Source organism: Phoenix dactylifera, chromosome 1 (assembly GCF_009389715.1).
Source record: "Phoenix dactylifera cultivar Barhee BC4 chromosome 1, palm_55x_up_171113_PBpolish2nd_filt_p, whole genome shotgun sequence".
Classification (NCBI taxonomy): Eukaryota; Viridiplantae; Streptophyta; class Magnoliopsida; order Arecales; family Arecaceae; genus Phoenix; species Phoenix dactylifera.
The window spans coordinates 24,832,938-24,977,116 of NC_052392.1; the positions used below are offsets into that span (position 1 = coordinate 24,832,938).

Sequence of the window (144,179 nt, forward strand, 5' to 3'; positions counted from 1 at the left end):
AGGCAATAGCAATGGGTGAAGCTAGTCCCTTGATAATTTTCGCGCCCATGTTACATTTGAGTATATTTCCCCTAATATCACTGATGGGGGGCAAAGTGGGTCGTCCAACTCAGGACAAAGGATTATCAACACCGACCGGGTAGGACCACAACCATGCTCAGAACTGAGTCAGAACTGACCCAATCTCAGACTCCGCCGAAGGCTCGGTTGGCCTCGGCCGGACCTCTCCGTTACTACGACCTGTGAGGCCCAATAATCCCACATCGGAAAGACTCGTTCCAGAGCCTGGGCATATGAGGCGGGTGTCTCCAAAACCTGCAGACGCGTTTTGGGTGGAAAACAAAACCGGAGAGGGGTGAAGGACGCTTGCGTGAAACTCCAGAACCGGACAATATCTGGCAGGGGAGCCCCATGTTCCCCCCTCATGTGGCCCCCACGTGGGCACTAGGTGCCTCACGTGCCTCGCAGAGGAAATCTTCTATCAGGGTGATGCACCCACTAAGAATCCCTCTTTGCACATTATCTCTGCAATGAGTGCAAGGAAGGCCCTCAGAAAGGGGTGTCAGGCCTACCTAGCTTGTGTGGTAGACACTACAAAAGAAACAAGGCTAGAGGATATCCCTATTGTGAGAGAGTATCCAGAAGTATTTCCTGATGATCTACCTGGATTACCTCCTGATCGGGAGATTGATTTTCGGATCGATCTCTTACCGGGTGTTGGGCCTATCTCGAAGGCTCCTTATCGGATGGCCCCGGCAGAGCTGAGAGAGTTGAAGGTTCAGCTACAGGAACTTCTAGAGAAGAAATTCATCCGTTCGAGTGTTTCACCATAGGGAGCTCCTGTACTATTTGTCAAGAAGAAGGATGGAAGTATGCGGCTGTGTATTGATTATCGAGAGTTGAACAAGGTGATAGTGAAAAACAAATATCCTCTGCCCCGGATTGATGATTTATTTGATCAGCTACAAGGTGCCCAAGTCTTCTCCAAGATAGATCTGCGATCTAGGTATCATCAATTGAAAATCCTAGCAGATGATGTGCCGAAAACTGCATTTCGAACCAGGTATGGGCACTATGAATTTTTAGTTATGCCATTTGGACTAACCAATGCGCCAGCTGCTTTTATGGATCTGATGAACAGGATCTTTAAGCAGTATTTGGATCAGTTTGTTATTGTTTTCATTGATGATATACTGATCTATTCTAAGAGCAAAGAAGAACATGAAGATCACTTGAAAATGGTATTACAGATTCTTCAGGAGAATAGATTATATGCCAAACTAAGCAAATGTGATTTCTGGCTGGATAGTATTGCATTTCTTGGTCATGTAATCTCAAAAGATGGGATGTCAGTGGACCCAAAGAAAATAGAAGCAGTGGTGGATTGGCCTCGTCCTACAAATGTCACTGAAATCAGAAGCTTCTTGGGTTTGGCTGGTTATTATAGAAGATTTGTGGAAAGATTCTCTCGGATCGCTACTCCTTTGACTCGTCTGACCCAGAAACGAGCAAAGTTTGTATGTAGTGAAGATTGTGAGCAAAGTTTTCAAGAGCTAAAGCAAAGGCTGGTATCTGCTCCTATTCTTACCTTGCCAACCAGTACTGGGGGTTTCATCATCTATAGTGATGCCTCCAAGAAAGGATTGGGCTGTGTACTAATGCAGAATGATAAAGTAGTAGCCTATGCCTCTAGACAGCTGAAGCCATATGAGCAGAACTATCCGACACATGATTTGGAGTTGGCAGCAGTGGTTTTTGCTCTGAAGATTTGGCGACATTATCTATATGGTGAGCCTTGTGAGGTTTTTACTGATCATAAAAGCCTAAAGTATATATTTACTCAGAAGGAATTAAACATGAGGCAAATAAGATGGCTTGAGCTACTAAAAGATTATGATCTAAGCATCAAATATCATCCGGAAAAGGCTAATGTTGTGGCAGATGCTCTCAGTAGGAAGTCAGCAGTGGGCTCTATATCTTTGCTTACCACTCAGAAGCAGATTTTAAAAGATTTTGATATGATGCAGATCGAGGTGATTACCAAAGGTGCTGGAAGTATGTTGGCTAGTTTGTTGGTGCAACCTACCTTGATAGAAAGAATAAAAGCTGCTCAACAGACAGATGCACATTTATGTCAGCTTAGAAATGATGTGGAGAGAGGGTTACGACCCGAACTCCAAATCCACCCGGATGGTACTCTGCGTTTTGGCAGTAGATTATGTGTGCCTAAGGATGCTGATCTAAAAAGAGAGATTCTGGAGGAAGCTCATCAGTCTCGTTTCTCTATTCATCCCGGCAGCACTAAAATGTATAGAGATTTACGGAAACATTTCTGGTGGAACGGCATGAAGAGAGAGATAGCAGGATTTGTAGCTCGGTGCTTGGTATGTCAGCAAGTAAAAGCTGAGCATCAGAGGCCGGCTAGTTTGCTAGAACCACTAGAGATTCCAGAGTGGAAATGGGAGCACATTACTATGGACTTTGTTACTGGGCTTCCAAGGACAGTAAGGAGGAATGATGCAGTGTGGGTGATTGTTGATCGCCTCACGAAGTCAGCTCACTTTTTACCCTTTAGGGTTGGCACTTCACTTGACAGGCTGGCTCAGAGGTATATTGATGATATTGTGCGCTTACATGGGGTACCAGTAAGCAATGTATCTGATCGGGACCCTCGCTTTGTATCTGGATTTTGGAGAAGCTTCCAGACTGCTATGGGCACTAATCTGAGACTCAGCACTGCTTATCACCCTCAGACTGATGGTCAGTCAGAGAGGACGATCCAGACCCTGGAGGATATGCTGCGGACTAGTACTGTTGATCTGGAAGGTTGCTGGGATGATCATATATTACTAGTGGAGTTTGCTTACAATAATAGTTATCATTTTAGCATCCAGATGGCACCTTATGAAGCCTTGGATGGAAGAAAATGTCGGTCTCCTTTACATTGGGATGATGTTGGAGAGAAGAAGTTGTTGGGCCCTGAATTAGTTCAGAGTGCTAGGAAGAAGATTCTACTGATCAGGAAAAGGCTTAAGGCAGCTCAAGATAGACAGAAAAGCTGGGCAGATAAGAAAAGAAGAGAAGTAAAATTTCAGGAGGGGGACTTTATATTCTTAAAAGTTTCACCCTCGAAAGGTGTTACAAGATTTGGAAGACATAGTAAATTGAATCCTCGCTACATTGGACCCTTTGAGATTCTTTCTAGAGTAGGGGAGGTTGCTTACAGACTGGCTTTGCCACTAGAGTTATCTAGTGTGCATAATGTCTTTCACGTTTCTCTTCTACGGAGATACATTCCTGATCCCAGCCATATAGTACAGCACGAGCCCCTGCAGATTGATAGAGACCTGGCTTATGAAGAGTATCCTTTACGCATCATTGATCATAAGGAGCAGGTCCTGAGGCGACGTATCATTCATTATGTGAAAGTTCAGTGGAGCAATCATTCGGAGAGAGAGGCCACATGGGAACTTGAGGAGGATATGCGAGCGAGACATCCGCAACTCTTTGACAATGCAGGTATGTAAATTTCGAGGACGAAATTTTAATAAGGAGGGGAGAATGTGATAACCGCCTCACTCCCAAGAGAAATGGAGGGGGGGCGATTACACAGTCGTGCAGGCCTTCGTAACGCCTGATAGTGGGCGGTTACAACCGTCCGCCTTCCCCAGCAATCGGAGGCTACATGAAGCCCCGATCGGTGGAGAATTTCATCATCCTCTTCCCTCCTCCTCCACTGTCTCTCTCTCACACAATCCTCTCCGATTGGCAGGACCTGGTGTTAGATCCACGCCGCTGGAGCAGAGGGCTACGTCGTCGGAATAGGAGACTAACGATCCCCTTCAGAGCAGGTGAAGCCCTTCTTCATAATTTATTTTGTAGATCTAGTTAAAAAAAAAAAAGAAAGGAAAAGGGTAGCGGGCGCCGGCTGCGGTGGCCGTGAGCTGCGTCGGCCGCAAGCCGGGGCGGCAAAGGAAGCCGCAAGCCGCGGCGGTCTCAAGGGGCGGCCGGTGCCGCTGACAGGCCGAGGAGCGCTGCCGGCTCCGGCTCGGGCCCTCCCCGAGCCAGATCTTCCATCCGCGGGAGGAAAAAAAAACACATACCGGTGGTTGATCCGCAGCCGCAACCGCGGGCGCCGGCCGTGGGACGCGGGTCGCCGGCAGCAGGATGCAGACGCGGCCGCGGGCCGCCGATGTGCCCCCGAGCGCGACCACGGGCACGGCCGCAGGTGTGGCCGTGGGCGCCGCAGGCCGGCCGCCGGGCGCCATCGGCCGCAGCCCGTTCCTCCCAAGCCTCCCGAGCTCGCCCTCCTCCCTCCACGGGAGAAGAAATGGGAAGAAAGGGGGAAGGAGAAATCGGGAGAAGAGAAGAAGAGGAGAAGAAAAAGAAAGAAAAAAAAAAAAGGAGAAGAAGGTTCGGGAAGGAAGAAGGAAGAAAAGAAAAGAAGAAAAGAATAAAAAGAAAAGAAAAAGAAAAGAAAAGGAAAGAAAAAAAAAGAGAGAGATCCTTAACGGGTCCGACCTAACGGGTCTGATCCAAGTACGGGTCCGAACCTGTTAGGCCCAAATAAAATAAAAGAAAAATGAGTTTAGCCAAATTTGACTAAAACCGAGCCAGTCAGATTAGGCTAAGTCCGGACGAACCCAAACTATAAATTGGGTTAAATCCGAACCAAATTAAGTCCAATTGAGTTGGGTCTGAACCTAATTAAGCTGGGTTAGTCTCAGCAGACCCAAATTGAATATGAATCAAGCCCAATTCAAAACCAGTTTAACTAAATTGAGACCGAATTGACTTGGGCTGACCCTGACTCAAGCCTAGATGAGCCACATTGACCCTGGACCAAAATTAAACCTCATTGGACTTGAAATTGAGCCCAATAAAATAATTAGAAGACCAAATTGACCCGATAGGGCTAGACCCAATCAGGAACCGAGCCCAATTCTTTAATTAAAGATCCAATTGACCTACGTGAACCCAATCTGGTTCTAAATCGAGGCCAAGGGCTCTAAATTAAATAAATTGGACTTGAGATCCAAGCAAGTAAATTCATGTTATGATAAATTAGAAAATTATGAAATAAATAGAGAATAATGTGACCCCTATGTGATTTATTTAGGTGATCAAGGATTTGTCACCCGGACGTAAGAAATTGGAAACAATATTGCTGTAAGTAACCTTGGCACTGATCTTAAAGTTTTTAAATTACTATTTATTCATCATTATGAAAATGTATTGCTTACGATATATTTTCCTCAAAATTAGGATCAAGTATATGATTGCATGTGATACATGAATTTGATTAAAGAGCATCCTTCATGAATATTTGATGATGTATGAGTTATGAAATTATGATTATGTTAGACTGCATGAAAAATGATATTTGAGGCATGTTTATGCATTTTAAATTATATAATGCCATTTATCATTTTCAAACCTATTTATGATGATTATGATTTATGAAAGAAAAAGAATATGATTTATGAACTCTCAGATAGCTATGACCACTAGAGTTGGGCACTGGGCCGGGCCGCCCACGGCCCGGCACGAAGCGGGCTGTGCCTGGCACGGCCCGCTTGCTACAGTGCCGGGCCGTGCCTGGCACGGCCCATTTGAGAGGGCCGTGCTGGGTCACAGGGTACTGGCCCGCGGGCCGAGCCCGGCACGGCCCGGTCTAGGCCCGCGGGCCAAGCATGGCACGGCCCGCGGGCCAGCCCGGCACGGCCCATAAGGGCCTGGGCCCGGCCCGGCCCGATAAAAATTAATGCTTCATAAATTTTCTAAAAAAATTAATAAATATTGAAAACTAAGGATTTATGAATATAAAGCCACCTTAATGGTGGGGGGTTTGGCATAGACCCCTACCAGTTTATTAATTTAAATCAAAATGGTACATGAAGGGAGGTTTGGACCTTGGTCTGACCTCTAGAATACAATAAGAAACTAAGAAAGGGCCGAGGTTTGGACCTTGGTCTGACCTCCAGAATACAATAAAAATGTACAATTATAAAAAATTAAGAAATCTTACTAATCATCAGTGATTCAGTGAATCAGTATTCACTCTTCAGTCTTCAGTGTTCAGTCTTCAGTCTTCAGTCTTCAGTAGTGTTTGTATCATCATCATCAGAGGATGTTGTATTATGTCCACCTTTATCTTGAAGTCTTGCCTCAGCATCCAACCAATCCTTGAAGCAGAGAAGCATCTCCACCGTTTCGCCCGTCATCCTACTTCTCTTTTCGTCAAGAACACGCCGACCTGCACTAAAAGCGGATTCCGATGCTACCGTGGACATCGGCACAGCTAAAATATCGCGTGCAATTGCAGACATAACAGGATATTGATTTCTAACACTCTTCCACCAAGATAATACATCTAGATTCTCTATTTGATTTTCATCATATGCAGACTGAAGATCATTTCGTAAATAAAATTCTAGTTCACTACTTAAAGATGAAGAAAATGAAGAGGAACTTGAAGCATGTGTGTGTCTTCTCTGTGCAATGAATGAAAAAATAGATGACGAACGAGAACTACTAGAAGAAGAAATAGAGGTTTGTATTTGTGTTCTAGATCCACGAATTTTTTCATCATATATAGCATAAATATCATAAAGAAGTTGTTTTACCTCATCTTTAGCAGATTCAGAATCTTGATTCATATTTTCAGAATATGCATCAAGTAAAATTAGCACGCCATTTAATTTAACTCTAGGATCAAACACAGCAGCTAAGTTATGCATAGGACATATCTTGTCCCAATACTCATTCCATTTAGATTCCATTAGGTCAATAATAGGCATTAAAACATCATCATATCTATGTTCTGCAAATTTTTGACTAATTATATATGCTTGTTGTAAAAATGAACATGAAGTAGGGTAATAAATACCAGAAAGAATATTGGTAGCATTATAAAAACTAAGCAAAAAATCTTCCAAAATTTTTTCTTTATTCCAATCAGTTTCAGACAATGTAAAGCCTAATCCACGATCATTAATATATGCACTTAATAAGTTTTTATATGGGTATGCATCATGTATCATGCTATATGTGGAGTTCCAACGAGTAATTACATCAAGTTTAAATTTTTTAAAACGTTTACCATGATTTATGCATAATTCCTTAAATTCTTGAAGTCTTGATCTTGAAGCATGAATAAAAGAAACTGCATTTCTAATTTTTGAAATCACATCTTGAATCATGCCCATGCCAGCTTGAACAGAAAGATTTAAGATATGACATGCACATCTAATATGCAGTAAATTTCCATCTAATATGGGATGCAATGAGTCTTTTAATAATGCAACAGCAGAATTATTATTAGATGCATTATCAAAAGTAATAGACATAATTTTATCATTAATATTATATGAACATGCAGTTTGATAAATAATATTTGAAATTTATTGCCCAGAATGTGGAAAATCAAAAGCACGAAAAGCAAGAATACGTTTATTTAATTGCCAATCATTATCAATATAATGAGCAGTAATGGCAATAAAACAATTACTACCTACAGATGCTGACCAAATATCAGAAGTTAATGAAATTTTTACATTTAAAGTAGAAAGTGTTTCAATTAAATTTTGTTTCATTGCTAAAAAGTTGGTCATAGCTACTCTTCTAAATGTACGCCTACTAGTTCTTTTGTAAGCAGGTTGTAGGTTTAATTGAACATATTCTTCAAAATTAAAAGATTCACATAAACTAAAAGGTAATTCATCCTTAACTATCCATTTTACAAGTGCTTTTCTTTGATTTTCATGATTATATGCAAAATTACCTACAAGTAATCCCTCTTGTATATTAAGGGTACTTTGAGTTTGAGCATGAGAATCATGCATCCTATGACTCTCTTGATGTCTTTTTAAATGCCCTGTTCCCCCACTACTACTACAACTATAAAGTTTGGCACATTTTTTACATCTAGCTTTCCAGACTCCATCAACCATAACTCTATCAAATTCATTCCATACAGCACTAGTCCTCTTACGAGAAGAGGTTTGATCTTCACTCGGTTCACCAGTTCTAGAGGAACTAGGAACATGGGGTTGGGGATTAGTTTCTTCTCCCTCAGAAACAGGAATGCCAAACTGACTTTCCTCAAAAGATGACATATCTATGATTAATTCAAAAAATAAAAACTAACCGTAAGGAGGAATTGAGTAGAGGGTCGGAGGGCAGAGGCAGAGCCGAGATTCCGAGCTTCCTCTTGTGCTCTCAACAGAAGCGACCTTCTCTTCTCAACAGGAACCTCCTCTTGTGTAGCACTTGAACAAACTAAAAATTAAATTGTTAGAAGAGCACTTTAGAAGAGAGAAATAATAGCAGTAAAGAAGGAGAGAATGAGAGGTTTGGTGTGGTGAGAATGAGGGAGGAATGGGCTATTTATAGAAGCCCAAATTTTTTTTCCCCAAAATACCCCTCAATTCAGCCGTTATTGGACTGTTGGGAGGGGTAAAATGGACTTTTTCCCGAAAATAGCCGTTGGAAACGGCTATTTTCCTCCCCCTCTCCAGACGGGCCGTGCCGGCACGGCCCATCTGGAGCCGTTGCGGGCCGTGCCAGGCACGGCCCGTTTGAAGCCGTTGCGGGCCGTGCCTGGCACGGCCCGTTTGCGCCCGTTACGGGCCGTGCCTGGCACGGCCCGTGGCGTGCCGTGCCCGGCCCGGCCCGCCAATAGACGGGCCTGGGGCCGGGCCGGGCTGGCGTTCCGTGCTGGACGGGCCGTGCCTGGCACGGCCCGTTTAGTCCTTTGGCCCGGTGGGCCTGGGCCGGGCCGGCCCGGCACGGCCCGTTGCCCAACACTAATGACCACCTCTAGAAATAGAGGCCAGTCGACACCCTGGAGCTAGCATCCAAAGAATAATAGGCCCTCTGCCAACGGGTTAAAGTTGGTAATGAATAACAGAATTAGTCGACTAAGATTAACAGGCCCTGTCATGGGATTATAGTGACCATAGCAGCACATCCGTCTGAGAGTATGTTTTCTAAAGTATGGATAAATGGCAATATTTTTATATGACTTGCATTATCATGATTATGAACTTTTATGGATAGAACATGCATTGCTTTATGACCTGATTTGTGTATATCATCAATAAAATGTTTTATTTTACTACAACCGTTGGCTTTTTAATCACTGCATTGGTATAATTGTACTTGATCCAATAAGATAGTACCTGATTACTTACTGAGCTGTGTAGCTCATATCTTTTCATCTATTTTTTTTTCTACAGATGAATAAGACTACTAGGAGCAGAGAGCTTGGTGTTATTCAGGGTTGGGGTAATTGAAAATATTATGTAATAATTAAATTTTAGAAGCTCTATACTGTTCCAACTTCATGAACAATGTTATGACATTAGTAAATGAAATTATTTATTTTTATTACGAAATTTTAAGTGGCTTCGTGTTATTGTGTGCATAAGATTGCAATAGCACGGCCGTGTCATGATCCGAATTTGGGGCGTGACATTTAGTGGTATCAGAGCAATAGGTTTAATAAAGGGTAAAAAAAAAAGTTTTAGTAAGGAAAATGGGTAGTTAAGTCCCGTTAAATTAAATTCGGCATATTCAAAATAAAGAAAACTAGTTAATTGAATTATGCTAATATTTTTTTTTATAGGTGAAAATGAGGAATAGAGAGAATGAAGTCTTGGCAAATATTGCAGCTCGAAGGAGAGGAGCAAGAGGGAGAGGAGTTGCCAGGCAGCCAGCCGAGCAAACTCCTAACCCAGCTGCCACCCAGGCCAATTTTGCAGGAGCAAGTCAGGTGATGACTCAGCTCCTTCAGATGCAGCAGCAAATGCAGCAACAGATGCAGCAGCAGATGCAACAGCAGATGCAGATGCAGCAGCAGGTGCAGATGCAGATGCAGCAGCAGGTGCAGATGTAGATGCAGTGATGAGAGCACAAAAGTGCGACCCACATGTCACCTAAATTAGTATTATTGCTAACCGATAATGATAAATTCACTGGATTAATATTATATTTGGGTTTCGCACATATTTTCATAAATTAGAAATAAAATGCACATTGAGTTCAAATTTGACTAAAGAAGGATCCCTTCCCAGATTCGACCCGGTTGAAGATCGAGTCGGGTCCGAGTCAGGTTCGGGTCCGAATCGTGTCCATTTTATTTGTGCTTTTGGAAAAGAATTTTTGGGCAAATCTAATTCGGTCATATCATAACTATGAGGTCGGGTGACCCATGACTTGAAACTTGCAATTGACCTCCAGTCAGAACAGGTGACCCGTGATCCAAATCCCAGCAGCCCAAGAGTCCCCTGGCGTCCATTTTTAGCATCCCATCTCCCGTCCGTATCCATCTTCCACGGCGCATCTTCAACGCCAGCACCTCCTCCGTCGGATCCTCAGCACCGCGTGCCAGCAGCGCATCCGCATCTTCAACGGCATCATCCCGCGCGTCCCCACCTCCCGGAATCCCATCGTCCACGGATAACGCCCATCAGCAAATCCCACCTTCCATCCGCGTCGTGCCAGCCACCGTGCCAGCGAGCAGCCGCATCCGTCTCCTCCGCATCCCACGAAGCTCGCGCCCGTCCAAGTCCGCCTCTTCCGCGTCCCAGCCGCCCGTGATCCCGTGAATGCCTCCTCCCGTCTTCAACGCCTCAGCCCGTGAAGCCAGCAACACCGTCCGCGCCCCCTCCGTAATTCAAGCACCCATCCGCGTTCATCCGGCGATCCCGCACCGCGTCTGCACCGTGTCGCCACCGCGTCTCCACCACATGCCAGCAACGCCCGCGTCCGACTGCAAGCATCCCGTGATTGACTCCTACCCGCGTCCTCACCGCGTCTGCCATCTCCCTTCCGCATCAAGCGCCCGTCCGCAGCTATAAAAGGAGAAGGAGGAAGAGGAGAGCGGTGTGCTCGGTGGAGGCTAAGAACCAGGGAGGAGGGAGGCCATCGGCTTGGGAGAGAAAGAAAAAAAGAAACAGAGCATTGCTCTGTTCTTTTGGAGAAGAAAGAAAGAAAAAAATAATATTTTATGTTGTTCTACCGTGGGAGAGAAAGGGAGAAGTGTTCTTTTTGATTTTTTTTGTTATTTCTTTTCTTTATTTTATTTGCAGAAGAAAGGCAGCACCAAGCACCAATCTTCATTTCTACCTTTGTAATCAATTTATTTTTATGAAATCCATCAATTTTCTTTCATGCAATCCCTGTTCTAGATTCAAATTAATTTCTATTTTTTTATGAAATCTTTTAATTTTTCTTTGATGCAATATATTTAATTTTCTTTTATGAAATTTATGTTTCAGGCTTCAATCTTCTTAGTGTCGTCTATTTTAATTTATGCCAAAGCTCTTTATTTTGATTAATTAAATAAATGCTTTTCGAATCTAAGTACTTGTCTTTTAGTTAATTTCAATTAGAGAACATTCAACATCCTCAAAATAATGTTTTCCTTTTATCATTCAAAAATCGAGTTCAAATCCGAGTGAACGTTCTCATTTTTATGCAACTCCAATCGCCTCCCTGTGGATCGACCTCTTACAACCGCTATTCTTCGAGTAGGAAAGGTAAGAGTAAAGAATTAAATTTAACTTTTGTTCGTCGGTTCTAACAACGATCTGTTTAGCGTATTTTTAGTTAAACAGGAAAGGACGAACAGAATTTTGGCGCCGTTGCCGGGGAGGCAAATCGAGAAGCAAGAACGGTCACGAAGATCAAATTGGATTTTGGATGCCCGGAGTGAACGCACTCCGGTAGTAAGTTTTTAGTTTTTATTTTTATTATTTTTTTTTTATTTTGATAATTTCTAGTTAATAATTTCGTAGTTATTAAATTCTGAAATTTGAAATTCAAAATTTAAAAAAAATTTAAAAAAAAATTTAAAAAAAAATTTAAAAAAAAATTTTAATAAAAAAAAATTTTCAAAAAATTCAAAAATTTTCTAAATTCAAAATTTGAATTCTGAGATTCGAAATTTGAAGTTTAAAAAGAAAACAATTTAATTAAAACAAAAAAAAATAATATAAAAAAAAATTAAAAAAAAATAAATAAAAAGAAAAAAATTTATTGATTGCTCATTTAATCAACACAACCTAATGACATTGCATAAACTTTAAAAAAAAAAATTATTGATTATTTGTTGCATCAAGCATTGCATAAAATAATTTAAGGGCAAAACCCACTAAAAAGATAAGGTCAGGAAGTCATTACCTGTCCTTAGCCCAAAAATCACCATATTGCATACTTATCCTAAGCCAAATCAAATTAAAATCAAATTAGACGTTGGCCTTAGGGTTTTCGAGCTCAATTAGGCTCTTGGAAAGAAGCGGCTGAAAGCCACTCCAGTGAGAATTTAGTAATTGGTGATGTCTAGGAAAGTTTTACAACAGTGAGAACTGTTACGGGTATTGTGGTATCGGTGTATCCCTTCTGGCACCACCACACACCCCGGGACTTTCCTGGTCACTGATTACTGGATTGCTTAACTGGTAAGCTCAAGCTTAATCAGAAAGGGAGATTAGGAGCTGTCTAATCTAGGAGAGAATTTCAGGAACTTTTTAACCTGATACATCTCTGTGCAACTAGATTTAAGAAGCTACTAAACCTCACTTAGTTTTAAGACTAATAGGGTCAAATTGTTGTGTGGTGTTGGTTGTGGTCATCTGTGTCTAGCCCTTCTCTTCTTTTAGGATTTCGTTCATTGTAGAAGTCGAATCTAATTAAGTTGTGGAAAATGTATGCATGGTAGAAGGTCATTAAGGGATAAGTTAATCCCATTTGATCCTGAGATTGAAAGAACTTTTTATCACAACCTGCGAACTGTAAACCAACCGTCGATCTCTACAATGGGTGAACACATTAGAACCCTAAATGAATTGTTTGCACCCGCATCCGCTAGTCCCCCTACTTGCATAGTATTACCAATTAATAATGCAGCCCAATTCGAGATTCGGGCTGCAACAATAAACATGTTACCCAAGTTTCATGGGTTCGAGAGTGAACAACCCTACATTCATCTAAACAAATTTTTGACAATCTGTCAAACGTTTAGAAATCAAAACTTAGATGAAGAGGGTATTAAATTAAGGCTGTTTCCCATGACTTTAGAGGATCGTGCTGCTGCATGGTTGTATTCCCTAGCTTCGAATTCCATCACATCATGGGAACAACTATCTAGGAAGTTCATGGCTAAGTTCTATCCCATGGTAAAAACTGAAAAAATTAAGGATGCAATCAGAACTTTTAGAGAAAAATCTGAGGAGGAATTTTCCCAACTTTGGGAAAGATTCCATGACTTGTTGGTCAAATGCCCACACCATGGGCTTGATAAGGCTGATCTGGTCCATTTCTTTTATAAAGGACTACCTCCAGCACATAGAAACATGATTGAGTCCATGCACAAGGGTAGGTTCATGAACCAAACCCCGGATCAAGCCTATGAATTTCTTGTTGACTTAGCCGAGAACGCCCAAAATTGGAGTAGCTATGGTGAGGAAGTAAATAGAGATGAGTCCGGGTCTAGAAAATCGGGTAATTATGAAATGAAAGCAGACCCAGAACTCAAAAATGTCATGTCCAATCTGGTGACTGGAATGAACAACTTAAGCAAAAAGTTTGATGCTTTCACTGTTTCCACTAGTCCGAGTTCATATAAAGAGTTAAATCCAATCATGAAAGTGGATCACGAGTCACATAGTTTATGTATCTTGTGTAATAGTTCTGAGCATCTAGTGGAGTGTTGTCCTAGTTTACCCAACATTAAGGCTGAGCAGGCAAATGCTCTTAACTCATATAGTGCCTTCAAGAAGCCCACTCCCAATTCATTCAGCCCAGTCTACCACCCTGATAATAGGTTCCACCCAAATTTTTCATACAAGCAAAATGAACCTATTCAGCATCAAGGTGGTCCACCAGGTTTTCAGAAGAATTTTCCTAGGATAGGTCCATCACAAATAAACCAATCATTGGCTCCACCTATTCCTACTTATAGTGCCCCTATCCCTCAGCAAACTACATCATTAGAAGCCATGATGGCTAACATGATGAAGCAGCAACAAGACTTCATCCAACAGCAACAACAGACCAACATAGCTCAAACCCAGACTAATCAATTCCATGCGCAAGCGATTGCAAAACTTGAGGTTAGTCTGAGCCAAATAGCTAACTCTCTAGGGAATAGGAAGAGAGGTGAATTGCCCAGTCAGCCAGTACCTAACCCTAGTAGACAACAGAATCAAGGGCCGAGAGGCCAGTTTCAGATTGATTCTAATGGAAACCCTACCCATGAAGTCCAGGCAATTACCACTTTACGGTCTGGCAAGCAAGTGGACAACAAAGTCCAACTCCCTGTGCAAGAAAAAGAAGAAAAGCATGAACCAAATCCCACCCAGAAAAAGGCACAAGAACAGGGAACACAAGGAATAGAGGAGAAACCAATAGAAACTTACACACCTAAGGCTCCCTTTCCTAGTAGACTACAAGACTCAAAGAAAAAATCTCAGTACGATGAAATCATGGAAGTCTTTAAAAATGTTCAAATAAATTTACCCTTCCTAGATGCCATCAGACAGATTCCCTCCTATACAAAATTCTTAAAAGACTTAACCACGGTGAAAAGGAAAACCAGTATTCCTAGGCAAGCTGTGATGGCGGCACAAGCCTCATCTCTTATTCAACAACAGATTGCCCCAAAATACAAGGACCCTGGTTGCCCCACTGTTGAAATTAAAATAGGAGAAACCATCATTCGGAGAGCCCTATTAGACTTAGGAGCAAGTGTGAACCTATTACCCTATTCTGTCTACACCGAACTAGGTTTGGGGGAATTAAAGTCCACAAATATTACCTTGTCATTAGCAGATAGGACTGTGAAGTATCCCAAAGGAATTGTAGAGGATGTGATTGTAAAAGTTAATGAATTCTACTACCCTGTGGATTTTGTAGTCCTTGAAACTGAACCAGTAAAAAATCCAGAAAGTCACATCCCGGTGATCCTAGGTAGACCATTTTTGGCCACTTCAAATGCTGTGATTAGTTGCCGAAATGGAATAATGACTCTAGCCTTTGGGAACATGACTGTCCAGCTCAATGTTTTTCATAGTAGTAGTCAGTCAACTGAGATGGACGATTTGGAAGAAATTCACATGATTGAGAATATAATTAGCAGTTCTTTTGAAGAGTCGAGTTATTCTGACCCATTAGAAAGATGTTTGGCTAATTTTGGTCAAGATTGTGAGTCAAGTCAAGAGGTTAATGCATTGTTAGATTCCATTCCTGTGATGGATACTAGCAGATGGGCCACCAAGTTTGAATCATTGCCTATTTCGGAATCTCAGCTAGTGTCATCCAATGTCAAACCTCCACAACTAGAACTCAAAGACCTTCCCGAAAACTTGAAGTATGCATTTCTTGGGGAAAACAAGACCTTACCTGTTATAGTTGCATCGAATCTAACTAAAGAACAGGAAGAGAAGTTATTAAGTATCCTTCGGAAGAATCAGGAAGCTATCGGTTGGTCTATAGCTGATATTAAGGGGATTAGTCCTTCTGTGGTCCAACATAAAATCCATCTAGAAGAAGATGCAAAAATTTCTAGAGAACCACAAAGGCGACTTAATCCAATCATGAAGGACGTAGTTCGAGCCGAGGTCATCAAGCTGTTAGATGCAGGGATTATATATCCTATTTCTGATAGTCAGTGGGTAAGCCCAGTTCAAGTCGTACCTAAAAAGTCTGGCATCACTGTGGTGAAAAATGATCACAATGAGTTAGTCCCTACTCGAGTCCAAATGGGATGGCGAGTATGCATCGACTATAGGAAGCTTAACGCCATGACTAGGAAAGACCACTTCCCACTACCCTTCATTGATCAAATGTTAGAACGTCTAGCTGGCCACTCTCATTACTGTTTTCTTGATGGTTATTCTGGATATAACCAAGTACCAATTGCACGTGAGGATCAAGAGAAAACCACATTCACCCGTCCTTATGGTACTTTTGCCTATCGTCGCATGCCTTTTGGGTTATGTAATGCACCGGCTACATTCCAGCGGTGTATGATGAGTATTTTCTCCGACATGGTGGAGAAATTTTTAGAAGTTTTTATGGATGACTTTTCTGTATTCGGATCTAACTTTAATGAATGTTTGCATCACTTGACCCTTGTTGTAGAACGATGTAAAGAGAAAAATTTAGTTCTTAACTGGGAAAAATGTCATTTTATGGTCCAATCAGGTATTGTTTTGGGACACATTGTGTCACAAAGAGGAATTGAGGTGGATAAGGCCAAAGTAGAATTAATTGCTAAATTGCCACCTCCTAAGACTGTTAGGGAAGTCAGATCCTTTTTAGGGCATGCGGGTTTTTACCGCCGCTTTATCAAGGATTTCAGTAAATTGTCGAAACCCTTATGCGATTTGTTGGCGAAAGACGCTACTTTTAATTTTCGCCAATTTGTATAACTGCTTTTGAAAGACTAAAGTCTGAACTAACCTCAGCACCCATCATAAGGTCCCCTGATTGGAGTCTGCCATTTGAAATCATGTGTGACGCATCCGATTATGCAATAGGTGCCGTCCTAGGTCAGCGAGTGGGGAAGCTTCCCCATGTGATTCACTATGCGAGCAAAACTCTGAATGATGCCCAACTTAACTATTCTACCACTGAAAAAGAATTGTTGGCTGTTGTCTTTGCTCTAGACAAATTTCGTCCCTATCTAATAGGATCCAAGGTCCTTATTTATTCTGATCATGCCGCCCTTAAGTACCTTCTCACAAAGAAGGATGCTAAGGCGAGGCTCATTCGTTGGATCCTATTGCTCCAGGAATTTGATCTCGAAATTCGAGATAAAAAGGGATCTGAAAATATAGTAGCTGACCACTTGTCCAGACTGATTGTTGAGTCATCTGCGGAATCCTTACCTGTATCCGAAACTTTTCTGGATGAACAACTAATGATGATTTCCCACACCAATGTTCCATGGTATGCTGACATAGTCAACTACCTTGTTACTGAACAAATGCCCAGCTCTTGGACCAAACAGGAACAATTTCGCTTCCTAGCTCGTGTGAAGTGGTATTTTTGGAATGAACCATACTTGTTCAAATACTGTCCTGATCAAATCATTAGACGATGCATCCCTGAACATGATCAAAGGAATGTCCTTTTCTTTTGTCATGACCATGCTTGTGGTGGTCATTTTAGTGGGAAGAAAACTGCTGCAAAAGTTTTGCAGTGCGGATTTTATTGGCCCACACTTTTTCGAGATGCGCATGACTATTGTAAATCTTGCGATCGATGTCAACGATTAGGAAAACTTTCGAGAAAGAATGAGATGCCCCTGAACCCTATCTTAATTATAGAAATTTTCGATGTTTGGGGTATTGATTTTATGGGTCCTTTTCCTATGTCGTTTGGGCATCAGTACATTCTTGTGGCAGTTGACTATGTATCAAATTGGATTGAGGCTATCGCGTGTAAGACCAATGATCACAAAGTGGTGATCAAGTTCCTTAAAGAATCTATCTTTGCTCGTTTTGGCACCCCTCGTGCTATCATTAGTGATGGGGGGAAACATTTTTGTAATAAAATCTTTAAAGCCCTTATGAGAAAGTACAACATTAATCATAAGGTCAGTACACCATATCATCCACAAACAAGTGGACAAGTCGAAATTTCCAATCGGGAGATCAAGACCATCCTTGAAAAAACTGTTCATACATCTCGAAAGGATTGGTCTCTTAGGCTAACAGATGCACTGTGGGCATATCGGACGGCTTACAAAACACCAATTGGAATGTCTCCATATAGAACTGTCTATGGCAAGGCCTGCCATTTACCTGTTGAGTTAGAGCACAAGGCCTATTGGGCTATTAAACATTTAAATTTCGATCTTGACAAAGCAGGAGAACATAGGAAGCTTCAACTCGATGAGCTTGAAGAAATTAGAAACGATGCTTACGAGTGTGCCAAGAAGTACAAAGATCGCATGAAGATCATGCATGACAAAATGATCATTCGTAAGGAATTTCACCAAGGACAAAAAGTCCTTCTATATGATTCTCGATTACATCTATTTCCTGAAAAACTTAAATCTCGCTGGACTGGCCCATACACAGTAGAGAAAGTGCACCCGCATGGTGCAGTAGTAATATGCAATACCAAGGATGGTAGGTCCTTTCAAGTCAATGGACATCGTTTAAAACCATACCTTGAGTATCTGAGTCCAGAAGTTGAGGAGACACTTCTGACCGACCCTGTTTATCATGAATGAATTAGAATTGTCTGGCTGAAGACATAAAACTTAGCGCTCTTGGGAGGCAACCCAACATGTAAATATTCTCAAAAAAAAAAAAAAAATGCAGGTTTGGGGGTATTTTACCCCAATTTACCCGCCCATATCAGGTACCTTCTCCTCTGTCCTCTTACTGCTTTAAATTTTCTTTAACATTGAGGACAATGTTAGATTTAGGTATGGGGGTGAGAATATTTTTGATTTTTCTAAAAAAAAAAGGGAGAGAATATTTTTGATTTTTTTTTTAAAAAAAAATTTATTAAAAAAGAAAAAAAATATTAAAATTTCAAAAAAAAAATAATAAAAAAAAGGGGGATTTCAAATTTTTAACTCAAACTCTAATCTTTTTGGCTGTACAAACTAGGAATTGCTCTGACAATAGCTTTGAGTTAAGAAATATGATAGCAGTTCTAGCTTAAGTTTTCATCCCACCTATCTTCTGCTAACATGATACAAGATGAGTTAGCACCTACACGTAAGCACATGAATAGTGGGGTATGTAAACTTACGACTAATATGAATACTTTTAATTTTTGGAATAATTTAGAGTTATATGTGTGATGAACACCCTAGCCTAACCAAAAAAAAAAAAAAAAGAGATAAAATAAAATAAAATAATGAGTTTAATTTAAGTCTTCTCACTGAGTAACCGGGCCTCTTGCCTGGCAAGCAGCGAGTGTTCGCGTAAAAAGGTGAGGATGATTGAGATTAAACTCTGAGTGACTAATTTGGCCTTGAAGCCTAGTTAACCTGAGTTATTAAGCCTGTTAGGGTGTCTCTACACCTAGTGCCCTGAGCCATCTGGATCGGGAGTCATTGGCCTAACACTCGCTACATGGGTTAGCTAGAAAGCTTAATAAGGCTAGATATTGCACAAGTCATTCTTCTTAGCACTCAGTCTGAAAAAATGAATAAATAAATCCGGGGTGTTCATTACCATTTAACTCTAGAAAGTCTTGAAAATTGGAGTGATCATGTTGGAAGTAAGTGAAAGCCACTCATTTATATGATACTATCTTGCACCTCACTACAGTCTTGACTTGTTAGCAGATAGATGGGGTGTAATGAAACTTGAGTTAGAGTCTGTTTAAATATAATAACAACAAGTCTCTATTGTCCTTGCAATTCTAGTTTCATACAGTAATACTTGTTCAAATTTCGAGTTAAAATTTGGAATTCCCTAACTGATGAAGTTTGTGGGTAACTTCACTGCAAACCCTCACGAGACAACACTCGTCCACTAGGGTAACCTAGGGGTTTAACGGCTTGTTGCACATGCTAAGTGCAATCGTAATGCTCTACGAAAGTGAGTATTTATCTTAGGATATTTATATAATAAATAACACTTTTGCTCTCTCATTTTATCATTTTCGCACTGAATTGCTAGAGACTAGCAATAAGCTAGTTGGGGGGTGTGATGAGAGCACAAAAGTGCGACCCACATGTCACCTAAATTAGTATTATTGCTAACCGATAATGATAAATTCACTGGATTAATATTATATTTGGGTTTCGCACATATTTTCATAAATTAGAAATAAAATGCACATTGAGTTCAAATTTGACTAAAGAAGGATCCCTTCCCAGATTCGACCCGGTTGAAGATCGAGTCGGGTCCGAGTCAGGTTCGGGTCCGAATCGGGTCCATTTTATTTGTGCTTTTGGAAAAGAATTTTTGGGCAAATCTAATTCGGTCATATCATAACTATGAGGTCGGGTGACCCATGACTTGAAACTTGCAATTGACCTCCAGTCAGAACAGGTGACCCGTGATCCAAATCCCAGCAGCCCAAGAGTCCCCTGGCGTCCATTTTTAGCATCCCATCTCCCGTCCGTATCCATCTTCCACGGCGCATCTTCAACGCCAGCACCTCCTCCGTCGGATCCTCAGCACCGCGTGCCAGCAGCGCATCCGCATCTTCAACGGCATCATCCCGCGCGTCCCCACCTCCCGGAATCCCATCGTCCACGGATAACGCCCATCAGCAAATCCCACCTTCCATCCGCGTCGTGCCAGCCACCGTGCCAGCGAGCAGCCGCATCCGTCTCCTCCGCATCCCACGAAGCTCGCGCCCGTCCAAGTCCGCCTCTTCCGCGTCCCAGCCGCCCGTGATCCCGTGAATGCCTCCTCCCGTCTTCAACGCCTCAGCCCGTGAAGCCAGCAACACCGTCCGCGCCCCCTCCGTAATTCAAGCACCCATCCGCGTTCATCCGGCGATCCCGCACCGCGTCTGCACCGTGTCGCCACCGCGTCTCCACCACATGCCAGCAACGCCCGCGTCCGACTGCAAGCATCCCGTGATTGACTCCTACCCGCGTCCTCACCGCGTCTGCCATCTCCCTTCCAAATCAAGCGCCCGTCCGCAGCTATAAAAGGAGAAGGAGGAAGAGGAGAGCGGTGTGCTCGGTGGAGGCTAAGAACCAGGGAGGAGGGAGGCCATCGGCTTGGGAGAGAAAGAAAAAAAGAAACAGAGCATTGCTCTGTTCTTTTGGAGAAGAAAGAAAGAAAAAAATAATATTTTATGTTGTTCTACCGTGGGAGAGAAAGGGAGAAGTGTTCTTTTTGATTTTTTTTGTTATTTCTTTTCTTTATTTTATTTGCAGAAGAAAGGCAGCATCAAGCACCAATCTTCATTTCTACCTTTGTAATCAATTTATTTTTATGAAATCCATCAATTTTCTTTCATGCAATCCCTGTTCTAGATTCAAATTAATTTCTATTTTTTTATGAAATCTTTTAATTTTTCTTTGATGCAATATATTTAATTTTCTTTTATGAAATTTATGTTTCAGGCTTCAATCTTCTTAGTGTCGTCTATTTTAATTTATGCCAAAGCTCTTTATTTTGATTAATTAAATAAATGCTTTTCGAATCTAAGTACTTGTCTTTTAGTTAATTTCAATTAGAGAACATTCAACATCCTCAAAATAATGTTTTCCTTTTATCATTCAAAAATTGAGTTCAAATCCGAGTGAACGTTCTCATTTTTATGCAACTCCAATCGCCTCCCTGTGGATCGACCTCTTACAACCGCTATTCTTCGAGTAGGAAAGGTAAGAGTAAAGAATTAAATTTAACTTTTGTTCGTCGGTTCTAACAACGATCTGTTTAGCGTATTTTTAGTTAAACAGGAAAGGACGAACATGCAGCAGCAGGTGCAGGCCACTGTCCGACCTGCACAGTCCATTCAGTCCTACTATGAGCGATTCCGTAGGCTTAACCCACCTATGTTTGACGGTGGAGCTGACCCTCTGGTTGCTAAGACCTGGATTCGGGAGGTAGAGAAGATGTTCAAAGCCTTGCAATATCCCGAAGAAGTAAAGGTCAGATTGGCTATCCCTATGCTGAAGGGGAATGCAGAGTTCTGGTGGACGGCTATTGAAGCTGCACTCGTGGGTGAGGATGAGCTACCGACATGGGAGGAATTCAAGAAGATGTTTTATGACCAGTATTTTCCTGAGTCAGTCAGAATATCTAAAGAAAATGAATTTTTATCTCTGAGGCAGACGAATGATATGACTGTGCTAGAATATGCCAACAAATTTACTAAGCTGGGTCGGTTCTGCCCTCAGATGATAGAGATTGAGAGAAGCAAGGCTAATAGATTTGAGCAAGGCTTGAGGGACGAAATTCGATCCCGGTTGTCAGTTCTGATTTTTACCAGCTACGGAGAGGCCCTGGAGAGAGCACTGAAGGTAGAAGCAGATCTGAAGAAATCAGGGAAGGCAAGAGGTGAGCAGAAAAGGGCCGAGACGTCAAGGAATCTAATGAACCGACCAAAAAACTTTGAAGGCCCTCCTAACAAGAAGAAGAAATTTAAGACTTGTTATTACTGTGACAAAATGCATTCTGGTCCTTGCTTGAAGAGGATGGGAGCCTGTTTTATATGTGGGCAGCCAGGACACATAGCCAGAGATTGCCCGAACAAAAAGAAAGTTAAATCTGGACCTTCTAGACCAACTGATCAGATGCAGAGAGGAGCTGCACGGGTGTACGCACTGACACGACAGGATGCTAGTGCCAGTGATAGAGTTGTGGCAGGTATGATTCCCATCAATTCCGTTGATGCTTCAATACTATTTGATTCTGGCGCTACACATTCCTTTATATCCTCCAAGTTCTCTGCATCCTTGCATCTTATGCCTCATAAGTTAGATGAGCCTTTACTTGTTGCTACCCCTCTCAAGAAGACTGTAGTGGTGGATTCTGTTCATAAAAACTGCATAATTCAGATAGAGGACAAAAAATTATTGGCTGACTTAGTACTATTAGACATGTATGATTTTGATGTCATCCTCGGTATGAATTGGTTGTCTGAATATCATGCTCACATTGATTGCTTTGGCAAGAGGGTAGTGTTTCAGATACCTGGTGAACAGAAAATCTTCTATCAGGGTGATGCACCCACTAAGAATCCCTCTTTGCACATTATCTCTGCAATGAGTGCAAGGAAGGCCCTCAGAAAGGGGTGTGAGGCCTACCTAGCTTGTGTGGTAGACACTACAAAAGAAACAAGGCTAGAGGATATCCCTATTGTGAGAGAGTATCCAGAAGTATTCCCTGATGATCTACCTGGATTACCTCCTAATCGGGAGATTGATTTTCGGATCGATCTCTTACCGAGTGTTGGGCCTATCTCGAAGGCTCCTTATCGGATGGCCCCGGCAGAGCTGAGAGAGTTGAAGGTTCAGCTATAGGAACTTCTAGAGAAGAAATTCATCCGCCCGAGTGTTTCACCATGGGGAGCTCCTGTACTATTTGTCAAGAAGAAGGATGGAAGTATGCGGCTGTGTATTGATTACCGAGAGTTGAACAAGGTGACAGTGAAAAACAAATACCCTCTGCCCCGGATTGATGATTTATTTGATCAGCTACAAGGTGCCCAAGTCTTCTCCAAGATAGATCTGCGATCTAGGTATCATCAATTGAAAATCCTAGCAGATGATGTGCCGAAGACTGCATTTCGAACCAGGTATGGGCACTATGAATTTTTAGTTATGCCATTTGGACTAACCAATGCGCCAGCTGCTTTTATGGATCTGATGAACAGGATCTTTAAGCAGTATTTGGATCAGTTTGTTATTGTTTTCATTGATGATATACTGATCTATTCTAAGAGCAAAGAAGAACATGAAGATCACTTGAAAGTGGTATTACAGATTCTTCAGGAGAATAGATTATATGCCAAACTGAGCAAATGTGATTTCTGGCTGGATAGTATTGCATTTCTTGGTCATGTAATCTCAAAAGATGGGGTGTCAGTGGACCCAAAGAAAATAGAAGCAGTGGTGGATTGGCCTCGTCCTACAAATGTCACTGAAATCAGAAGCTTCTTGGGTTTGGCTGGTTATTATAGAAGATTTGTGGAAGGATTCTCTCGGATCGCTACTCCTTTGACTCGTCTGACCCAGAAATGAGCAAAGTTTGTATGTAGTGAAGATTGTGAGCAAAGTTTTCAAGAGCTAAAGCAAAGGCTGGTATCTGCTCCTATTCTTACCTTGCCAACCAGTACTGGGGGTTTCATCATCTATAGTGATGCCTCCAAGAAAGGATTGGGCTGTGTACTAATGCAGAATGATAAAGTAGTAGCCTATGCCTCTAGACAGCTGAAGCCATATGAGCAGAACTATCCGACACATGATTTGGAGTTGGCAGCAGTGGTTTTTGCTCTGAAGATTTGGCGACATTATCTATATGGTGAGCCTTGTGAGGTTTTTACTGATCATAAAAGCCTAAAGTATATATTTACTCAGAAGAAATTAAACATGAGGCAAATAAGATGGCTTGAGCTACTAAAAGATTATGATCTAAGCATCAAATATCATCCGGAAAAGGCTAATGTTGTGGCAGATGCTCTCAGTAGGAAGTCAGCAGTGGGCTCTATATCTTTGCTTACCACTCAGAAGCAGATTTTAAAAGATTTTGATATGATGCAGATCGAGGTGATTACCAAGGGTGCTGGAAGTATGTTGGCTAGTTTGTTGGTGCAACCTACCTTGATAGAAAGAATAAAAGCTGCTCAACAGACAGATGCACATTTATGTCAGCTTAGAAATGATGTGGAGAGAGGGTTACGACCCGAACTCCAAATCCACCCGGATGGTACTCTGCGTTTTGGCAGTAGATTATGTGTGCCTAGGGATGCTGATCTAAAAAGAGAGATTCTGGAGGAAGCTCATCAGTCTCGTTTCTCTATTCATCCCGGCAGCACTAAAATGTATAGAGATTTACGGAAACATTTCTGGTGGAACGGCATGAAGAGAGAGATAGCAGGATTTGTAGCTCGGTGCTTGGTATGTCAGCAAGTAAAAGCTGAGCATCAGAGGCCGGCTGGTTTGCTAGAACCACTAGAGATCCCAGAGTGGAAATGGGAGCACATTACTATGGACTTTGTTACTGGGCTTCCAAGGACAGTAAGAAGGAATGATGCAGTGTGGGTGATTGTTGATCGCCTCACGAAGTCAGCTCACTTTTTACCCTTTAGGGTTGGCACTTCACTTGACAGGCTGGCTCAGAGGTATATTGATGATATTGTGCGCTTACATGGGGTACCAGTAAGCATTGTTTCTGATCTGGACCCCCGCTTTGTATCTGGATTTTGGAGAAACTTCCAGACTGCTATGGGCACTGATATGAGACTCAGCACTGCTTATCACCCTCATACTGATGGTCAGTCAGAGAGGACGATCCAGACCCTGGAGGATATGCTGCGGACTAGTACTGTTGATCTGGGAGGTTGCTGGGATGATCATATATCACTAGTGGAGTTTGTTTACAATAATAGTTATCATTCTAGCATCCAGATGGCACCTTATGAAGCCTTGTATGGAAGAAAATGTCGGTCTCCTTTACATTGGGATGATGTTGGAGAGAAGAAGTTGTTGGGCCCTGAATTAGTTCAGAGTGCTAGGGAGAAGATTCTACTGATCAGGAAAAGGCTTAAGGCAGCTCAAGATAGACAGAAAAGCTAGGCAGATAAGAAAAGAAGAGAAGTGAAATTTTAGGAGGGGGACTTTGTATTCTTAAAAGTTTCACCCTCGAAAGGTGTTACAAGATTTGGAAGACATAGTAAATTGAATCCTCGCTACATTGGACCCTTTGAGATTCTTTCTAGAGTAGGGGAGGTTGCTTATAGACTGGCTTTGCCACTAGAGTTATCCAGTGTGCATAATGTCTTTCACGTTTCTCTTCTACGGAGATACATTCCTGATCCCAGCCATATAGTACAGCACGAGCCCCTGCAGATTGATAGAGACCTGGCTTATGAAGAGTATCCTTTACGCATCATTGATCATAAGGAGCAGGTCCTGAGGCGACGTATCATTCATTATGTGAAAGTTCAGTGGAGCAACCATTCGGAGAGAGAGGCCACATGGAAACTTGAGGAGGATATGCGAGCGAGACATCCGCAACTCTTTGACAATGCAGGTATGTAAATTTCGAGGACAAAATTTTAATAAGGAGGGGAGAATGTGATAACCGCCTCACTCCCAAGAGAAACGGAGGGGGGGCGATTACACAGTCGTGCAGGCCTTCGTAACGCCTGATAGTGGGCGGTTACAACCGTCCGCCTTCCCCAGCAATCGGAGGCTACATGAAGCCCCGATCGGTGCAGAATTTCATCATCCTCTTTCCTCCTCCTCCACTGTCTCTCTCTCTCACAATCCTCTCCGATTGGCAGGACCTGGTGTTAGATCCACGCCGCTGGAGCAGAGGGCTACGTCGTCGGAATAGGAGACTAACGATCCCCTTCAGAGCAGGTAAAGCCCTTCTTCATTTTTATTTTGTAGATCTAGTTTAAAAAAAAAGAAAGAAAAAGGGTAGCGGGCGCCGGCTGCGGTGGCCGTGAGCTGCATCGGCCGCAAGCCGGGGCGGCAAAGGAAGCCGCAAGCCGCGGCGGTCGCAAGGGGCGGTCGGTGCCTCTGACAGGCCGAGGAGCGCTGCCGGCTCCGGCTCGGGCCCTCCCCGAGCCAGATCTTCCATCCGCCGGAGGAAAAAAAAACACATACCGGTGGTTGATCCGCAGCCGCAACCGCGGGCGCCGGCCGTGGGACGCGGGTCGCCGGCAGCAGGATGCAGATGCGGCCGCGGTCCGCCGATGTGCCCCCGAGTGCGACCACGGGCACGGCCGCGGGTGTGGCCGTGGGCGCCGCAGGCCGGCCGCCGGGCGCCATCGGCCGCAGCCCGTTCCTCCCAAGCCTCCCGAGCTCGCCCTCCTCCCTCCACGGGAGAAGAAATGGGAAGAAAGGGGGAAGGAGAAATCGGGAGAAGAGAAGAAGAGGAGAAGAAAAAGAAAGAAAAAAAAAAAGAAACGAGAGAAGAAGGTTCGGGAAGGAAGAAGGAAGAAAAGAAAAGAAGAAAAGAAGAAAAAGAAAAGAAAAAGAAAAGAAAAGGAAAGGAAAAAAAAGATAGAGATCCTTAACGGGTCCGACCTAACGGGTCTGATCCGAGTACGGATCCGAACCTATTAGGCCCAAATAAAAAAAAAAAAAATGGGTTTAGCCAAATTTGACTAAAACCGAGCCAGTCAGATTAGGCTAAGTCCGGACGAACCCAAACTATAAATTGGGTTAAATCCGAACCAAATTAAGCCCAATTGAGTTGGGTTTGAACCTAATTAAGCTGAGTTAGTCTCAGCAGACCCAAATTGAATATGAATCAAGCCCAATTCAAAACCAGTTTAACTAAATTGAGACTGAATTGACTTGGGCTGACCCTGACTCAAGCCTAGATGAGCCACATTGACCCTGGACCAAAATTAAACCTAATTGGACTTGAAATTGAGCCCAATAAAATAATTAGAAGACCAAATTGACCCGATAGGGCTAGAGCCAATCAGGAACCGAGCCCAATTCTTTAATTAAAGATCCAATTGACCTACGTGAACCCAATCTGTTTCTAAATCGAGGCCAAGGGCTCTAAATTAAATAAATTGGACTTGAGATCCAAGCAAGTAAATTCATGTTATGATAAAATAGAAAATTATGAAATAAATAGAGAATAATGTGACCCCTATGTGATTTTTAAGGTGATCAAGGATTTGTCACCCGGACGTAGGAAATTGAAAACAATATTGCTGTAAGTAACCTTGGCACTGATCTTAAAGTTTTTAAATTACTATTTATTCATCATTATGAAAATGTATTGCTTACGATATATTTTTCTCAAAATTAGGATCAAGTATATGATTGCATGTGATACATGAATTTGATTAAAGAGCATCCTTCATGAATATTTGATGATGTATGAGTTATGAAATTATGATTATGTTAGACTGCATGAAAAATGATATTTGAGGCATGTTTATGCATTTTAAATTATATAATGCCATTTATCATTTTCAAACCTATTTATGATGATTATGATTTATGAAAGAAAAAGAATATGATTTATGAGCTCTCAGATAGCTATGACCATCTGTAGAAATAGAGGCCAGTCGACATCCTGGAGCTAGCATCCAAAGAATAACAGGCCCTCTGCCAACGGGTTAAAGTTGGTAACGAATAACAGAATTAGTCGACTAAGATTAACAGGCCCTGTCACGGGATTATAGTGACCATAGCAGCACATCCGTCTGAGAGTATGTTTTCTAAAGTATGGATAAATGGCAATATTTTTATATGACTTGCATTATCATGATTATGAACTTTTATGGATAGAACATGCATTGCTTTATGACCTGATTTGTGTATATCATCTATAAAATGTTTTATTTTACTACAACCGTTGGCTTTTTAATCACTGCATTGGCATAATTGTACTTGATCCAATAAGATAGTACCTGGTTACTTACTGAGCTGTGTAGCTCATATGTTTTCATCTATTTTTTTTTTACAGATGAATAAGACTACTAGGAGCAGAGAGCTTGGTGTTATTCAGGGTTGGGGTAATTGAAAATATTATGTAATAATTAAATTTTAGAAGCTCTATACTGTTCCAACTTCATGAACAATGTTATGACATTAGTAAATGAAACTATTTATTTTCATTACGAAATTTTAAGTGGCTTCGTGTTATTGTGTGCATAAGATTGCAATAGCACGGCCGTGTCATGATCCGGATTTGGAGCGTGACATTTAGGGTGTGAGGCCCAATAGTCCCACATCGGAAAGACTCGTTCCAAAGCCTGGGCATATGAGGCGGGTGTCTCCAAATCCTGCAGACACGTTTTGGGTGGAAAACAAAATCGGAGAGGGGTGAAGGACGCTTGCGTGAAGCCCCAAAACCGGACAATATCTGGCAGGGGAGCCCCATGTTCCCCCCTCATGTGGCCCCCATGTGGGCACTAGGTGCCTGCGTGCCTCGCAGAGGCGGAGGCGTGACATTTGGTATCAGAGCCGAGGATGGCTCTTGTCCGATGGTGGAAAGGGTGTAAGGCCCAATAGTCCCACATCGGAAAGACTCGTTCCAAAGCCTGGGCATATGAGGCGGGTGTCTCTAAATTCTGCAGACGCGTTTTGGGTGGAAAACAAAACCGGAGAGGGATGAAGGACGCTTGCGTGAAGCCCCGGAACCGGACAATATCTGGCAGGGGAGCCCCGCGGTCCCTCTTCATGTGGCTCCCACGTGGGCACTGGGTGCCTCACGTGCTTCGCGCAGAGGCGGAGGCGGGACATTTAGTATCAGAGCCGAGGACGGCTCTTGTCCGATGGTGGGAAGGGTGTGAGGTCCAATAGTCCCATATCGGAAAGACTCGTTCCAGAGCCTGGGCATATGAGGCGGGTGTCTGCAAATCCTGCAGACGCATTTTGGGTGGAAAACAAAACCGGAGAGAGGTGAAGGATGCTTGCGTGAAGCCCCAGAACCGAACAATATCTGGCAGGGGAGCCCCGTGTTCCCCCCTCATGTGGCCCCCACGTGGGCACTAGGTGCCTCACGTGCCTCGCAGAGGCGGGGGCGTGACATTTGGTATCAGAGCCGAGGACGGCTCTTGTCCGATGGTGGGAAGGGTGTGAGGCCCAATAGTCCCGCATCGGAAAGACTCGTTCCAGAGCCTGGGCATATGAGGCGGGTGTCTTCAAATCCTGCAGACGCGTTTTGTGTGGAAAATAAAACCGGAGAGGGGTGAAGGACGCTTGCGTGAAGCCCCAGAACCGGACAATATCTGGCAGAGGAGACCCGTGTTCCCCCCTCATGTGGCCCCCACGTGGGCACTAGGTGCCTCACGTGCCTCGCAGAGGCAGGGGTGTGACATTTGGTATCAGAGCCGAGGACGGCTCTTATCCGATGGTGGGAAGGGTGTGAGGCCCAATAGTCCCACATCGGAAAGACTCGTTCCAAAGCCTGGGCATATGAGGCGGGTGTCTCCAAATCCTGCAGACGCATTTTGGGTGGAAAACAAAACCGGGGAGGGGTGAAGGACGCTTGCGTGAAGCCCCGGAACCGGACAATATCTGGTAGGGGAGCCCCGCGGTCCCTCCTCATGTGGCCCCCACGTGGGCACTGGGTGCCTCACGTGCTTCACGCAGAGGCGGAGGCGTGACACGACCCGTCGTAACTTCTAATGCCTGTAATGATGTTCTGAGCCCGAGCTTGGAACGCTCCGCCAAGTCAGTTGCGAGCCAAAGAGCTTCTTCGATCGCGGGATTATTTGTCGACGCGCCCCGGCCAAGCTCGAGGCGCCTTATCTAACAACACGCGCCGACCCTTAAGCTCGGGGCGCGCTATCGAACAAGGCGGCCTATTTAACAAGGCGCTCCGACACTTGAGCTCGGGGCACCCTACCAAGCAAATCTCGGAATCGGAGAAGCTAGGCCGACCTCAGTACCTGCCAAGCCGACCTTGCCAAATCCATGACATGACCTCTCATTGAGCTCAGCCTCGCCCATGACCGCATCCACGTGCGTGCCTACGCTCGTCTACGTGGACGTATATTATTACGTCACTGCGCCATGCTTCGCTTACTGGCCAACGATAGTTAAGGACAACGTCATACTGCTCCAGCTATATTTTGTCACACCTATTGACGCCTTGGCGTTCACAGGAGCGGCCTACATCGTGCGCCTCAAGTAAGCTCTGGCTACGCGTCATCTAGCTAAAAGTCATCTCCTCCCATAATGAGGACGGGCCATACCTTTGCCATCTGGGCACCTTTACGGGGACTATAAATAGCCCCAACAGGTAACATCTCGAGGGACTTTTGGGCTAACTAAACTCTACTCTAACTTGAACGTCGGAGGGTCCTCACCAGAACCACCGGTGAAGCTTTGTGCAGATATACCGTCACGCGGGAGATAGCTCACCTTCTTTTTCATCATTCCGGTAGCTCCCTCGACTCCCTTCGCGTGGTCACCCTTGGGCCAAATTTGAACCACAACAATCACAAAAAAAAAAGAAGTATTGATTGGTTGATCAATAGACTTGTTCCCGGGATGGGCCTACGTCTGAATGTTAAGCCCGGCGGGCCGAGCTGGACTTGAAATGTCAGCCAATCTGTTAAAATAGGCCAGGCTCGAATTTAATTCAACCCGGCCCAAATCTTGTATAATATACAATGTATGCTTATACCTTAAGAATTCAGTTTTAGTAACTAATAAAAAAATATTAACTTCTCTCTTTTATGCATCAACACTCCAAATAAACAACCATAAAAACAAGTTCATGATCCTTGATAATCCATTTCAAATATTTGATCTTTACAAATATTTTTTATATTTTTAAACCAAAAAAAATATATTCAGGAAGCCCCAGGTCCGGCCTAAAGTAGCGATCTTGGGTTTGAGAGTAGACTTGAAGGTTAGGGTGGGCCAGGCTTAGGCCTGAGTAATATCAGTAATATCTTTGGCTAAACCTAGCCCTAACCCGGCTCAGCCTGCTTGCCAAACATGATTAAGATGATAAAAGTTTTAGAAAGAAATAGATATGATAAAATTCTTTGATAGATAAATAGATATGATCGCTCATTTTCATCCCTTTATTTAACAATTATAAAATTTGTGTTTCATTCTTACATAAAAAAAAAAGAAAAAAAAAAGAAAAGGAGGTTTCCGACCAAGTCCACACGAATCATTCAAGTTCCGAGTTGCAATTTTCACCCCAAAACATGTAAGACTCACCCCGTTCTGACTCACTCCTTTCGCACCTTTCTCGATCCTCCATCGGACTCTTCTTACAGGTGTTCTCCAATATCCAATCCGTATTCCTTCTGGCCAAGCTTTCTTCTCCTTCTATTCCTCTTCTTTTCTGGCGACGATGTTGTAAACTCGAAAATTTCTAAGGTTTTTGGGGCGAGTCTAATAACGATGTACTTGATTAATTCATTAATGGGTTCGGTTATGACTTTTGTGGCTGATGGGCCATGGCGCAATTCGAGGATAATCTTGTCCATTCTCTCGGTTTCCTCCTCTACTTTTCAACAGAAATGGTGCAATATTGCCTTCACTACATCGGTGAGTTACAATGTTGCTGCTTATGAAAAAATCAGTAAGCTTTTAGAACTTTTTTTTGGCTTCTTACTCTCCGTTGTCAATTTATAATGAAACTTGCATTTTTGAGTTTACATATTGCTCTTTTTTTTTCTTAATAAATCAAATGATTTAAATTAATTGACAAAAATACATTCATTGAAATAAGAAAATAAAATATTAAAAAGCTGAGTAGACAGATCTGCCGAAGAAATCTATAGTGTAAATCTGCTGCGCTGTTAGCTTTTCTGTATAAATATGTGAAACCTCGATCGATAGTAATGAGCGCTAAGAATCGCCGAACCAGTACCAATAGGTATACTGATCGACCACCGAGCCGGTACGACTGGTTCGATCCAAAAGCCTAAAAAAATTTGGAAACGGGCTGCATCAACCGATACGAGCAGTTCAACATTTCTTGATGAGCGCACCACTCGCTAATAATACTGTAGAAGTTGACCAAATTTTCTATCTCGGTAGATAAATATATATTGCATCTTTGCCAACTATAAAAGTTCAATATTTTATCTGATCAAATTAGCACGTATGGGCAACATTCTAGGAACTAGCAAGCATGATTTAATAGAAACATTTTGCTAGAAGGCAAGATCCCTTTGTAATTTTCTGCTATTCCAACTAAAGTTCTCTATCAAGTATACCATGGTGACAAATCATGACTCTGTTCGGATTGCAGCAACTCTGGTAACTTGCACTTGAACTACATCAAATTGTCGATCAGCTGCACTAGCAGTGCATGAACTGGCTGATATGTGCGCTTTGCTTCTCTGAACCAGAGCAAAAATTCTGGCCAGCGTTTTTGAGATAGAAGACCCGTTTCTTCTGCTTAAGCAATAGAAGGAAGCTGCAAATGGATTTGTGTACAAACTGGCAATCCACAACCAGCTTGTGAGCCATTAACTTCTGGGCCATGGCACCTTAGAATCAAACAAGACATTATTCATCCTATGAAATTAGGCTGTGGAAGTCTGCTCAAATATCTGCATCCAAGAACAAAGACATCGGTAAATTCTGGGTATCGTTTTTATATATGGGTTCCACACTGGTTGCTCAATGCTCAATGCTCAATGCATCTGTTGCTGTTGCTCTCTCTATTTCATCAATACAGTACACAAGAAAAGAAGTCTTATCATCTGCCAGATTCTCGATCTTAAAACAACAAAAAAAAGTATGAACAAACTGATATGTCCTCGTTTCCAGATTTTGCAAATCTGAGTAGTTGATATACTACATTGATGAACAATAAAATGCTTTAGCAAAACTCTCATGAAATGATTACCAGAAACTCCAACATCATCCTCCTAAACAGAATTCTCACCATGTAACGCCGCCACTGTCATGGGCCTATTCGATGCACTTGCACTTTCTGTTCTTCTGTTTTGCTTCTCTCTGCTATCAATCAACCTGTTGATCTTGCCTCTAGACTTTGAATCCGCTTCAGAGCTCCTCAAAGTACCATTTTCTATTGCTTCCAGATACAAAGTCTTGATCAAATTACTGAATCGCCTCCGGAAACTTGGGATGCGGGACATGTTAGCAACAATTCCCTGCAGCCTGTGCATAAAACGGTATATGTGTCAGAAAATAGGTGTGTAGGACTAGTATAGATAGCAAAAAGATGCCAGCTGAAAATTTTTTGCCCGAAAAACTATTGAAGCCATGCACCGCCAATAAAAAACCCTTCCTCCAGAGCAACAAATCTGGTTTTGAGCTTGCTGAATGCCACCCATCAATGTTTCCATCTTTGCTATGGACTTCTTGGAGACTACATGCAGTCCCCCTTGTTTGCGTGTTGTTTAAGCTTTCTTTGCCTTTATGCTTTTTTGGAGTATTTGGCTTCAGAGAAACTCAAGGATCTTCTCTGATAAGATGTCAGACGGAAGTTATCTTCTCTGCTTCCTTCTTTTTCTCCTTTTGGATTAATATTCTTAACCCCAGACCAGAAAGGTAAGATCTGATTATTCTTCCATTAAGCCTAACCTTCTCCGCATCATTCCTTTTGAAGTAAACCTTCTCTCCTTGCCCTCTTCCTGATTCTCGGCTCCTTTGCACCTTTTTTTGATGTGCTCTACTCATTAACGAGTTTGTCTATTGGTTACACCTTTTCATGGTTATAAAAAAAAAAAAAAAATCAAGTGCACACCTATAATCTGGAAATCTCAGGTTTAGCATTGTCTAGCTGACAACATGCATTTTCCTTTATATTTCAAAGGAAAATGCTTCATGAATGCTTTTAAACCATAGGTTACCCGAAATCTGGATTGATGTTTAAACACACAACCATTCAAACGAATGTTTATGGAAACAAAAAAAATTATGAAACCATCATTAGGCACAGTTCTTGAGCTATTATTACCCTAAATTTCCTTATACATACATCCAATTAAGCTTGAACTAGGAAACGGGGACAGAGAAGCAGAGAAAACATTAAGCAATTGATCATGAAAGAAAAAAAGGAAGACTATATGAGTGATGTAAACCAATGAGTTAGGTAAATTACAATGCTTGCCTAGAAGTTTCTCCAAAGTTAAAACTAATGAATGCATAAGCTTATCTTTTACCGACAGCTGATTTCTTTCCTTTCAGTGTTGTTTCTGTTCCTCTGTCAAAAAACCATAGAATTTCCTGAAGATGTCTACTGAAAAAACCATAAACCGGAAGTTTCTCTGCTCTGGAATATAGCCCTAGCAGAATGATGCATGTTGATGATCCCAGACTCATAAGGGCATCCTCCAGAGAGTGGTAATTAAGGCGACAAAAGTATTTTGAACAGCCTAGTGGCAAGTCTAGGTGCAATTCTTGGAACTAAATCTACACATTTCCAGCTTTGCTGACATTGAGAATACGTGCTTATTATTATTGAACATGTGTTTAAGAACATTCGATCATAATATGATGCTCAAAAATGTATTGGTGCCACCCCTCTTGGGATTGCGTAGCGGGAAAAACTAAGAAAGTTTCTTCTTTTTACACTTTACAAGCTTTTTACTGCTGCTTAATTTTGCTGCCTGTCCTCTCTAATCAGAAACAGGCAATCTTGCTAATGAGAAATCAATTTAACTACTTGTTTTTTGCAGCTGGAAACAACACCACAGACCTCCCACAAGATGCAGCATGGATTCAGAGATTTGTTAGATTGATGCTCTAAAGTCTGTTGCATCAATTCAAGCCAAAGACTGTTGTACTAACTCAAGCTGAAGCCCATTTCACCAAAGTATCGGGAACATGTTTGGTATGTACCAAGAAAATGTCCATGCCATATCAAATACTTCCCCCCTCCCTTTCTTTCTTCTCCCTCCCTTCTTTAGCAAAAGGATCCTTCTAGGAAATATTAAATGCATTGCAGTATTCCAGTTGTATCCATGTTAGATATGTATCAGACACAAACACTGCCAATTCATATCTGCCCTTCATAGGTTAAAAGCTACAAGGGAAACATTCTTTGTGTAAGCATATCTGCTACCGCATTTTACTAATAATAAATGTTTCCAGTTAGACATAAAACTAGATTGAAAGTACTATAGTGTTAAAATCGTCTAGGTACAATGTTAAATGCTCAGGAGAAAGATTCTAGGCAGATTGCTCGTCATATCATGATATATGAAGTATTAACTATATTCTTATGAACTGCACAACTTTTCTCATCTAAATTCTTTTTTTACTCTTGCTTTTATCTTCTTTATCATAATCTTCAGAAAGTTTACTTGAGCTTGTTTTATTCATCTACTTGCTCTCACATTTACTAATGATATCAAGTGGTATTTTTGCTAAACATCCTAGAAGACAATGTATTCTGAGTTCTGAGTTAATATTCAACCTAGGCGATGAATTATTAAGGTGCTTGCAGAAGATTTAAAAAGAGCGACTAAAATTTTACTGTTTCAGAGAAATTTCTCTTGAGAGTTTCAACGTCTTCATCTTGTCTTTCTCCATCCACAAATAAATACTGAGAAAATGTAAGATAAGTTGAATGTCTTGAATGTAGAGGCAAAATTTAAATTGATATGAAACGGGGTGCTAAGATTTACATAAATTGAACTTGAAGAATATCTCACCAAATTTTATACTATTAACATAAACACGGTTTTCTAGAGTCGAGAGTTCTTAGTCTCCTGGAAGAGTACTTGATTTTCCTTCAGAGTTTCTCTATCTATTCTTAAATATTGGGACACATGTTTGCTTTCTACAGATAAAAGAACTTCCTTTTTTTCCCACAAAAGCTTTTATGAGTACTTCTTTCAAAAATAAAGGGACGCATCAGAAGGAAAGCCTAATACAGACTTGCAGCATGGTAACAGTCAACCAGTGTCACTTGTGGGAAATTTATACAACATTGTCATTTGACTGCAGTAAGCACTGAAAACAAAGTTTCTCAATGTGATCGACAAATTCAAATTAGAACTGGTGCATAAATCATCTGACCTGGTTGAACAACCATGAAAATGTTTACTGAGAATGCATGATGTCCCTTTTTCATTGGCAATTACAATAATCAAGTAATTTCTGTAAGTCCGATCATTGCTGACATATCATTTTTGGAATACCATGATTGTTTGACAAGATTCATAAGAATGCAAATCATGATGGTCAGCTTAATATCTTGTTTTTCATACTTGAAGGGCAAAATTTATACATGTAGCAGAGACTCGGAGAAATGTGATCAGAATCAAATGAACTTCAGTTTGACTTGATAGACTTGTGCAGGGATTGTCTGCAGCTATAGTTATTCCAATGTCATATCAAGAACGCAAAGAAAAAAAAAATGAAGCCCATCTCTGTACTCGAGGATAAGCTATTCTAAAGAAGGGAACCTGAAGTAGCATGGTTCCTGGGATCATTATATTGGTGATCAGAATTAATTGCAACCACAATGAATCAACAAGCTTCTATAAGGCATAACTCTTGGTTATCAGATTTCAGCATTGGAAAGATCTCTTCAATATGTATGCCTTTTTTTTCACAGCCTTTGTCCCAATTCTAATGTTTTACACTTAGTTATAGTCAGAAGTTTAGTTAATGATGAGTGTACATTGATTTAAACATTCTTTAGTTAAAAAAAAATAAGGGTCAGATTAGAAGTTCTATAGGATTAAAATTGTTGGGGATCTGTTAAATGGTTGAGCAAAGAGCTATAAGTAGATTTTCTGGTGCGTTTAAGAAGCATTCAGTTTTATTATGGTAGATTCCAGAATTCATTTCCTCTCCTTAGCTCTCTTTTCCTCTTTCTTCCATACTTTGAACTTCTCATTTTTGTTGTTTGTTTGGTTTTTCCCTTATTCTGTCCACATGCTCAAAATCTTATGACAACTAAGACACATCTGCTGGAGAAAGTTCCATATAAACTCAAAAAAAGCCCCAGAAGAATAAGCTCACATTAAAATGATGCACCTGAAGATACATTTGAATGATCTAAAACATAAAGAATTGCAAGCAAGGATGCATCTCTAACACAGCTTAGTTAAAGCAGCAACGAGTGTACCTTCTAAAGATTGCTTGCAGTTGAGCTCTTCTTATGTTGTCATCTGATGGGAATCCGCTATCATCCCAGTCCTCTGGTTTCTCATTGTTCCTGATCATAATCAACTTCATCAAACAGGATTCTTCATTCTCATCTAATTGCAGCCTTTTTATCTGTTCCTTCATGATCAAAAGCGGTCCGAGAATCCAATCCACCACTCTGTCCTTTGGCCAGTTAAAGTTTGTTACCTCCACCTCATCAGCTGATGAATTCATCAGGAGCATCAATAAAAACTCACGACCAACCTAGAAGTATCCAAAAACAGATTTATGTGGTAGATGGTCATACATATAAGCAATCCATACGAATCAGATTTTGCAGATCTTAGCAGACACTGTAGGATGCACCAGGCAGGCAATTTGATGCTTAGTTTCTTGCAATTTCCCTGGATTATGGATTCCTCTATGTCTGAAAGACCAATCACACCCTCAGCAAGTAATACCCTTCCATTTAATTCACAGGATCTGAAAAGCCAATCCCATATCTGCAAAATATAGATCTTGTATTAGGTGAAGGGGGGCACAGAGGGAGAGAGGTTGTAAGAGAGAGAGAGAGAGAGTTCTTACTTGAATAGGTCTTAAATCTTGGATAGCCTTTTTCAATGTCTTGGTTCCTTCTGAAGCAAACCTAGTTCTCTTAACACCTGATAAAACTTTTTCATTTTCATTCTTGTTCTGTTCAGTTTGATTTTTTCTCTCAATATTTTCAGTAGGAACTTGAGCTCTCTGGTACTTGGGCCTGGCTGCCGTAAGCATTAAGTCTCAGAATCTAGAAGTTTTCAGTGTAGTGATTTGAGAAAATGAATACATTATGAAAACAGCACTCGTAGTCAGCTAGATAATTTCTATTGGTGAAGAAACTGAGAGTAAATTGATGGGTAAAAGCTCAAATGGTACCTTGGAAGACAGGAACCTTCTCTGAGATAAAGCAAGTCATTCGCGTACTCATCAAAGATTGATACAATAGATACGATATATGCGAGTCCCATTCGTAGAGAGTTCTCCTAAGAATGAAAAATAAACCTCAAGCATTTAGAATATTATTTAGAAGTTAATGCCCAAGTGCCTACTGGCATCACAGTTGTAAATTCCATTTCGTTAGAGTTCATATATTCCAAAGACCTGATAAACGATCACTCCAGCGAAGAGTCCTAGAAAGAAGCTGCAGATGAATGCAGCAAGCACTGCCCCGATCACCGCTAGAGGCCACAACAAGATGGCTAGCCCAGCAAAAGGTACACAAACTGTCTCTAGGAAAGGTCCTTCCCTCCCAACCAAGTCCTCAAACAGCCGCTGCCATCCTTTCAACAACATGTAGGGACTTTTCCATAATGCCAAACCAGTTATCATAAGCACATCTATGGGGACCGCAAGAAGGCAAACAAGCAAACAACCTGGTAGTTTTGTTAACCTTCCAACAAAAGCAAAATATGACTTCATCAAAAATAGTAGATGTTTCATTGATATGCAATTCAAAGAATATGAAAGTCTTTTTGCTCAAAAGAATCTGAAGTATTGAAGTTCATGTATTCAATAAGTATGCAGACATGTCACTCTGAAATGATCCAGATATGTGATTCATGATCAAGTTTGAAATGATAATTTTAACATGAACAATAGAGATCTACATTTCCTCAAATTAATGCTTAAATTTGTAAATCAATATGTGAATGGTATTTGTTACTTCTTGATGCCATAATAGAATGTTCTTGGAAATTTTGGTCATATGAGAAACTCTACATTGTAGAGTCAAAAGAAATTAGTTATGGCATGAGTGAATCAGTACAGGAATGTATTAGAATGTTACTCATGACTCGAAATTAGTATGTATGTAATAAGCATTTTGAAAAAATTCACAAACTGCAATAAGAAGCACAAGGCATTCTGACAACAGGCAGTGGAACACTTATGTAAAAATGAATAATGCCATACTCGATATCCACTGGTTTCTCATCCTCTGCTATTTTTTCACTCAGGTCATCCATAAATGAGAAGTAGGAGTGGAAGCAAAAGTCTGTGAAGTCCCGCACCAACGTACAAGCTCCCTTGATTGTGCCCATGCATCCATTCTGTCAAAGTATCACTTCAGTTAGACACGAGTGTAATGAGAATCTATTTTCAGAATAATTAGATACACTAGTGGCTACTGATCCCACTGCTTCTCTTCATGAGTGTAGAGTTGTAATTACTAAGGCATTGCCTCTCTTACTAGTTTGTTTTTTAAAAAAATGTCAGGTAGACTGGTTTTTTCTTTTCTGTACTGCAGGTGCTTAGAGTTTTCCGGTAAATCAGGTTCATTGACCCCTGTTTTGTTTTTGATACTCTTGCAGAACATTTTGCTTAGTTTTACAGTCATTGCATTTCACACTAATTATTTCATACATTTCAATGAAGTAACTGGTGAGATGACCCCTCCGCTAACTTACTAATGGTTGGATACAATTTTCTCCTGCAAGCTTGATTGTTTCCACCAGCTACACCATTGGAATTGAGCATGTAATTTTAAATAGTACTGGAGGTTATCTTACTTTTATGGGTCCAGACTTTTTGTTGATCTTTGTTGTAATCTTATGTAAAACTTACAGCAAAACAGTGATAAAGCTTGTTGATGACACCCTCCCCAACAGCCTCAAAAGTTGCAATCAGAGGAGTGAAATATCCATATCCTGTTCCTACAAGAAGGCTCCCAAGAATGCCGAACACTGGCCACAAAAGCAACGGCACTGGCAGGCACAGCAACAGTAACACCTTGAGAACAAGCCCAAGTCTCTTGGTTCTGCCATGAGAAATACACAGCACAGTTGAGACCCTAGATGCAACTGTAAGCATAAAAAAGCATAGTAGTGAATGCCACTGTGTCATGTTTCCTTGTTCTTGGCATTGACAATTATTAGATGACCATCAGGTTGAGGTTCGATTAGGATCTTGAGACTCTAGCATAATCTAGGGAAAGAAAAGAGGTGACTGGTGAAGATAAAAGTTACAATTTGAGAATGGGAAAGTGCTCCTGTATGTCTCAAATCAGAGAATTTTCTTCATGTACACTGTTTTCTTATGGCAGGATGTAAAGAGACAAGGTGATGTACTTTATCACACAGTAGTGAGTCCAGATGAAATGTGCAGGCCAAAGACCGATGATTACGGCAGAATTACCGACAAGAATTATCACAGCTACTACTGGACCAATGACAGCAGCTGCAAAAAGAAAACAACTATAAGAGTATATTACACAAGAACATTGCAAGAAATATCACTGCTGCTATATCTGAATGTTTAATTGACAATTGGTAGCAGAGCCTTTAGAAACATATCTAAATGGCATAGAAGATTAACTCCAGTGTAAATTTAAACCCCGTTCCAATAGTAGATCAAAATGGACAAGTTTGATGAAATTGCAGCGCATTCAGGACAACATTAAGCGAAACACAACATGGGTGTATGCGTTAGGATCCCTCTATTTTCCTTGAGATCAAACTAATTCAGGCAGTACTAACTCATTTTTGGTTAATGCTCATTAAGAGGTAGCCGGCAGTGCTACCTCAATAATGAAACCAATCAACAAGGTACCTTCTGGGAAGACATGATAAGAAATTCTTTTGTGATATTTCATGATATTTTCTGTTTTTGAAGTTCGATGCTATAGTTTATACAACTAGCTCTTTTGCTGTATAATGAAATTTTGCCATTTTTTTTAAAACTTTGCAAACGAATTTTTTACTCTTTTCTTTTTATTACTGAAATTTCTACTCTAAGCAGAGCTTTGCATATTCATGATCCCACCTTTCAGAACTTCTGCTTATTAACAATGCTTGAGAGGTGGGGTTGGTAAAGGATGAAAAAGTGGGGATTAGCTTCCCCTAATCTAAAAAAGAAAACTTCTTTAATGTTTTTTTTTTTAAAAAAAAAGCCTTTCAAGTTAAGACATCCAAATGCGTTCCTAAATTTATTCAAATCTAATTTTCCTTCGGAGGTAATGTACAATATCTTTACATCAAATTGCTCAACTAATGACACCTAATGGTAAACAGCAAGACAAAATCAGTTTGGTCATTCTGATTTATTTCTCAAGTTGTCTCTGTTTATAACGGACAAACTCATAATCCCACAAATTAATATGATCAATATGTATATATATACTTACATATACACATGCATACATATATATAAACACACACCTCAGTTTTCTTGAGACCTTGACTCTAATCTAGCGTTTGTTCTTTGGAATGGAATGTAAAATGACCTTTAATGTACCTTTGAGGATGCCAAGAATCATTAGCATGAAGAAGAACGGAAGGAATGAGATAAAGCTCCATAGCTTAGCAAGAAAGCCTATGGGCACCTCCATGTTTTTTTCCCTACGCGAGATCAGAAGGCCTGAAGGAGAAGGGTTAACAGAAGGAAGAAAACCACCGAACCGCAAAAGGCCGGAGATGGGAAACGGAGGGCTACGTGGCGCAAGCCCTGACACGTGTCGATCAGCAGGCGGACTTCTCGTAAAGTGCTTGGTTTCTGTGAGCGGTTAAGACTTAGGAGGGACACCTCACTTCGATCGCCACGATGGTTCCGTTATCCTCAGACTCTGTTAACGGCGTGTAACGCACCTCCAAGACAGATTTCATAGCATATATTCTGAGCCGGAAAAAAGTAATTAGAGGATCCAATTATTCATCTCCCTTCTTTTTTATAGAGAATCCAATTTTTTAAAGTAGGAAGCCTTCCCTTTCACACCACAGAGGATTCAACTCCTCATACCAGGTAAGAAAAGGATCAAACAAATAGAAACAAGAAGTATAGACTTACAAAGTTGTGCCTTGTAAGTGTATTAGATCTCAGCATAAATAAGAAGAGAGGATATAAATAGATAAGAGAGTTGAGAGTGAGTTGTTTGTCACTCAAAAAATCACTTTTTCAAATAGTGAAAATAAAAGTTTTTCACTTCTACTTTTTTTTTTCATAAATTATATTTTTTTAAAAAAAATAAAAATAAGAACACCAAATAACTTTCTTGCATCAAATTACATATTTTAATTTTTTATTCTTTAAATATGATACCAAATAGGCTCTTAGCTGTCTATTACTGGTCAAATAGGCTCTTAACTGTCTATTACCTTATTTTTAAGGTGGAGGATTTTTTTGAAGTACAACAGTTGGGCTTTGCTAATCGTGGGTCGAGATAACTTGAAATCATACCTCTAGCCTCTTGCCATAGTAGTAGTAAGTGGTACTGTTTAAAACTGAATCCCTGCTTTTGTTTTGTGGATGCTTTGTGCTGTGCTTCTGACTATTTGACAGTTTCTTAACAATTAAGGTCCATTGTAAGCCCCACCTTATCTTTTCAGAAGGCCACTTTAGATTAAATCAATAAAAAAGTTCAGATTCTTATGGATCAGACAGCCCTCGTTGCATTTGAATTGAATTTTATGTGACTTGCTGTACCATATTGTAGATCCTTGTATGATAGTGGCCCAAATCTAATGGAGCAACTTGCCCCTAGGGGAAGAAGGCCAATTCCTTATAGTTGCCTTCATAGTATACTGGGGGGGCCTATGTGTTAAACTTTAACAAGTTTGAGTGAAAGTACTTTACTCTTCTGAAGTCTTAAAACTCTGGCAAAGATATTCTGAAGACACTGCTTAATTGAAGTGTGGAACTTTCTTTTAATTATTCTTTACCAAATCGGCAAGTTCTCTGATGCTCACAAGGAACGACTAATACAATCAGAAGGCCTGAGAGAGTGCTTGCTTGATCTCAAAAATTGAACATAATATCGACAAATTTGCAAGGGAGTAATCATAAGTACAAATCTTGAACTTAATCATCAATGAACAAATTATAATTGATGTCTCAGGTATTGCGATTATTTGGTTTTAGCGTTTGAAAACCGTGCGATGAATGCAGTCTAAAAGAATTTACGAGTATGGAAACTCATATATCAAAACTCCCATATTCAGCATACATCAATCACTCCCAATAGCAGACTAAAGGAAGAAGAAATGAAGAAAGAAACTATATATCTTCACTTCTTTGTTCTGCAACTTCTCGCCACTAAAACTCCACTAGGAGGAGCGGTGAGCTCGATCTGGCACCGCCCATAGAGCCAATAGGACAAATGGCCAACGCCCACACTGACCTTGACCTTGAAAGTTCCTCTAATATTGTACACAATCCTGTTTCTCCTCACCTGCTCTTGGAGCTCCATGATGAGCTCCGGTGGCAAGTAGACTTCGCTTGATATCATGTGGACCGACTCGAGCCTCGACTCTCCCCTCCTCTGAGCAAAAGGCTGCAACGCTTGTGCTGAGAGAAGCCTGTCGTAGAAGTACAATTCGATGCTTGAGTACTCGAACATGACATCAATTTTATGATTTGGATTGGAGAAGTTGGCGAGGAAGGTGAGATCGCCATTCAAATAGGACGGTGAGTCGAGGTAGATGCTGTTAAGGCTTGCGCTGGTGGTGTCGAACAGTGGATTCCTTGGTTTGATCACTAAGAAGACAATGAGGGTGACAATCCCGGCAAAGATGAGAAGAAGGCTAAATATGACACAGAGAACAGCTGCACACCATATCATAGGATTGGTTCGTTGACGTGGTCGCAAAAGTCCATTCTTTCTCGGTGGTGCCTCGAACTCTGGTTTCATTTGTCTGGTGGTGGCGTCTGGGAGTTGGAAGTGGTAAGGAGGAGAGTTGATTTTGGGTGACATTTGGGGTGGGGAGGAAGGCATCTTAGAAGAAGTGAAGAGAAGAAAGACCTTGGAAGGAAGTAATGGGGTGAGGTGGGGGTGGTTTTTTAAGTGGGAGAGCTGTAGATACTAAAGGCTAAAGAAGCTTTTGAATGAGGAAATGGGCCATCGGGATGTTTTGAGACTCAAAAGCGAGGAGAGATAAGGATGAGGCTACTTGGGTTCGAAGGGATTTGCTTTCTTATAACAGGGCACTGCTCTTAAAATATTCAAAAGGTATTGAGGTTAAAAGCATATGAGCTTATCTAGGATTAAATGATAAGTTTTCATGTGAAAATTGAAGATAGTAAGTAGAGTCTTAGGTTGGTCCATCCGGTGACTGAATGTGAAGTAGCAGCAAATTTATAAAGAATGTAATCAAGCCATTATGAGTTCATCTTGGATCCTTGCCATCTAATTTATTACTAATTTTTGTTAAAACAGTCAATAGTGTTGGGGACTTTTTACTGCTTACTAGTAGATATTCTAGTGTTTGTTTGATAAAAGTAGATATTGTAATTGTGTTTGATGAAAAAGTAGATATTATAGTTGATGAATCTTTTATGCATTTGGTGCATATCTTATGCCATTGACTTCTAACTTGCTAAAATTGTCACAATATTTATGCTTTTTTGAACTAAAACTAGATGGCCTTATTGACTACCAAAATTGTGTGGCATATTAGTCTTTATATTTTCACAAATTTGTTTTAACAAATAAAATTAGCGGCCTATATTTTTTTGTGGGTAGAGAGATAGACCTAAATCCTATATTTGTAACTATTTTACATTCCATCCATCATATCCACAGTCTATAACTTTTCTTCCAACTTGATTGTGCATTGTTATTACTAAATTAGTTGATGTATTCAAGAACATCGTCCAACTCTTTGCTAAATTAGTAACTTTTCAAACATATAGAATATTCAACCCAGTATTAATGCTATATTTTGGAAGTGACAAATGAATTCTTTGATGTAAATCAATAATTTGTCAATAAATGAATCTTAAAAGATAGTTCCTAGCCATCTAGTAGGAAAAAATGACAGTTAAAGACTCGAAAGCCTAAATATCAAGTACAAAAAAAATGTTAGGAAAGCTTTTTCTGTGGCAATAAATGTAACTTAGAGCCTTAAAAAGTATATCATCCTTCAGGGCCTACTATGTAAATTTTAAGAATTTGGAAGCTAATGAAGAAACTAAGAAATTTTGAGGGGCTAACATGCAAAAGCCCCTTCTACTTCACCAAGAAGTTAACGTCAAAATGAAAACCGCCTCAGGTGAAAGAGAGACTCTCCTTTTTACTCTACGGCTGCTTCACCATCTTTGGGCAGAGAGGAGAGAAGGGAAGCTTTTTTGTTTAGAAACAAAGAGACCATGGTTTTGTTTGAAGAAGAAAAGGTGAACGGGGAGGAGGAAAAGGAAGAAGGAGCGGGGAAGGTGAGCTGGGGAGGGGCACTCTCCTCCCTCTCCCTCACCTACACCTTCAGCTCTGCCTCCGATATCATCGCCACCTCTCTCTTGTGCGCATTTCTTGTCACACCCCAGATCTGGAACATAACATGATCGTGCTACCGAGGGGTACAACCCACGATGATACGAAGCCAACATTGTATTTAGCTTTCAATTCCGTCTCAAATATGATAGAATAAATAGGAATCCAATTTCATTATTTATTAAATAAAACCAATATTCGTTTAGAGCCTGTAAATCCAAACATAAATACCAAACTCATAATCTTTACTATTCAGAAAATCACTAACTACAAATTTTATAATCAACTGAAGAACTAAACTTCTGCTCTACTATATAGATCGCCAAGCTTGCTAATGCGAACTCTAAGCTCGTACCATCCTTCGTTCTTATCGACCCTATTTGTTCGGAGAGAGAGAAAAATAGAAGTATATGAGCGATACGACTCAGTAAGTAAACTCTTCACTATCTTACCGAATCAAGCATAAGTTTTGCATGTCAATGCATCATTTAAGAAAAATAACAGATATTCCAAAATAAGCATTTCATAATACAGTATAATAAAACAAGTCTTAATCATGCATGCATAAATCATTCATATTTCATAAACATAGCTCTAAGTTCATTTTGCTAATAAATATATAAATAATCTTTTAGCTATTTAGTCATATCATAGTTTAAAACAATACTCACATATATTCGTGCTATGGTTGCCTTATATTCGTGACAGGGCTCGTGTTCATAATTGACATAGATTCATATTTTGTATGCCAACTTTATACCTGCTAGCAGAGCCTGTGTTCGTATGGATGCTAGCTCCGGATGTCGATTTTTCCAATTCTAAGAATCATACATAGCTATCTGAAAGCCTTTAGAAAATTTATATCTTTTTCTTAAAACATACATATAAATAGATTAAAAGCACTAGATAGCATGTCAGATTCATATTTCATAACAAAACTATTTTCATCGAAACATTCATAAAATTATTTTTTATAATAAAGCATGATTTTTATAACACATATGTTGATCCATAATTTTAAGAAAAGCATGATATTTTTTTTTCACTAACAAAAAACATGAATAACATGATATTTTCGCAAGCAAATTTTATGTATGAATAATATGATCACTTGAAAAATAATAAAGAGTGTAAGATCTACTTACAAGTTTAAAAACTAGTAAGGAGTATAAGATTTACTTAGCTCTTTTGTCTTACACTGTCAGACTTTGCTAGGTAATTCGGTTAACCCTATAAAAATATTAAAGACAAAATTAATTTTTGTTTGCCAATTTTAATCATAGGGCATGAACTCAATCAGGGCCAAGGTCGTTTAACGATGTTCATCATCAGTGGATTCTATGGACACTTGATAACACCGGATGATCAGTCCAGTAGGTGACCCGGAAACCAGGATGGATCGGAGCCCTTTATAGGGGTCAATTCGGGTTCGTAGATCAAGTCGACAAAATCCGATACTGGGTTCCTTGGCTCTTCTAGAGAAAGAAAGTAGCGAGGGGAGAGAAAAAGTGGAGAGAAAATAAAAGAGAAAGAGAGGGATGGTTCTCTCTCCTCCTCGTCGTCTTCTTCCTTTCTTCTTCTTCTTTTCTTCTTTTCTTCTTTCTTCTTTCCTAGCTAAACAGAAGAGAAGAGAAAGGGGTGGCTGGTGGCTATGACTGCGATGTCCAACAAGATGGCAGCCGGCGGTGGTGACAGCCGGGGGTGGTGGCCGGCCGGTGAGAAAATTCAAAGAAAATGCCCGAAAAATAGGAGAATCGGACCTTTCCTTGATTTTCGGCCATTGGCCACTCACCGGCAGCCACGACTCCGTCATGGAAGAGAGTAGGGAGGCCGTGGGACTCAACCGGAGGTTCGGTGCTAAGAGGCGGCGACATTGGTGGCGGAAAAGAGGAAGAAAAACTCGGCAAAAATAGGATCTCCCTTTGACGGTCGATTTTCTGCCGTTTTCTCAGCCGGCGGCCATAAATCCTAGTCCTGGGAAGAAGAAGGAAAGGGGAGGATGCACAGGGCGTTACCTCGGCTCCGGTGGCGTCTGACGGCTCTGATTTTTGGCGAACACAAAGACGGGCAACCGCGAGTTCAAGGGAAGAAAAGAGAAAGGAGGGAGCTCCATGATCATTTAGTGGAGGGCCAAGAGAGGAGGGGGGGGGGGGGGGGGGGGGGGGGGGGAGGGCCTTATATACAAGTGGAGGCTAGGCTTATCATTTAGTGGAGGGCCAAGAGATTTCATAGTAGAGGGGGACTCTTCCCCCTCCGCCGAATTCTACCAGGGCTCCGCCCTGTTTTTGATTTGAAACAGACCTTCGGGCCACTATTTTGGCACCGGGCTGAGCCAACCGGCCGGCCCAGTAAGGTTGGGCCTCACATAAAACCTGTTCCTATTTCCTTATATTACTCAAACTACTCATATCTTTGTATCCACTCGTTCCTATAAAAAAGAGTCGGTAGAGGGTTTGCAGCACCTGATATTATTGGAAAATGACTCTAGTCAAAGATGAACACGTTGAACTCGATGTATAAAGATATCGCTCTTGGCTAATGGGTGCTTGGTGTTGCTCATTTTGGGTTCGCTTGGAGTTTGTAGTGCTTTTCATTGCTCTGGGAATCATTATTATTTTTTTCTTGATGTTCCTAGAATTGCAGAAATATGACTCTTTTGTTCTGATTTCTTCTTTGTCCTCTCCTAAGAAGTAAGAAGAAGTGCATGTATTCATGCATGCTTCTGCCATTATAATATTTATCCAGATTAAGATGGATTGGTTTGGTAAGATGTACACGGTGGTTGAAAATTTTGGAAACAATTAGCTTTTTTCTCCCCCAAATAACTTCAAGGAAGATAGCAACAAAAGAAAAAATCGTTCAAAACTACTTGTATGCTTTTTAGTTGTTCAGTGATTCATCTTTTCTGAATTTGTTTGCTAATAAGGAGTATGAAGGCAACGATAGTGATTTTTGTAGCTGAAATTTGTAGTAATAATTGCCTCAGAAAAAGAAATTTGCTGTAATGGTACGCGTTGCCTTTGTGTTGCATGCAACCATTGGAAGATTGCACTGTCCTGCTAGTGATCAAGATTAGTTGTCTCATCCTGTATACTAGCTCTAGGACAACTAGTAATACTATGGGATTTCTTTGGAAATCTAGAATATCATCTTTTTAAATGACAGCAAAAGTACCAGCTCATTTGTCCATTTTAGCTCCTCTGCTTGTTTACCGCTAACCTGTTGTACTATTTTCACTTTCTAGTTTCCTTTTTTTCCTTTCCCCTTCCAGTTCAAAAATGAATGCTAAATTTCTTTTCTCTTTGCTCTTTTGTATGTGTGAGAATAGGGCCTCAATGGACTGGAGTCGGCAGGCCTAGCCGACTCCAGCCCTTAGCCCCCAAAAGGAAACAGAACAGGGGATCGCGATTATGATCCCCTGCTCCTCCTTCCGCGGCATGACCGGGAGAGGCGGCGCCGCGGCCGTTCCGCGGCATCCCCGCGGCTGTTCCGCGGCTGCCCCGCGGCCGCTTGAGCGGCCGTCGATCTCGCTCAACCGCTGCGGGAATCGCGGCGGTGAGCCGTTTGGATCTTTCTTTAAATCCCTCCTCCTTTGTGATTGTTCCAGCACCGAGCCTCTCCTCCCTCTTCTCCCTTTCCTCCTCCTCCTTCCTCACCTCCGGCCACCGCCTTGAGATCCGACGAGCTCTCTTTCCCCTCCTCTGATTTCCATCACCAGAAACGCCGAGATTCAAGCCTTCTTCTCCGAGCTTCTTCCTCTGGGATTTCTCGTCGGAAAGCGCCGCCGCTTGACCGCTGGACTGAACCACCTGCAGCCGGGATCCGCCGCCTCTGTACAGAGGAGGGTGTTCCTGTTTCTTATGACCAATCCTGTCGAATGAATTCTTTGCTTTTGTGGAACTGGTTGGTTGTTATCTACTTATATGCTATGCTTAATATTTAATTAATATTTTCCCTTTCATCTTATGCTATAAAAACTAAAGGAAGAGCATTAACCAATACAAAGACACTATAAACAATGATTCATGAATGATTGGTTAATTATAAGGTTATTATAATTAGTTTTGAACTAGGTGGTCAAACTGAATTTTCCTAGAAATATACATCACTATAATAACCTTATAAGGTTATTATAAGGTTATTATGATACTTTATGGTCAATATGATATGTTTGAATTTTGGTATATAAAGCTTACATGAGAGTTTAAGCCTCAAGTGCCAGAATCATAGCTGCTGCATTTGTGTTATTCTAACCTTTAAATATAGGGTGTATCAGCTGTTTCTTGATGTGAAAAGATCGGCACAGTATTTAATGGAGTACCAGAGCCAGTATATGTTCAATGAAGTGCTGAGGGAGGCAGATGAAGATGAAACCACACAATTTTGATCTGGGACATGTAGAGTTCTATCTGAATGTTTACTTGTCATGGTAGGGTAGGATTACAATCGAAGTATTCTGCTCTTGCTTAATTTATGTACTATGGTTGTGTGGAATCTTGGATCAAGTCAAAAACAAGATTTCCTATGTAGAGGGATGTGTTCTGTTTAATACTTTAAATCTTTGACAGACTAGTTGGTTTTCTTCTATATTGGTTCACACATTTTTCTTATCGCAATGGAGCTCTTTGATTCAAGGTTTTTTCCTTGACAGGATGATTCTGTATTCTTGGCCGGCTCATCTGTATGGACCTTGCATTGATGAAAGGCATGAACACTTGGTGAGCGAAAGAACAAGTACTTGCAGGTGTCATGGTACGAAAACATGACGTGGATTTCTAGGAACCAACATTCTGAAGCTTTCCTCAATCCAGGGAACCCCGAGTTTTTTGGCCATCACCAGATTCGCGCCTTAAAGCAGAAGCTTTCATTCTCTTTCGGCCCCGTTGCATTCCAGAACAGACTGTATAATCTTTGTTTGTGGTGGTTAATTGATATTAGAATGGCCTCAACACCCGAAGGTACTTCTATATTTGAACATATTTGAGCCTCTTGATAAGTCATTAAATATTTATGGCATTAAATATCTTTAATGCCATAAATGCAGAATCATAATATTTAATGCCATAAATATTTTTTTTAACAAAAAAATATTCTAACGACGCTTTAAAGCGTCGCTAAAAAGCGTCGCTAATTTCCGACGCTTTTGCAAGCGTCGGAAAACATTTTCTCCACTGTAGCATAGGCGACGCTTTGCCGACGCTTACGAAAGCGTCGGGATGGTTTTTAGCGACGCTTAAAAACGTCGTTAAAGGCCAAAAAAAGCGTCGCTAATGACCACTATTCTTGTAGTGTGTCGACTGCCGGTAAGCTTCTTCTCTTTGCTATTTGTTCCATTGCCAATAGCCATATTTTCTTTGTTTTGGCCCCAAACCGAGATCATTCTCGATTGTTCTTTTGACGCCAGCCACCACAGCGGCCATCGGCCGCCACCACGGTTGGCCGGCCGTCGACCGAGGGATGGCCTCCGGCCACCCAGGATGGCCATCATGCCAGCCCCCTTCCTCCCCCCCCCCCCCCAATTTCCCTTCTTCCTCCTCTCCCTTCCATGTCCGTGGGTGTTTGGGGAGGAAGAAGGCCCCTACGGGCCGAACAGGGCCAAGCATGGGCCTTGTTCACCGTGGGCCCGACTTGGGCCCGGTCCACAGCAGGCCCAGTTTGGGCCCAGTTTAAAAAAAAGAGAGAGAGAGAGAGAGAAGAAGAAAACCCGAAACCTAACTTGGGCCCTATTCAGATCCGAGCCCGGAACCCGAACCCGGATCCGAAACCCGGAATCCGAAACCCGAACCCATTTGGCCAATAAATGAAATTTTACAGATAAGCCCTTGACATTATGTTATTTCAGGACTTTCTGTAATTTGTATCTGATCCCTATAGAAAAGATTTATTACATAAAGGTCCCCAACTATATTTTATTTAGCCCACTCGAGCTTTATAAAATAGTACCCTGTAAATTAAGTATTAGTCCCTGCAATAAATTTTATTATATAAATGAACTAATTGGAAGCCAACCTTGGTGGCCCTACTTAGCTGGGTCTATGCGGGCCCATTGGGCCGTGCCCAATATGGGCCTGTCGGGCCATGCCCATTATGGGCCAACTCTGGGCCCTGTTGGGCCATGTCCAATAGTATTATTTTTGAAATTTGCTTAATTCTGATATTAACAAAGAATTAATTAAATTTAAACAGGTGAACCTGATCTGCCTATCTGAAGTAGGAATTAAGCGAGAAGAGGTAAGTAACTTAATACTTCGAGTGTGATTTCCAAATTATTTGATAAATAGATTAAATTCTGATAAATATTTTGTATTCTATAAAATGGGTCTGGCATGTTAAATTTTATTTAAAAATTATGCTTTGAAATCCGTAAACTATGATTGGAAAATTTATAAAATCTGTTTTTATATATATGTATTCTCAGCATGGCTATGATCTGTTCTGTTCTGTTCTGGCCCCGCCAATGGGGATTATACGTTGGACCTGTCGACTTGTAATCTGTGAGGAACCGGTTTCGACACCGCGCCACCGGTGATTAGAATAGTGGTTTCTGGACACCGGCTGCCATCGGTGGGTAAATATAATGGATTTGGCACTTTTGTGCAACACCGGCTGCCATCGGTGGATAAAAATAGTGGATTTGGCACTTTTGTGCAACACCGGCTGCCATCGGTGGATAAAAATAATAGATTTGGCACGTTGTGCAACCCATGCCATTGGGTTACGTGGCCGTAGCCTATTATGTTGAGATTCTGGTATCAGAGTTTTTGGAAAAATGATAATAAGTTTTGAAAACAGCAAAACGATGTTATTTATGATTTATTCCAGACATTATCCTGTATTTTGATCTGATATGCTCTGACCCCACTTTAGGATATTTTGTTGCTTACTGGGCTAGTGTAGCTCATTATTCTATTTTCTCCATTTTTCAGATCCAGAGGCTTGATCTCACGGGATTGAGGAGTGTGTTAGATTTTCTGACGATTCCTTCAGTTATTGGTCCTTTAGTTAGATTGATTAGAGTATTTGACTTACGTAAGCATATGTTATTTGAATTTTGTAAGACTGCTTTTGAATAAATTTAAATAATTATGTCAGTTTTGAACATCTGTGATTGCTTTGATATGATCCGCTGTCTTGCACGCCTGTGCAGCCCGCCGTGCGGGCGTGCGGCGTCTGCCGCGCCTCGGGCTCGGGGCGTGACAGATTTGGTGGTATCAGAGCGGACCCGGCCCATAACCTATGTGGATTAAGGGACACTGCAGCACGGATCCATTGGGGCTGACCACGGGTCAATCGTGGTGTTTGTGATTTGATTTGAATAGATATGAATCCTTAGCCTGACGAGGACGTCAGGGCTTGAACGGGGGGAGTATGTGAGGACCCGTGCGGGCGTGTGTTTAGTCCCACATTGGTTATTCGCTGGGTAGATCTTGGGTACTTATACAGGATCAAGGAACCCAAATAATAACTTCCGGCTAGCCATTTTGGGTGAGGTCCTGGGTTGTTACAGTATGTTTACTCTCTACTGGGGCATAAAATTTCCCTGCACCATATGTTCTGCTTTGAAAAAAAAAAAGTAAAGTGAAATCATATGTGCAGAGTTACGAAGGAAGCTTCGGACTCATATTGTTCATGGGTTGAGAACGGGAGTTGAACTCTATGAGGTCGAATCTCCCGTTGTTCCTCAGTAGCTCAGTGGTAGAGCGGTTGGCTGTTAACTGACTGGTCGTAGGTTCGTGAATGTTTGGAATCCATATTATGCAAGGAGACATTGCTTTTGCTAATTCGAATTGAAGGGATGGGACAGATGGGAGTGATGATTTTGCATGGGGTTGATGTAACAACTAAACTCCACAGATTTAAAGGGGCAGAAGTTTGATAGGATTGTTTTTAACTTCCTCCATGCAGGTTTTAAAGGAAAAAGAAGACGAGATTGAGATTCGACTGATCGAGTAGGTAGAATAGTTCATGTTCTCACTTGTAATGGAAATCTTGAGTCACATGATCCATGGGGTTCATTAACTGTTACTTTTCATTTTATGGCTATCCATGCATACATTTCTATCTTCAAGGAGATTTTTTGTAGCCACAAGAGTTCAGACTACACAAAAAGATTCAACACTAATGTTTAGTTGCAAGTAATTATGAAAAATAACCAACTGATATGCTCCATTATCTGTATAAATGAGGAGTAGACTTGTAGTGAAATAAATTTTTGCATTCTCACATCTTTCGTCAAGATTGCTTGTATATGTGCCTCAACTTTTCCAACTGTCCAACTTGAATCGAAGCACCTTTCCTCCTTATAGGTTGCTTGTATATGTGCCTCAACTTTTCCAACTGTCCAACTTGAATCGAAGCACCATTTTCACAATCAGGGACATTCTACTTTGCTGTCATGCGAAACTTGTGACCATTTTCACCTTTAGATGGTTCGGGCTATTATTGCAGTCATGAACACATCTAATTTACTGTTCTGTAAAGGTGTATGCTCTTTTAAATTTACTCATCTTAATTTCGTAATTAATTGTTCTAAAAAATCATAAGTGACAATGTTTTTGGATATCATGATACTATGTTTGATTCAAACAATTTTGAGGTGTCCTCATCCTTCATGATCGGAACCACCTATTCTGTGTTGTGCTGAATCGGCTCAAGTACACTCTCCTTCTTCTCCCTGTGGTTTATATTAAGGATGGTTATTATTTTTGTGAGTGGATTATTCTTCCATTACATTCTCCAATTTGAATATCTTAGCTTGATAGAAACATGTGATATTCCACTATTATAGGAATCTTTTAAATTTCAGAACACGCTGGACTCTTTAAGTTGCAAACAAACATACACACACAAAAGAAAAATTTTAGAATGCATTTGAGCTGTAATAACTCAGGATCTTATCCAAAAAGACCAACTAAAGGTATTATTTGAATTTTTTATACAAATATCCAAATCTATCTAGTGTCTCATTTAAGCCTTGGTATTCTTACCATCCAAATTCAGTCAAATTCAATCACAAAACCATAATTAACCCGTGGTCAACCCTAATAAACTCATGCTATAGTATCTTCTATTCCACATAAGCTATAGGCCAGGTCTACTTTGATTTTATTTATAATAACCAAAGACCTCACCCAAAAAAACTAGTCAGCTATGTGGGACTAAACATGCACCCGCATAAGTTTTTATAATAAAGAGCTATGTGGGACTAAACGTGGATCAGGCTTGATGAAGCCAAAGTCAGTGAGAATCATACGACCCTCACGAGACTAAGAGAGTTCAATTACGATAAATTTCACCAAATATGGACGTATAGACCAAAGAAGAATAGTTTGATCAAAAGTAGGCCAAATATCTAGAACTTGGCCATAGTCAACCGCAGTACATGAAAATAGACTGAGATAATTGAAGTAGTCTCAAGGATAGTCTCAGATGTAGAACTGTACCTTAGGTTGAAAAAATATGATTATCGACATAATAGTTGTAGAGCAACAATGCTGATAAATATGCAAAGTACAGGATAATGGCGACAGTTATCAGAACTGCCAGCAGTGGAGGTCAGACGTGAGAGCAACTGTCAGAGTGTGTGGTTATTATCTGTTAGTATAAATAAATAGAAATTATACTTTATAGAGGACCTTAGACAAGCAATCTCATACATCTTTATCTTATCTAAATTTTACTCTACTTTTTATCTTAGGAATAGGTATAACTTAGATTTCTACCATATTCCAGCACTACACTCCTACCACAACCCAGCACTACAACCCTTAACAATTGAATGGTGGTACGATAATAGCGAAATTCATTGAAGGCCAAGGGTATTCGAATTATCTTCCTTCTGATTATCTTCTTTTCAGTTACTCAAAATGTTAGTAGCACTCCCATGCATTTACGAGAACTTGCGAACAAGTTTTCTAGCATGCCCATCACTGGGTGGAAAGAAAAGCTCGACCAATAGCCATAAAAAAAATACAACTATTTTCTTGGAAAAGGACTTCTCACTTGATTCTATTTGATTCTAGAAAAAAAAATAATCTCAAAATGTGGAAATTGTAAAGGTAATTGTACTACTAAAGCCCTATAAATGACTTAGAGCAAAGTCACAATTTTTATAGCATGCACCAACTAATAAAATTACAAACTCAATAGTTCTCTCTCAAAATAAAGGGGCCCATGAAGGTAATGGTACTACAAAAGCCCCATTAATGATTTATAGCAAAGTCAATTTTTAGAGCATGCGCCAACTATTAAAATAACAAACTCAATTATCCTCACCCAACCAAATAATAGAAAATCTTAAGAAAAAGTAATTTCCAGTTAATTACATAAACAATCTAATGAAAAAAAAAAAATTACACGTCATCATGACTACATGAGCATCTAAAGACACCGCATTTTTAGCATATTGAATGGATCCTAATAGAATAGGACAAGCACTTATACACATAATATACGGCAGACAGATCTTTATGAGCAAAGTACATTATAACTAGAAAGAGAAAAATTTAATAAAATATCTGCTAGAATTTTAATTTTGTGAGCTTGTTCTCCACTCCCTAAAATGATTTTCCTGCAAGATGAAGCAACCTTTATTCATCCAAGGTCAATAAGACAATTGAATAAATTAATGAGCTAGATACATAATTTTCTAAGTTTTCCATACCTCCATAATCCAAAATATATGCTAAAAGATTATGATAAATTAAGAAAAGTTACAGAGGAAATAAGTTATAGAAAAGTTTCAAATCAATATAACCAAATTATGAAGTGAAGATTATACGAAATATCTAATAAAGCCGCCTATTTTGAGTGAGGAAACTGAATGGAAGGAAACATCAAAATGAAGTTTTACTTGGAGGGAATTATAAATGCATTTCATAATTTTGATTTTCAGAAATACATTAAAGGAAAATATCATATAAAAACAAGCACATATTTTTAAGAGCTGAAAATATAGGACAACAGCATAGAGATGAGGAGGGGAAAATAGTTAGTTTTGGAGCAATGAAATGAAAATATATATACGGACCCAACAAAAGAAAATGGCGCTTGTAAATTAAAGACTAAAATAATTAGAAAATATTTGTTCAAAATTAGAGTGACAAAAGTTGTTAAAAAGAAGTGGGTATCAGGTTATCAGTTCAATCAAAATCCTTGTGAAAATTGCAGAAATTCTTTAAATTTTGATTTAAGGGAGAAACATGTTAATGAGATTTTTAAAATTAAGAAAAAAATTTCATGCTATAGGAAATTAGCCCTCTTATTTTCAAGAACAAATAGGTGGAGCCATTAACTAAATCTTAGATCAGGATCATCTATATATATATATATATATAACGCGAAATATCCGGTGGTAAAATATGCAGATATGAGCCTCATGTAATAGTAAAGACATAAGAACATGTGAAAACTACAGGATTCAGATGTTGGGTTGAAGAAACTGACCGCACACTAGAAATATCGAATTAATTTTTTTGTTGGAAAAATGGGTTAAAATCAGGGCATGAGGAATGATTACTAAACAAGAGATGCAGTAATAAGATACAAAATGCAAGGAGCTCTCACTTCGTGGTCCCAGATGCGTGGGCAGAGGGATGAATCATGAAAGTCTTTCATATTTTGTTTCGTCTCCTCTCTTAAAAATATAATAGGCATTAAGGATGCGCTGAATCTTGTTCTTGTCGTCGCTTTCTTCGAACCTCCCTCTGAATTCTGGATGCAGATCCTTCAAGTACAGTGTCTGGAGGGATGTGAGATACTCGATGCCTCGTGGAACATCCTTTAACACCGGTAGGCCATCCAGGGTTAGGAAATCCAACCTTGGCATGGCGCCATCCTCTACCTCCACCTGATTAAGTTGTGGCATATCGAGTAAAAAGAGTCTCTTCAAGTTAAGGAAACATCCTGTGCCAAACCACAATCGCTGCCCGTCATACGCCTTCATCAGTGTGAGTTGTACGAGGTTGGTCAACTGAGAAAGGGAATGAATTGGATCCTCTACCAACCCACTCCAACCCAGTTGCAATATCCTTAGGCTAGCTCCAAGGGCACGAAATGAGGGCAACTCCATCGTCCCTTCTGCCAGTCGCCCCACCAGATAAAGCCTTAGAAGATGCTGAGGTGGATGATCCCAGCCTCCCAACTGGAGAATCTCATTCTCGTTGCTTGCATTAAGGGACAAGCCGGATAGGTAACGCAACCTTGATAACGAAGCGCATAGGTCTTTGCAATGGATGCCGCTCACTTTCCATATTCGAACGCTTCTTAGTTGGGTCAAGTTCCCTAGCCATTTCACAAATTCCATGTTTGCTTCCACTGCTTGGAGAGTTTGCAGGTCTTTCAAATTCCACAGCCCTTTCAGAGCTTGCACACCTCTACGATTATTTATATTACTATAATTTGGATCTAGAAACTTCTCAGCAAACAAGTGACGCAACTTCTTGAGGTTCCTTGTCGTGCTTGGCAGTTTCTCTATTTCACTGTGCATGAGGTCCAGCGTCTGTAGGTTACGAAGCCTTCCCAAGGATTTAGGTAGCACCTTCACCTTCGTTTTCCTCAGACCCAAAAAGCGCAGATTGAATAAGTCCCCGATTTCATCTGGTACTCTCTCAATCGAGATGCCTTGCAGATCTAAGACGGTCAAATATCTAGAGCTGGAACACAGCGACGAGAAGGATGATGATGAGGAGGACATTGAACGGTCAAACACCATGAAAGTGCGAAGTCTTGGCAACTCCATGCTCGATTGGATTTCGTTACTGTAATTGTGCACTGACAGGCGGCGTGTTTCATCACCCGTCTTCCCCACCATCTGAAGATCATCAAGTACAACACTAAAATTTTCCTTCTTAGACAATGGTACAGCCAAGTCTCGTACAATATCGTGCATCCGACAGTGTTTTATTCTGCCGAATCGATTCTTCTTTGCAACTTGAAGCATGCATCGATGGATTAGCTCCTTGAGATAGTCCTCTGCCACTACTTCCATTGTGCTTGATCCCCTTTCCTCCACAAATCCCTCTGCGATCCATAGCCTCGTAAGCCTCTTTCTCTGAAGCACATGATCCTCCGGGAACATGCTGCAATGCAAGAAGCAGTTCTTAAGATATCTCGGCAAATAGTTATAGCTAAGATTCAGAACATGCTTCACATTGTCCAAATTTGGGTTGTTATTCAACTCCCAGCTCAGCTGATCATAAATTTTCTCCCATTCTGACTTGGTTTTCTCTCTTAGGGATAGAAGACTGCCTAAAGAGACAATAGCTAATGGCAACCCTTGACATTTTGATACAATTTTCTCCCCCAACTCCTCCAGTTCTTGAGGACATCTCCTCTCCTTATTTTTCCAGAATGCCTTCTTACAGAATAGATCCCATGCCTGAGTCCTTTGCAACACCCTCAGCTCAAGCTTTCGACTATCATGTGCTAGTGAAGCTACCTCAGCAATCCGGGTTGTAATGATTATTCTGCTTCCATTGTTGTCATCAACATTAATGGCATCGCGAATAGCATAGAAAGCTTTCAGATCCCATACATCATCCAGTATGATCAAAAATCTTTTTTTCTCTAGAAAAAGCCTTACTCTTTCAACTAACCTTCTATAGTCCATTCCTCTGAGGTCAATCGGAACTTTCTCTACTTTTTCATTTTCATCCAGCTCCTCTATCATTCTTCTTAAAAGATCATCCACCTCGTAAGTTTGTGAGACGAATATCCATGCATGACATTCAAACTTTTTTCTCTCACTTTTATATACATTGTTGACAAGGGTTGTTTTGCCCAATCCCCCCATGCCCCACACGGACATTATAGACCAAGCCAGATCCTCGTCATATAGCCACTCAGTTATTTTTTTTTTGTTTTTGTCAATCCCCACAAGGTCATCTTCATCCATGAAATGAGAAGAGACTGCTAAATTCTGCTGCATTTCACTAGCATTACGTGAACTACTACCCATTGCTTCCTCTGTTGTCTTCATCCATCGCTCCTTCATTTGTGAATGGTGAACCAAATTAGTTTCCAATTCTTTCAGCCGAGCAGCAATTTGGCACCCCTTTACTATTTTTTTAAGATAGCCTCCTAACCCGCTCCCTTGTTGTTGAGCTATGAGATAGATATACTCATCCATAATGTCCTCAACACCATATGCCAGTTTTCGTACCTCTTGAACCCAAGCTTCAAGGACTTGACTGTTATCGGTTCGAGTATCTATATGACAGAGGAAGGCTTGTATTACCAAAAGTTCACTCTTGATACGGCTCATACTACCTGGTAATTGGGTCCACAATGAGAACAGAGAACTAGCTTTTCTCAGTGCTTCTCCACCCAAAGCAACACCGATCTTTTGAACTGCTAGAAGTACAGCCGCCTCTGCCATTTTTCCACTATAAACTATACTTCCTTTGTTGGGCAGGCCAGATGTCCTACCAGACTAGCTCTTGTCTGTCTTATATTCTCTCTCTTGGTGTTTGATCTATCCAAAAAAAGTTTGATCTGAGTAATAAATGAGAGTTCATCAAGAGGTTTATACAATAAATAAAATTATTCAACTATGAGATGTCACAATGTACCGAATAATCTTGCTACCGTGTTATTGTGAGACACGGGCTGAAGTCGGCAGCCCCTGCCGACTTCAATCCCGTTCCTTCTTTTGGGAAGACCGGAACAGAGGATCGCGATTGCGATTCTCTCCGGCTCTTCCGGGGACGATCGGGGCAAGGATGCTGCAAGTCCCGCGGCACCCCCCCCCTCCAGCTAATCCACGGCCGAACTGCGGCCGCAGATTTCGCTTGGCCGCCGCGATCTTCGCGGCGGAGAGCCATCACGAGGGGGGTGATAAAAACCCCCCAAGCCCTCCTCCCTAGGGCACCTCCGAGATCCTCCTCCTCTTCCCTCCTTCCCTCCTCCTCTCCTTGGTGACCGGCGCGCCTTCCCGACCGAGCGCCGTCCGGATCCCCCTCACGACCATCACCTGTTCCGAGGTCCATCCTTTCGGTTTCGAGTGCCGCCGCCGCCGCTTAACCGCCGGATCGAACAGCCACGGCCGAGATCCGCCACCTCCGTCGACCGCCGGTGAGCTTCCCTCCTCCTTGTCTTCGTTCCGTTGCCATTTAACCTTGATTTTCCCCTCTGTTTTGACCCCACAAACCAAGATCATCTCGGTTGCTGCTTCACGCCGGTCGCCGCAGCAGCCGCCGATCGCCACTGCGATCGGTGGCCGTCGACTGGGCGTCAGCCTCCGCAACCCACGCCGGCCAACTCGGCGGCTCCCTGCTCCTTCCTCCTTGTTCTCTTCTTCCCCTGTTCTTTGATGAATCGGGATGAAGGAGGCCCACTGTGGGCCGTGAGCAGAATGATGGGCTGTTGGGCCCTGTTCCATTGCAGGCCCAACTTGGGCCCAGTCCAGTCCGGTTGGGCCTAGTTGGGCAGTACCTTTGTGGGCCCAACTTGGGCCCAGTTCAGATCTGAACCCGAAACAAAAAAAAATAAATCCGAAACCCAGTTCAGACCTGAAACCCGAAATCCACAATCCAGTTCAGATCCAAAATCCGACCCGAAACCCAGTTCAACTTTGAACCCGGAGCCCGAACCCGAACTCGAACCTGAAACCCGAACCCAAAACCCGAAACCCAAAATCCGAAACCCAGAATCCGAAATCCGAAATCCAGTTCAGACTCGAAATTCGAAATCCGGAATCCGAAACTTGAAACCCAGAACCCGAAATCCGAACCCGTTTGGCCAATAAATAAAATTTTACAGTTAAGCCCTTGATAGTATATTATTGCACGAAAGAGCCTTCTGTAATTTGTATTTGATCCCTATAGGAAAGATTTATTACATAAAGATCCCCAACTATATTTATTTAGTCCATTCAAGCTTTATAAAATAGTACCCTGTAATTAAGTATTAGTCCCTGCAATAAATTTTATTGCATAAATGAACTAGTTAGAAGCCAACCTTGGGGGCCCATTGGGCCGTGTTCGATATGGGCCCTATCGGGCCATGCCCATTATGGGCCAACTCTGGGCCCTGTTGGGCCGTGTCCAATAGTATTATTTTTGGATTTTGCTTAGTTCTGAAATTAACAAGGAATTAATTAAATTTAAACAGGTGAACCTGATCCGCCTATCTGAAGTAGGAATTAAGCGAGAAGAGGTACGTAACTTAATGCTTCAAAGTGCATTTTTCTAAATTATTTGGTAAAATAATTATTACTGGATTAAATTTTGAAATATGTTTTGTATTTAGTAAAATGGGTCTGACATATTAAATTTTATTTGAAAATCATGTCATATGCTTTGAAATCCGTGAAATATGACTGTACAGTTTATGAAATCTATATATATATATATATATATATGCATTCTCAGCATGGCTATGATCTGTTCTGTTCTGGCCCCGCCAATGAGGATTATACGTTCGACCTGTCGACTTGTAATCTGTGAGGAACCGGTTTCGACACCGTGCCACCGGTGATTAGAATAGTGATTTCTGGACACCGGCTGCCATCGGTGGGTAAATATAGTGGATTTGGCACTTTTGTGCAACACCGGCCGCCATCGGTGGATAAATATAGTGGATTTGGCACCTTGTGCGACCCATGCCACTGGGTTACGTGGCCATAGCCTACTATATTGAGATTTTGGTATCAGAATTTTTGGAAAAATGATAATAAGTTTTGAAAATAGTAAAACGATGTTATTTATGATTTATTCCAGACATTATCCTGTATTCTGATCTGATATGCTCTGACCCCACTTTGGGGTATTTTGTTGCTTACTGGGCTAGTGTAGCTCATTATTTTATTTTCTCTATTGTTGACCCCCTAATGGATTTTGATGAATACAAAACACTAGAGTATAATTCCATTTATCTTAACAATTTAATTGAGGAATTCATGTGATTAATTGAGAATATTGTTAAGAAATGTCTAGGCAAGTTCCCATAATTTTTATGAATTTATTGAAGAATATTTTGAGTTAAAGAAAACAGATCAGGGACAGCCGAGACGTCTCCGGATAGTTTCAGAGACGTCTCTGGCACAAACAGGAAGAACTGGGACACTTGGAGACGTCCCCGACACCTGCCGAGTCGTCCCCGCGCTAGCGGAGTCGACTCTCTCAGTAGCGGAGTCGACTCTCTCAGTGGCGGCAGAAAGGCAATTTTCAAGAGATATGCGCGAGACGTCCCCACTGTACGCGGAGTCGTCCCCGCAAGTAAAAAGGAGACTTCCCGAATCGTCCCCAAGATAGCGGAGACGGCTCTCTCAGGGTTTTCCAGAGAATGGTTTTTTCGGTGATAAGGAAGCGGAGTCGACCCTGAGACAGCGGAGTCGTCCCCATGCATAAAGTGCAAACAAGCCGAGACGTCCCCTGAAGGAGCGGAGTCGACTCTCTCAGGGAATTCCAGAGGACATGTTTTTTAGAGATAAAGAAGCGGAGTCGTCCCCAAAGCAGCGGAGTCGTCCCTATTCAAAAAGTACAAACAAGCCGAGACGTCCCCTTAAAGTGCCGAGTCGACCCCAGACAACGTAAAAAATAAAATCTTGTAGCCGAGACGTCTCTCGTTGAAGCGGAGACGTCCCCGGAGCGCCTGGGACGCGACTGACAGCTTTTCAGGTTTGGTTTGAATTTCAAATCCTTTTTACTTTGTCTCTAACGGCTATATTTGCTTTTTTTGGGCTATAAAAGGGACCTCTTAAGCGCTTCTCAACAACTCTTCACCAACCCAAAGCTAGATCATTCAAGAGAAAAGTAAGAAAGAAAAGTTCAAGGGAGTGAGTGCATTCAAGTGAAGAAATCAAGTGTTTTCAAGCTTCCCAAGTGATTTCAAGCTCAACCTCTCTCGTACGCTCGGGATTCAAAGCTCACACTCAACCCTACGCGGTCCACATCGGAAGAATCAACATTTCTCACGCTTCCAACGGCAAAAGGATTCTTCCGGGTTCTATTGTTCATAATTGTCATATTTGCTTTTTAGAGCTTTACTTTTCCTTTGTAAACTCTTTCATTGTGGTGCTTGTTCCAGTCAAGGGACTTGGAACAAGGGAAAGGCGTCCCAAGCCTAAGTGAAATTGGGGGTTTTAGGGTTTGTTGTGAGCCCGGTGTAAAACAACGAGTTGGGTAGTGAACTCGCAAAACTACCGTACTGTAATCTTGGATTATAGTGGAAATTCCCAAAGGTGATTTGGGGAGTGGATGTAGGAGCAGTGGAAGCTCTGAACCACTATAAAACATTGTGTTTGCGATTGACCTTTCTTATTCCTCCTTCTTTACTTTAGTGCATATATTCGTGTGTTTTTATTTTTAATTAGTCAAAAGCTTTTAAAACACCCAATTCACCCCCCTCTTGGGTGACCATCTCTGGGCAACAAGTGGTATCAGAGCGGGTGCTCTGTGTATTTCTTGAAAGACCTAACCGTCTTAGCCAAAGATCTAGATGGCAACACCCTTTAACAATGTTCCTGCCGAGGGGCAAGCAACCAATAGACCTCCACTCTTCAATGGGACAAATTATACCTATTGGAAGACTAGAATGAGAATCTTCATTCAAGCACAAGACTATGCCTTGTGGAGGGTTATAGTCAAGGGACCACAAGAACCATCACACATGGTTAATGGCATTCGAGTTCCCAAACCTGAGGAGGATTGGGATGAGAATGATGATAGGATGGCTCAACTTAATTCTAGAGCCATGAACTCATTATTTTGTTCTCTAGATGTAAATGAGTTCAATAGAGTCTCCACATGTACTTCCGCTAAGGAAATATGGGATAGGCTTGAAGTTACCCACGAGGGTACAAATCAAGTCAAAGAGTCTAAAGTGAACATTCTAGTTCACAAGTATGAGTTGTTTAAGATGGAACCCAATGAAACCATCACATGCATGTTTACTCGCTTTACCGATATAATTAATGGTCTAAAGAGTTTGGGTAAATCTTATACTAACCCAGAACTTGTGAGTAAAATTCTCAGATCTTTGCCGAAAGCATGGGAAGCAAAGGTCACGGCGATCGTAGAAGCCAAAGACCTCAACACTTTGGGATTAGAACAACTACTGGGCTCATTGATGACGCATGAGCTCACAATGAAGCAACATGAAGAAGAGTTGCCGAAGAAAAGGACAATCGCACTCAAGGCTACCTCAAGTGTGTGTGAAGAAGAGAGTAGTGAGAGTGAAGAAGAAAGCCAAGATGAGGACTTGGGTTTGATAGTAAGGAAGTTTAAGAAATTCATGAGAAGAAAGAAACCTTTTCCAAGAAAGAAATTTGGAGGGAGAAATGATTGGGAAAAAGAAAAGGAAAAAGAAAGAGATCCAATCATATGCTATGATTGCAAGAGACCGGGACACGTTCGTTCCAAATGCCCTCAACAAAAGAAGTATTTTGGAAAGGAGAAGAAGAAGGCATTGAAGGCAACATGGGATGATAGTGACACATCATCCTCCGAGGAAGAGAAGGAAGAGACCGCCAATTTGTGCTTCATGGCGTTTGAAGACGACGAGGTATGTCAAAACCCAACTATAAATTTTACTTTAGAAGAATTATATGAAGCTTTTCAAGAACTTATGGGTGATTGTAGTATGTTAGGAGCAAAGAATAAAGAGTTAAAAGCCTCCAATCAAAAACTAAAGGAAGATTTTGAAAACCTATTAATTGAAAAGGAGAGCGTTAAAAATATTAACACTACTAACCTAGAAATCAAAAATTCAAAACTTAGCATTGAAAATGAAAAGGCAAAAACACTAATTAAGGAATTAAATCTAAAAGTAAAATTCCTACTCGATAATAATACCTCACTTGCACAAAATGTTGAATCCCTTAAAAAAGATAAGGAAGAACTAGTTAAAGAAAATTTGAATCTTAAGAATGAGGTACATAAGTACAAACCAATTGTTGAAAAATTCACACAAAGCTCTGAAAAATTAAATCTTATTCTTTCAAATCAAAGAGCTGTTTTCAATAAAGCCGGATTAGGATATAAAACTAACACACAACAAAAATACCTAAAGAATTTCTTTGTAAAAGCAAAAAATGTAAAAACTGAAAAACCTACATGCTTTCATTGTGGGAAGAATGGACATAAAGCCTACTCTTGTATTCAAAGAAAGATCCAAACTAACAAGAGTACATTTGTGAAAGCTAAAAACATAACTAAAGTATGGGTGCCTAAGGGAACCAACCACACTAACCACGAAGGACCCAAGAAAACTTGGGTACCTAAGAGCTTCACATGATCATTTTGCAGGTATGCCTTGCAGCCGGAAACAAAAAGAGAATGTGGTATCTTGATAGTGGTTGCTCAAGGCATATGACCGGTGACAAGAGTCTCTTCGTCACCTTGGAATCAAAAGAAGGAGGAGTAGTCACATTCGGAGACAATGCTAAAGGTCAAATCATTGGTGTTGGTAAAATCTCCATATCACCCTCCTCATTTATTGATAATGTATTGTTAGTCAATGGACTAAAACATAATTTATTAAGTATAAGTCAATTTTGTGACAAGGAATTTAAAGTATCATTTGAATCATCACTATGCATAATTAGTAGTCCAATTGATAATGAGATCATACTCACAGGACATAGGCATGGAAATGTTTACATGGTAGATCTTGATGATCTCACCATGAAGGATGGCCAATGTCTTGTAGCCATGAATTCCAAAGTCAATGAGACTAGTTGGTTATGGCATCGTAGGTTAGGGCATGCTAGCATGGATTTAATCTCAAAATTAATTACAAAGGATCTAGTCAAAGGACTACCAAAAATAGACTTTGAATAAAAATAGACTTTGAACAGAATAAAATTTGTGCTGTCAATTAGGGAAACAAACAAGAAGCTCTTTCAAGTCTAAGAACATAGTCTCAACATCAAAACCCTTAGAACTAATTCACATGGATTTGTTTGGACCCACTAGAACTGCTAGTCTAGGGGGTAAGAAATTTGGTCTTGTAATTGTTGATGATTTTTCACGTTTTACATGGGTTTCATTTCTTGCACACAAAGATGAGTCCTTTCCCGCTTTTTATCAAGTTTCATAATAGGGTTTCAAATGAACTCAATCTTAAACTAAAAGCAATTAGGAGTGATCATGGTACCGAGTTTGAAAATCAGTATTTTGAAAAATTTTGTGAAGAAAATGGTATCAATCACAACTTCTCGGCACCTAGGACACCCCAACAAAATGGGATGGTAGAAAGGAAGAATCGCACACTAGCAGATATGGCTCGTACCATGTTGTGCGAATCGGATCTACCAAAGTATTTTTGGCTGAAGCAATAAATACTTCATGTTATATCTTAAATCGTGCTTTAGTTAGATCCATCTTAAAGAAAACACCTTATGAGTTGATAAAAAGTAAGAAACCTAATATAAGTTATTTTCATATTTTCGGTTGTCGATGCTTTATTTTGAACAATGGAAAGGACAATCTAAGTAAATTTAGTGCTAAATCAGATGAGGGGATCTTCTTAGGTTATTCCTCATCTAGTAGAGCATACAGGGTCTTCAACAAGAGAACTCTCGTTGTTGAAGAATCCATTCATGTTGTTTTTGATGAAACTAATGGAGATTCTTCTAGAAAAGAAGAAGATGGTGATGTAGGTATACTTGAAGACCAAATGAAGGAACTCTCCACTCAAGACAAACAACATGAGGATGAGATCAAAGAAGATACAAATCAGCGAGATGAAGAAGATCAACCTCCTTCAAGAAATCAAGATCTTCCAAAGAATGGAGGTATGCACATGGTCATCCAAAGGATCTAATCCTTGGTGATCCTTCACAAGGTATAATAACTAGATTCTCTTTAAGAAACACTAGTAATTATCTTGCTTTCGTTTCACAAATAGAGCCTAAATCACTAGAAGAAGCTGAAAAAGATGATAATTGGATGAATGCTATGCAAGAGGAATTAAACCAATTCGAAAGAAATGAAGTTTGGACTCTAATGAAAAGACCCCCTAATGTTTCAATCATAGGCACCAAGTGGGTGTATAGAAATAAACTAGATGAAGATGGAATAGTAATAAGAAACAAAGCTAGGCTAGTGGCCAAAGGATATAATCAGGAGGAAGGAATAGATTTTGATGAAACTTTTGCTCCTGTTGCTAGGTTAGAGGCTATTAGACTACTTTTAGCATATGCATGCTTCATGGATTTTAAACTCTATCAAATGGATGTAAAAAGTGCATTTTTAAATGGTTATATAATGGAGGAAGTTTATGTAGGACAACCTCCAGGTTTTGAAAATCACTTACATCCAGATTATGTGTATAAATTGCATAAAGCATTGTATGGCCTTAAGCAAGCCCCTAGGGCATGGTATGAAAGATTAAGTAATTTCCTAATTGAAAACAAATTTAAGAGAGGAAATGTAGACAAAACCCTCTTTATTAAAAGAAAAGGAAATGACTTATTGCTTGTACAAATTTATGTGGATGATATAATTTTTGGTGCTACTAATGACAGTCTTTGTCAAGAGTTTGCCAAGCTTATGCAGGGAGAATTTGAAATGAGCATGATGGGTGAGCTCAACTTCTTCCTTGGGCTACAAATAAAACAATCAGAGGAGGGCATCTTCATCAGTCAGTCCAAATACATCAAGGAAATGTTGGAAAAATTCAAGATGAAGGATGCAAAGGAAATCAGCACACCCATGGGCTCAAGTTGCAAGCTTGACAAAGATGAAAAAGGTAAAAGTATAGACTGCAAATTGTACAGAGGTATGATAGGCTCTCTACTTTACCTTACTGCTAGTAGACCAGATATATTATTCAGTATTTGTATGTGTGCTAGATACCAAGCATGTCCTAAGGAATCACACTTGCAAGCTGTTAAGAGAATTTTTAGATATCTAGTAGGGACATCTAATGTAGGCTTATGGTATTCTAAACAATCTGACTTAAATTTAATTGCTTATTCCGATGCTGATTTTGCTGGGTGCAAACTCGACAGAAAAAGCACAAGTGGCACATGTCAATTCTTGGGTGCCAATTTGGTTTCTTGGTTTAGCAAGAAACAAAATTCAGTTGCCTTGTCCACAGCTGAGGCTGAGTACATTGCAGCTGGAAGCTGTTGTGCCCAAGTTCTTTGGATTAAGCAACAACTTGAAGATTTCGGTATCAAAATGGATAATATACCAATTAAATGTGATAATACAAGTGCAATTAATTTAACAAAAAATCCTGTCCAACACTCTAAGTCAAAGCATATAGAGATTAGGCATCACTTTATTAGGGATCATGTGCTGAAAAATGATGTGATGATTGAATATGTATGTACTGAAAATCAATTGGCTGATATCTTTACAAAGCCCCTTTGTAAAGAAAGATTCAACTTCTTAAGGAATGCTTTGAGCTTGTATGATCCTAGCAAATGAATTGAACTTGTATTGCATTGTTTTGCTGCGCAAACTAGTAATCAACCTCAAGGTAAACATAAGTGAAAACATGAATTCATGTAAGCTAAATGACGAACTGTTTGACTTTCCGGAGGATGGTTACCCTCCCTTGGACTCTTCATGGAGATATTTTCAGAGCCTATTTCATAGGTATTCGAAATTTGGTCAAACATTCCTCATTTCAATATTAATAATTCAAAAATTATTATCAAATTATTATAGGATGTATCATTAAGGGGGAGGATCACAAACAAATTCACTCTAAGTTTATCAAAAGAGATCATGTTGATTAGGGTGATTAAACAAAAATTGGGGAGAAGATAGAATTTAGTCTGAAATTTTTCAGTGCCGGAGACGTCTCTGGCAAATCGCAGAGACGTCCCCCCAGGGGAGACGTCTCGCCTTAGTCGTGGAGACGTCTCGGGGACCGAATGAGGGCTTTTAAAATAGGTCGAAATAGCTCGAGCCGACCCGAGCTTTCTCCTTCATCCCCGACCAAAACGAAAAACCCTAGCCTCCATTTGCTCTCCACCTCAAACCCTAGCCTCCGTTTGCTCTCCATCACAAACCCTAGCATCCATGGCACCAAAGAAGGCTAGGACGACCCGTGGAAGGCGACCTAGGGCAGCGGCCGACGGTGAGGAACGGCGGGAAGAACCCTCCGCGCCGTCTCCTCCGGTTGCTCCGCCAACCGCGACTATTTCCTGTGCAAATCGCACAGTCACGACCGGAAGGTACATAGATTTCTCATTTTTAGATCATGAGGGGTTCTCTATTGGAGAGAGACTCCGAGCCCAAGGGTGGGAGCACTTTTGTACCCTCAATACCTCGACCTACCCCGGCCTAGTTAGAGAACTTTTTAGCAATATGGCCTTAGGGGACATAGGGTACACTGCATATGTCCGAGGGACATTAGTAGAAGTCAATGAAGATGTCCTATCCACTGTCTTACAAATTCCTAAGGACGGTGAGGCTCCAACCTCACATCCCCAAAGGGAATCAGCCCTAAATCTACTTTTAGAAAGAGAGGACTGCGGCCCTCTTGATGTTGTCAATTCCCAGGACCTAAATGCAGAGATGAGACTTCTTTTAAGTATTGTCAACCGGGTCCTATTTTCCAAAACCGGTCGCTTCGATTTTGTTTCGGAGCGAGATTTAGTTATAATGCACCATATCCTACTAGGGATACCCCTAAACCTCCCTAGACTTATGCTAAACTACATTGCCCTATGTCATAGGTATTCTAGGTTTAGTTTACCCTACGGCATGATCTTTACCTTAGTTTTCAAACACTTCAAAGTTCCCATTCCAACAAATGAACCTGCAAAGCCCTTGAGAAACACCGACTATTATAATGAGGGCACAATGAGAAGAATGGAATTTCATAAGAGAGATGGGTCGTGGGTGAAGGTACCAAAGAGAAAAGCCCAAATCCTAGAGCCCGAGAACCCACATCATGAGTCTGACCATCACTCTCCTCCACCTAGCCACTTGGATATCCCTGATATACCCTCCAGCTCAGCTGGACCTTCCACATCCATTGCCACCACCTCCTCCAGTTAGTGGGCCCTCCTTCCTGTCAGAGGATCAGATGCGCACCTTAGCATCTGCCATTTGCCAGCAGATGAGGGAGGAGATGAGATCCATGATTTCTACAGAGTTGGCCCCCATCAGAGCTTCACATGAAGGGCTTCTACAAGAGATGAAGGATATTAGAAGTCAAATTGAAGCTACAACACAAGAAATAATGGGTGTGGGTGCCACCCAAACCATCAGATCAATAGAGCTCAAGGACAGCTTGAGGAGCATTTCCAAGAGTCTCAAAGAGCTGACAAAACTAGATGGCAACGTGGGCACCTTGGTTGCCCAACTCAGAGGAAGAATTGAAATGGCAACCATAGAGTTTGAAGCACTTGTGGCAGGTTTCCACAAGTCACAGGGAGATCAATTTAAGACCCTCATGGATTCCATCAATGCATTCATAGATGCAGCTTGTAAGGTTTATGAACAAAATACAGCTGGTAGGGCCCATGAGCAACGTCGCCGACGAGGGACATTTTGCAGGCTCTTCTTTTTTGTAAATCCTAGGCTGTTTTGAAACACTTTTTGTATTAGAAATCAATACTTGTAATGATTTCTTCTTTTGACTATGTACTGACTTCGAAGATTTACAATGACATATGAATGACATACAATTTCTTTTGCAACCCTGTGTACATTTCCAACTCTGTATATGTAAATATGAATGTGCCTCTTGATGTGTCATAAGAATCTCATAACATACATTATGTATTCAAATTTGGCACAACTTATCAAAGCATATGAAACAGGGGGAGCACAACCTGAATATCAAAGGGGGAGTAAAATGAATGCTGAACTCTTTAATAAAGATAACTTGAATATCCTTGAGTGGTTAATTATATTATACTATGAATTGAGTTTTAAGCACCTAATGATAATTTGTCCCCTTCATTGTTGATGACAAAAAGGGGGAGTAGATATTGAATATGGAGATATTGAAAGGGGGAGTAGATATAATTGAAAGGGGGAGTAGATACATAGAAAGAACCAATATGGATATTGAATATGGAATGCAAAATTTATAATCATACTCCAAAGTTGATTTAGAAAAGATAAAATTGAAGAATATTGACTTGATTCAAATTCAGCATCAATATTTCATTTTTTGATTCAAATTCAGTTGATATGCTAAAATTGCTTAAGAGCTATAAAGTTCAATCCCATGCAATTATGCACGCTGTATCTAGCTCTAATCAAAACATTATACTTGTACATCTGATCAAATACTGTGTATATGTTTAAACTTCAAATTTTTGCATATACTCAGTGTTTTGTCATCATCAAAAAGGGGGAGATTGTTGACCCCCTAATGGATTTTGATGAATACAAAACACTAGAGTATAATTCCATTTATCTTAACAATTTAATTGAGGAATTCATGTGATTAATTGAGAATATTGTTAAGAAATGTCTAGGCAAGTTCCCATAATTTTTATGAATTTATTGAAGAATATTTTGAGTTAAAGAAAACAGATCAGGGACAGCCGAGACGTCTCCGGATAGTTTCAGAGACGTCTCTGGCACAAACAGGAAGAACTGGGACACTTGGAGACGGCCCCGACACCTGCCGAGTCGTCCCCGCGCTAGCGGAGTCGACTCTCTCAGTAGCGGAGTCGACTCTCTCAGTGGCGGCAGAAAGGCAATTTTCAAGAGATATGCGCGAGACGTCCCCACTGTACGCGGAGTCGTCCCCGCAAGTAAAAAGGAGACTTCCCGAGTCATCCCCAAGATAGCGGAGATGGCTCTCTCAGGGTTTTCCAGAGAATGGTTTTTTCGGTGATAAGGAAGCGGAGTCGACCCTGGAGACAGCGGAGTCGTCCCCATGCATAAAGTGCAAACAAGCCGAGACGTCCCCTGAAGGAGCGGAGTCGACTCTCTCAGGAAATTCCAGAGGACATGTTTTTCAGAGATAAAGAAGCGGAGTCGTCCCCAAAGCAGCGGAGTCGTCCCTATTCAAAAAGTACAAACAAGCCGAGACGTCCCCTTAAAGTGCCGAGTCGACCCCAGACAACGTAAAAAGTAAAATCTTGTAGCCGAGACGTCTCTCGTTGAAGCGGAGACGTCCCGGAGCGCCTGGGACGCGACTGACAGCTTTTTAGGTTTAGTTTGAATTTCAAATCCTTTTTACTTTGTCTCTAACGGCTATATTTGCTTTTTTTGGGCTATAAAAGGGACCTCTTAAGCGCTTCTCAACAACTCTTCACCAACCCAAAGCTAGATCATTCAAGAGAAAAGTAAGAAAGAAAAGTTCAAGGGAGTGAGTGCATTCAAGTGAAGAAATCAAGTGTTTTCAAGCTTCCCAAGTGATTTCAAGCTCAACCTCTCTCGTACGCTCGGGATTCAAAGCTCACACTCAACCCTACGCGGTCCACATCGGAAGAATCAACATTTCTCACGCTTCCAACGGCAAAAGGATTCTTCCGGGTTCTATTGTTCATAATTGTCATATTTGCTTTTTAGAGCTTTACTTTTCCTTTGTAAACTCTTTCATTGTGGTGCTTGTTCCAGTCAAGGGACTTGGAACAAGGGAAAGGCGTCCCAAGCCTAAGTGAAATTGGGGGTTTTAGGGTTTGTTGTGAGCCCGGTGTAAAACAACGAGTTGGGTAGTGAACTCGCAAAACTACCGTACTGTAATCTTGGATTATAGTGAAAATTCCCAAAGGTGATTTGGGGAGTGGATGTAGGAGCGGTGGAAGCTCCGAACCACTATAAAACATTGTGTTTGCGATTGACCTTTCTTATTCCTCCTTCTTTACTTTAGTGCATATATTCGTGTGTTTTTATTTTTAATTAGTCAAAAGCTTTTAAAACACCCAATTCACCCCCCTCTTGGGTGACCATCTCTGGGCAACATCTATTTTTCAGATCCAGAGGCTTGATCGCACGGGATTGGGAAGTGCGTTAGATTTTCCGATGATTTTTCAGTTATTGGCATTTTAGTTAGTTTAGTTTGGACATTTGAATTATGTTAGCAAATGTTATTTTTAAACTTCGTAAGACTGCTTTTGAACAATTTAAATAATTATGTCATTTTTGAACATCTGTATTTGCTCCGATATGTTCCAATGCCTTGCACGCCTGCGCGGCTCGCCGTGCGGGCGTGCGTCGTCTGCCGCGCCTCGGGCTCGGGGCGTGATAGATTTGGTGGTATCAGAGCTCAGGTTTGAGATCACTAGGGATTGTAACAGAAACAATTATATTGAGCCTAAGTTTTAGGATTTGTAGGATTCGTCAGAAAGGTTGAGAGATGGGTAGTAACTAGACAAAGGGATAATGTTCATTTGTTTTGTTAACTATTTTGTATTATTCTGTTTGGATAAATTTTTAAAATTTATATATTTTCACTGAATCAGAATGCCGCCTTGCCGTGTCCGTAGCTTGAATCGGATGGTTGGGCGTTCTCGGGGAAGAGCCCCTACTAACCAAGCTGGTGAGGCATCGCATAGCTCAGGACCCCATGGTCAATCAACTCCAGAAACTGCTGCCGGAAATCAAACCCGGGTGCTCGAACTGATTGAGGAGGTCGTTGGGTTAGTACGCCAACAGAGGCAACAACCTCAGCAACCAATCCAGCAAGTTGTTGATCCTCCGGAGCAAAGGAGTATAGCTGAATTCAAGAGAATGGCTCCTTCGGCTTTTAAAGGCACCACTAGTCCTCAAGAGGCCGAAGCCTGGATAGATGAAATGGAGAAAACCTTCAGAGCAATGGAGTGCACCGATGAAGAGAAGATCAGATTTGCCACCTATATGCTTCAGGATCGAGCTCATCATTGGTGGATGTCTGCGGAGCGCACATTGGCACCCGAGCAGGAGGCACTTACCTGGCAGAGGTTTCGCACAGCCTTCTACTTCAAGTATTTCCCTTCAAGTCGCCTTAGGGAGCTAGAGAGAAAATTTCTAAATTTGTCTCAAGGAACTATGACCGTGGATGAGTATGAGGCAGAGTTTGATAGGTTAGCTCGGTTTGCTCCCACCCTCGTCATAGATGCAGAGTTCCGGATGAGGAGATTTGAAGAAGGATTGAAGCCTCATGTTTCAGATGTGGCCAACAGGGTCATAAAATAGCAGAGTGCCCTCGCAATCGGAAAGTATCACAATCAGATCAGAGGCCTCAAGCTACAAGGACCCAGCAAGTGCAAGGTTCTCCTGCTCCGATTCAGATTGCTCAGCCTTCTTCTCCTAAGCAACAGATAGGAGGGAGACCGCATACACATGGTCGTATTTATGCACTGACTCAGCAGGATGCTCAGACATCCAATTCTATGGTGTCAGGTACACTACCGGTTGCTTCTGTTTATGCTTATATACTATTTGATTCTAGTGCTGCACATTCATTGTGTCATGGATCTTTATGCGAAAACATGACCTACCTTGCGTGCCGTTAGAGTATGATTTACATATTAACACCCCTACCGGAAGTGGGATGATTGGTAATCAGGTCTGCAAGACTTGCCCGGTTCAGATAGTAGGTAGAGACTTGCCTGCTGATTTGATAGTTATAGATATGTATGACTTTGACATAATTCTTAGTATGGACTGGTTAGCGTCACACTTTGCTACCATTAACTGCCATGAAAAGCGGATAAAAGTTCAGATCCCTGGATACATTAAATTTAGCTTCGTAGGTAGTGGCCTATACTTTCCCTTGAGTTCTCTGCTATGCACGTTAGGCAGCCTGTACGTGTGGTTGATAGAAAGGAACATGTGTTGAGGAGGTGCATAATTTCTTATGTTAAGATCTAGTGGAACAATCACTCAGAAAGTGAGGCTATACGGGAACTGGAGGACGAGATGAAGGAAAAATATCTGGGCCTTTTTGCAAGCTAAGGTATGTTAAATTTCAAGGACAAAATTTTTCTAAGGGGGAGAGAATGTGAGACACGGGCTGAAGTCGGCAGCCCCTGCCGACTTCAGTCCCGTTCCCTCTTTTGGGAAGACCGGAACAGAGGATCGTGATTGCGATCCTCTCCGGCTCTTCCGGGGACGGTCGGGGCGAGGATGCTGCAAGTCCCGCGGCACCCCCCCTCCAGCTAATCCACGGCCGAACCACGGCCACGGATTTCGCTCGGCCGCCGCGAGATTGCGGCGGAGAGCCATCACGAGGGGGGTGATAAAAACCCCCCAAGCCCTCCTCCCTAGGGCACCTCCGAGCTCCTCCTCCTCCCTCCTTCCCTCCTCCTCTCCTTGGTGACCGGCGTGCCTTCCCGACCGAGCGCCGTCCGGATCCCCCTCACAACCATCCCCTGTTCCGAGATCCATCCTTTCGGTTTCGAATGCTGCCGCCGCCGCTTAACCGCCGGATCGAACAGCCACGGCCGAGATCCGCCACCTCCATCGACCGCCCGTGAGCTTCCCTCCTTGTCTTCGTTCCGTTGCCATTTAACCTTGATTTTCCCCTCTGTTTTGACCCCACAAACTGAGATCATCTCGGTTGCTGCTTCACGCCGGTCGCCGCAGCAGCTGCCGACCGCCACTGCGATCGGTGGCCGTCGACTGGGCATCAGCCTCCGCAACCCAGGCCGGCCAACTCGGCGGCTCCCTGCTCCTTCCTCCTTGTTCTCTTCTTCCCTTGTTCTTTGATGAATCGAGATGAAGAAGGCCCACTGTGAGCCGTGAGCATAATGATGGGCTGTTGGGGCCCTGTTCCATTGCAGGCCCAACTTGGGCCCAGTCCAGTCCAGTTGGGCCCAGTTGGGCAGTACCTTTGTGGGCCCAGTTCAGATTCGAACCCGAAACAAAAAAAAAAATCCGAAATCCAGTTCAGACCCGAAACCCGAAATCCACAATCCAGTTCAGATCCGAAATCCGACCCGAAACCCAGTTCAACTCTGAACCCGGAGCCCGAGCCCGAACCCGAACCCGAACCCGAACCCAAAACCCGAAACCCAAAACCCGAAACCTGAAATCCGAAACCCAGAATCCGAAATCCGAAACCAGTTCAGACTCGAAATTCGAAATCCGGAATCCGAAACTTGAAACCCAGAACCCAAAATCCGAACCCGTTTGGCCAATAAATGAAATTTTATAGTTAAGCCTTTGATAGTATATTATTGCACAAAAGAGCCTTTTGTAATTTGTATTTGATCCCTATAGGAAAGATTTATTACATAAAGGTCCCTAACTATATTTATTTAGTCCACTCAAGCTTTATAAAATAGTACCCTGTAATTAAGTATTAGTCCCTGCAATAAATTTTATTGCATAAATGAACCAGTTAGAAGCCAACTTTGGGGGCCCATTAGGCCGTGTCCGATATGGGCCCTATCGGGCCATGCCCATTATGGGCCAACTCTGGGCCCTGTTGGGCCGTGTCCAATAGTATTATTTTTGGATTTTACTTAGTTCTGAAATTAACAAGGAATTAATTAAATTTAAACAGGTGAACCTGATCCGCCTATCTGAAGTAGGGATTAAGCGAGAAGAGGTAAGTAACTTAATGCTTCAAAGTGCATTTTTCTAAATTATTTGGTAAAATAATTATTACTGGATTAAATTTTGAAATATGTTTTGTATTTAGTAAAATGGGTCTGACATGTTAAATTTTATTTGAAAATCATATCATATGCTTTGAAATCCGTGAAATATGATTGTACAGTTTATGAAATCTATTTATATATATATATATATATGCATTCTCAGCATGGCTATGATCTGTTCTGTTCTGGCCCCGCCAATGGAGATTATACGTTGGACCTGTCGACTTGTAATCTGTGAGGAACCGGTTTCGACACCGCGCCACCAGTGATTAGAATAGTGGTTTCTGGACACCGGCTGCATCGATGGGTAAATATAGTGGATTTGGCACTTTTGTGCAACACCAGCCGCCATCGGTGGATAAATATAGTGGATTTGGCATCTTGTGCGACCCATGCCACTGGGTTACGTGGCCATAGCCTACTATGTTGAGATTTTGGTATCAGAGTTTTTGGAAAAATGATAATAAGTTTTGAAAACAGTAAAACAATGTTATTTATGATTTATTCCAGACATTATCCTGTATTCTGATTTGATATGCTCTGACCCCACTTTGGGGTATTTTGTTGCTTACTGGGCTAGTGTAGCTCATTATTTTATTTTCTCTATTTTTCAGATCAGAGGCTTGATCGCACGGGATTGGGGGAGTGCGTTAGATTTTCCGATGATTTTTTCAGTTATTGGCATTTTAGTTAGTTTAGTTTGGACATTTGAATTATGTTAGCAAATGTTATTTTCAAACTCTGTAAGACTGCTTTTGAACAATTTAAATAATTATGTCATTTTTGAACATCTGTATTTGCTCCGATATGTTTCAATGCCTTGCACGCCTGCGCGGCCCGCCATGCGAGCGTGCGGCGTCTGCCGCGCCTCGGGCTCGGGGCGCGACAGTTATTTAGTTCTAAGATCACTATTTCTCCAACCAGTTGTAAACTAACCTTAGAAAATAGTACCACCATTCACAACAAGAAGGCTTTCCATTCTCTGAGGTGCATACAAGTATGATGGGTATAAAATAAAAAAATCTAATTATAAAAAGATCAAGAAGGTTTGTTCTATAGAATTGAATATGATGTTCCCACTTCTAAATCACACTAGAGATGTAGAAACAAGATTATAACCTTCCAAGACTCATTTTGACCAATTAAAATATAAAATATTATCTTGTTGGAACTATAATAACAAGACTATGCGATAATCTGAAAAATTCATTAATTATTTAAATTTTACTATTCCACAAAGTTGTTCAATTAATGTCAAAAGTGGACTTGGGCCAGCTTCTAGTCTGACCATAGGCTAGGCTTGAGAAAGTTCAGGTTGGGTTGGAATCTAAAAGTAGAACCTAAAAGAATTTTTGGGTAGGCTTGTGTCGATGCTTAGCTCGACCCCGAAGCTCGAGCTTGAGCTCGGACCAAAAATTGAGCCTGAAATCAAACCCAAAAATAGGACTGAAACAAGGCCCGAGACCTGCCCTGGCTCTATATCCCACCAGGCCTTGAGGCTCAATTTGGTCGGTCACTTTCTTCAATGAATCTGATTCGTCTGTTTATTGAGCTAAGGCAGTGAAGATTGACTGCCTACGGATGAGAGGGGTGGGCTTAAACCTTCGATCCCTAAGTCTCTTGCCCCGAATTTCTCTTTGATCCTTCGAGTCTCTATATCTCTGCAGCTCTTCGCTTTTTTGTCCACTTCCAGTAGCCCCCCACCTCCTCTCATCATTGCTAGTCAACAGTGCAATGTTACGGGCCCCCTTTTCGAAGAACAAAGAGACAGCCACAGCCAATGTTCCTGATCCCTTCCCCATTGCTGTGTGAGAGAGAGAGGAAAGAGAGAAGAGATGAGCAATGCCCAACTATGGGCACTATTCTTGGAGAGTTGGGGTTCGACAGCCATAGTTCTTAGGACCCATATAGCTTTGAATAGCCTTCCTAGCATGACGAGGTCTATTCTCCTCTATTTGATCTGCTCTAACCTCCTCCCTTCCGCTGTCCTCTCCCTCTCCAAGCCCACCTACATATCTTTCCCTTCATTCTCTCATTCAAAATAAACGAAAAAAGAACCATCTTTTCCTTTTTATTAGTATTCCCATGGTTTTAGTATTTTTCTAGTATTTTAAAGCAAGATATCCTATTTTTGGGGCAATTATGGTCATACTATGGTGCATTATTGTTAAAAAAAAATATAATTTTTACCATTTCTCATTAATCTGGCAAGCCCAATCAAGCCATGTAGGGGCCAATCGAGCCAAAAATTAGGTCAACCCACTACAAAAGAAAGGATATCTCCCGGCGGTTTTTTTGGTCTCTACCGATGCTTTTAAGCATCGGCGAATTTCCAGCCCATGCACCCCAAAGCGTGGGTCAGACGTCGAGCAGGTGGGCGTGGGTCCGATTTTTGCCGATGCTAAGAGAAAGCGTCGGTAAAAATAGGGCTTTCCCGATGCTAATAAAAGCGTCGGCAAAAACGACATTCGCCGACGCTTTAAAGTGTCAGGAAAGCCCAAAGCATGCCCAGTTTTGGATTTTCGCCGACGCTTTAAAGCGTCGTTATAAATATTTTTTTTTTAAAAAAATATTTTAAAAAATATTTTGAATCAGAGCCTCGATTCCTCCCCAATTTCCTCTCCGCGTTCTTCATCGCATCCCTCAGATCCCACAGATGCCCCATGCTCGCGCTCAGATCCAGCGGCTCCATCTGCACCACGTCGACCCCCTCGACGCCGACGATCGCCTCGATCTCCGCCAGCCTCGCCGCCGTCTCCACCTGGCACATCACCAGCAGCTCCTTGTCAACCCGCGCCAGGTAGCCATCGTCGATGCCGTAGGCGGAGGCGCACACCACTGCGTCGGCGGACCCGCGGACGCCGCGCGGCGGAAAACAGCAGAATGAGATGGCGAGCTCGGCGGCGCCGGGGGACTCGATCATGGGGAACATGAGGCCCTGGGGGCCGAATGGCCGGGGTGCGATCGCCTCTCGTTGCCATTGAAGCGGGCTCCGAAGAAGAAGGCGACAGAAAGGAGCCACGAGTCGCTATGCACCGGCTCCTTTCTGTCGCTGTGTCCCTCGCGAAGTTGATCCCGAGCGCCGGCTCGGGCAGCTCCGGCGGCACCTCCTTCGCCGGCAACGTCACCTCCCACATCCCTCCAGGATGCCCATACAAGCACAAGTTCTCCTTCTCTGCATCAAATCAACCCACACCCAAATCCCTCGATTCCAAGAACCAGATCCAACACCAAAACAACCCTGATCTCAAACTTCTACCGATCTTTACAAAAAAAAACAAAAAAAAACTCACCTGGATCGCACATCGCATAGAACTCATCGACATCTGAGGGTAGAACAGATCCCAAGAAAATATGAGAAAACAACCAAAAAAAAAGTCGAAAAGATCGAGCAAAAGAGGGATTGGAGAAGGGTTTGGTCCCTGTACCTCTATCTCTATGAAGCACTAGTGACTGATGTTTCTGGAGAGAGAGAGAGAAGACGAGGAATGGGCGAGAGAGATGTGGGTAATACTATTGGTTAAATAGATGCTTTCCGATCTCTGGAATGGGTTGAGGGAGGAGGGATGACCCTTCCGACAGGGGTTGTTTGGAGGGGGGTCGTTGGCTTCCCTCCCTGCTTCTGCACCGGCACCGGAACCCCGTAAGCCCCACCCTCTTCCGGCAACCCGCGCACCGGCTCACCCGCCTCGCGGCAACACCACCGCGGCGGCAGCATCAGCCTTGGACGCCGGCCCCTCCGCACCTCCCCTCCCTGCTTCCGCTGCCGGATCCGGCGACCGAGCCGGGGCGGAGCTGGCTTTCTCGTGGCTGGAGCGGGAGGGCTGCGAGGGGGAGGCGAATCCGGCAGCCTGGAAGCAGGCTTGGCACATGTTGTTGGTGGCGGGGTCGTCGTAGAAGCCGCAGTTGTTGACGCAGAGGGTGAGAGTTTCCGGGACCTGGAGCTCCTCTCTCTGGGCCATTTCTCGTCTTCGATTGCTCGCTGGGGTTAGGGTCAGGGTTTCGGGAGGATTGAAGGATTTGTGAACGCGAGAGGGGAGGGGTTTTGAGCGGCCCGTGGAGGGAAGAAGAGGCGATGGAGAGGGGTTTTTCAAGGGGTGGGGGGAGAGGGGGGAGAAGGTCATGGCAAGGAAAAGGAGCCCCATGGGAACACGGTCCGATCCCGAAATTGGCCCTGTATTGGGCGCTTATTTTACGACAGCGTGTGAGGGTGGCTTCCGACAGGGGGTTGTTTGGAGGGGGGTCGTTGGCTTCCGACGACGTTTTTTAGCGTCGTCTTAGGCCTGCGACTACACCGACGCGTATTAGCGTCATTTTTTGCCGACGCATTTTACAAGCGTCGCCAAGTTTAGACGTTAGACTGAAAATTGCCGACGCTTGTAAAAAGCGTCGGCAAAAAAGCGTCGGTAAAATCGACTTTTCCTGTTGTGACCAGACCATGAGTTAGTCAAGTCTTTTGGCCCAAATAGTCTAATTTGGACCAATGCGATTGGTTTTCGGGTGAGCTTTAGATCAAGCTAACATTTTGAAAAAATCTCGGGCCTAAGCCTAGCCCCGAGCCCAAAAAAAATTTGATCTGGATTCCAACAGAAGCATAGCCCAATCTTGTCCGACCTCGTTCTAGCCCTACATTCAATGAATAATTTGTAGATTCTCGATTGTTTTGTGAATTAATCATAAAATTCATAGAAAATAGGAATGATTCATGATTAATTCAAGGAATCCTAAATTGTTCATTAGACAGAAAGAAGGTTTATGGTGCCACATGAGATTCTAGGTAATGATTGAGGCAGGCCTAAGGCATATAGGGATGAGTAGGGGTGGCAAAATATGATCCGACCCGCCAACCCGATCCGTGTTCGACCTGCCATAAATAAGTTTCAGTTTGGCCTAAATAGATTCGGATCGTAAACAGGTTGACCCGTTTAATATGTTTATTAGTTAGGTCGGATACATATTTTAGATGTCTGACCCATTTAACCCGTTTAATATATGGAGCACTTTGGGTGAATAGAAAAGACGTTTCTGAAAAAATACACGGTAAAACCCCTTTAACTCTAAACCCCTCCATCATCCATAGCCGCCGGTTCCTCTAGGGTTTCTCCCCTTCGTGTCCTTACTCTTCCAGATTCTCCTCCTTCTCCGTTAGGGTTAGGTTTTCGCCAATGGCAGGCCGAGCGTTAATCTCGAAGCTCCCCTCCGTCTCCCTCTCTCCCCTCTTCTTCTCTCGATCCTTCGCCTCTCGAGCTCTCACCTTCGCTCGTCCTTCTTCTCTCCTCCGCCTCCGCACCCTCCTCCCCCTTGTCGACTCCCTCTGTCTCCCCATCGGCGGCGGCTGTTTCGGCGAGGTCCGGTGCTTCTCAACCCAGCCAACGATGAGGTCGGTGCTTCGGCAAGGTCCAGTTTCCTTTCCCCTCCGCTATTTCCCTCGGATCTCTCTTTTTTTATTTCTTTTAATTTTTTGATTTCTGTTCTCATGTGTCTTGGTGTTTGTTGATGCGTAGCTGTGAGCGCGAAGGATCGGGCCGGCCTTGTTAATGCTTTGAAGGTGAGGTTTTTTTTTTTCTGAAACTCATTTTTTCGTACTTTGATCGGGGCTTTCTTGCTTCTGTTCTATCTTCATCTTTGTTCTGATTTTGTGATTAGAAATCTAGATTTTTTTGTTTCATATTTTTTGGAAAAAAAATTGTAACTTGATGTGTTCTTGAAACAGAACAAGCTCTAGAGTCTGGCAGGGAAGCAATCCGATGTGCTGGAGACCCTCTCGCTGAAGGTCCGGAAGCGTGTTGAGGTGCTGAGGGAGATCCAAGTTTGATTTTTTTTCCCCATCTCGATCCCTTATGTTTTTCGTCTCCCAAGGTTCCTTCTTGGTGCTTCTTCTTTGGGGTTTTACAGATTTAGGATGAGTTCTGAAGAAATTTTTAATTAAACAGATTAAACAGTTCAGGTCGGATTGGACTAAATAGGTTAAACAGGTCAGATCGGGTTGGGCAAACAGGTTAAACAGGTCGGATCGGGTTGGGTTTATTAAATAGGTTAAACAGGTCGGATTGGATTACCTGTTTATTAAACATGACAAGTTCAGGTTGTAATTCTTAATAAACATGTCGGATTCAGGTTTATGATTTTCTGATCCGACCTACATCTGATTCGACCCGTTTATGTCTGACCCGACCCGATTGCCACCCCTAGGGATGAGTGGTTTGATATGGGAGATATCTTTTGGAAGATATCTTTATAGAAGAAAATATGGGTGAAACTTTTACCACTTCCCAACTTTTCTTTTTTGCCTTCGTGACTTTTCTTCCAAAAGTTTTTTTCTTCAAAAAAAAAAAGATTAGATATCTTCCTCTTATTCTCATTCAAATATAGGCCTACAAGTGGATTGATCTATCTCCAATCTAGAACTGATTCGAAACCCATTTATTCCAACCAGCACCAAAGTTACATGGATTAGGTTTGGATTTGAAATCATGACCTGTTCTAAAAATGGATTAAATTTGGATATTTAAATTTCCAGTTTGAATCCGCACTAACCTAGAGCGATTGAAAACTAGTATACTATATATTTCAATACTATGGTTTAATATAAGAAATATAAGTCTTTTTCTAATGATAAACTCAACTCAACTAAGCCTTAATCCCAATCTAGTTTGGGTCGACTACATGAATCCTTTTCCTCCATTCCTCTCGACTTAAAGTATATTTTCTGAAAAATGTAACGATTTCAAGTCCTTCTTTATTATTTACCCTATGTAATTTTTGATCTGCCTCTATCCCACTTTTTTTCCATATGCAGGAAATTACTCTTTTGTACCAGTAGGACCTTGCCTCTTCAGGATCAGTGTGTTGAATGTCTGCTTCCAGCCCCGTGGGATCGTAGAGGTAGTGAAAAAGTGCAGAACTACTGCCATCACATCCTCCCTGATGATATGCTAATATCTTTTTAAGAAAATAGGAGAAAATGCATCTAGCCCCGAGGTTTTGTCCTCACCTAAAGACCAGAGAGTCTCCGGAACCCCCAAAGCTGATACTAGGATGATCAAGGCTGCAAATCCTATGTAAATTATGTTTTTGATAATGTTAAGATTTAGCATGCTATTATTCTATTGTACAAGATATTTATGATATAATTAGATAATCAATTTGTTTATTATGATTTGTGTTTGAATTATTTTTGACCTGATTTGAATATGCATTGCGTTTGGATTGTTCCCACCCCCAATCCTACCCGTCTTGCTCGTAGCCTCTACTTGTAAGCTTTTCCACTTCAATCCTACTCTCTTCTGTGCATTTTACTTCTTTTCAACCTCCCACTGTATATTGTCTGGCAACTCTTCTTCATAGTTCCTAGGTTTGATACACTTTTACTGATGAAATATATAAGATTTCTAAATAGATATGAGATATATAATTCTAAATAGTGACATGCATTATATAATTCTAAATAATTACATACTAACATATTTTGATTTTTGAACTTTATTGAATTTTTGCTGAATTATTTCTTAATCTTGTCAAATTGTTTCTGAATGCTAAACTTGTGGCCAGGATGGGAACAAGTTTAGGTTGCAGTAGCGGCAACCTTGTTTTTTTTGTTTTTTTCATAAGATGGATATAGGATGTAAAGCTAATCCTATATACTTTCCCTAACAGACAAGTACACTATTTTCAAACACATAGTGAGGATTGGAAGCAGCAAACCCAGAGTTGTCGAATTAGAAGTACAATCTCTATGACGATCCAATTCTTTTTCTTTTCCTACCTTGACATGGCTGAAAGAGCTAAACTTATTTATCTTAGATAGCAAACTCTTATTCTTATTAATAAAAAAGGTAGGGCTAGCAATTGTTATCATAATTGGTCAGTTTCTCTCCCTTGTCTGCTTCACCAGTCAAGTTTGAACATGAGGCTAAGAGGAAGATATTAATCAACTCAATTAACAACAATTGTTGAGACGTAGGAGTTCTTTGAAAGATATATGGATTACAAAGTACAGTATCCAAAATTAACAAAATAAAATGACATATTTTTTTTAAAAGAAAAATTTGCAGGATAGTTTCTTTCTAGCATATTTGATAAAATAAACGAAGAGAAAGAAATATATTTATTCTGTGTACTTTTCTATCACAATAACAGCGATTTGTACATCAATATTAACCTAACAATATAGCTAAGAACGAAAACACATCAAAGAAAAGATGAATCATATTTGGACTAATAGAGTAACAATGGTAAATATGCTTAACAAAATTCAAGAAATTAAGCTTTGAGAAACAAAGAACAGTTTCCCACATAAAAAAGAAACCAAGAATGGTATTATGAGCTACATACTTCATATTTAAGTATTATAGGCGAGTTTACAAATCATGCAGCACCAGATCTAACTTGAAGCCATATTATTGCACAGGAGTATTCCACATTGAATTTCCAAAAATCTTAAGATTTCATTCTTAACTATAAAAGAGTAAGAACAGGCCCTCCTCACCTCTGATCGCTGGGCAAAACCTGCGAGGAAGCGTGACCAGCAAGGCAATGTCTTGGATCAATGAACTTGGATGACCAGGGCAACATCAATATATGTAAATTAGGAAGAGAGAGATGGTCGTGGCGTAGTCAGAATGCAAGCTGGCAAGTTGTCCACTTGCTGAAAATTATTAGATGGACTCCTGTGGACTGGGCCAATAGTCACTCGCCACATTATCCCCATTTAAAGTCTTCGAGATATATATATAAAAAAAAAAAGGAAGATACAGATGGTCGTGCGGTGGTCAGAATGCAAGCTGGCAAGTTGTCCAAAATTATTAGATGGACTCCTATTGACTGGGCCAATAGTCACTCGCCACATTATCTCCCATCTTGTATTTTAAAGTCTTGGAGATCAAAAGGGGTGGGAATTTTTTTTTTTTTTTTTTTTTGATGAAAACGGCAATTCATATAGCTCTAAGTTGAGTACATCCAGCCATATAAAAATAAAGTAAAGAGTGCAAGGTGGGAGAAATATCTCCTAACGATGTCCAAATGACCTCTCCGGAGTGCCAAGCGGTAAATGAGGCGACCCAATCTGCTGCACTGTTCGCCTCCCGAAAAACATATAAAGTCTAGAAAACGCTCGACTCCTGAGCCAATCTTCGAATCTCACGGATGAGAGGATGATCATCTCCATATCTGTCCACTCCCCGAATCCACTCTATCACCACAGAGGAGTCCCCCTCAAGGCATATGTGCTCAGCACGAAGTACCCGCCTCGCAGGCTGCCCGCAGCTCCGCACCGACTATAGTAAATTCCGGCGCGCGGCAGCCGCCGGCTGCTATCAAACTGCCGAGATGGTCCCTGATAACAAAGCCAACTCCTCCTGACACCCCGTCCGCCGACCTACTACCATCAAAATTCACTTTGAGATGACCAAGGGGTGGGGGTACCCGAGAGACTAGGGCAAACCTGGGTGCTGTGACAGCAGAAAGAGTACCCCAGATGTCCCTGGCCATCTCAAAAGAGAAAGTAATAGCAGTGGTAGAAACCTCCCTGGCAAGACGCATGGCTCTGTCCACCACCATCCGTGGGGGTAACCGTCTGCCCTCAAAAATACCCGCGTTCCTGTCCAGCCAAATAGAATGAGCCAAATATGCCCACCGGATCCCGGCCTCAACCGTGCTGGGCCGCCGCATGGCCACTCTCAACCAATGAATCAAATCCTGTGTCGACTCGACTGAATGGGGCAGCAATGTGGGCGATCGGCTCCAAATGCCCCTAGCTCTGGGGCACTGCAAAAGAACATGATCCATCGTCTCCTCAGTCTCCGTACACTCATCACAACACTGAGTGATCCTCACCCCTCGCCGTGCTAGTAAGCTCCTGGTCGGTAGGCAACCCCACGCTACCTTCCAGATGAAGAGCGCCACACGCGGGTGAATCCGCATCCTCCAGATCCATCCTCCCTCTATCTGTCGGGCTGGCTCTCGGCTCAATAATGTGTGGATATCCCTGGCTCGCACCTGCGATCGCCCTGTCGGCATCCAGACTAATCTATCCGCCCCTCCCTGGGCAAAAACAGGTAGGGCCAGGATCCTCTTCGCCAACTGCTCCCCGAAAACCTCCCTAATTAGCTCCACCCTCCAGCGGTCCCCCCCGGCTCCATCAAGTCACTGACCCTGAGACCGGCTAACCTCGATGTGTCCACTGTAACCGGCAGTCTACTCATAGGCTGCTCCGTCACCCAACGGTCCTCCAACACATCAATAGATCGACCATCACCAATGGCCCATCTAATCGCAGGAAACACCAACCCTGCTCTAGCACAAATCTCCCTCCAGATCGGTGAGTGGCGCCGCCCAGACCGGGCACCCGACACTGGATCGCCATACTTGGCCCTCATAAGTGAAGACCACATGCCATCAGGCTCCAACACCACTCTAGCAGCGTGTCGTGCAGCTAGAACCTCACGCCTCGCCACCAAAGACTGCACACCCAAACCACCATATCTCGTCGGCTGACATACAACCTCCCAAGCCATAAGATGGATACCCCCTCTGCCTCCAGTCCTCCCCCAAATAAAATCCCTGAAGATCTGCTCAATATTCCTAACTGTCGCTACCGGTATAAGAGAGTTAGATAATAGGTAAATCGGGATCGAGGAAAGAACTGACCGTACCAGTATAATCCTGCCCATCATGGAGAGAGAATGTATCTGCCACCCCTCCAACCTATGCCGGATACTGATCTCAAGAGAGGTGCAATCACTGCTACGCAGATGCTGACCAGAGATCAGGACTCCCAAATACCTTAACGTGCCTTCCTGCTCTCCCACCCCCAAAATCTCCAGTATAGCGGTCTTCACATCTGGTTTGGTCTTCGGGCTAAAACAAATTGCTGATTTAGATGAATTAACCCGTTGACCAGACATAGAACAATAATCCCGCAAGATCATCCAAATGATCCCTGCTGCCTGTCTAGTCGCACGGACTAACAGAAGACAATCATCGGCAAATAGTAGATGAGAAATCGGTGAGGCATCCGGCACAGGCCTATAAACCTCCAGCTCCTGGGTGATCACTGCATGCCGCAAGGTCCTGGAAAGCGCATCTGCACATATAATAAACAGTAATGGGGAGAGGGGACAACCCTGACGCAGCCCACCAGAGGACACAAAATACCGTGATGGCGTTCCATTTACCAAAATGGCAAAGGAAGGGCCTCTGATACATCCCATGACCCATCTGATCCATGCCTCGGGAAATCCAAACCCCTGCAAGGACTGCTGTACAAAATCCCATCTCATCCTATCGTATGCCCTCTCCATGTCAAGCTTGACCCCCATCAGACTCCTCCTGCTCGACGCCCTGCCAAGATCATACATGAACTCCTGGGCAATAAGAACATTATCTGTGATACTCCGTCCTCCCACAAAAGCCCCCTGCTCCGGACTGATCAATCTCGGAAGTATATCCCTCAATCTGACAGCTAGTAACTTCGCCGTCGCTTTGTACAAGGTAGTACAGAGACTGATCGGGCGAAAGTGACTAGGCTCCGAAGCATCCTGTCGCTTCGGTATCAGAGTGACTAGGGTCCTCTGCCAATCTGTAGACATCACTGCTGTGCTGAAATACTGCTGTATGGCCGCCGTCACCCCCTGACCAACAATCATCCAGTACCTCCGGAAGAATAACGGTGGAAAGCCGTCCGGACCCGGCGCCTTGTCCCCCTCAAGGGACCACATCACCTCCCTAATCTCCCTATCCGATACCGGCCTAATCAGTGCGACCATATCCTCCTCTGCCACCCGTGCCATTGGCGATACGATACTCCCTGAGCTCTGAGTACCCATCTGCTCAGACCATCTGGCCCTGAAGAAACCCTCCAGCACCCTCCGAATCAAATCTGGATCCTCCACTAACTGCCCATCCTCATCCCTAATTACCCTAATCCTATTCCGATGCCTCCTGATCACTGCCGACTGGTGGAAAAACCTAGTATTCCGATCCCCCTCCTGGATCCACTGCACCCTCGATTTCTGTCTCCAAAAGATCTCCTGCTGTCTCAAGAGAGAATCATGTAAGGATAGTAGAGATCTAAGCTCCCCCATCTCCTCCTCTGCCAAACTCCCCCCCAAGGCCTCCTGAGCCTGTAATCCGGCAATAGCCTCCTCAGTCTCCTCAATCCTCCTGAAGATATTCCCTACCTCCTCACGGTTCCACCTTCTCAACCTTCTTTTTGTCAGCTCCAACCGGCGAGACACACGATACATAGCATCCCCTCTCACCGGTACATCCCATGCCTCCCTCACAATCTCCCAGGACCGAGGGTAACATGTCCAAAACTTCTCAAATCTAAAAGGGGGATGAAAAGAGACAGCTGCATCAGTACTAACCAGTAAGGGACAGTGGTCGGACGCAATCCTCGGCAAGTGACGGACATGGTAGTCAGAAAAAACACTGGGCCCACCCCGCTGTGGCATAGACTCTGTCCAATCTCTCCCAAACCCGGGCCTGCCCCTGCTGATTATTGCACCATGTGAATGTTTGCTCCCGAAAATCCCAAGTCTATCAGTCCATTTGACGCTATGAAATCTTGGAACTCACGGATTTCCCTCTTATAAGTGAAGGCCCTCCCCCCCATCTTCTCCTGGGGATCCGTGATACAGTTGAAGTCACCAGCCACCAACATGGGATAACCCTGAGTGATAAGCTGAGACGCCTCCGCCCACAACCGCCTCCGCACTCTATAATCTGTACTGGCATACACAGCTGCTAGAACCCACGGGCTCCGATTGTCCTCTGATATCACTAAGATGACCTCCTGTTTACAAACATTGAAAACATCAAATTTGGTAGTCACCCTGTGCCCAAGTCACTATAATACCTCCCGACAGTCCTTGAGATTCCACTGCATAAAAATTCCAAGACCTCGGTATCGCCGCACGGGCCTTCTGAAGGCTTTGCCCGGAGAGCCGGGTCTCGAACAAAACACAAATTTCAGGTTTGTGCTGTTGCACCAACATGCGAAAAGCCGGGGCAAAGGAGGGCTTACCTGCACCCCGACAATTCCAAAGGAGGGCTCTCATGGTGCACCTGGTGCGTCGGCACAGCCCACCTCCCCAGGGCCGCTACCGCTTCTAGGTTCCAACTCCAATTCCTTACTACACAGCACAACTCCTCCCTGCCTCCAAGTCACTGTGCATCACACCCTTAGCAGTGGCCAACAGCTGCTGAACACCTTGGGGATGTGTGACCCCCTATGCACCTGTGCCATTTGGCACACGGATTCCATCGACATTCAAACTAATTTCTTCCCCATTACCAGCACCGCAGTGTGCCTTCTCCTCCAATCTTGGGCCGCAGACCCTGCTTCCCACCAGAGCGTCGAAGGAAAGGGAGCTCCCAGCACCCTTCGTATCACCTTGTTGGTGTACCAAACGGCACGAGTCGTCTTCCTCCCTTTCCACTGAAACCCCCATGGCCATGGATCGTACCACACCGGAATGAGTGACCTCCACCTGTTCACTGGCTTCCCCGACTCCCACCTGAACTGACGGGGTCCAGCTACAACTCCCGCCGGCTTCACCGGTCACCGCCGCCAGCAGTCCGCCGGCTACCGACGCCGCTCGGGCCAGCCCCTACCGAGAAGGTATGCTCTCCCCCATGCCGTCGGCCCCTCCTTCCTCCGCATGCCTCATCGTAGCCGTGTCCGCCGCCACAAGGGGTGGCAGGCGAACTCTTGCTACGCCGCGGCCACCTCCGGCCGAGCGGAACCCATCTCCCTCGGGGGGAAAATCCCGTCTCGGTACTGCATTCGGGCCGGCCACAGATGGCGTCCCGGCTGCCCGATTTGGCCCACACGTTTGCAGCGCCCGGTGGACCTTAGACGGACTTCGACCCTTTTAAGCGGACTTGGGCCCGGCCTAGCCCTTCCCAGATCCACCTGCCCAACGAGGGCGGCCGAGTCTTCCCACGAGTTCCCTCACCGAGTCACAACTGGGGTTCGTCCTGCTCACCTGGTTGACTCAGGCTCCGGTCCATCTCCACAGACGAGCCGCCTAGAGCTGACTTCTCGGCGACTTCCGTCTGGCCACCTTGGTTGGCTTTTGCCAACCTTCCAAATCCTGCGGTGAAACGGGCAGTCGCGGCCCCCCATCTCCCTCGCTCGGACTGGCCGCAGACGTCGCCGGAGCCGAGCCCACACTGGTGCTCGCCCCTGTCTGCATCATCTTCCCTTTCCCTCCTTTCGGAGCTCCGATGCTCTCGTTCCAGCTCATGGAGAGCCAAGGGCCGTTAGATCAGAGGATCCTCCGCTTCCCTTGACATCTTTCCAGTATCTGGACATCGAGCATTACTACCAGTTTCGGCCTCCATTCCAACCGTCACCGGGGAAGAAAACTCACAAGCCGCCTCCCCATGACCGATTCGGCCGCACCTGTAGCAGTAGACGGGTAAGTTCTTGTACACAAACTCCTGCCAGATCTTCCTCTCTAATCCCTCCTTAGCTCCCTTCATGAATATTCCCGGCTTTAAAGGAGCTCTTATGTCAAGCTCCACTTTAACCCGTGCAAACCCCTCTTCCTCCCTTGATCGGTGGGCTGCGTCCAAAGCCAAAGGTCTCCCCGCCGTCGCTGCAATCTGGATCAATGTCCCCTTAGCCCAGAAATCCAGCGGCAGCTGTGGGGAGGCGGAGCCAAGCTACCACTCGTCCAGCACCACCGGAGCTGGTGATGAAGTTTGGCTTCCACCATTCCATCGTGAGAAGTTGGCCGGCCACTAAACATGGCCCCCTCACCAGCATGGCCTCCCGATCCTCCTCGCAGGCGAAGCGGACCGCCAAGACGTCGTCAGCCATTGTAACGACCTCGACATTATAGTCCAGGTTCCCCATTCTTCTCAGCTCCCGCCCAACCCACTCCGCCGGAACCTTCCTGGTTGCCCAAGGTGACAACCCAAGAGGGGAGTGAATTGGGTTTTCTAAAAATTATGTTCCCTAATTTTTACTTTAAATTGAATGCAGCGGAATAATAAGATGTTATTTACTTAAGCTCTAGGCAATTACAAGTAAGGCAGTGGAAAATTAAGCTAGAGCAATTATACTATGGCTTTTAGGGTGCAATTGATTTAAAATTAACTTATAGTTGTATGATCAATTTTAATCTATGTGTATGGAAGGATGGAGTGGAAGCTAAGCAAATTCTAAATAATCACTTATAACTCTATCGAAAACAAAGCTAGAGATATTACACAATCAAGCATGAATGTAAGGCATGAAATACAAGAGATAAGGCATCACAAACACAAAGATGTATAGTGGTTCGGTGCACCCAGCACCTACATCCACTCCCCAAGACCTCTTGGAAATTTCACTATAATCTCTCAGATTACAGTCGGTTGTTTTACAAGCTCACAAACCCAACTTGTTGTTTTGCAAGATCACAACGAACTCGGTCGGTTTTCACAGGCTCACCGACTAGAACAACCGATTGTTTTTACGGGCTCACAATCCAACCCAGTTGGTTTTCCCAAAGGCTCACCAACCACAACCTTACAACGATTGTTTTCCGGGTTCACAATCAACCCAGTTGGTTTTCCCCCAAAGGCTCACCAACCACAACCTTACAACGATTGTTTTCCGTTCACAATCAACCCAGTTGGTTTCCCTAAGGCTCACCAACCACAACCTTACAAAGTTGGTTTTTTCTTTGGCTCACCAACAAACCTTAACCCCTTGATTCAATCCCTTGATTGAATCAAGTTACAAGATAATAGAGCAAGAGTTTAAATCAAATACAAGCTTCTCAAATAAGCAAATATAGCAAATATAAATAAGTAAAGTAAAGAGATGAAGCCCTCAAACAAATTTGTAGATGGAGGAACTCGGCTTCTTCTTTACTTGACCCTCTTCTGATTTTGCACGAAGTAGAGGATCACCGAGGCAGCACACGGATGGAGAGGAAGCTTTGGGATTCACTTGGATGCTCTTCTTCTCTCTATTTTACTTTGAATGGCCCTTTTGTGCTTATGGGAGATTTTCCTTGTAATCTCTTTGAAATCTCTTCCCTAAATATTTTCTCCCACTTCTATATCTTCTTCCCTAGCTCTCCTCTTGATTTTATAGCTTTAGAGGAGTGGAAACAAAAATCTAGCCGTTAGAGACAAAAATAGAGCCGTTGGAATCAAAAAAAACTAGCCGTTATGCCTCCCAGCGTTTAGAGTCGACTCGGCTGAAGCAGGAGTCGACTCGGCTGAAATAGGAGTCGACTCGTGAATAGTAGTCTGCCGGCACTGTAGCTGGGAGTCGACTCCGCACTGTAGCACTGAAGTTGGAGTCGACTCGAGATCACTGTAGCGCTGAAAATCAACTCTCTGTCTTTTTGTTTTTCTCAGTCGGAGTCGACTCGTAAAGTTCCGGAGTCGACTCGAGCACTGTTCTTTGAAGCTCTAGAGTGCCAGAGTCGACTCGGAACTTTCAGGAGTCGACTCGAGGACTATTCTTTTGAATCTTTCTTTGAGTTTGCTCCTCCAACTTGAATCCTTTGAACTTGAAACTTGGGCCAATTAAGTATATCTTTCTTCAACTTTTTGCAGAGCTTTTGAGGCCTTCTTCTATTCTTCCAACTTGTTATGTTTCTAGCAAAATAAAAAATAAATATCTTTTTTCTTGCAAAACATAAACATTAGTAATTATACTTCAAGATTTTGTGATCATCAAATCAATCTTTAACTCAATCTTTAGGTCATCAGTCTCCCCCTTTTTGATGATGACCAAAACTTGAGTATATGCAATATAAAATAGATTATGTTCTAGAAAACTAATGCATAACTAAGTTGCATGAAGTAGAAAATATGTATGTATCTTTAAAATATACTTCATGATAATGCTTTAGATTTAATCTTAACATAATCAACACATAAAGCATTATGAGCATATACTCAGATATTTCTCCCCCTTTTTGACAACATCAAAAAGGTTGTAAGATAATGAAACATTAAGCACAAAGATAATGTACTCAAATATTTTTTCTTTATAGTACTCTGACTTTTCAGTTAATGCATGTCAAAATTATTGCAAGAATATGAATCATATAACTCAAGGCAATAATGTCAGAACAAGATTAATTTAGCATAGATCAGAGCCAATTAGATGGATTTCAGAGCAAATTATGATGAGAGCACATCGAATGTGATTTCCAAGGATAGTTTTCAAATCAAGTGTAGTGGAATCTTTTCAAGGTTAGTTCAAGGAGTATCAAGACCTGATATTCAAAAAAGGCACGAATGAAAATCTAACCTCTTTCAATAATAAGTATGAAAGCTTGTTCATTTAAGATCTTTTGCCCAATATATAAAGCTTGTTTATCAACATGAGAGCAATTTAATTAATTTTCAGAGTATAAGATCAAAACTTATATACTTGAAAAACATACCATCATGTTGGATCATTAGTTCTTAATAACTTCAAAATTCTTTTATGATAATAAGAGCATTGGGGCACAAATACCAAAATATGGATTCAACACATTATTCTCCCCCTTTTTCATTAAGTTAGAGGCTCTTAAGATCAACTGTTTGAATTGCAATTTGGTTCATGATTTATTCATAAGATATATTAACCAAATAACAAGCCTCAAGGTGTATCATAAATTCTTCTCTCTCCTTTAGTTATAGATTTATGCGATTAAGTTCCATAAAATCTTCTTCTGAAATTTTCTTTCTCCCCTCAATTGATCATTCCATTTAAGAGTTTAGAATTTGAAGATAATGTTCAATAAAATTGTCAATCTCAAAATATATTTTCTATAAGTTTCAGCTTATTTTCATAAGACTCAAGGTTTGAGATAAGACAACCTTTATAGAACTCATCTCAAGGTATAAACTTATTATATAATTAAAGCAAGTCTTGCAATATAAGGAGGTTCATCAAAATCAATCCATAAAAATCAAGGTATGCTTCAAATTAAAGTAACTTTAGGATAGGATACTGAATATCTAAAGCTCCCCCTCAAAAGATGCATTCTTCTTTAATCATTCTTTTCTATTGTTGAATTTCAGATTTTAATGATAAACGTGAATAAAACTGAAATTTATGATATCGAGAATGTAGAGTAATCTAGCATTATTCAAAATTTGTAGCAATTACTCTTTTAATCCTTCAAGAACAAGTTATGCTTTCTCTTAATCTTAGAGAAAATGTATAGAAATATTAATCAGAAAATGATTCATTTGAAGCTCAGTTTCTTTCAAAAGCATTTACATTTTCTTTCTTTTAAGAATCATTTGAGTGAGCTGAAATATTTCTAGCTTTAAGATCATTCACTCTATATATAAATTTGATGGAAGTCTTTAAGAATGTAGGAGAGAAAAACATATAGATGATCATTGAGGTATATATATTATAGAACTCAATTTCTTAATCATAGTTTTTCAGCAATGTATACATGAAACACAATAAATCTTTTTAATATCTAAATAAAATTATATTTAGAAAATTTTGTTCGCAATCAAGATCGTTGAAAAACATCACTTAAACCAGTTTTAGTACATTTTAAAGATAAGAAATGATATGTTTCGGATGCGTATCGGAGCAATCAACCAAGGCATCAAAATTAATTCTGTTTTTCTTATGTTAAAGTTTTCATTTAGAAGTCATATTGAGTTATTCTCCTAAATGACGATCATTGAAGCATATGACTAAGGTTACAAAGATGTAACGATATAAGCATTTTTAAGTTAAGTTTAAGCTTTTATACAAAATCAGATTCTGAATTTTCATAAGAATTTCCAAGAAGGATCTCAAAATTATAATTTGAGACATGTATCTTCTACATTGTAGTTCATCTTAAATTACCAAGATTGAAAACACATATTTCAATAACATTAGATCACTTTCAGAGTCTTTGTATTTAATATTGAGTTTCGATACAAAATGGAGGATATTTTAACAAGTATTAGGATATTATATATCAAAGTTAGGCAAGTTGAGAGAGATCAAGATCAATTCATTTTGCCTAAATAGAGATATCTTTCTCTTCTTCTTTTTACAGATTTATTCAACTTTCAGATTTTAAAGATGATTGTGACGACAAATCTGAAATTTCTTTTCAATAATACCAAAAAAAATTTATGCAGTATTTCAAACATTCAATCAAATTATCCAACCATGAAGCATTACAAAATATTGAGAACCCATAATTCAAAACATCATGCCACATGCATAATATATTATGTGTTAAGTCATGCATTAAAATATTAAGAAAAAGAATGTCAAGGATCAAAATCAATTCTTTTCAAATAAACTCCCCCTATATAATTTGCACTGATTTCATCCTTAAAGTGTGTTTTCAAGTGATTAAAAATTTGACTTGATTCTTCTTATATACTTTCATTTACTTTGTCTTTCATTTTTAACTTTCTTATGCTCTATACTCTATTTGCTCCCTATCCGGTGGAGTTGGAAGGGGCACGAGGTACTACCACTAGCCTCCCTCTTGTGCCGTCCCTAATATGCCCTACACCGAATAGTTGGGTCAAATAGTGCCGGGTACTACCACTAGCCTCCCCATTGGCACCATCCCTATGATGAGCAATATAGAAATGTTAAAATGTTTACTTCAAACTCTTCCTGTTTAGGTGTAATTAATTACGAATTTTATCCCTTCCAAATGTGTCCGAATATATTATGCTTGTTTTGCTTTTCCTTAAGATTGGAGTAATTGCCTTTACTTAGATTTTACTTCTCTTGAATAATATCCATTTTCTTTTCTTTATCTCTCTCTCTTTTTGTTATTCTCAAGTAATTTGCATGAAAGAGCAGAATAAGAAATAATCTTATGTATCATATAGATGTATATCATGCAAACAACATTTTCATTGTGCTCAAGGATTCATAACTTCTCACAAGTTATTTTAAATCAAAATTTTAAGCATTTACTTGTGTATTTCATGGTTATGATATAGGCAATGAAATATTTTAGTTTGAGCAAACCATGAAACAATTGTCTAAAAGCAGTCAATCAATATATATATATAGACATGATGTCTAGAAATTAATATTTAAAGATTTTAATCATGCCATAAGATTTAAGTTATTGACTTTGCTTAGCTAATTTATGAGAGAGGTATCTAAAATTACCTTCATTCATGCATTCTTCAAGTCAAATACCTACTAGATTTCTTATGTATGAACTTTTGGCTGAAGAAGGTCCTCTCTCTTGTTTGCATGTGAATGTTTATTATATCTTATGTGGAGGTGTCCTTCAAGTTGAAATCTCTCATTTTCTTACTCAAGGATCCTGCATTATTAACAAATTCCTTTTCTTTCTTGAAAGAAAGTCTTTAGTTTCTTTAAGATACAAAATTCATCCAACATATTTTTAACTAGATGACTCAATATAAGATATGACAATAGTTGAATATTGAGTCACTTTACTCAAGAGATTGCCTAAATATAAGCAAGCACATATCACTTGAACTAAAGAGATAGTTTCATTAACCAAGATGGTTCAAGGACAAGCACGTGAAGCAATAGGAAGATTTATCAAGGTCAAATCAATTTTTATTTTCAAAATCGATTTAGTTTAGATTTTATTTGCTTAAGATAATTATCAATAAGACACGCTAGCTAAGTTTTAATCAACTTATCTTAAACAGTTGTTTCTATCAAAATTCAGATTATGATTTATTTGTTATCAATAAAATATGATTCATTAAAGTTAGATTGAAGTCTTGCACAAGGTCACATAATGAGCATACAATCTGGTCTACTAGCTGTATGATAAAATAATTATTCTATCATGCTTCAATACAGCTTTAAAATAATAGATCTACTTTGCTCATCCTTTTCAAATTCTACAAGATGGGGTCATAGACATACCTTCTTTATGCCAATCTTCTATAAGAGTTTTCTTGTGGACTAACTTTGGTCAATGGAGATCCCCTTTCTTGTTTGTCTTAATTTGGAGTTTGAGAGAAGATGTTAATTCATTCATCATATATATTTTAAACTCACCTTACATGAGCTAAGTAAAATCTTCATATAACTCTTCATTAGTAGAACCAAAAATGATGTCATCAATGCATACTTTGAGCAAATAAGATATCACAAATTCTTCTTTTTGATGTATAATTTATCACTATTACTTTCTATCAAAAAGGTTACTTAAGCTTTTATATCATGCTTTTGATGCTTGTTCCAAATTATATATTGCTTTAACATATTTGTAATGAGTGTTTTCAAATATGGTGGTTATTTAACATAGATCTTCTTTTTAATGAAATAACCACATAGGAATGCATTCTATACATTCATTTGACAGAATATAAAGCTCATGAAGCAAGCAAATGATAATGGTGATCTTTACTTCTAATCATGCAAGAATTTCATCAAGATCTAATTCATCATTTCTTGATTGAATCTTTTAGTAGTCACCAATTTTTCTTCATTAAGTGCATTTTTGAAAACTCAATTTGGTTCTAATTATTAATAAGTTTTCCGATTTTATCGGCAAGATTTCCAAATTCTCTCTCTTTTTAAAAAATGATTTAGTTTAATTTGACCAATTATAATCTTGCTCATTCTTCTTAAGGTGTTTTAGTTTTAGATTGTTATATGCAAGCAAAAGATTAACATATACACATATAATCTGATTTTAGTGACTTGATGAAAGATCATTAGTCTCATAAAGAATAAATGAATTGATATTTCTACAACTAGGATCTTTTCATTGAATATTCTATATGCATTGCTTGATGAATGATATCCAAAGATAGAAGTATCTTTATCAGATTTGGCATTATTTTCAAAAGAACATATCAAGCATAACGTGTATGACTGAAAAATATAAAGATATGCAATGGTTCATTTTCCATTTTTCAGAAGATCAAAAGGAGTTTTCATCAAAAATAGATCTAATAGAAATCATATGTATGACAAGCAGTGATGATAGCTTTTAAAAATTATTTAAGTAGATGACTATCATACACAATTGTCTTTTTCATTTTTTCAAGAATTCTATTAACCCTATTTTACTTAAGGTGTCCTTGGTACTGAAATAATTAATTTCTGTATAAACTTTATCAGGATTTTGGTTTTCAACACTGTGCCATGATACCTTCACAGTTTGGAAACCTTTATCATTTGAAACACTTTTACAAGATTTAGCAAATACAGAAAATATTTCAATTTTATTTGCCAAGAACAATCCAATGTAAGCTTTTGAAAACTTAGTGATGGAAACAACATCTTTAGATTTAGAATTGATTCTTGTTTGTTTCCTTAGTTAACATGCATAGCAAACTTTGACCTTTCAGAAGATAATCTAAGTAAGGCAATGGCAAGGTCTTTTGAGATTAAGTACATACTAGCATGAGTTGATTTTATATGCAAAATATGGTTTCTTTAATCTCGGTATTCATAGTGCATATATTCAAAAGCATACCAAGTACACATTATCATATCTATGATCAATAAACAATAATGCCATGGATAAAAACTCTTAATCAAGCATATAGAGAATTCATAGAGTTATTCTTAATAAATTGATTAATCATTTAGCAACTTATCCAATAGTGAGTAAAGCATACTATAAAATGAAGTGATTTGATTATATTTTCCAAAAGTATTATCACAAAATTGATCAATACTTGCAATTCAAATTTTAATCAAATACTAAAGCAAAAAATAATGATGAGATGCAAGGATTACTGATTTCATTATTATTATTTTTGTTAATAACTTTTCATAAGTATATTATAAGTTTCTTTTGTTCCATGGGTATCTTGGCACACCTATGTCTACATCCTTATTTTTATTTTGGGTACCCAAGCTTGCTTGGGTCCTTGAGAGTTAGGACATATGGTTCCTTTTGAAACCCAAATCTGTTTAATAGTAATAACTTTTACCATTTGATTTATTTGTGTTAGAACGATGGGAAAAGTTGTTATGCCCATTCTTTTTATGTTTAAAATAAGTTATCTTATTTAATGGTTTGCTTGGTGAATTGATAACCTTTTTCTCTAGAGATTTATTGTTAAGTAAAGGAGTCAAGCCAAGTTTTGATTTATCATAAGCAACATATTGGCTTTCAAACATCATTTTTAATCGTTCTGAACTTACGGTGAATTTGTTAATAAAAAATTTTAATTGATTAATTTCTTTACTTAAGTTTTGATTTTCTTTAATTAAGCTATGATTTTTCTGAATCAATTCTTCTGAAAATGATCTTAAGCTTTTATTTTCAGAATTTAGTTTGTCTTGTATTTCAGCAATAGATTTCTTTCTTTTGAAATTTCCAAATTTAGCTTTGTTAAGATTTTTATTTTTCCAATAGCTAATTTTCTACATTCACCATACAACTCATGAAAAGCATTTAAAAGTTCATCATAAGAAAATTCTTCATGAAATTCATTTGGTGTAAAAATTAGATTCAGATTTTAACCTATATCTTCTTGTGCCATAAAGCAAAGTTAGTTAACCCCTTGTGGTTATCCTTGGAGCTAATATCATCATTGTTGCTCCTAGCTTTTATTTCCTTGCTTGACTCTTTCTTGTCAAAACTTTCTTTCTTTTTATCTCTTTCTTTCTTTCTTCTTGCTTCTCTTCTTTCTTTGTCTTTAGGAAAGCTTTTGAATTTTTTGTTGTTCTTTCTTTCCTCGAGTCGACTCGGGTTTACTTGGAGTCGACTCGACTGACTTGCGAGTCGACTCGAGATCTTCAGGAGACGTCTCATTCTCAGAGGCCTAAAAGATGATTCTCTGTCTTTTGGAACTGTTCTGGCCTCGGAGTCGACTCGGGCCTTGTTGGAGTCGACTCGGCTAACTTGGGAGTCGACTCTAAAATACTTGGAGTCGACTCGTTCACAGGATCTCCAAAAACTAAGTCTCTGTTTTTTCTGTAGGAGTCGACTCGGACAACCTGGGAGTCGACTCGGCGGAGGTGGGAGTTTCAAACACCTTTCTCTGCAGTCTCATTGTTAGTTATGTAATTGAAGCACATGTGAGCTAATCTGAGATTTATCATAAATATTTCTAAAGTATCCCAGATCTCCTTAGCAGATAAGCATGGCAGAAATTTCATTAAACTTCGTTTCATGAATAGCACAATATAATATGTTCATAGCATTAGCATTCAATTGTGCTAAAGTCCTTTTCATTAATACGTTTGAGAGAGTGTGTGAAGGGTCATTTATTATGATTTTTCATAATAATAGTTTTGTGATTGAATAAAAATGCGCATGCGTGCTTTCGCAATATGTGTAGTTTATGCCATTAAATAGTAGAGATCTATCAATTAACTGTCCCTCCTAGAAAACTATCTATTTGAGTTGTCATGATCTTTGGCTCTTGTCGGTTAAGACATATACATTAATAAAAGAGCACCTGCCTCTGATACCACTTGTTTGCCCAAGGTGACAACCGCCAAGAGGGGGGGTGAATTGGGTTTTCTAAAATTATGTTCCCTAATTTTTACTTTAAATTGAATGCATGGCGGAATAATAAGATGTTATTTACTTAAGCTCTAGGCAATTACAAGTAAGGCAGTGGGAAACTTAAGCTAGAGCAATTATACTATGGCTTTAGGGTGCAATTGATCTAAAATTAACTTATAGTTGTATGATCAATTTTAATCTATGTGTATGGTAAGGATGGAGTGGAAGCTAAGCAAATTCTAAACAATCACTTATAACTCTATAGAAAACAAAGTTAGAGATATTACACAATCAAGCATGAATGTAAGGCATGAAATACAAGAGATAAGGCATCACAAACACAAAGATGTATAGTGGTTTCGGTGCACCCCAGCACCTACATCCACTCCCCAAGACCTCTTGGGAATTTCACTATAATTCTCTCAGATTACAGTCGGTTGTTTTACAAGCTCACAACCCAACTTGTTGTTTTGCGAGATTACAACGAACTCGGTCGGTTTTTCACAGGCTCACCGACTAGAACCAACCGATTGTTTTCAACGGGCTCACAATCCAAACCCAGTTGGTTTTCCCAAAGGCTCACCAACCACAACCTTACAACGATTGTTTTCCGGGTTCACAATCAACCCAGTTGGTTTTCCCCTAAAGGCTCACCAACCACAACCTTACAAACGATTGTTTTCCGGGTTCACAATCAACCCAGTTGGTTTTCCCTAAGGCTCACCAACCACAACCTTACAAAGTTGGTTTTTTCTTTGGCTCACCAACAAACCTTAACCCCTTGATTCAATCCCTTGATTGAATCAAGTTACAAGATAATAGAGCAAGAGTTTAAATCAAATACAAGCTTCTCAAATAAGCAAATATAGCAAATATAAATAAGTAAAGTAAAGAGATGAAGCCCTCAAATAAATTTGTAGATGGAGGAACTCGGCTTCTTCTTTACTTGACTCTCTTCTGATTTTGCACGAAGTAGAAGATCACCGAGGCAGCACCCGGGATGGAGAGGAAGCTTTGGGATTCACTTGGATGCTCTTCTTCTCTCTATTTTACTTTGAATGGCCCTTTTGTGGCTTATGGGAGATTTTCCTTTGTAATCTCTTTGAAATCTCTTCCCTAAATATTTTCTCCCACTTCTATATCTTCTTCCCTAGCTCTCCTCTTGATTTTATAGCTTTAGACGGGAGTGGAAACAAAAATCTAGCCGTTAGAGACAAAAATAGAGCCGTTGGAATCAAGAAAAAACTAGCCGTTATGCCTCCCAGCGTGCTAGAGTCGACTCGGCTGAAGCAGGAGTCGACTCGGCTGAAATAGGAGTCGACTCGTGAATAGTAGTCTGCCGGCACTGTAGCTGGGAGTCGACTCTGCACTGTAGCACTGAAGTTGGAGTCGACTCGAGATCACTGTAGCGCTGAAAATCAACTCTCTGTCTTTTTGTTTGTTCTCAGTCGGAGTCGACTCGTAAAGTTCCGGAGTCGACTCGAGCACTATTCTTTGAAGCTCTAGAGTGCCAGAGTCGACTCGGAACTTCCAGGAGTCGACTCGAGGACTATTCTTTTGAATCTTTCTTTGAGTTTGCTCCTCCAACTTGAATCCTTTGAACTTGAAACTTGGGCCAATTAAGTATATCTTTCTTCCAACTTTTTGAGAGCTTTTGAGGCCTTCTTCTATTCTTCCAACTTGTTATGTTTCTAGCAAAATAAAAATAAATATCTTTCTTCTTGCAACATAAACATTAGTAATTATACTTCAAGGTTTTGTGATCATCAAAATCAATCTTTAACTCAATCTTTAGGTCATCACTTCCGCCCCACACTTTTGCATAAAAACAGAGGTACTCCTCCACTCCTTCCTGGTCATCTCCAACCTCTCCTCAGGGACCTCCAGGACTTCCGTGAAACAAGTCTCAGGGCTCCCAAGCTCCCGCTCCGAGATCTGGTGGCGTGTCCATCTACCTTGATTCTCCGAACCCCTAGCCACCGCCGCCCATGACACACCCTTCGAGTCGGCCCTAAGGGGCTGGCGCCCCAACCCCCCGAACCTCCCACGCTCCCCCGTCTCCCTCTCCTTAGCCCTACTGTCGGCCATCTGAGCCACCCCACACCCGTTTGAGGAAAATCCCCCAAGGACCGCAACGACTATTGACGCGGCTCTCTCTCACTCCTCTCTCTCTTACCACCGGCGCATTCGGTGGGAATTCTCTTTGATGAGGTGGATCTGGAACAAGCTTAGCTTGACTAGGAACTGACCTATCCGTTTGGTTCTCTGCATATGACGTCGGTAATATTTGACCAACTGCAGTTAACGTAACCATATGAAACAAGCGCTTCTTTCTGCTGAAGATAATATGCCCAAGAAGTTCCCTTTTGTTGGTATATATGTCTAAGATAAATGCATCACATCAAAGTAGCTCAGTAACTACAAATATTACAAGATCATAGAAGACTAACATTAGAGGGGCAAAATATTCAGCCAGGGATTAGGATCTATAAAAGCCATTTTACATGCTCGTTTACAGCATCATGCGGCAGAAAAGATGATTTTAGAAAAGCCATTTTATAAGAGATCCATTCAAGGAGCCATTATTTACATTTAAATACATGGTATTAAGATAAGACCTTCTACGGGAGCATGTCGGGATGACAACCTTCATTTGCAGATATTTTAGCTGCAAAATCTGACTTCTGTATATAAATTCTGTTGCTGGAAATTGGACCCAGGGGCGGCCGTCGGCTGAGAAGGAGGAGCTCCGGCGTAAGATGGCAGGTGGCGGTCCATCGGCGGGCGGCTGTCACGACTCCCACCCCGTTCCGGCAGGCCGCCGCGACGGTCCTAGGATGCGGGTAGGCATAAGGCCACCAGCCACCATGTAGAACTCTACTGCCTATCAATCATCAATAAATTCTAAAAATTTTGGCATGATATATGCACAAAATAATCACCCTCCCAATACTCAACTAAGAAGGAGTATAATCAAGACTACCACTCACTCGACCATGACCCAATCATAAACTAACATCAGGGTTAGGAGTGAGGGGTCAAGGGAGTGCAATGCAACTCAATATACCACTGAAAAGGCTCTACAAGTCTTTGAAATAGAGGAAATGAAATCAATTTATAAAAGAAGTCATTTCACAATTTGGAACCAATTTAACTACTCATCTACCCCTTGTAATTTCTCTCAATGTTCCCTCAAATGCATGTGTAAAATAATCAAGCATTGAGAAATAAGATTATAGAGGAATCTACTACAATATCAATCAATATGCACAAGTGGAATCAATTCACACTTGGCGACATTCATGAAAATGAATTAAGAATGCTCATGGTGCAAAGTACATGACTCCCACTCACCTGTCAACTGGCACAGCCCTGATACACCTCCAAAAATCTACAATAGGCAATAGGGGACTTCCTCCTCTTGTTCCCTAGCTTCTTGCCCAACTGATATATGCATTTACAATACATTTAGTTTTGTATTAAGGGCCATAATCTACGTGTCAATCATAAATATAGGAAACTTTAATTGACTCAACTCCCCCCTCACTAAATCTTCCTTTTTCTATTAATTAACTTGCTATTCTTTCTCTTTCTAAAATTTTTCTGACTTCTGAGCCATCTCCGACTTCCCAAGTCGACTCCGCTGAGGCTCGAGTCGACTTCGGCACCTCCCGAGTCGACTCCGCCTAGCTCGAGTCGACCCCAATCTGCCCCGAATCGACTCCAGTTGATCTTGAGTCGACTCCAGCGCGTTTCGAGGCGACTCCCATCATTTTTCTCACCTTCTTCATCTCGGATAAACAGTAATCCGGACTGACAGCGAGTTACTTCATCCCGGTTTTAATCCACTTTCCAAACTTTAAATTTTATGAATTTATACCTAATATTCTACACTCATAGAGATTTCCAGAGAGGTAACATGCATCACCATCGGAGGCCGATTGACCCCCAAAATAATTCACCGAAGTTGGAACTTCGATATAGTTTTTTCGCAGCTTTGGAAAAACTTGTCGAAATCCGATTTCCTCTCCTTTAACCACTTCTAACACTTCTATCTAACCTCTCTAGACCAAATCCACCCTTTGTATAGCCTAATTTCATTAGAAGACTAAGTAGGGACGGGTATTTACCTTTTCTTTTTGGAAAATCGAAGTCTTTGCGTAGAGGAGAAGGAGACCTACGCTTTTTCCTTCAGCTGGCAGCACAACCGGGGCTCCCTTTCACCTTGAATCCCCTTCCCTTCTTCTTCTTCTTCTTCTTCTTTTCTTTCTTTCTTTTCCGTCTCTCTGTGTCTCTCTGTTTGATTCCACCGCCTGAGACTCCCCTTCCTCTCCGTTTCAAATCCAACGTCTCAGCCACCAAACCCCCTAATTAAGTCACATCAAGCACTATTCACCTTTTGTTTAATATTATTAAATTTCTATTTTGCCCCTAACACTTCAACATATCTACTGTTATGCCATTAACTTTTGATTCCTTCCAATTTTACCCCTTATATCAATTTTAAAGGACTATTCTATCCCTTTTTTATATATAAAATTTTTTTGGGTTATTACATCCTCCCCCCTATATAAAATTCGTCCTCGAATTTAAAAGAGTAAATTACCTGATTACTCAAAGAGGTGAATAGAGCAGCAATACTACCAGAAGCTTTTCTGCTCGGTGTGGTATTGGGAATCAAATCAATTGGGAGTGTTTTACCTTTTATCTCTATCACACAGGTAGGATACACATACTTTGCTTCTATACTATCCCCTACAGGTGTACTAATAGCTAAGGAAATATGCATTAATATCTTATCCTTAGCTAACTTCTTAGCAAAATAAGGGGATATAAAGGAATGGGTTGCTCCAGAATCGAACCGTACTTTAGCTTTAATCTTATCAATGAGGAGCATACCTGTCACAGCTGCGTTCGACGCCTGTACCTCCTGTGGGTTTACTGTGAACACCCTTTCTTGTCCTTTGCCTATGGGAGCTGACAGCTGAGATGGTCCAGCACTCTGTTGGGACGCTTGTGTCTGATCTCTGTCTCTGCCTACAGGCCCCCTACTACTAGGCCTGTCCATCTGCACAGAAGGGTAGGATGCCAAAGGCACAAACTACTGAGTGGCACCCTGCAGGTATTCTCTGGCAAAATGACCTGGCTGTCCACATCTGTAGCACACTTCCTGACCCATTCTGCATCTGCCAGGGTGCTGCTTTCCACATATGCCACACACTGGCCATGATTGGAACCTGGATTCAGTTCTGGCCATAGTGACTAGAGGACGAGGTACTGATAGTAGAAAAGTATATTGTGATCGACCTCTTCCCCTCCATTTCCTCTTACGTGGGGCAGGTGGAGCTGAGCGTACAGACTGCTCCATCGGGCCCTCCGGGAGACTTGCTCCCTCAGATCTACCTCTGCTGCTTTGCCCTTTTCCCATACTCATTTTTCTCTGTTCTCTTTCAGCTCTTTCCTCTTTGTTTCTGGTCTCCCACTGTTTTGCTTTATCTATAAGCTTGGACAAAGTGGAGACCTCTACTGCCAACACCGCATTATAAAGTGAAAAAATCAGACCTCGTTTGAACCTTTCTATTCTGGCAGCTTCAGTGGGGATTATGTAAGGAGCATACCTCCCCAATCTTGTAAACTCACGGGCGTACTCAGCTACGCTCATTCTGAGCGTCTGCTTCAGCCTCTCAAACTGAAGAGCCCGATTCTGCCTCTCCGCCGGAGATAAGAACTCATCCATTACTGCTTGCCTGAACTCTTTCCAGGTTGGAGGATTCCTACTGTACAATCTATCCTCCATCTGCCTCTGGTACCAATCACAGGCATCTTCCTTTATTGTAAGCCCTGCAAGTTCTATAGCCCTTGCATCAGAACAGGGCAGTCTCCGGATCATCTTTTCAGTCTCCTCCAAGAATCTCTGAGGATCTTCACCTTCTTCCCCCTTAAACTCCGGGGTTCTGAGCCTCAGAAAGTCCTGTACAGTAATCCCCTCATCATCTAAAGCCCGCCTGGCCATACTTCTCGGCACAGGTGCAGGAGGTGGGATAGATGCCGCTGACGGGGCAGGAGGCTTTCTGATGCGGTTGGATCCACTAGACCGCCTCGGATTTAATCAATTGGTTATTTTTGCTTTTGAGTCCTTGATGTTAATTTTATATCAGCATAGCCTTGCTCGGGCTAGCCGTCCTCTCTAGACCCACGACCTACCGCTGGAAAGCGAACGCGGAGATCTACAACATATCCAAAATTGAGATCGATCTGACGGACGGATCTTTAGAAATCGGGTCTGCAATCAGGTCAGAACTACCCTTTTAGAAATCAAGAAGAGTCAAGAATCTTGGGATATGGATCAAATTCTATCGGATCGCATCAATTTGGTATCAGAGCAGTTCAATCCTTGGCCTTGGAAGATGGTGAACACCCGCTCTACAACCTCGAAGCAGCAAGAAGCGGCATCTTCAAGGGGCGTCGACCCACATCAAGAAGGCTCGCGATCACCCGCGGCCTCGGCGGACCTGAGACCCGATCTTGATTCTACCGACTGTCTCTTGGAGTTCTTGCGTGGGAATCAAACAACTATGCAGCAGAGCCAACAACAATTGATGGAGAAGATGGATACCACGCAACGCCATATCGAGATGATGTTGCAACTATTGCTAAATCAGCGGCAAGAAACTCCACCGGGGGGAGCTCCGCGTCGAACCCGGGTGGAATCTCCGGCCCCTACCCGTGGACGACCAGGACGGAGGGGACCCCCTCCTCGTGAGCCTCTCCTTCCCAACCCACCAGAGGAGATGCGGCTGGACCAAGGAGAAGATCGACCTAGACCTCGACCCGAGCTCATACCGATTGGCGCACGCGCTAGGGCTCGAGGGATGAGCCCGATTGGCATCGACGACGGGTCGGATATGGAGGATGATCCCATCCAGAATTTTCAGATGAGGAACCAGCGTGTGAGGGAGTACCCACGCCGAGGATATGAACGAGATCGGGACCGTAATGGAGATCGAGAGGGAGGAAATCGCGGACTGACTCTTAGGCTGAAATTTCCCAAGTTTAAAGAGGGCGATCCTCTCGATTGGGTGTATCGAGCTGAGCGGTTCTTTCACTACCATGGCACAGGGGAGGACCAAAAGGTATTGATCTCATCTTTTCACCTAGAAGAGACCGCCCTGCGATGGTTTCAAATCGCCGACCGAGCCCGACCTTTCAACGGTTGGGAGGATTTTTCTGCAGCAATTTGTCAGCATTTCGGCCCTACCGAGTACGATGACTTCCAGTCTATGCTATCAAGGGTCACCCAAAAGACTACTGTTAGAGCCTTTCAAGAGGAGTTTGAGAGGATCAGCAACCGAGTGGTCGGGTGGAGCGACTCCGCGCTGAAAAGCGTATACCTCGGAGGACTTCGTGTCAACATTCAAGTCGAGGTGAGGACTTTGCGGCCACAATCTCTGGAGGATGCCTTTGCCTTGGCCCTAATGGTGGAAGAGAAGATCAAGACCACTCGATCAGCGGCACGGGGCAGCTGGACCAACCCCCGGGCCGGCCAATCCGCAGGGGGCTCCATCGGCCAGCGAGAGCGCCGATGGTTGCAGCAGCCAACACAGGGCCGAGGACCCCTCTTCGCTTGTTAGGTGACGTCAAGAGGGTTGAGCGTCCACCCGGGAGGACCTTGACACCAGCACAAGTGGAGGAACGTCGAGCAAAAGGCCTATGTTTTCGCTGCGACGAGAAATTTACACCGGGACACCGGTGTGCGCGGCCCGTCGGAGCGGTGATGTTGATCGACGGATTGGAGGACGAGGCCGTGGCTGAAGATGGTGATGAGATTGCTGAGGATGAGCCCCAAGATTTAGAGGCCGAGGAAGAGGACGTGCCACCTCAGATTTCATTGCATGCCTACTCCGGATCGGCGACACCGAAAACGCTACGCGTGGACGGCAAGATCAAAAGACGTGTGGTGCGTATCCTCATAGATACGGGAAGCACCCACAATTTTTTGGATGAGAGGCTCGTCAAACAGATCGGTCTCATAGCAGAGCCGACATTGGGCTTCGACGTGGCATTGGGTGACGGAGCCACGTTGAGGGCGGAGGGCATATGCCGAGGCATCACTTTGACGATCCAGGGCAGCCAATTCAAGCTCGATCTCTATCCGTTAGCATTACGAGGAGCTGATTTGGTCCTTGGTACGCAGTGGCTGCAGAGTCTTGGCCCGGTTACATTTGACTTCGCCGAGATGTGGGTGACTTTCAGACGGAGCGGACGGCGAGTTAGATTGGATGGCATTCGGCCTAGCCCAAGGGCTGCACTTCAGCCCCTAGTCGGCTTGCCCGGACCCGGCACGCACAGCTACTTGATGCAGCTCTTACCTCTGTCGACAGAGACCACGATGGAGGCATGTATACCTACTGATTTGGCTGCTCTCTTACAGGGGTTCGCAGATTTATTTGAGGAGCCTCATGGTCTTCCACCCGAGAGGGAGCACGATCATCACATAGAGATTGTACCGGGAGCAGAACCGGCGAATGTGAGGCCTTACCGCTACCCGCACGTTCAGAAGGAGGAGATCTCAAAGATGGTACAAGAGATGTTGGAGAGCGGCATCATTCAGCCCAGTAGAAGCTCATATTCATCGCCGGTGCTGCTGGTACATAAGAAGGACGGGACGTGGCAATTCTGCGTCGACTACCGGGCACTTAACGCGATCACCGTTAAGGACCGGTATCCGATTCCAGTCATAGAAGAGCTGTTGGATGAGCTTGCTGGTGTGGACTACTTCAGCAAACTTGATCTCCGTGCCGGATACCACCAGATCCGTGTCAGGCCCGAAGATGTGCACAAGACGGCGTTTCGGACACACGATGGCCATTATGAGTTCCGAGTGATGCCGTTCGGCCTCACCAATGCACCAGCGATGTTTCAGGGGCTCATGAATGACATATTCAGACCATTACTACGACAGTATGTCCTTGTATTCTTCGATGACATACTGGTTTACAGTCGTTCATGGCAGGAGCACCTAGAGCACTTGGAGGAAGTGCTGAAAATTCTGCGCAGAAATCAATTGAAGGTAAAGCGATCCAAGTGCCTATGGGCCGAGCCGAAGGTCGAGTACCTAGGCCATGTCATCTCTGCTGCAGGTGTGGAGCCGGACCAAGCAAAGATACATTGCATGACCGAGTGGCCGCTACCCAAGAACCAAAAGGAGCTGCGAGGATTTTTGGGCCTAACCGGTTATTACCGTCGGTTTGTGGAGGGATATGGAAAGATCGCCGTGCCACTGACCCTATTGCTGCGAAAGGGCGAGTTTAGATGGACCGAGGCAGCGACGGAAGCGTTCGAGAAGCTCAAGGAAGCCATGACGACGGCTCCGGTTTTGGCGCTACCTGATTTCGCCAAATCATTTGTAGTTGAGTGCGATGCTTCCGGTGCCGGCATTGGTGCTGTTTTGATGCAAGAGGGACGGCCAATTACTTTCATGAGCAAGGCGTTGTCCCTTAGGACCCGCTCGCTGTCCACATATGAGAGGGAGATGATGGCGGTCATCCATGCAGTCACAAAGTGGAGGCCGTACCTTATCGGCCGCCGATTCATCGTTCGGACTGATCAGCAGAGCCTTCCATTTTTTCTTGAGCAGCGCATACATACTCCAGCCCAGCAGAGGTGGGTGTCGAAGCTTCTCGGCTACGACTATGAGATGTTGTACAAAAAGGGCGCAGAAAATCGAGTGGCGGATGCGCTATCGCGCCAACCCGAGTCCGGCGAGTTGGCGGCTTTGACTACGCCGGTTTTTCCTTTTATTTCAGACTTGAGGACCACCACATACCGGTATTCGACCTAGTACAGATCCAGAGGGAGTTGGCAGCAGACCCGAGCAGTCATCCCGAGATGGAGGACCGAGATGGGTTGATTCTGGACCATGGGTTGATCCGCGTGCCCACCGATTTAGCCATGCGGCAGGTATTGATCCAGCACTTCCATGATACTCCTTTTGCTGGACACGAGGGATTTTTCAGGACTTACAAGAGGCTGAGCCAGAGCTGTACGTGGGTAGGCATGAAGGCAGCGGTCAGAGCTTATGTACAGCAATGCGATGTGTGCCAAAGGGCGAAGGCGGATTCATTGCGACCTGCGGGTCTACTTCAGCCTTTACCGATTCCTGATCAGGTTTGGGAGGATGTGTCGATGGACTTCATTGAGGGGCTGCCAATAGTTCGAGGGTACTCAGTGATCATGGTCGTTGTGGACCGCCTCAGCAAGTATGCCCACTTTTCAGCGCTCGCACATCCATTTTCTGCTCGACGGGTGGCAGAGGTCTACATACGGGACATTACTCGATTACATGGTATGCCTCGGACTATTGTTTCTGATCGTGACCGCATTTTTGTTAGCGCATTCTGGCAGGCTTACTTCAAACAGCAAGGAATGAAGCTTGCCATGAGCTCGGCTTACCACCCTCAGACCGATGGGCAGACGGAGGTGGTAAACCGCTGCATCGAGCAGTACTTGCGCTGTATGATTGGTGATCGGCCCTGAGAGTGGCTTTCTTATTTACCTTGGGCCGAGTATTCGTACAATACCGCTTTCCACTCAGCCATAGGGATGACACCCTTTGAGGCGGTGTATGGACGAGTACCACCGACGCTGCGAGTTTATGATCCACTGTCACATGCGGACCGGACAGAGGCAGATTTTGAGCTCTTAGACCGCGATGCTACCTTACGGCGGTTAAAGTTCCACATAACGACTGCGCAGAACAGGATAAAGCAGCTGCATGATCGGAAGCACAGAGATCCAGTATACGAGGTGGGCGACTGGGTATACGTCAAGGTGCAGCCTTATCGACAGTTGACACTGCGGCCTATGGCGAACCAGAAGCTCTCTCATCGCTTCTACGGGCCCTTTCAGATATTGGAGCGCATTGGACCCGTGGCATATCGCTTGGACTTGCCGACTACATCGAGAGTTCATCCGGTATTCCACGTGTCGCTTCTGAGGGCCCGGCTTGGACCCAAGACATCTGTCGGCCCAATCATACATAAGCCACCGGAGAACGAGGTAGTGGAGCCGGTTCGAGTACTGGCGAAGCGCAGAATACGAGTAGAAGGACGACTGGAAATTCAGATACTAGTGGAGTGGCTGGGGAGAGCAGCAGACCAGGCCACATGGGAGTTTGAGACTGAGATACTTGATCGTTTTCCTGACTTCCGACCTTGAGGACAAGGTTAAGGGAAGCGTGGTGGAGTGATGCGGTTGGATCCACTAGACCGCCTTGGACTTAATCAATTGGTTATTTTTGCTTTTGAGTCCTTGATATTAATTTTATTTCAGCATAGCCTTGCTCGGGCTAGCCGACTTGGCCTTTATTAGAGTCGCTTTGGATTTAGTTGTTTCTTGAATTCAATTAGATCAAGTCAAGTTAAGGGGTCAGGTAGCCACCTATAAATAGATGTGGTGAGCACCTATTTCAGCATGCAAAAATTAATTGAAAGGCTTTTGCCCTAGCTCTCTTCCCTTCTCTCTTCTCTTCTTGCGACGCCTTCCCCCTCTCCCTAGGCCGCCGTCCAAGGCCGCCGCCCCCTTCTTCATCCGGCTGCACCACCTCTGTCCCGAGAGGCCAGCCACCTCCTCCCTCTTCTTCCTCTCCTCCTTGATCCCTTCCAGCCTCTACAAACAACTCCATCCCGTTGGATTATCAGCCTGTCCTTTCCTGCGCAGTCATCAGTCGGAGGCTGATATCTTAAGATCTCGACATCCTCTCTAGACCCACGACCTACCGCTGGAAAGCTAACACGGATATCTACAACATATCCAAAATTGAGATCGATCTGACGGACGGATCTTTAGAAATCTTGTCTGCAATTAGGTCGGAACTACCCTTTCAGAAATCAAGAAGAGTCAAGAATCTTGGGATACGGATCAAATTCTATCGGATCGCATCACTTTCCTCGAGCAATCTGCTCTCTTAAAGCCTGATTCTCCGCCAAAAGTTGTTCTACCAGTGGATCTCTACTTCCTACCTCCCCTTGATCATCAACTCTCTGCCTGTCTGCAGGAGGAGATTTTTCTCTTTGGGGCTCGATATGTGCGAAACCTGTATCCAATGCTATATCTGGCTCCATCCTCCTTCCAGGACGAGCAGATCCTCTCCTTGGAGGTATTCTTTATATGTCTCTAAAAGAGTCAAAAAAAAAAGAACTCTTAAGTCTCATCCCCAAATATATTTTATTGAATTGTAAATGACTCATAAAATAACATACAGAAAAATCCTATGCTCCATAGTATAATCCTATACTTAATCCTGACTCACCCTATTGCTCTGACAAGACTCTTCTTTAACCTTTGCTCTGATACCAAGCTTTATCACGACCCCCGCCCCGTTCCGGCGGGCCGTCGCGACGGTCCTAGGGTGCGGGTAGGCATAAGGCCACCAGCCACTACGTAGAACCCTACTACCTATCAATCATCAATAAATTCTGAAAATTTTGGCATGATATATGCATAAAATAATCATTTTTTTCTATATTTACCTGTCAGGATCATATCAATACATACAACAACCTACCTGTCAGAGCAGCACTCACATAACCTGTCACATAATAAACCTGGACAATATAACACAATACATCATCACAGGCATACAACTGATCTGCACATATATATATATATACCTGTTTCCCAATCCATCCATGGTCAACCCATATCCACAACAGGATCTATGATTGTAACTATACACTATATACGTACAACAGAATGTTTATAATGCACCAAAATGTGTAAACCTCTATCTACATTATACTATGGAGCGGCACAGCTAGCAGGCAATCTCTAATCCTGCTCCTCTCTATACAACACCTGTCCTGCAATCAAAAATACCAAACTGGGGAGTGAGTATATGAATACTCAGTGAGTGGAGTAGAGAGTACTATGCACATGAGACAAGATATAATCATGGCTCGAGGTGAAATCTCAAGAGCATATGAGCAGTCATCAATAACAGGATACACATAACTCAACATAAGAAATATGGAGTAAATCATCAATATCATCACAATCAATATCAACTCATCTGAAGCACATATAGAATAATCAAGTAAACATATATGCTACTCATGAATATGCTCGACAGATCATAACACTGAAATGTGTAAATCAAGGTGTCAATATGCGAAGTCATTGATGCAAAAATAAAATTGTTCTCCCAAGTGCAGGAGAATCGCACAAGTAGTAAAATCTCGGGAGTCCGAGGTCGAATCCTCAGGGAACGATCTATAGATTATTAGCGTAATTTTTAGATGTAATTTTCAGTTAAATAAATTTGTGGATTAAAATGATGTTTTGGTTTTCAGAAATTAAATGCAAAGAATAATAAACAAAATTCAATGAAATAAAGATGGTAGGGATCTGGAATCCCCCTTGATGATATTGCATCCAAGGAATAAACTCTATGGTTCTTGATTAAAGATTAAATGTAGGATAGATCTAATCATGGTATATGTTTCATGAATATATGAACTCAATTTCTAAGCATCCGTCGTGCTTTCTACGTCTACGGCGAATCAAATACTAAAGCAATCCATATATCAATAATCATAACCCATTAAAGATCTATCTATGAAATAACTACGCATGAATCAAGAACATATCAATAAATATAAACCATTGAAAGCAAAAGTTTAGAGTTTACTTCAAAGAGCAATACATCAAAGGTTCCTCCATCACCCTCCCTAAGAAATCAGCCCTCCATAATCATAAAAGAAAACCCTTTTTTTTTCTTTTCTTTTTTCTATTCTTTTTGGAAACAGAGCATGCTCTGTTTCCTTTCTTCTTTCTTTTCTTTGAATAACAGGACCCCCCCCTCTGTTTCACCGAATGGGAAGGAATAATAAATAGCCAACTTCCCAGCCGAGAGGGATATCAAGCTCGCCTTCGATCCACTCCTCGCACGCGATGGAGATCAACGGATGGATGCTAATCCGGAAGAAATGGATGGACGCGGACGATGCCTCGCTGATGCTGAAATCACGGGATGCCGGGATCCTCGGACGCTGGGAGAAGCTGGGATTTCGGTTGCTTAATCCGGAAGAGGTGGACTACGAGGAAGACGGAGGCTGGGTCGCGATCCTCGTGGGATGCACGCGGACGTTGGCTCATGTACGTGGAGAAGATCTGGGGATGCTTGAAGGAAACTGGGAATCGGGATGGAATCGTGCGGATGAAGCGGACGGCTGCACGAACGCGGGATGATTGGGTGGTCGTTCGAAGTATGCATCCCGGCTGCAGGATGTTGGGAGGTTGGGTAGCGAACGGATGAGCTTGATGCGGATCCTGGGACGCTTCACGGGAGACTCGCACGCGAGAAGACGGACGCGGTTGGAATCGCCACGGACGGCCGGATGTTGGTCTCGAGATGCTGAGATTTGGATGATGCCAGGGTGACGGCTGGAAGGAATGAATCATGAACTCTGGATGCCTTTGAAATGGGGAAAGAGAAGGATGAGGGACGCTGGGTGGATGCTTTGCAAGATGCTGGGGACTCGGCTGAACACGTGGACGGCTGGGAGAAGTTCAAATGGACACACGAAATGGGGAAAATGCTGCTGCTGGATATGGCTGCACCTAGCCGGCTAATGCTCCTTCTAGTGTGCAACTGGGATTGAACCATGCAGTCGGCTGATCACCTGCAGTGATTGCATCTTTTCTAGACCCAACGCGCATTTTAGCTTTGATTTACGATTACCTGCACCCCACAAAAATATAATATTAATGCAGCACTTTTATCATTATTTGTTAGCAATAATACTAATTTAAGTGATGTGTAGATCGCACTTTTGTGCTCTCATCAGTCATCATTAGACAGCTGTCGGAAGGTGGGTCTTACTCCCCAAGCGAACCACAACAACTCCCTACTTCACATGCATATGCAGAATAAGACACCACACTGATCATGTAAATGCTGGCCAGTATCTAGAACAGAAATCCATAGAAATCCGTGAGAATCACCTCACAACTGAATACTATCGGCACCTCGCGGGAATGCTACATCCGCGAAAAGCCATACTGCACCTCGCGGGGTCTTACTATGCCCGGCGGCAAGCAGAATATAAGTCGTAGGACCGGGCGATCCTACGCCTAGGGTCGTGTCCCCCTAGAAAAGGACTGGGCTCCGCCCACCCAGAAGGTTACTATGTGCACACAGGCCGATGTCTAACCCCATCGACTATAGGTGTCCTGTAGATACTGCCAAGCCATGCATAAATGCCATAATGCACCCTCCCAATACTCTACTAAGGAGGAGTATAATCAAGACTACCACTCACTCGACCACGACCTAATCATAAACTAACATCAGGGTTAGGAGTGAGGGGTCAAGGGAGTGCAATGCAACTCAATATACCACTGAAAAGGCTCTACAAGTCTTTGAAATAGAGGAAATGAAATCAATTTACAAAAGAAATCATTTTACAATTTGGAACCAATTTAACTACTCATCTATCCCTTGTAATTTCTCTCAATGTTTCCTCAAATGCATGTACAAAATAATCAAGCATGGAGAAACAAGATTATAGAAGAATCTACTACAATATCAATCCATATGCACAAGTGGAATCAATTCACACTTGGCGACATTCATGAAAATGAATTAAGAATGCTCATGGTGCAAAGTACATGACTTCCACTCACCTGCCAATCTGGCACAGCCCTGATATGCCTCCAAAAATCTACAGTAGACAGTAGGAAACTTCCTCCTCTTGTTTCCTAGCTTCTTGCCCAACTGATACATGCATTTACAATACATTTAATCTTGTATTAAGGGCCATAATCTACGTGTCAATCATAAATATAGAAAACTTTAATTGACTCAACTTCTCCCCTCACTAAATCTTCCTTTTTCTATTAATTAACTTGCTATTCTTTCTCTTTCTAAAATTTTCCTAACTCCTGAGCCGTCTCCGACTTCCCGAGTCGACTTCGCTGAGGCTCGAGTCGACTCCGGCACCTTCCTAATCGACTCTGCCTAACTCGAGTCGACCCCAATCTGCCCCGAATCGACTCCAGTTGATCTCGAGTCGACTTCGGTGCGTTTCGAGGTGACTCCCATCATTTTTTTCACCTTCTTCATCTCGGATGAACAATAATCCAGACTGACAGCGGGTTACTTCATCCCATTTTTGATCCACTTTCCAAACTCTAAATTTTATGAAATTTATACCTAATATTCTACACTCATAGGGGTTTCCAGAGAGGTAACATGCTTCACCATCGGAGGCCGATTGACCTCCAAAATAATTCACCGAAGTTGGAACTTCGACACAATTTTTCCGCAGCCTCGGAAAAACTTGTCGAAATCCGATTTTCTCTCTTTTAACCACTTCTAACACTTCTATCTAACCTCTCTAGACCAAATCCATCCTTTGTATAGCCTAATTTCATTAGAAGATTAGGTAGGGACGGGTATTTACCTTTTTTTTTCGAAAAATCGAGGTCTTTGTGTATAGGAGAAGAAGACCTACGCTTTTTCCTTCAGCTGGTAGCGCAACCAGGGCTCCCTTCCACCTCGAATCCCCTTCCCTTCTTCTTCTTCTTCTTCTTTTCTTTCTTTCTTTTCCTTCTCTCTATGTCTCTCTATTTGATTCCACCGCCTGAGACTCCCCTTCCTCTCTATTTCAAATCCAACGCCTCAACCACCAAACCCCCTAATTAAGTCACATCAAGCACTATTCATCCTTTATTTAATATTATTAAAATTTTATTTTGCCCCTAATAGTTCAACATATCTACTGTTATGCTATTAACTTTTGATTCATTCCAATTTTACCCCTTATATCAATTTTAAAGGACTATTCTATCCCTTTTTTTATATATAAAAAATTTTTGGGGTTATTACAGCGGCATCCTCCGGGGGACCTGCAAAAAGCCGGTGGTCGGGTTTCCGGCGCCGGCCCTCCGATGCCTAAATCAGAGGAGGCAAGTGTATGGGGGGAGAGAAAATATGTCTCCGGAGTTTCAGAGTCCAACTCCCTCTAAGATGGAGGGGTTTCTCTTTTATAGAGGGGTACGAGATTACCTATGATGTGACGGGACGAACGGGTTACCGTCATGATTGAGCATGTCGTATGAATTAATGCACGATCGTGTGAATTAATGCATTGTCGTAGGAGATCAGGCCGGAGCCAATGAGTCATCGTGGCTGATCGGACGTAGCCGAGCGGGTCAGCTGTTTGCCGTGGAGGGCTTGAGATCCGTAGATAGCATGCACATTGATTGTTGAGTGAGCCGAAAATCAGCAGGGGCCATGCACATTAATTGTTGAGTGAGCCGGAGATCAGCAGGAGCCATGCGCATTAATGGTTGACAGCGGTAGCAGGGCATGGTCCCCGGTTGAGCTGCAGAAGGATATGACCGCGGCGAGTGGATGGAGAGCCCGGGCTTCCGAGGTTGAGAATGTTAAGGTCAGGTGCCCGGGTCGGACGTCTCGAGGTTGAGCACCTAGTCGAGCGTCAAGTCGGGAGCTCTGAGGTCGGGCACCTCTAAAGCCGGACATCTTCAGGTCGGGCGCCTCCAGATCGGGCGTCTTCAGGTCGGGCGTCTCCAGGTCGGGCGTCTCTGAGTGGGGCGTCTTGGTCAATGCCGACGACGCATTCATGTGCTTCCGGACATTTTATTTTCCCCCAACACTACCCCCGACTTCCAAGTTCGAGCCGTTTGCGAGCTCGGGCGTGGGAAGTAGTTGCCTTTATTGTATTGGTGGGGGCCAGGGAACCTTAAATTATTCTGGTGTTCCGCGCGCTTCAGGGCACCTTTAATGAGAGGAGATGGGGTGATGCCCTTTCGTCCTTCGAGGCTGCCTCGCGTGGTGGGCTCATGATGGGGCTCCGGGATCCGATGGGACGCTCCCTTGATTCTGTATTCGAAGTGTCGATCCAGATTAAATATGTCACTTCAGTTTTTGAGGCCGACACGTGGCACGATCTGGATAGAAGGCGGGATCCAGTCCCGCCGATCTGGGCCGTCGGGAGGGTCTATATAAATCCCTTGGCTTAGCCCTAGAAAGGTCTTGCTTGGCCGTTTGTTGTTGCTGCTCCCCCTTCTTCCTCCGTTTCTTTTCTTCTTTCTCAGCTGTGACCGAGCCTTTCCGGCGGTGCCTTGAGGCGATTTTCGACGACCCCTTCGTAGGTCATTTTCCCACGTTGGCTCGGGGATTCCCCTTCTTCTTCTTCTTCTTTTTTTCTCCTTCATCCTTTGTTTTCTTCTCCGCCTTTCTTTTTGAAATGGGTCGCGGTCCAAAGGAGGTCGGGTCTAGCTTGACTGAGGAGGAACTAGAGCTAGTTTGTTCCCGGTTCTTTTTCCGGCCCGGGTTTCATCTTGAGCCTGCGGGGTCGGAGGACCGGGTGACGAGGCCTCCTCCAGGTCGGATCGGAGTGTACGTTGAGACGCTCTGGGCCGGCCTGTGATTTCCTCTTCACGAGTTCGTGAACGAGTTGCTGGTGGAGTACCAGCTCGTCTCAGCACAACTCGCTCTGAACTCATGGAGGACCATCATCGGGTTCATATCCCTTTGCCTTGCGCACGGGATACCGACCCAGATAGGTGTTTTCCGCCAGTGCTTCTTATTGAAGTCGAACCCAGCGGACGGGGAGTGGCTTTACTTCGCCTTTCGGGGCAGTATGTTACTCTTCCGAGATGCCCGTTCCTCTATTCATGAGTGGAAGGGGAGGTCTTTCTTCCTTTCCTCCGAGCTTTCATGGGATTTGACCCGAGATGGGGGGATCCCCGGCTGAAGGCCCTCAACCGGCTCACCAAGCTCTCGGCGGACGAGCAGAGGGCATTTGATGCTCTACGCGGCCTTGGGGGCGATATCCTTCTAACCGGCCTCCAGTGCGAGGAGGCTTTGGTGAACGTTGGCTTGAGCTTGGCTCGCTCTGAGGGTAAGAGCGGTCGCACTGCTCCTTCTTCATTTTGCTATTTTTTGTCTTATTTGCTTCTTTTCTTTCCTTAGTGCTGATCTAACACTTAAAAATTTTTTCTTCTTTTCAGACGTTCCCAATATGGTGACGAGCAACACCGCGCTTTTCTCCCGACTTAAGAGGAGGGCGGCCGAAGCTGGCTGGGCTCTTCCCGAGCCCAGGAAGAAGGCCAGGTCGGCCTCAACTTCTGCTCCTGCCGAGGCAAGGGGCTTTGGGGCCGGAACATCCGGGCCTGTCCGGGAAAGGGTCCTAGCCACCGAGCACGCGAGCTCGGGTTCCGGGGGGGTGTCGGACTCGGCGCCTCCAGCTTGCCCCGTCCCTATCTCTCAACGGGCAGGTCGACCGGTCGTCCATCTACGGCGCTCGGGCCCCGAGCCGAGCAAAGGCCCCGGGGTCCCGAGCGCATCTCGCCCCGCTGTTGTGAGCCCGGGCGGGCCGAGTTCGTCGGGGGTCGGAGGTCGCTCCGGGAGAGGATCTGGCGAACCGGAGTCTCCCATTCGTGAGGGTAGTTCAGCCCTCCACGATAGCGATGTCGCGTGCGAGGTATTTCATCACGCATTGCTCCCAGCTGACCGGGCCGAGTTCGAAGCCATCGAGCTTGGGGATATTGTCGATCCGACATACTGTAATGCCGCCCGGGTAAGTCGCCTTTGATGACCCAAAGATATTGATTTTGATGATCACAAAACCTTGAAGTATAAATACTAATGTTTGTGTTGCAAGGAGAAAGATATTTATCTTGCAAGGAACATAGCAAGTTGGAAGAACACAAGAAGGCCTCCAAAGCTCTCAAAAAAAGTTGGAAGAAAGCTACAATTTATTGGCCCAAGTTTCAAGTTCAAAGGACTCAAATTGGAGGAGCAAATTCAAAGAAAAATTCAAAAGAATAGTCTTCGAGTCGACTCCAGAGTAGAACGAGTCGACTCCAATAACTGGCAAGTCAATTCCTAAGGAAAACAAGGAAAAAGTCAGAGAGCGATTTTCGACCCTGAGATTCGAGTCGACTCCTGTGGAATGCGAGTCGACTCCGATGGTTGGCTGGTCGACTCCAAAGAAAGTGAGAGTCGACTCTCAGTGGTACACAAAGAAAAAAATCAGAGAGCAGTTTTTCGGACTCTGAGATCCGAGTCGACTCCCAGACAGCTCAAGTCGACTCCAAGGCAGCGCTACACCAAAATGGCAGAAGGCTGTGTTTCGGAAACTGAGAGCCGAGTCGACTCCGGAACAGTTCGAGTCGACTCCAAGACCAGACGAGCCAAAATACAGAGGATCAGTTTGCGGGCTCTGAGAGCCGAGTCGACTCGAAGAGAATCCGAGTCGACTCGAGGAAGAAAATCAGAAAGTATGTCCTCTGGATTCCTGAGAATGAGCCGACCCCCAAGTGGCCGAGTCGTCTCCAGCTATTGACGAGTCGACTCCCAGTCGAGGATGCACCATAATTCAAATTTGGAACAGTGGCCGAGTCGTCTCCAGTAAAGCACGAGTCGACTCCTGCAACAGGCGAGTCGACTCCTGATCGCGCGAGTCGACTCCGATCCCAACGGTAATATTGTCAGGAAGTGCAGACTGTGTCCAACGGCTCTATTTTTGTCTCTAACGGCTAGATTCTTGTTTCCACGCCATCAAAAGCTATAAAAACAAGAGGAGAGCTAGGGGAGAAGGTATGGAAGTGGGAGAGATCATTTAGAAAAGAGATTTCAAAGAGATTACAAGGGAAATCTCCCATAAGCACAAAAGGGCCATTCAAAGTAAAATAGAGAGAAGAAGAGCATCCAAGTGAATTCCAAAGTTTCCTCTCCATCCGTGTGCTGCCTCGGTGATCCTCTACTTCGTGCCAAATCAGAAGAGGGTCAAGTAAAGAAGAAGCCGAGCTCCTTCATCTTCAAAACTCGTTTGAGGGCTTCTCTTTACTCTATTTGTTTATATTGTCATATTTGCTTGTTTAAGAAGCTTTGTTTTGTTTTATACTTTGTTTTAGTATCTTGTAACTTGATTCAATCAAGGGATTGAATCAAGGGGTTAAGGTTTGTTGGTGAGCCAAAGGGAAAACCAACTGTGTAAGATTTGTTGGTGAGCCAAAGGGAAAACCAACTGTGTTAGGTTTGTTGGTGAGCCGAGGGTAAAACCAACGAGTAGGGTTCGATTGTGATCCCGGAAAAACAATCGGAGTGGTTCTAGTCGGTGAGCCTGGGAAAACCGACCGAGTTCGTTGTGCGCTCGTAAAACAACAAGTTGGGTTGTGAGCTTGTAAAACAACCGGCTGTAATCGGTAGGATTATAGTGAAATTCCCAAGAGGTCTTGGGGAGTGGATGTAGGTGCTGGGGTGCACCGAACCACTATATGTCCTTTATGTTTGTAATGCCTCTAGTTATTGTCTAACTAACACACTTACTTACTTAGATAAATTGCTTGCTTAATTCTTATCCGCACATCCTTTAGTTGCAAGCATATTTAATCAAGTCGAAGTCTATACATCAAACCCTTGCTAAGTTTAACTTTCACTGTCCATCTATACAACTTAGCATAGTTAATCAAAAAGTTTTAGAAGTAGCATAAAAGTTTTGAAAGACCCAATTCACCCCCCCTCTTGGGTTGTATCTACTGGGCAACAAGTGGTATCAGAGCAGGTGCTCTAAGTTTAATCATTGATCTCACGATCAAGAGCCAAAGATCATGACAACTCAAATAGATAGTTTTCTAGGAGAAGGACAATCAATTAATACACCTCCACTATTTAATGGCATAAACTATACACATTGGAAAATACGCATGCGCATCTTTATTCAATCACAAAACTATTACTTATGGAAAATCATAATAAATGATCTTCACATACTCTCTCAAACTTTTAATGAAAAGGACTTAGCACAATTGAATGCTGATGCTATGAACATATTATATTGTGCTATTCAAGAAACAAAGTTTAATGAAATTTCTACATGCTTATCTGCTAAGGAGATCTGGGATACTTTAGAAAATATATATGATAAATCTCAGATTAGCTCTCATGTGCTTCAATTACATTCTAACAATGAGACTGCAGAAAAAGGTGTTGAATCTCCCACCTCAGTCGAGTCGACTCCAAGTATTTCAGAGTCGACCCTCAAGATAACCGAGTCGACTCCAATAAGGTCCGAGTCGACTCCGAGGCAAATCAGCTTCCTAAAGACAAAGAAAAAGAGGAAGCAAGAAGAAAGGAAGAAAGAGATAAAAAGGAAGAAAGCCTTGACCAAGAAAGAGTCAAGCCAGAAAATAAAAGTTAGGAGCAACAATGATGATATTAGCTCCAAGAAACTACAAGAGGTAACGGACTTGTGCTTTATGGCACAGGAAGACAAGGTAAAATCTGAATCTACTTTTACCTCAAATGATTTTCAAGACGAATTCTCTTATGATGAATTATTAAATGCTTTTCACGATTTGTATAGTGAATATAGAAAATTAGCTGTAAAGAATAAAAATCTTAAGAAACTAAATCTGAAAATTTCAAAAGAAAATCAAATTCTAATAGATGAAAAACTGAAACTAACTAGTAAAACTGAAATCTTAATGAAAGAAAATCAAGAACTAAATCAAAGAGATCAATCTCTCACTAAAAGTCATGATAAACTTAAGAAAAACAATGAATTACTTTCAGAAGATAACAGAAGATTAACTAAAGAAGTTGACAAATTAAGACCTGTTGTTGAAAGATTTACCCTCAGCTCTGAAAAATTGAACCTAATGATAAATAATCAAAGAGCTGAATTTGATAAAGCTACATTAGGATATCAACCTTGGTACACCCAAAAATCTTTTAAGAATATGTTTGTTAAAACAGTTTTTAATTATTCTAAAACAGATTCTTATAATACTGATAAACAAAAGCTAAGTAAAATCTCTTCTGTTGTTCCTAAATCTATACATTACAAATTTGATGAACCTAAAAGGGAAAAACAGAAAACCGAAAGTTTTTCTACTACTCATGTTCGATCTAAGTTTGTTAAATTCAACAAGAGGATACAGAAATACATCCCTTGTAATCCTAAAATCTGTAAATTCATGGACAAAATAGCTATTAAGAAAATATGGGTTACAAAAGGAACAATTATAGCTAACCTACAAGGACCCAAAAGAGCTTGGGTTCCTAAGTTGAAAATATGATTATTCTTCAGCAAGTATGTCTAGCTATCCAAGGTTCTAATAAAAGATGTTATCTAAACAATGGGTGCTCTAGACATGTGCTAAGGAATTGAATTTAAAATGTAATTAAGAAGAATGAGTTAAATAAAAGAAATAATGATATAAGTTATTATTGCATCCTCTCATATTAAAATTACTTTAGTATTCGATTAAAATATGAATTGCATGTATTGATCAATTTTGTGATATAGAAAATACTTTTGGAAATATAATCAAATCACTTCATTTTATAGTATACTTTACTCATTATTGGATAAGTTGCAAAATGATTAATTTATTAAGAATAATTCTATGAATTCTCTATATGCTTGATTGAGAGTTTTTATCCATGGCATTATTGTTTATTGATCATAGATATGATAATGTGTACTTGGTATGTTTTTGAATATATGCACTATGAATACCAAGATTAAAGAAACCATCTTTAGCATACAAAATCAACTCATGCTAGTATGTACTTAATCTCAAAAGACCTTGCCATTGGCTTACTTAAAATTATCTTCTTAAAGGTCAAAGTTTGCTATGCATGTTAACTAAGGAAACAAACAAGAATCAATTTCTAAATCTAAAGATGTTGTTTCCAACACTAAGTTTTCAAAAGCTTACATTAGCCTTGTTCTTGGCACTCAAATTGAAATATTTTCTGCATTGGCACAAACTCACAAAAAGCGATCAAATGATAAAGGTTTGCAAACTATGAAAGTAATGTATCATGGCATAGTTTTGAAAACCAATTTTATGTTAAGTTGTGCACAGAAAATAATATTAAATTCGATTATTTCAGCACCAAGGACACCTTAGGTAAAATAGGATTAATAGAATCTTTGAAGAATTGAAAAAGGCAATGTTGTATGATAGTCATCTACTTAAATGATTTTTAAAAGCTATCATCACTGCTTGTCATACATATGACTTCTATTAGATCTATCTTTGATGAAAACTTCTTTTGATCTTCTGAAAAATAGAAAACGAACTATTGCGTATCTCTCATATTTTTCAGTCGTACATGTTATGCTTGATATGTTCTCTTGAAAAATAATGCCAAATCTAATAAAGATATTTCTATCCTTGGATATCATTCATCAAGCAATGCATATAGAACATTCATGAAAAATTCTAGTTGTAGAAGTATCAATTCATTTTATTCTCTATGAGACTAATGATCTATTATCAAAATACTAAAATCAAATTATATGGTTAAATCTTTTACATATAACAATCTGAAAAACTTGTTAATTAGAACCAAATTGGATTTTTCAGATATACACTTAATGATGACTACTAAAAGGTTAAATCAAGAAAAGATGAAATAGATCTTGATAAGATTCTTGCATGATTAGAAGTAAAAATCACCTTTATCATTTGTTTGCTTTATAAACGTTATATCCTATCAAATGAGTGTGTAGAATGGACTCCTATGTGCTTACTTTATATATGTTAGATAACCACCATATTTGAAAACACTCATTACAAATATGATAAAGCATTATATGATTTGAAACAAGCATCAAAAGCATGATATAAAAGCTTAAGCAACCTTTTTGATAGAAAGTGTTGCTGGTGGTCCAAACCGAGAACGATTGGCACTGCGGTGTGAACGGGGTTCCGTCTGAGTTGTCTTGGTTGGTGTTGGTTGCGCTCCACCTTCCGCCAAGAAACCTGCAAACAAGCCTTGCACCACCACCAGGGTGGTGATGGCCCTCCGACGGTCAAGTCAGAGGAGATTGGAGGAGGAGGAGAGGTGATAATCGCAAGTAAGAGAGTGCTCTGGGAGATATTGCTCACCTCCCCCCTTTCTCCCCCCAGCCGCATATATACCTGGCTGGGGGGTCTCTCAGGGGGGTTCGTTATCGTGGGGCACGATGGTGTGGCCACTGACATGGCCGTTACAGGGCGTCGTGGAGCAGCACCGGGTACGGCCACGTTAGGGGATAGTGGGGCTCCGCTTTGTATGGCTGATGCAGGAGATCGTGGAGCAGCATCGGATACAGCCGTTGCAGGGAGTAGTGGAGCAGGAGGCCGCGGCGTGCCTCTGGGGAATAGCCTGTCGTTATCAAGAGATCTCCGACTCGGGGTCGGAGCGCTGGATCAAGGGGCAGCCGACTCGGGGTCGGGCTGCGGAGCCGAGGATATCCGACTCGGGGTCGGATTGCTGGATCAAAGGGCAGCCGACTCGGGGTCGGGCTGCGGAGCCGAGGATGTCCGACTCGGGGTCGGATTGCTGGATCAAAGGGCAGCCGACTCGGGGTCGGGCTGCGGAGCCGAGGATGTCCGACTCGGGGTCGGATTGCTGGATCAAAGGGCAGCCGACTCGGGGTCAGGCTGCGGAGCCGAGGATGTCCGACTCGGGGTCGGAGCGCTGGATCAAGGGGCAGCCGACTCGGGGTCGGGCTGCGGGGCCGAGGATGTCCGACTCGGGGTCGGATTGCTGGATCAAAGGGCAGCCGTAGTCTTCCTGGGCGCGCGTGCAGGTCACGTGGGGCATGGCGGCTTATTTCCCCCGTAACAGTAGCCCCCCACTTCCGAGCCTGGAACCAGAAGGGGAACAGGTGAAGGGAGTGATGTTTCGGGATTGCCGCCGTTCCTCGGAGAGGCGCGCGCGCTTCGAGCTCCCCGCCCTATCGAGACTGTCAAGGGAGGAGTCCGATGGCTTGGCCGCCTTGAAGGGGTTGGTTGCCGAGGGCCAGCTCCCCCCGGTGGCCCGCCTTATTTCCGAGGATACTTTGGTGAATGTCGGTCTGAGCTCGGTCCCCACCGACCGTGAGTCCGCCACCGATTCTTTCTTGACTTTTTCCCTTCTTTCGTCCCGTTCTTTCCTTTGGTTTCTCCGTCTCCGACTATCCCGTCCTTTTTGCAGAGATCGACGACGTCATGCGGTCGGTGAAGACAAAGGCTGTTGGTAGGGCGTCCCTGCTGGAAGCAGCCCAGAGGAGGAAACGAGCTCTTCCGAGCGGGGCCCCACCGGCGAAGAAGTCCCGTAAGGAGGTGCCTCCGACGCCGACCGACGAGTCCGGGCCCACCGATCAGGGAGACGTCGTGGGCACGGACCGGCAGCTGACGCTGTATCAGCCCTCCGGTGGTAAGATTGCCGCTACTCCGGAGGTATCATCCGAGCCTGCCCGAGACGGACGGGTCGGGCGTGATCGGTCCCCGACCCGGCCTTCGACTCGGTCGGCTCCTGATGACTCGAGGAGGGACGCGCCGAGGCCCCGACCGAGCGGGACCCTATCAATTCCTGGGGTGACCCCCGCCCCGAGCGCGATCGGCCGGACTCTTCCCCAGGCGATGGATAGGGGTAAGGCTGCAGAACCACCGTCCGGCTCTGGGGAGAAATCGGGGTCTGCCTTCACTACCGATGGCGCCCGAAATCTCATCGAAACAGTGCTGCTGGAGAAGGACCGTCGGCGGGTCCGGGAGTTGGAGGTCTCTGACGTTGGGGCTGCCAGCTGTGTCTGTCTCATGTCGGTGAGTGTTCTTCTGGCCGCTTTTCACCATTTATTGGCTCTGTTGTTCTCCGCCTGACTCCCTTATTTTTTCTATTTCTTAGCTCGCCCAGTACATGATCCGTCTGGAGGAGTGCTACAAGGAACAGGCGGGGCTTCTGGCGAAGGCCGAGGACCGGCTGAAAGCAGTGGAAAAGGGAGGCCAGGCTGTGGCAGGCAGGACGACCGGGGACTTCGAGGCGAGGCTCCGGGAGGCCGAAGAGCGGGCACTCGGCTTTGCTGCCCTCGAGAAGCAACTGTTGGAGGCTCAGGAGCAGCTCAAGGTTGCCTCGGGTCTCGAGGGCGAGGTGAAGAAGGCGGATGAGCGGGCCGAGAAGCAGTCCCAGAAGGCTGCCGACTACCGGGAGAGGTGGGAGAAGGCCCAGCGGTCAGCCGACAACGCCCGCAACCGAACCCGGTCTCTTGAAGCTAAGCTGGGCGAATTGGAGTCGGCCTTGGAGAAGTCCCGTGCGAGCGATCAGGAGCTTCATTCGCGCCTGACGGAGGCTGAGGCTGCTCGCATTGCTGCCGAAGCGAAGCACAAGGAGGCTCGGGCTGAGCTGCTGAGGGTCTCCACCGAGGCGGAAGGCCGGATTGTGGCGAAGGTCTTGGAGGCGAAAGCCCAGATTATGGAGCGGGCAGAGGCGGCGCTGGCCGAGAGGAGTGCGGAAATCGGGCGTCAGGCGGTAGAGGCTTATCGCCAGTCCGCCGAGTTCGCTCATGATATGTCGGAGGCAGTACAGACCTATCGTCAGTCCGACGAGTTTGTCCGTGACGCGTCGGACGCGGGGGCCGAAGCCTTTGTCTTAGGCTTCGAGGAGGGCCTGGCAAGGGTGTCGGCTAAGTACCCCGAAGTTGACCTGAGCGAGATCTCCCTTCTCGACTCCTCTCCGGCGCCATTGCCTGTTGGTTCTCCTGCTGCTTCCCTACCTCCTGCGGACGAGCCCGACGTTCCCGACCCGGGAGTTCCTCCAAGCTGACCTCTTGTACCTTTCGTTGTCTTCTTTTTTTTTGTATACTGGCGTTTTGCCAAATTGTATGGGCCTCGGCCCTGAAACAATGAAAATTAATGCAAGTTGAATGTTTCTTCATCTCGCCTTCGTCCTTCTTTTTCTTTTAACTCTCGGTAGCGTCTTGCTGACTCCTGGCTCCCGAAATTCTTCCAGCGCTAGGCCAGGCATCCGAGGGTTAGGCCTCAGGAAACTCTTCCGGCGCTAAGCCAGGCATCCGAGGGTTAGGCCTCGGAAAATTCTTCCGGCGCTAAGCCAGGCATCCGAGGGTTAGGCCTCAGGAAATTCTTCCGGCGCTAAGCCAGGCATCCGAGGGTTAGGCCTCAGGAAATTCTTCCGGCGCTAAGCCAGGCATCCGAGGGTTAGGCCCCAGGAAATTCTTCCGGCGCTAAGCCAGGCATCCGAGGGTTAGGCCTCAGGAAACTCTTCCGGCGCTAAGCCAGGCATCCGAGGGTTAGGCCTCAGGAAATTCTTCCGGCGCTAAGCCAGGCATCCGAGGGTTGGGCCTCAGGAAATTCTTCCGGCGCTAAGCCAGGCATCCGAGGGTTAGGCCTCAGGAAACTCTTCCGGCGCTAAGCCAGGCATCCGAGGGTTAGGCCCCAGGAAACTCTTCCGGCGCTAAGCCAGGCATCCGAGGGTTAGGCCTCAGGAAATTCTTCCGGCGCTAAGCCAGGCATCCGAGGGTTAGGCCCCAGGAAATTCTTCCGGCGCTAAGCCAGGCATCCGAGGGTTAGGCCTCAGGAAACTCTTCCGGCGCTAAGCCAGGCATCCGAGGGTTAGGCCTCAGGAAATTCTTCCGGCGCTAAGCCAGGCATCCGAGGGTTAGGCCTCAGGAAACTCTTCCGGCGCTAAGCCAGGCATCCGAGGGTTAGGCCTCAGGAAATTCCACTCGTTGGTCGACCAAGGCTGGCGCATGCCGAGGCAACCGGTCGGGGCTTCAGGCTAGTCTGCTCCCGGGATGGTCATCGGGTTAGCCTGGCATCCGAGGGCCGAGCCTCGGGACCTTCCACTCGTTGGTCGGCCAAGGCTGGCACAAGCCGAGGCGACCGGTCGGGGCTTCCGGCTAGTCTGCTCCCGGGATGATCATCGGGCTAGCCAGGCATCCGAGGGCCGTCAAGCCTCAGGAAATTCCGCTCGTTGGTCGGCCAAGGCTGGCGCAAGCCGAGGCGACCGGTCGGGGCTTCAGGCTAGTCTGCTCCCGGGATGATCGTCGGGTTAGCCTGGCATCCGAGGGTTGTCAAGCCTCAGGAAATTCCGCTCGTTGGTCGGCCAAGGCTGGCGCAAGCCGAGGCGACCGGTCGGGGCTTCAGGCTAGTCTGCTCCCGGGATGGTCATCGGGTTAGCCTGGCATCCGAGGGCCGAGCCTCGGGACCTTCCACTCGTTGGTCGGCCAAGGCTGGCGCAAGCCGAGGCGACCGGTCGGGGCTTCCGGCTAGTCTGCTCCCGGGATGATCATCGGGCTAGCCAGGCATCCGAGGGCCGTCAAGCCTCAGGAAATTCCGCTCGTTGGTCGGCCAAGGCTGGCGCAAGCCGAGGCGACCGGTCGGGGCTTCAGGCTAGTCTGCTCCCGGGATGATCGTCGGGTTAGCCTGGCATCCGAGGGTTGTCAAGCCTCAGGAAATTCCGCTCGTTGGTCGGCCAAGGCTGGCGCAAGCCGAGGCGACCGGTCGGGGCTTCAGGCTAGTCTGCTCCCGGGATGGTCATCGGGTTAGCCTGGCATCCGAGGGCCGAGCCTCGGGACCTTCCACTCGTTGGTCGGCCAAGGCTGGCGCAAGCCGAGGCGACCGGTCGGGGCTTCCGGCTAGTCTGCTCCCGGGATGATCATCGGGCTAGCCAGGCATCCGAGGGCCGTCAAGCCTCAGGAAATTCCGCTCGTTGGTCGGCCAAGGCTGGCGCAAGCCGAGGCGACCGGTCGGGGCTTCAGGCTAGTCTGCTCCCGGGATGATCGTCGGGTTAGCCTGGCATCCGAGGGTTGTCAAGCCTCAGGAAATTCCGCTCGTTGGTCGGCCAAGGCTGGCGCAAGCCGAGGCGACCGGTCGGAGCTTCAGGCTAGTCTGCTCCCGGGATGATCGTCGGGTTAGCCTGGCATCCGAGGGTTGTCAAGCCTCAGAAAATTTCGCTCGTTGGTCGGCCAAGGCTGGCGCAAGCCGAGGCGACCGGTCGGGGCTTCAGGCTAGTCTGCTCCCGGGATGATCGTCGGGTTAGCCTGGCATCCGAGGGCCGAGCCTCGGGAAATTCCGCTCGTTGGTCGGCCAAGGCTGGCGCAAGCCGAGGCGACCGGTCGGGGCTTCAGGCTAGTCTGCTCCCGGGATGATCGTCGGGTTAGCCTGGCATCCGAGGGCCGAGCCTCGGAAAATTCCGCTTGCTGGTCGTGCGCTTGTCGCTCGCTGCCCGACGGGGTTTCTCCGTGGCCAGCCGCGATCATGTTTCTCCTTTTCTCTAAGCGTTGCCTGGGGGAACACGAGAAGGGCATTAAACGCTAATTAATGCGTTATATATGGACTGGGGTGTCTGAGAACGCGCCCGGGTCCGCCTCTCGTACCCCGCACAGCTCCGATGAGAAGGTCCTGGCAGAATGGACCGCACTCGAGAATCCTCCTCGCGCCGGCGCTCCTCTCCATGGGAGAGGAAGGAGCGCGGGTTGTGAGGAAGAGGTGAGTGCTCGGGGGGCAGCGGCTCCTGAGCCCGTTGCGGCACCCGAGAGATCACACCCTGCAGATTCTGCACTGCCTCCGCGAGGGTGCGAACCTGCTGGGCTAGCTGGTCGAACTGAGCAGCTTCGACCGTCTGAATGGGAGAAGGGGCGGTGGAGTGCTGCTGAGAGTGCGTTGGGGACACAGCAGCCTCTCGGCCGGAGGCGCGAGAGGCTCCGCGACCGGAAGCATTGGAAGCTCCACGACCACCTCGCCGTGCCATTACGATCGTTCTAAGATTCGGCCCTTCCTCTAGCGCCAACTGTTGCTGGTGGTCCAAACCGAGAACGATTGGCACTGCGGTGTGAACGGGGTTCCGTCTGAGTTGTCTTGGTTGGTGTTGGTTGCGCTCCACCTTCCGCCAAGAAACCTGCAAACAAGCCTTGCACCACCACCAGGGTGGTGATGGCCCTCCGACGGTCAAGTCAGAGGAGATTGGAGAAGGAGGAGAGGTGATAATCGCAAGTAAGAGAGTGCTCTGGGAGATATTGCTCACCTCCCCCCTTTCTCCCCCCAGCCGCATATATACCTGGCTGGGGGGTCTCTCAGGGGGGTTCGTTATCGTGGGGCACGATGGTGTGGCCACTGACATGGCCGTTACAGGGCGTCGTGGAGCAGCACCGGGTACGGCCACGTTAGGGGATAGTGGGGCTCCGCTTTGTACGGCTGATGCAGGAGATCGTGGAGCAGCATCGGATACAGCCGTTGCAGGGAGTAGTGGAGCAGGAGGCCGCGGCGTGCCTCTGGGGAATAGCCTGTCGTTATCAAGAGATCTCCGACTCGGGGTCGGAGCGCTGGATCAAGGGGCAGCCGACTCGGGGTCGGGCTGCGGAGCCGAGGATATCCGACTCGGGGTCGGATTGCTGGATCAAAGGGCAGCCGACTCGGGGTCGGGCTGCGGAGCCGAGGATGTCCGACTCGGGGTCGGATTGCTGGATCAAAGGGCAGCCGACTCGGGGTCGGGCTGCGGAGCCGAGGATGTCCGACTCGGGGTCGGATTGCTGGATCAAAGGGCAGCCGACTCGGGGTCGGGCTGCGGAGCCGAGGATGTCCGACTCGGGGTCGGAGCGCTGGATCAAGGGGCAGCCGACTCGGGGTCGGGCTGCGGGGCCGAGGATGTCCGACTCGGGGTCGGATTGCTGGATCAAAGGGCAGCCGTAGTCTTCCTGGGCGCGCGTGCCGGTCACGTGGGGCATGGCGGCTTATTTCCCCCGTAACAGAAAGTAATAATGATAAATCTATGAATCAAAAGGAAGAATCTGTGACATTATTTTTGGTTCTACTAATGAAGATTTATATTTTTACTAAGCTCATACAAGGTGAGTTTGAAATATGTATGATGAATGAATTAACATCTTCTCTCAAACTCCAAATTAAGACAAACAGGAAAGGGGATCTTCATTGACCAACATTAGTCCACAAGAAAACTCTTATAGAAGATTGGCATGAAGAAGGTATATCTATGACCCCATCTTGTAGAATTTGAAAAGGATGAGCAAAGTAGATCTATTGTGTTAAAGCTGTATTGAAGCATGATAGAATAATTATTTTATCATACAGCTAGTAGACCAGATTGTATGCTCATTATGTGACCGTGTGCAAGACTTCAATCTAACTTTAATTAATCATATTTTATTGATAACAAATAAATCATAATCTGAATTTTGATAGAAACAAATGTTTAAGATAAATTGATTAAAACATAGTTAACATATCTTATTGATAATTATCTTAAGCAAATAGAATCTAAACTAAATTGACTTGAACTATCTTGGTTAATGAATCTATCTCTTTAGTTCAAATGATATGTGCTTGCTTATATTTAGGCAATCTCTTGAGTAAAGTGACTCAACATGCAACTATTGTCATATCTCATATTGAGTCATCTAATTAAAAAATATATATATGTTGGATGAATGCTTTGTATCTTAAAGAAACTGATGACCTTCCTTCAAGAAAGAAAAATGAGAAATTTCAACTTGAAGGATATCTTCATGTAAGATACACTAAACATTCACATGCAAACAAGAGAGAGGATCTTCTTCAGCCAAAAGTTCACACATAAGAAATCTAGTTTGGCTTGAAGAACATATAATGAATAGGTAATTTTAGACACCTTTCTCACAAATTAATTGAGCAAAGTCAATAACTTAAATTCTATTATGGCATGATTAAATTCTTTAATTATTAATTTTTGATATCATGTCTATATGTGTATTGACTGACTTATACTTTTAGAAATTATTTCATGGTTTGCCCAAACTAAAATATATCTTTGCCTATGTCATAACCATGAAATACACAAGTATATGCTTAAAATTTTGATGTAAAATAACTTGTGAGAAGTTATGAATCCTTGAGCACAATGAAAATGTTGTTTGCATAATACACATCTATATGATACATAAGATTATCTCTTTATTCTACTCTTTCATGTAAATTACTTGAGAATGACAAAAAGGGAGAGAGATAAAGAAAAGAAAATGGACATTGTTCAAGAGATGAAAAATCTGAGTAAAGGCAAATACTCCAATCTTAAGGAAAAGCAAAACAAGCATAGTATACTCGGAACATTTGTGAGACGTTTGGAAGAGATAAAATCTGTAACTAATTACACTCAAACAGGAAAAGTTAGAAGTGAACATTTTAACCTTTCTATATTGCTCATCATAGGGATGGTGCCAATGGGGAGGCTAGTGGTAGTACCCGGCACTATTTGATCCAACTATTCGGTGTAGGGCATATTAGGGACGGCACAAGAGGGAGGCTAGTGGTAGTACCTCGTGCCCCTTCCCAACTCCACCGGATAGGGAGTAAATAGAGTATAGAGCATAAGAAAGTAAAAATGAAAGACAAAGTAAATGAAATCAGTGCAAGATAACATTTAAATAGGGGGAGTTTCTTTGAAAAGAATTGATTTTGATCATTGACATGCTTGTTCTTAATATTTTCATGCATGACTTAACACACAATGTATTTTGCATGTGGCATGATGCTTTAAACTATGGGTTCTCAATGTGTTGTAATGTTCCATGATTGAATAATTTGATTGAATGTTTGAAATGCTACATAACATCTTTTGTTTGGTCTTATTGAAAAGAAATTTCAGATTTGTCATTCACAATCATCGTTAAAATCTGAAAGTTAAATAAATCTGTAAAAAGGAGAAGAGAAGGATATCTCTATTGATCCTTCAACTTGCTTAAATTTGGTATATAATGTTCTAATTCGTACCAAAACTCAACATTAAATACAAAGATTCTGTATATACTCTTATATGTTTGAAATATGCATTTTCAATTGTAATCATTTAAGATGAGCTATAATGTGGAAGATACATATCTCAAAGTATGATTTTGAAAAAAAAACAGAATTAATTTTGATGCCTTTGGTGATTGCTCCGATACGCATCCGAAACATATCATTTCTTATCTTCAAAGTATACTAATATTGGTTCAAATGATGTGTCTTTCGATGATCTTGATTGCAAACAAAAATTTTTAAATATATGATTTTATTTTGATATTAAAAGGATTTATTGTGTTTCATGTATACATTGCACAATGATCATCTATATGTTTTTCTCCCCTACATTATTAAAAACTTCCATCAATAGAGTGAATGATCTTAAAACTAGAAATATTTCAGCTCACTCAAATGATTCTAAAAGAAAGAAAATGTAAATGCGGTTGAAAGAAACTAAGCTTCAAATGAATCATTTTCTGATTGATATTTCTATACATTTTCTCTAAGATTAAGAGAAAGCATAACTTGTTCATAAAGGATTAGAAAGAGTAATTACTACAAATTTTGGAATAATACTGGATTACTCTACATTCTCGATATTACAGAATTTCAGTGTTATTCACGTTTTTCACTATAATCTGAAATTCAACAATTTAAAATGATTAAAGAAGAATGCATCTTTTGAGGGGGAGCTTTAGATATTCAGTATCCTATCCCAAAGACACTTTATTTTGATGCATGCTTTGAATTTTATGGATTGATTTTGATGAACCTCCTTATATTGCAAGACATGCTTTAATTACCTTGAGATGAGTTCTATAAAGGTTGTCTTATCTCAAACCTTGAGTCTTATGAAAATAAGCTGAAACTTATAGAAAATATATTTTTGAGATTGACAATTTTCTTGAACATTATCTTAGGATTCTAAACTCTTAAATGGAATGATCAATTGAGGGGGAGAAAGAAAATTTCAGAAGGAGAGGTCTTATTGGACTTAATTGCATAAATCTATAGCTAAAGGAGAGAGAAAGAATACTAAATGAAAAGTAATCCTAATACTCTCCAATATGTATCATCTGAAACTTAAATCTGAAAATTTTTATGATACACCTTGAGGCGTGTTATTTGGTTAGTATATCTTATGCATCACTCATGAACCAAATTACAAATCTTGAGAGCCTCTAATTTAATGAAACAGGGGGAGAACAATGTATTAAATTTTCTTGAGTATCTCTTAGAAAATCTATTTTGAACCTCACTAATGAGTCCTAATTGGCTTGCTCTTTGGAACTTCAATTTTGTGCAAATTCATTATTTTATGTATCAAATTGTGCTTATTTGCTAAAGAAATAAAAGAAAGTCTTTAAAAGAGCTCTAAGATGTATCAAAAATTGCATGAATGTATATTTTGATATTTGTGCCCCAATGCTCTTACTATCATAAAAGAACTTTGAAGTCATTAAGAATTAATGATCCAACATGATGATATGTTTTTCAAGTATGTAAGTTTTGATCTTATACTCTGAAAATTAATTAAATTGCTCTCATGTTGATAAAATACTTAATAGATTGGGCAAAAGATCTTAAATGAACAAGCTTTCATACTTATTATTGAAGAGAGGTTAGATTTCCATTCGTGTTTTCCTTGAATATCATTTGTGGTACTTCTTGAATTAACTTAAGAAAGATTCCACCTACACTTGATTAGAAAACTATCTGTGGTATCAAATTAGAAAACTTCTTGAAATCACATTCGATGTGTTCTGCTCTGAAATTATCTTAATTGGCTCTGATCTATGCTCATTAATCTGATTCTAATATTATTGCCTTGAGTTATATGATTCATATCCTTGCAATAATTTGACATGCAAATCAGAGTACAATAAGGAAAAGAAATATATGAGCATTCTGATCTTTGTGCTTTATGTTTCACTATCTTTTTGATGTTGTCAAAAAGGGGGAGAAATATCTAAGTATATGCTCATAATGCTTTGTGTTTTGAATTGAATACAAATCAGCTTAAATTGAAATATGTTGATTGTGTTAAGATGATTAAATCTAAAGCATTATCATGAAGTATGTTTTTTAAATATATATGTTTTCTACTTCATGCAACTTAGCTATGTATTACTTCTAGAACACAATATATTTTATATTGCATATACTCCAAGTTTTGTCATCATCAAAAAGGGGGAGACTGATGACCCAAAGATATTGATTTTGATGATCACAAAACCTTGAAGTATAAATACTAATGTTTGTGTTGCAAGGAGAAAGATATTTATCTTGCAAGGAACATAGCAAGTTGGAAGAACACAAGAAGGCCTCCAAAGCTCTCAAGAAAAGTTGGAAGAAAGCTACAATTTATTGGCCCAAGTTTCAAGTTCAAAGGACTCAAATTGGAGGAGCAAATTCAAAGAAAAATTCAAAAGAATAGTCTTCGAGTCGACTCCAGAGTAGAACGAGTCGACTCCAATAACTGGCAAGTCAATTCCTAAGGAAAACAAGGCAAAAGTCAGAGAGCGATTTTCGACCCTGAGATTCGAGTCGACTCCTGTGGAATGCGAGTCGACTCCGATGGTTGGCTGGTCGACTCCAAAGAAAGTGAGAGTCGACTCTCAGTGGTACACAAAGAAAAAAATCAGAGAGCAGTTTTTCGGACTCTGAGATCCGAGTCGACTCCCAGACAGCTCGAGTCGACTCCAAGGCAGCGCTACACCAAAATGGCAGAAGGCTGTGTTTCGGAAATTGAGAGCCGAGTCGACTCCGGAACAGTTCGAGTCGACTCCAAGACCAGACGAGCCAAAATACAGAGGATCAGTTTGCGGGCTCTGAGAGCCGAGTCGACTCGAAGAGAATCCGAGTCGACTCGAGGAAGAAAATCAGAAAGTATGTCCTCTGGATTCCTGAGAATGAGCCGACCCCCAAGTGGCCGAGTCGTCTCCAGCTATTGACGAGTCGACTCCCAGTCGAGGATGCACCATAATTCAAATTTGGAACAGTGGCCGAGTCGTCTCCAGTAAAGCACGAGTCGACTCCTGCAACAGGCGAGTCGACTCCTGATCGCGCGAGTCGACTCCGATCCCAACGGTAATATTGTCAGGAAGTGCAGACTGTGTCCAACGGCTCTATTTTTGTCTGTAACGGCTAGATTCTTGTTTCCACGCCATCAAAAGCTATAAAAACAAAAGGAGAGCTAGGGGAGAAGGTATGGAAGTGGGAGAGATCATTTAGGAAAGAGATTCCAAAGAGATTACAAGGGAAATCTCCCATAAGCACAAAAGGGCCATTCAAAGTAAAATAGAGAGAAGAAGAGCATCCAAGTGAATCCCAAAGCTTCCTCTCCATCCGTGTGCTGCCTCGGTGATCCTCTACTTCGTGCCAAATCAGAAGAGGGTCAAGTAAAGAAGAAGCCGAGCTCCTTCATCTTCAAAACTCGTTTGAGGGCTTCTCTTTACTCTATTTGTTTATATTGTCATATTTGCTTGTTTAAGAAGCTTTGTTTTGTTTTATACTTTGTTTTAATATCTTGTAACTTGATTCAATCAAGGGATTGAATCAAGGGGTTAAGGTTTGTTGGTGAGCCAAAGGGAAAACCAACTGTGTAAGGTTTGTTGGTGAGCCAAAGGGAAAACCAACTGTGTTAGGTTTGTTGGTGAGCCGAGGGTAAAACCAACGAGTAGGGTTCGATTGTGATCCCGGAAAAACAATCGGAGTGGTTCTAGTCGGTGAGCCTGGAAAAACCGACCGAGTTCGTTGTGCGCTCGTAAAACAACAAGTTGGGTTGTGAGCTTGTAAAACAACCGGCTGTAATCGGTAGGATTATAGTGAAATTCCCAAGAGGTCTTGGGGAGTGGATGTAGGTGCTGGGGTGCACCGAACCACTATATGTCCTTTGTGTTTGTAATGCCTCTAGTTATTGTCTAACTAACATACTTACTTACTTAGATAAATTGCTTGCTTAATTCTTATCCGCACATCCTTTAGTTGCAAGCATATTTAATCAAGTCGAAGTCTATACATCAAACCCTTGCTAAGTTTAACTTTCACTGTCCATCTTACAACTTAGCATAGTTAATCAAAAAGTTTTAGAAGTAGCATAAAAGTTTTGAAAGACCCAATTCACCCCCCCTCTTGGGTTGTATCTACTGGGCAACAGCCTTCTCATTTTTGCTTTGGTTATAGGCATTTCCTCCACTTTTACTTATCGTTGTTTTTCATGCAACATCTCCATGAGATCGACAAACTGGTATTCATAGCCTCGGGATGCCAGAATGAGGCTCGACGATTCCAAAGGCAGCTGGAGATGGCCGAGAAGAGGCTCGCCGACTCTGAGGCCGCACAGGCGGAGGCCATCGTGTGGATGGAGGCTGCCGAGGCCGAGCGGCGATCGACAGTCGATCAACTCGAGGAGGAGAGGGCCGCGCACACTTTGGCGAGGTCAGAGTTGCGCGCCTCCGAGGCGCGTCTGGCCGAGGCCCGTGCGGCCTCTTCTCAACCATCTCCAGCTGCCTTTGGAATCGTCGAGCCTCATTCTGGCATCCCGAGACTATAAATACCAGTGTGCCGATCTCATGGAGATGCTGCAGGAAAAACAACGATAAGTAAACTGTTGCTGGAAATTGGACCCAAGGGCGGCCGTCGGCTGAGAAGGAAGAGCTCCGGCGTGAGATGGCGGGTGGCGGTCCGTCGTGGGCGGCGTCCTCCAGGGGACCTGCAAAAAACCGGTGGCCAGAGTTTCCTGCGCCGCCCCTCCGATGCCTAAATCAGAGGGGGCAAGTGTATGGGGGGGAGAGGAAATATGTCTCCGGAGTTTCAGAGTCCAACCCCCTCTAAGATGGAGGGGTTCCCCTTTTATAGAGGGGTACAGGAATACCTGTGATGTGACGGGACGAACGGATTACCGTCATGATTGAGCATGTCGTATGAATTAATGCACGATCGTGTGAATTAATGCATTGCCGTAGGAGATCAGGCTGGAGGAGCCAATGAGTCGTCGTGGCTGATCGGACGTAGCCGAGTGGGTCAGCTGTTTGCTGTGGAGGGCTTGAGACCCATAGATAGCATGCGCATTGATTGTTGAGTGAGCCGGTTCAGCAGGGGCCATGCGCATTAATTGTTGAGTGAGCCGGAGATCAGCAGGAGCCATGCGCATTAATTGTTGACAGTGGTAGCAGGGCATGGTCCCCGGTCGAGCTGCAGAAGAATATGAACGCAGCGAGTGGATGGTGAGGTCGGGCTTCCGAGGTTGAGAATGTTGAGGTCGGGTGCCTGGGTCGAACGTCTCGAGGTCGAGCGCCAGGTCGGGAGCTCTGAAGTCGGACGTCTTAAGGTCGGACGCCTCCAGATCGGGCGCCTCTAAGTGGGGCATCTTGCTTATGTACCAGCAATGTATTCATGTGCTTCGGGATAATTTATTTTTTTCAACAAATTCGAAATCGGTCTTTAGCGGTCATTTTTCCACTCCGCCGCCTTAAGTTGATTAAGTTCCTTTATGTCCACTTCCGCAATAATGGCCCTCCTGACGAGGACCCTAAGTATCAAATGTCAGACTTCTTTGACTTCTTTTTCTTAAAAAAAATTAAAATTCAAAACTTATTTAGTAGCCTTCTGAGTAATGCGGTGGCAGTGATTGTGGCAGCTGATTGTGACGTGACGGCGACACTAGTCGTTGTGCCAGGACCTGCAATTAAAGGGTGAGAAGTGGCTGTCGCCTGGAATTAACGCAAGTTGGCATCAATACCAGGTCACGGTGCCACAGTCCCTGTAAATTCTTTTATTCTTTTAGGAGGCTAAGCCACCCTACTTTCCTTGTGAATTCCATGTCACAAGTTGGAATGGTATCCACTTTCCACTTAATTGTGGACGCCACAAATATTCCTCCCCGGTCAGCCATTACGCTCATTTTGGGGCTTCTGGAAATCAATAGGCTGGTTGCAGCATTACCTTGAAGGGGGTAATTTAAGATTCTATTTAGAAAAGCTGTTGGCAGTAGATTTATTATAAAAAATTATTTGCTGTTTGGTAACTATATTTGTAAAGTGCTGTGGCACTTTAACATATATTTGGTAAACAAACTGAGAAAGTACTTTTGTATAACAAAATTACCATAAAGGATATTGCATAGTATTATACAACAGAACATAATAAAACATAACATATATTAATACATAAATATACGATATATATAATATTATTATAATATAAAATAATATTATTATAATATAGCATAATAGTAATATAATTATTAGAGTAAATTAATTTTTGATAATATAACATAATATTAAATTATTTAACATAACATATTAATGTATTATGATATAATGTAATATATATTATATTTATAGTATAATACAATAATAAAGATATAAAATATTATAATTATTAGTATAAATTAATTTCTCATAATATAACATAATATTAAATTATTTAAAATAATATATTAATGTATTATGATGTAATGTTATATGATATAATATTTATAGTATAATACAATAATAAAGGTATAAAATATTATAATTATTAGTAAAAATTAATTTTTCATAATATAACATCATATTAAATTATTTAAAATAATATATTAATGTATTATGATAGAACGTATTATGATATTATATTTATAGTATAATAAAATAATAAAGGTATAAAATATTATAATTATTAGTATAAATTAATTTTTCATAATATAACATAATATTAAATTATTTAAAATAGCATATTAATGTATTATGATGTAATGTAATGTAATATTATATTTATAGTATAATACAATAATAAAGGTATAAAATATTTTAATTATTAGTGTAAATTAATTTTTCATCCTCCGAATGACCATTTATCTGTCTAACAATTTTTCTTGCGGAAGGAAGTCTGACGGCTAGGGTTCTTAGCTCCGGCAGATTTTTAGGTTTATAAAGAGACAAACTATGTAATTATCATATTTTAATATAGGCATTTTTGTCAAAAATACAGCTTTCCGACAAAGCTGAAAACAGTATTTTCGGAAAGCTCCAAATTGGAGCTTCCCTCCAAAAGCTGTTTTTAGCTTCCCGCAAAAGCTGAAACAGCTTATCGGAAACTTTACCAAACACTATTTTTTATCTAAAAGTACTTTTGGAGGGCCAGAAAGTGCTTTTTGGCCCTCCAAAAGCTCTCCCAAACAGGGCCTAAATCATTTCGCTAGTCAGTTTACTTTTGAAATAATTATTAATAGCTGGTGCTGGAAAATGATTATGCCGAGAGCCTCCAAACCCCGTCTCCTCTAATTAGGTCCAGCCAAGGCCTAAACCAACAGCATGAAAGCGGTCATAAATCCAGAGCCAAATCGCCATGTTGGCCGTGTGATAATTGATCTGTCTATGGCATTAGCTGGTCGACCCAGATAAATATACTCTCCACAGACATGCAACTGAATCCAATGATGAAACATTCTTAAGTAGATGGCTAAACAAATCAGGACCATCCATATTGTTGATATAAGTTAGCGGAGGCATATAGTACTAAGCCAAAACTAAAGCTAATCATAGATCATGTGTGGATATAGAAAATATCAAATTTTAAATAGGTTCTAGCAGCTATTTTTTTGAATTTTTCTCTTTCTAAGTTATGATAGACTTTGTATTGGAATCTCCGCATGCCTCAGAAAAATCAGAATGCAGCGGAAGAGGCAAGCGCGAGATCCCGTTCATCGCATGAACGTATTTTAAAACCGATATTTGTAGATAGATTAGGATTAAAACTTTTTCATAAGATTAGGAAGATCAGATCTTCACCTTGTGCGGGTAGATGATCTCCGCAAACTGATGATCGTAGTATTTGTTGAAGGTTCGCTTGAAGCCACACATGCGTCCGGCCTCTACGGATATCCACACGAGGCAGAGGACCAATCAAAGCCTTTGAATCTTTCTGGAGTGCTAGCTTCCTTACAGAAATTACTTTTGATGGCTGAAATCCTCTTCTTTGAATCAACTCTTGATTGCCTTAGAGAGGAGCAAGAAAGACTAGAAGGGGAGGAAGAACAGCCACCCCTTTTTCAGCCTTTTTCTTGATGCGGTGGAAGAAGGAATAAAGGAGGGGAGAAGGGCAGCCAACACCTCCCTTTTTTTTTTTCTTTGTCTCACGGCTGAAACCAAGAGGGGAGAGGTGCTGCCGTATTTCCTAGGAGGAAAAGGGAATAGAGGAGAGGCCACACGCCCTTCTCTTATCCTCCTTTTAACTTAGGCGTGAGCTCCTAAATTTTAGGAGCTCACGTTTATCTCACGCCCCCATTTAATCAATTTAAGTGGGCGTGTGGGCCTATTTCATGGGAGTCTAATCCTCTTCTAAAGAGGATTAGGTGAACCCAATACTTTCTTTCATATGAGTCCTAATCTAATTAGGACCCAATTGAATCTTGACTCAATTGATCTCTTCAATCCTAATCCAATTAGGAGTCATCTTAATTTATTAGATCAAAATTAATTAGGACTTAAGGAATCTTAACCCAATTAGGATTCATATAATTTTAGTCCTAATCCAATTAGGACTTTAAAAATCCTACTCCAAGTAGGACTCTGATTTAATTTGAAGTCTTAATCCAGTTAGGACTCTAAAAATCCCACTTCAAGTAGGACTCGTATTTAATATGATCAAGTTCAATTAATTAAGTCCAATTGATTCAATTAAATTGCAATCCAATTGCAATTATTCCTTCTTCAACTCAATAACTCTTAGTGGGTTACACCAATTATCAATCAAATTGAATTATTTGTGATTCTAAATTACAATTCAACCATCGAATCGGTCAATACCTTTAATGTGTGTGACCCCATAGGTTCTATTCTGTCGGGTAGTGAGATATATTGCGATCTCTATCACAATATCATTGAAAACTTCTTTCAATGGGTTGGAACAATTCCAACTCAACTCACCAGGGATCATCGACTATCAAGATAGTCCTTGTGAATCTCACCATCTACCAGTGACACCTAGCAGCATGTAGTGGCAACCCAGCAGAATGTAATGATGAACCTCTAGGTGCAATTATCATATGATACAGTCCTTCTATCGTGGATCCCTACAGGACGGAGGTCATGGATAACTCGTCAAATCTCATCGTCTGTTATATATCAAGATTTATTCGACTTAAGTTCGAGAGTAGAAAACTCCTTTTTTCACTGCACATACTGCTCCGGCTGAGATTTTACGAACTCAGTCTTATAAATCACATAGGATCACTCTTTATCTACCAAGATCGATAGATTCTATATAGGTGCATACATGTTAGAACCCGCCCATGCCGCTGATATTTCAAAACAAAATCAGATGGCAGCGAAA

At 42.6% G+C, this 144,179-nt stretch overlaps 3 protein-coding genes and 1 long non-coding RNA gene across 7 annotated transcripts; 1 reads left to right on the forward strand and 3 right to left on the reverse strand.

Annotated features, from left to right (window-relative positions):
* Positions 1 to 32,134: 32,134 nt before the first annotated feature.
* Positions 32,135 to 41,724, reverse strand: LOC103697583 (uncharacterized membrane protein At3g27390). Of its 2 annotated transcripts, none has more exons than XM_008779474.4 (11): positions 41,459 to 41,721; positions 40,294 to 40,402; positions 39,791 to 39,983; positions 39,140 to 39,276; positions 38,330 to 38,618; positions 38,105 to 38,211; positions 37,775 to 37,946; positions 37,497 to 37,692; positions 37,170 to 37,410; positions 33,009 to 33,244; positions 32,135 to 32,670 (listed from the first exon to the last, which is right to left on the reverse strand). In XM_008779474.4, exons 1-11 carry the CDS (start codon positions 41,550 to 41,552, stop codon positions 32,663 to 32,665), a joined length of 1,782 nt encoding a protein of 593 aa, XP_008777696.1. In that variant the 5' UTR covers positions 41,553 to 41,721; the 3' UTR covers positions 32,135 to 32,662. The 2 variants fall into 2 exon arrangements, with proteins under 2 accessions (XP_008777696.1, XP_038986439.1); XM_039130511.1 differs by lacking the exon at positions 32,135 to 32,670 and adding an exon at positions 32,692 to 32,917 and having other exon boundaries at positions 41,459 to 41,724.
* Positions 41,725 to 42,955: 1,231 nt separating this feature from the next.
* Positions 42,956 to 44,098, reverse strand: LOC103697582 (NDR1/HIN1-like protein 6). Its single transcript, XM_008779473.4, has one exon. The coding sequence runs from the start codon at positions 43,929 to 43,931 to the stop codon at positions 43,224 to 43,226; it is 708 nt and encodes a 235-aa protein (XP_008777695.2). The 5' UTR covers positions 43,932 to 44,098; the 3' UTR covers positions 42,956 to 43,223.
* An 11,569-nt stretch (positions 44,099 to 55,667) lies between these two features.
* On the reverse strand, positions 55,668 to 85,443 carry LOC103697581 (disease resistance protein RPM1-like). Of its 3 annotated transcripts, none has more exons than XM_039130515.1 (3): positions 85,367 to 85,443; positions 56,988 to 59,895; positions 55,668 to 55,992 (listed from the first exon to the last, which is right to left on the reverse strand). In XM_039130515.1, exon 2 carries the CDS (start codon positions 59,797 to 59,799, stop codon positions 57,022 to 57,024), a length of 2,778 nt encoding a protein of 925 aa, XP_038986443.1. In that variant the 5' UTR covers positions 59,800 to 59,895; positions 85,367 to 85,443; the 3' UTR covers positions 55,668 to 55,992; positions 56,988 to 57,021. The 3 variants fall into 3 exon arrangements, with proteins under 3 accessions (XP_038986443.1, XP_038986446.1, XP_008777694.4); XM_039130518.1 differs by having other exon boundaries at positions 85,213 to 85,426; XM_008779472.4 differs by lacking the exon at positions 85,367 to 85,443 and having other exon boundaries at positions 56,988 to 61,387.
* LOC113461358 lies at positions 81,017 to 84,507 on the forward strand. Its single transcript, XR_003383584.2, has 2 exons — positions 81,017 to 82,426; positions 82,592 to 84,507. It is a non-coding gene; the product is annotated as an uncharacterized LOC113461358 (long non-coding RNA).
* Positions 85,444 to 144,179: the final 58,736 nt, after the last annotated feature.

What these genes read in the sequence shown, in the direction of transcription:
- LOC103697583 (XM_039130511.1), bottom strand. Translation starts at nt 41,552, where the DNA reads ATGGAGGTGCCCATAGGCTTTCTTGCTAAGCTATGGAGCTTTATCTCA. An exon ending in GATTCTTGGCATCCTCAAAG is followed by an intron (nt 40,403 to 41,458) that starts GTACATTAAAGG and finishes TTCTTTTTGCAG; the next exon opens with CTGCTGTCATTGGTCCAGTA. An exon ending in GAGAAACCAGTGGATATCGA is followed by an intron (nt 38,619 to 39,139) that starts GTATGGCATTAT and finishes TTTTGTTGGAAG; the next exon opens with GTTAACAAAACTACCAGGTT.
- LOC103697582 (XM_008779473.4), bottom strand. Translation starts at nt 43,931, where the DNA reads ATGCCTTCCTCCCCACCCCAAATGTCACCCAAAATCAACTCTCCTCCT.
- LOC103697581 (XM_039130515.1), bottom strand. Translation starts at nt 59,799, where the DNA reads ATGGCAGAGGCGGCTGTACTTCTAGCAGTTCAAAAGATCGGTGTTGCT.